Here is a 144,179-nt window from a genome sequence, read left to right as displayed (position 1 = left end):
GGAAGGGCCGTCTGCAGAATTTTTTCATGTAGTCATTCTGCAAATTGATTTCTTTCCCTTTTTTTAAACAAATTTGCATAAAATAATTTTGCGTTTTTTTTCCCGTTTTTGGTTTTTAATTTTAGGCTTTAGAGCAGAGACTTTCGTTATTTCCCGCAGGAAAATGAATATGACGGCCGGTGAGATTAACCTTTTTTCCCAAGGTGATGTGAAATGGTGCGAAATTTTTTGTTGTTTCTGCCTTCACTCACTAATGGATCTTTAGTATCTTAATTTGAACCCCGGACATATATATTCTTTAATTTTTGAATTCAACAATTTTCTAAAAGGACTTGCCCTCATTCAATTTGGGCAAAACCTTTAAAATTTGTCCCCATGGGTTTAAAAAAGTTTCGGGAAATATGGGAAAGCGCTTTTTCCAAACCCATTCGTCTGTACCAAATTTTGGTTGGCCTCCTCTGTCATCCTGAAGGGGTTTTTAAAATTACTTGCCCAAAAGTTCCCCATGATAAGCAAAATTGTCTTGCTTGAACCCTGGACCCTTTGCTAAAGGGCAAGTCACAAATTGGAGGTCAAAGGTCAACAGGGCTTTTTCTGTCCGGTCCATAACTCTGCCATCCTGAAGGGATTTAAATTATTTGGCACCCATAACCTCATAAAAAAATGTATGTCATGCACAACTTTTAGACCCTAGCTAAAGGTCAAGGTCACCTTGGCAGTAGGTTAACATGGCTGAAAAAGGTTTTTTGGTCGGTCCAAAACTTGACATCATTAAGGGTTTTTAAAATACTTGGTAAAATGTTTCCCTGATGAGACAGGGGGTTTATGCGAAATCCTGGACCCTAGTCAAAGGTCAAGGTCACAATTTAAAGGCAAAAGGTCAAAGGGCTTTTTTTTTGTCCGGGGTATAACTTGTCATGCCCAAAAAGGGTTTGAATTACTTGGCATAAAGTTCACCCCATGAGACGGGTCTTGCGCAAGAACCCACCCCAAATCAAAGGGGCAAGGTCACGCATAGAGGGCCAAAATTCAGATACAAGAATGACTTCGTCTGGGAAATTTTTTTCTTTTTTTATGGATGGGTTTTGAGTAACTTGGACAAAAATTATAACATGAGATGGTTGTTGTGCACAAGATTTAGTCCCCAGGGGTAAAGGGTTAAAAGGGCACACTTTGAGGTCAAAGCCCAAATTCAAGAATGATTTGTTCGCATTTCTTTTCATCATGGAGGGTTTTAATTGTAACTTTTGGGACAATTGTACACCAGCAGAACAGAGTGTATGCAGGTCCCTTTAGAATTATTCCCCTTTGTTGTTACTATAAATAGCTTATTTGTAATTTTTTTTTTTGTCATAGGTAAATCGAACCCCCTTTTTGTAGACAACATGTATGTACATCCAATTGGGGGTGAATTTTTTCTTTTCACGTCAGGGAAGAAATTTTTTTGGGATAGAATTTTTTGGATTTTTTTTTTTTTTTTAGGATTTTTTTCCTTTTTTGTTATATAATTAATTTTAGTAATTTTTTTATAATTGACTGTAGGGAAAAAAAACCCAAAACACTTTTTTGGGGGACAAAAATGTACTTCAAAAATTTTTGGTGTATACTAAGGTATTTCGCCCAGGAAGGAGTTTTTTGTGGTCAGAAAAAAAGAAAAATTAAAAATTTCACACAACCCCAGAAATTTAAAAATTTCCCTTTTCAAAAAGAGGGCTAGTGTAAGACTTTGGTCTTTGTTTTTTTTTTGGGTTTGTTTTTTTTTTTTTTATAAATCATTGATACCTTTTTTATAACGGCCAAAATAAGTTTTTTTAAAAAAAAACTTTCAGTCAAGTGTTTTGTTAAAACAATTGTATATAAGTACAATTTGTTTAACATTTTTGACGATGTCAGTTCATTAGTTTACTGCAGTAGAGAAAAAAGTTGCCTTTTCCGTAGGGGGTTTTTATTTCATGGCAATATTTTTTTTCACGTTTTATCGAAGGGACGTTTAAATGAAAATTTTTGATGAATGTGAACAGTTTCAAACCTTTTCAGCCGCAAGGGGAGGTGATCTTGGTCTGCCTAGCTGCTAAGGCCTTTATTTTTTGCCGCAGGCTAAAGGTTTTAAGGTTTTCGTGTATTTTTTTGTTGGGCCCTTTAAATTAGATATATTACAAAAATTTAAAATTCTTTTTTTGATCTGGGTTAAATGATTCTTCTTTTTTATGTATCTTGTAGGAACTGTGGGTGACATGAGGAAATATTCTACAATCTTCACCCTGGTTTGGTTTAAAGGGATTCTCATTGCAATTTCTGTGCATGTAATGCCAGCATGTTGTTTTTTTAACAAAACCCCAGTGTTCAAGGGGGGAAGCTGTCTCTGGACAGGTAAGGGTTTTTTTTTATCCCCCCCTTTTTGGGGGGGGCATTAGATTTGTCTTTTCCGTCCGTCCTTCCGTCCTGTTGTCCCTCCGTCCCTCCGCCCCCGAAAAGTTTTTCGTGGAGCTCTGAAAGTATTTTAGTAGTCACGAACTTTACGGAATGTTGGTCACAGTGTGTTTTGCACCTGGGGGTTTGCGTCCGGTTATATCAGTAGAAATTAGGGCCCCGACTTTTAAAAAAAAATTTGGCATTTTTTGTTGTGTGGCCTAGCTCCAAAAGATTGACCCAGAGTAAAGAACTTTAAAGGCCTGTTGGTCAGCATGTGAGTTGTGCACCTGGGGTTCGCGTCCAATTAAACCATCATGTAGGAGTTAGGCCCCTACTTATAAAAAATGGTATTTTAAGTTGTGTCGCGCATCTCCCAAAAATATTTTTAAATAGAAACACCCAAAATTTTCAGGAATGGTTTTGGGCGCATGGTGTTGTGACCCGGGGGGTTTTGCGTCCCGGGTTCATTAGTCTGTGAAGTTATGGCCCCCGACTTTGTAAAAATTTGGGCATTTAAGTTGTGTCATGCCAGTCCAAAAGTATAGACTAGGTCAAAAATTTACAGGAGTTGGTCGATGGTGTTGGGGCCTGGGGGTTTCGCGTCCAGATTCATCCAGTCATGTAGGAGTTATGGCCCCTGACTTAGTAAAAAATTAGTCATTTTAATGTTGTGTCGCACGTAGCTCCAAAAGTATTTGACCTAGAATCACCAAAGTTTACAGGAATGTTGGTCAGCATGTGCAGTTGTGCACCTGGGGTTTTGCATCCGGATTCATTCAGTATTGTAGGAGTTCTGGCCCCTGACCTGGGAAAAAATTGTCATTTTAATGTCATGTAGTGGGGGCATCTGTGTCCCATGGACACATTTCTAGTTTAGAATATCATGACTTTGGCTTGATTTTTTTATGTTTACAATACAGATTCTCTAAAACAATTTGATACTTTTTTCTCAGCTTGAGTGGCAACCACTAAAATTTAAAAACAATGCCTTTGTTATTGCCATTCTTTACTTCCTGCCAGTGTATCTGTAGGCATCCTGTGAATTTGTTATTATTATATTTAATAGTGTAGAATTTTAAGCAGCCTTTAGGAACTTTGTGTCAACTTCCAGCAAAATCTTAAGCAAAAGTATAGCTGTTCGGAAATTTTGACAAAGCCCTGCCTTATTATCACATAGAAATTTTAGTGAAGGTTTTTTATTGGACTTTGAAGCAGGTTTGTCACTTTCAGCTATTATTGTACTGAATGACATGTGATTTTGTTAAAATTGAATGTGAATAGGAGTCAGTAAAAGGACAGGTTTATTTATCTTGGCTATAGCAATACATGATAGGATTTTCTGTAAAATGCAAGGATTTTCAGAGTTACTGCCCTTGAATTACTGAATGTTTAGAAAATTGTGTATGCACTTAATACAACTTTTGTATATTTTCTTTGATATTGGTCTTACTTATTTCTGCAAAAATTTAGGTCAAGTTTGATAAAAATGCCAGTTTAGAGAAGTTACTTCAGAGTTATGTCCCTTGAATTTGTAAACAATATAACTCCAGAGCAGATCTCTAAGAATTACTGCATTAACCAGCAGTGTTGATAAATTAATACAAAGAAGGATGTTCTAAAGTCCAAATTAATGTGTTATATGTACTGACTGGCACTATGTTACTGAATGTACAGATATGATCTGGTTAGGTCTTGAGAATATAATCATGAAGAATTCCATCTTGGTAACTCCAGAAAGGTCTATATCCTTTCGGCTACCATAGCAGACTAATACGTACCATAAAAACGGGGGTCGCTATTACCGCTATCATACACCGACTGACTACCGCAGACGCCTAAAACGTACCATCAAAACGAGGGTCCAGATTACCGACATCGTACAGCGTAGGACTACCGGAATTTTTTAATTTTTCTTTGTATCTGAGGGGAATTTGAGTGCTTTTTATTTATTGCAGAATTTGATCTGAAGCGTAAACTTTCATTTATGTTATTAACAAATCGGTATAGAATCAGTTAAACTAATAAGTTAAATCATTCATATGACATACTAAATAATATTACGCAACAAATTCCAGGTCTCCGTAAAATTTAAAAACAAAACCAAACGTATTGTGCGCAATAATGTTCTAAAATCATTTTTATCGCAATTCGTTGATAAGAAAATCCTTTTCTGACAATTAAGGGATCATTACTCTCCAAAAATACCCATTAGTTTTGATGGTTGCTGGTCGCGGTAATTACCGAACTCAGTTTTTAAAACTTAATTAATTACTCATTTCTACGCTACGGTATTTAAAGCTATTTTACTATGTCTGCATTATGCGGCTCCGGCATTCTGGAAGTCTGAAAACCACGGGTCTGCCACTGATGCGTTTTGTAGACTTTTCACCAGTTACTTTCGCTATGGCACTACGGTAGTTCTGAACTTTTTTCTATGAAATACAAAATTTCACTGTGGTAATCAGAAATAGTGTACATTTATACACTGCGGCAGTAATATTTTAAATTGTTATTGCACTTGAAACATACATATATACACTGTGGTAATTCTCTACAGAACGCTTCATCGTTTTTACGCCGCAACGGTAATACATATGCACACATCGCTTCTTCCAATTGCATACTAGTAGTGTGTAAATTCATCCACTATGGAAGTATTTACTTTTCAAATTTAAAACTCAAACTTTAGGTAAGAATGCATTTAAATTATCCCAAAGTACACAATGGTAATTTTGACTTTGAGCTCCATGCATTATGCATTATAATGCTCTCGGTGAAATGAGATCTTGCAATTCTTCATTATATGATTAAACAATTGATACCTTAATTGTGACTTTAAAGAAAAGTATCAACGGAATACAGCTCGCAACTGGGATACGCTTTAATTTAGATATAATGCTATTAATAAATACTGTTATTTCAAATCTGTTTGAAAGTCAGTAAGGCATAACAAACTAAGGAAAAGACACTTTTAGCTACTATTATAAGTTTTACCACGAAGTGTCATTCGACATTTTTGAGTTTTGTTTTGGCACTTGCATCGTGTACACCATAAAAAACAGATTATGAATACGAACAAATTTAAATTAACCTTAATAACGTATATTTGACGCGTTTACATGGTCCGCTGACATAACTGGTAGGTGACTAAAAGTAAAATGCAAAAAAAGAACATTTTTATAACAGATAATAATAAGATAAAACAATAAAATTAACAACTGAATGAAAACACTACAGTACAGACAATCTCCTATGAACGGGTATGAGTAAGAAGAATCATATATCAAATGCTACACAACCTGAACAACATATTTTGGACTAAATGTCATGATAGACAGTCTACTTATAGTCCGATCCGGAGAAACAGGTAGGAGACTAAAAGTAAAACATTAAAAGCAAACAAAAACATTTGACAGAAAAAAATAAAATATATATATATATCTAAACGAAATCAAGTTGTGAAAGCTATAACAGATGAAGATCATTCATTACTTACAAATCATCGCAAAAGGTAACATAGAGCATATGTAATGTTACACAAAATGTTCACTGAAAGTCATGAAATAATTCCTGTTTTTTTGTTGAATTTGTACTGTAGTCCATTTAAACTGAGTAAGAATGTAACAATTTTGTCAACAATTTACGACAATAACCGTTCATCTATATATACATGTACTTTTTAATAGCCGTCTAAATGCAAGGGGGTGGGGGGGGGGGGGGTAGGGTAACTAGCATTGTTAATGACGCATAACAAGATAAAATGTCCAAAATTCACTGTGATAAACATGTCATCGGTAGAACTGTTTAATAAGTTAGTTATGTGTCTATATTTAATATGCCCGGTTGTATGATTATTATTTCTATACCATATTACAATGTATCAAAATTCACAAGAAGCCAAACTTTATGAAACATGTTTTTCTTGAAGTTCAAAACTTTAACTCTAAACACATTTTCCCTTTAGACAGCTCATATTGGAAAAGTATATTGCATGTGAAAATTAATTATCAAAAGATGAATCAATCAAACTTTCTCATTCGTACAAAAAACAGAACGTACATATACACACGACACATAGTAAAAATGTAATGGTGTCACTAATCTTAGACACTGTCTGTTTCTTTCTCCAGTGTGTGCTTAGTGTCCGCTAGTCAGACAGTCATTTCTTCTTCGTCGATTTCCAAGATAATTTTGTTGGCATTTTACGGGGTGTTTCTATTTCAATATGTACCTTTCTGGGTGAGTTTTTGCACCCGTTATGTAGCTAAATTGAAGTAAGGGATTTCTTATTAAAATGTAGCAATAATGAGCAATAATAAAACGTATCAAATTATAACATTTAATGATTTGCAATGGTTATTATACTGAAATCGATTTCCTGGAGTTTCCAGTTTTGCTCTTGTTACCATAAGTTTTACGGACGTTTTCGGATTGGAGGTCTGTATGGACTTGTTCTTTAGTTAACCAATCCCAGTTCTGGACGCATGATACGAAATAAAGCATTCCCTGAAAGTATTATTTAAAGGAGTTCATCACAATATTTTGTGCGCAGCTCAATCGCGCAGCAAGCGATATCCACTGTAAAGTTCAGAATTCGCCGCCGAAAGTGCATAATTGTCGAATATGCAGCGCACTCGCGCAAAATATATCGTATGTACTGACAATATAGGTCGTGCATCCATATTTTACCTTTAAAAGTGGTGGTGTTTTATTGGAGGAGTAGATGTAGGAAGTGCTCGACTCGAATACATTGTGTACAGCCAATTTGAAAGTAAACTATTTCGTCCAGTAATGATGCAGCCGACTCCAAGTCAAATAAAATTCCAGAAAATCTTAACGTAGATATATCTCCTTCAAGTTCAAATGTGACTTCCTAAAAATGTTGTTATACTTTTTGTGTCCCATCCCGCATTTCACGTAATAAGACCAGAGTTATGGCCCTTGATAGTCAAATTGTACATACAGTGTCTAAACATTTGTGTCGCATGTACCTCAAAATTATATGTGCCAAGAGTCATGAAACCACACAAGAATTAAATTCAGCATGCGAAGTTGTGCACCAGTGCTTTTATTTGAGGTTTCACTCAATAAAAACAGATTTATGTCCCTTGACGTGGTCAAATATATACGTAAATGGGATGTGAAAGCTTGTGTAACACGTATCTCAAAAAGTATTTGACCTAGAGGCATGCAACCTTAAAGGAGCATTATTCTGCATGTGAGTAAGCATATTGGTTAAGGAACTGATACTAATATTGTGCAATTTGTTTTGTAAGAAAAAAAAATGTTCATAATTTTTAGGTGGGTGGGGTAATGAAAAAATACTTTTGTGGGTGGAGTGAATATTTTTTAATTTTTCTTGAAAACAAGCACGGGTCGATATTATTTTTTTGGTTTAGATTTTTTTGTCTTAGTTCTAGCTTACATAATATAAAATATGAAAAAATTCTGTCCGCTAGATTTTTCATATCATTAAGAAATACTTCGTGTTTTTTTTTCAGTTTCAGATACTTTCGACATCTGTCAAGAGTAATTTTTCTGAGTTAATATATCTATATGTTGACATTTTATGCATAGTTATAGTGGTGTTATAAATTCGGATGCATAAACAGTAACATGAGAGTGAAACTTCGAATAAATAATTGTTTGCAGTAGTTTTATTATGACATGTATGTACTGTTTCTTCGGACAAAAATACCGATTTGGTGTTCTTAATATACTCTGAGTATTGAAAAAAGAAGCACGGGTACCTATTATTTTTATTTTTTATTTTAACTTGTCATACATCAGTCTATAAATATGCAGAGTTACAAAAAAATCTGTCCGCTAGAAATAATTGTGAAAAACATCTTTAAAAGATCACGGGGATTAACCCTGAAAATAGATGACAAATATTTTTATGTAAGCAAGACATTTTGATTTTCAACTGCAATTATTGCGCAGCTTCTCTGGAACTGGCTTTTGTACTTAAGGGCTAGATTTCTCGAAACATTTTATCCTGTACTAAGAAGAGTAACATGTTAAAAGCAGTCGAATATATAATGCAATTACAGACTTTTCCTCATCTGACATGCTTAAATATTTCGAGAAATTTGCCCAAGAGCGATAATTTGAGTACATTTTTGGATTTGAGCGACTTGTTGACTCAGACCCAATTTATATACATGAAGTGAAAAAAGTACGTTCACGTAACATAGCAATGACCCAATAATACCATGAAATCTTTAAAACTACTCATTAGATCAATATAACTTTTTTAATAAGAAGAGTATTCTTATACCTGTGTAAATTGTCTTTACACTGCTTAGAACCAAATGATGACGTTGGTGTTCGCAGACCACCGGCGGTCTTTAGTTTCATACTGTAAAACTGACAAGATTTGTTCGCCTTGACATTGAGATAATTTCCTGTGAGTCTTGAAACTCTCGGTCAATGGTATTAACTACCTACGTTTGTTTGGGTTTCCTAATTCGTGAACGGTAACCTTCCATACTCTAGCTACTATGTTTCCATCTTTGATTTGACGCGTCATATGCTGTCCTTTGTTCATTGTACTAACCGAAACCAGTAATTATAATGTATTACAAGTATTACATTATTCCTGCCGAAACATCCTTCTATCGGACTAATTTCTGTGGTGTCAAATCATATGGCAAGAATTTTCGCCCTTATTAAAAGAACTACAAAGATGAGTTTAGCTGGCAAGGAACGCCTGTGCCAAAGGGATGTGTCAAGAAGCACTATACGGTTCAAACAGCTGTTCAACAACCTTCCTCGTTAGCTCTACTTCTTTTTTTCCTCTAATATAAACTTTAAATTTCCAAAGATATGCAGAAACTGCATCTGCTAAAACGAATATTTTAAAGCCTCTCTTTAATACATACTATTAATTAAACGTTTATCTATTTATCTTTTTATACTGCATCACTCCTCTTTACGCGTATTAAGTGCAGCTGCGCGCCTGTACAAGAATTTCAAACGTAGAATGGACAGGAGAATAAAAGTAATACACGATGTGTATTGCAAGCATGAATACAGTCGGTAGTGTTAAAAACAAGAAGGACTTACAGATAAAAGCAGTTTAAAGAAACAGGTCTATCATGTTAAGCATTGTGTGCAAGTTTGGTTACACCCTGCCTAAACTGGTTTAGGGTTGGGGCTTGCACAATTTGTACTGGAAGGGAATTCCAAAGCACTATGGTGCCTGGAAAAAAGAGTACATATAGTAATTACAGGGAGTGAGGAACTAGGTATAGGCGTGGGGATGCATATGTCTTGTTAGACGGGATTGGGTAGGGGGAGGGGCTGACATAGGGAGAAGTGGTACAGCAACCAAACCACTCTGCAAATAATTACCACAGTAGACGTTTGCAGGAAGAACGAGTTTCAGTGTAGTACCGCAGTGTAGTTTTACTCGTCCTGTTACTAAGAACTATAGTAGACTTTTGTGAAAAACTTGAATTCTAAGGCCGTACTATAGTGTAGTTATACATATTAAATGAAATTAAATGCACTTCCACAGTGTTGAGAAAGTTACCCTGCGAAAGGATTATACTAGTAATCAAAACTTACCCTGTAGGCATTATTTATTCCCCGATTACCACAGTAGTTTAATGCAGGGAATGCGAAACCAAAGAGAGTGCCGCAGCATATTAATACATATTCACACAAAATAGCATGTACTGCCGCAGTGATGCAGTGGCCGTTTAAATATGTGACTTTTAATAAATAGCATTAACTGTTTCATCTGCATATAAATACCATTGTAGACTATTGCAGGAAACAAGAAACTATAAGTTGTGCCACAGTGTAGTTATACCAATAACCACACAATGGGCATAACTACCATAGTGTAGCAACCGTTTTACATAAAAATTACCGCAGCATAAAAATGTAGTATATTTTTGTTAATTCCTTCTATTTTCAATTGCGAAAATATACAATTTTAACCCAAATACTGCATTATACGCTATGGAAATGAGCACCCCCATTTTTCTGGTACGTATTAGTCGTCTGCGGTAGCCCGTCTGCAAAACAGTAGCGGTAATGGAGAACCCCAAAAATATAGTCTGCATTTGGCGTCTCAGGTAGTGCGTCGGTGTACGATAGCGGTAGTCGAAAGGATATTATATTTCACCAAGTACTGAATCCAAGCTTGCTTTGCTTAATCTACAAACTTTTATTTTTGAGCTTTTCTTTCATAAATGCTTCAAAAACATTTTTGCAGTCATTTATTTCTCTGACCTTTGACAAGGAACATTCAGTTGAGAAGGTGGCATGTATTCCTCCCTTGCACTGTACACCTCCCTCCCTTGCACTGCACTTTGCATGTTTGCTGCTTAATCTCAGTAGAAATTTCAAGTTGAAGTGTTGGAGAAATAAGTATGCCTAAATTAGGAGGGAAGATTTGTCTACTTTCTCATAATTATTTAAATTAAGTAAACAAGCAGTGTTTTAGTATGCGGTGTTTATCAATCCATTATCTGCTATCTGGAGGTATACTGGTGTCACTTGGCTCTAATCAGTAGTCATTATTAGGGAAGCACCACACACTTAGCCACTAGGTCATCATCCGCCATTCATTTCATTTAAGATCATCATGAATGTAATCTTACTTTCTCTTATTTAATGTAGAACAGACAAAATGGAAAGTTCCATAAAATTCATAATATTTAATGTAGCTTAGTTCCAATTCTTCATAAAATTTGAAAAATCTAGACAGACCGGACAAAAGTACCAAACTTTGCACAGAGGTAGTTTGGACCAATACAAGACTTTTGGCTGTAAGGGCCAAGGTCACAGCTCTTTGGAATTCTATTTTTAGAACATTCAAAATGGCCGCCATTGAAACAAATAGCTATTTTAGTAAAAGTTGGTTTTTATCTTATTCTTGATATATATTTATGTGTAAACTGATTCATACCTACTGTTAGAGTTAAAGTGATACATTTGCAGGAAGTGATGTCAATTTTCACGTCTGTCTGTCTGTAAATCCGTCTGTCTGTACGTCAAAAATGCCGTTTATAAACAGTATACTATAACTATAAGATGAGCCCAGTAATGCGCAGCTTGACTTCAATTATGTATTGGTGCAGCTGAAAAAAAGTGTTTGACCAACTTTTGGGTGAAGCATGTTATTATTTGTTCCGTCCGTCTGTCCGTCCGTCCGTCGCAAAATTCATATACCTCAGAACAGCTGTTTTGGCTAAATCTGAGGGGTTTTTTTTAAAAAGATTTTTGACATTATCTTTCTTTTATAAATTGTTAAATGCCTACTGCTTTTTGTAATATTCAAGTGACTATTCCTATGTATAGAAACGATTTGTTTTAACTGATTAAAGGGCTATTATGGCTTTGTTTATTATGTGACTGCCGCATGTGCTGTTATGAACATAAAATATATTAATAACTTGTTAAATCTTATTTTTGATACTTTATTAATGACATATTTTTCAAAGGTATTTAAAGTATGATTCACAAAATATAGAGTATTACTGAGTTCATTCTTTTTTATTACCCCCCCCCCCCCCTTTCATGTAAAAGGATAAAGACATGTGCAGTACTGAAAGAAGTGCTTTATCGGGTTTTAACATAATGAAATTTTAACACAGTGAAGTTCACCTAAACAGACGTGACAAAATATCCTATTGAAAAGTACCTTAGGCATGTTGAACAACTGTTAAAGATGGTTGAGGGAAACATTTTCTTAATCTCTATTCAAAATCATGTTTGATACATGTACCTATTTCTTAATGTCTTGTAAAGAGAGCACCATTTGCTACATGTACCTGATATATTATCTATAACAAATGTGTTATCTTATGGCAAAGTTTTTAACGCATTCTAGGGGTTATTTCAAGGTTACAGAGTTAGGTGTAAGGTCATTTCATAGCATTATTAACTGCAAATTCCTTTATTAATCAATGTAATGATGATTATTGTATAACAGCTTATGTATTTTACTTGTTGAGAAAGAATGCTGTGCTTATAAATGAATTATGCATTGATCAATCATTAATTTAAGTAGGCCTATATCTGAAACAAATTAGCTAATTGCCCGAACAATGCCATTTTAAGCCAGTGTGATGAAAACATACTAGATTAACATTGAAGATAAAGGGAAAATAGTTTCTCCCATTTCTTTTATTGCTGATGCAAATAGTGTATGCTGCTTTCAATCTATTAAGACATGTTTAAGAAGGAATTGAGGTCATAAATCTAAGTGGTACATTTCTAAGTATTTAAAAGGCAATACATGTATGCTGCAATCAAGGCTTTGATTGTTTCATTATGCGATACAATTTTGTTGCATAGTATTTCCATTTATTCATAAGGAATATGTCATAAAGGTGCATATACTGATGATATAATTTGTGGTGAAATTTATTTATTTATTTATTTGGGTTTTACGGCGCACCAACACAGTATAGGTTATATGGCGCTAAACAGGACTACAAATTTTGTTTTCACATCTCATTTACATCAAATAAAAACATGAGGTATGGAATCAAAATTAGCATACCTGCTGGAATCACAGAGTTACAACAAAACCAAGTGTTAAGACCCTATAAGTCGCCTCTTACGATCATGCAAGGGTAAGGCAGTGGTTCCAGTTCTTTTCATACACAGATCGTCCCATAACCACATGGGGCATTGTAGTGAAATAGCATAATTAGCATATTAATTTGGGAGCTTTTAGTTATAAATGTCAGCATTCTATATCTATCTATATCTCCTTTTGGCTTTTAATCACCATACAGAAGAGAATGTCTATATAAAAGAAGAGGTTTTTTTAAAATAAAATTAAATCATTATGTTAACAAAATTCATGTGCATACATCTATTCCATCTCTTGTCTATATGAATATATATAGCTTTTTAGTTTATACTAATTCATCTTTAAACTCAATTATGATGAAAGCTAGAAGCTTATCTGAACCACACTCGAATCCTTTTCCTGGAAAATTGAGTACTGGTGTCATTTGAGAAGGCTTGGTTATGATCCATGTCGGTAACAAACTCTGGGTTGAGCGGCCGGCACCTTAAACGCTAGACAACCGCTTCCCTTACCTATAGTTTCTTGACGAGTGACTTATCACAATAAAACTGTTCTAGTACCAGAAGGCTCTGGCATGATATGTGACCGGGATAAACATGAAAAGTATCACATCAGAAGACATCGGTTTGATGATTTGAACAGAAAGAATGTCCTGTGTGGTCAAAGCTTTTAGTTGCAAGTAATAATAAATTATAACAATAATCCAGTAAATAAAGACATAATCATTAAAGAAACGTTTTAACTTCCCATTACAATAAAGCTTTACAAGATACATGCATATAGATATGACCATATTGATACTTAGCTATATCAAAATAAAACTATTTGAATATAGAGACTTTAGATAAATATATGTAATATGTGTTCTATTATGGAAATTACAAAGCTTATCACAAAGCTTATTTAGTCGCCGTATGACATAGAGTTGTGTTAATGCGATGCTAAAACTACCAAAAACAAAAGCTTATTATTTGATACATGTATATGATGCAAAAGAACCATAAATGAAAATGAGCCATGTCTCCCAATATAGCTTTATTTCAATAGAAGGATGAATGGAATTGGCATCTGCATGCCATCTGAGGCCCTAGCGGACATATTTATATCATTTGGTCTACAATGTTCAACAGTAATATAAAACTGATGTTGCGTTCCACATGTGGTCTCATTATGACTGCAAATACAGAGTGGACAAGATTTTGCGATAGACAGACAGACAGACAGAAAGACAGACGGACGAACGAAGCAAAATGGAACATATCTTCTAAAAAATTTAGTCGTTACACATATTTATCACCTCTAGATCAATCGAGATCAAGCAGCGCGTCACAGGGCTTATGATGCATACACGTAAAAGCGTATGGTTTTAAAAAAGAAGACATTTTTAACGTACGTACGGACGAATGTACAGACATACCGTTATGTAGCATGACCTAACTTTATGCAAATATATCACTTGACCCTTACAGTAGGTGTGAATTGGTTTACACATAAATATGTATCAAGAATAAGATAAAATTTAACTTTTATTAAAATAGCTATTTGTTTTAATGGCGGCCATTTTGAATGTTCTAAAAATAGAATTCCAAAGAGCTGTGACCTTGGCCCTTACAGCCAAAAGTCTTATAGTGCCCCAAGCTACTGTTGTGACCTTTGCCCTTAATGCCAAAAGTCCAAGCTACCGTGGTCTCGGTATGACTAAAATACAGAGCGGACACGATTTTGCGACAGACAGACAGACAGACGAACGAAGCAAAATGGAACATATCTTCTACAAAGAAATTAGTCTTTACACATATTTATCACCTCTAGATCAATTGAGATCAAGCAGCACATTACAGGGCCCGTGATGTATGTTCGTAAAATCTTATGGTTCTAAAAAGGATGACATTTTAACGTACGTACGGACGAATGTACGGACAGGCCGTTATGTGGCATGACCTAACTTTATATAAATGCATCACTTGACCCTAAGTGTAAGTATGAATCAGTTTGCACATAAATATGTAACAAGAATATGATCAAACCTAACTTTTACTAAAATAGCTATTTGTTTAAATGGCGGCCATTTTGAATGTTCTAAAAATAGAATTCCAAAGAGCTGTGACCTTGGCCCTTACAGCCAAAAGTCTTATATTGTCCCAAGCTATCGTTTTACAAAATTCGGTACTTTTGTCCAACCTGTCTAGATCTTTCGAAATTGGCACTCTACTAATGATCAAAACTGCCATTCAATGTTCTGGTTACTGGTTATTTGTAATTATAATGACAGAATAAGGCAAAGAGATAAATAAACTGGCTCCTCTTTCATTGTAAAATACCCATCATCAGTGCAGGTAAATGTATGACTGCATTAAGAAGTAAAGATTAAAAATTCCTAGCCATTGTGTTACAAATTGGAATACTGGAATTATATTTTTGTCCAAAATGGAAATTGTTTTCGTTATATTTTGGCTAGAATTAATGGCTCTGTTTTTCAAGATGATTAATCATTATTCAGGCATTTTTATAATGAATCATTTAATAAATTCATGTCTGATCCAAATATACTGGCTGCTCTTTTTCAAATACTTGAATGATTAAGGCACTGACTATTCATTATTGTTAAATGTTTTTATGACTGATTAAGGCAGACAAAGAGATGTAGGAATATAACCAATTAAGCTTACCCTTTATTGTTACGGACTCTGACATTAGGTACTGGCTACATTTTATAAGAATTAATTTTATAAGAATTAACTAAATGGTTACCCTTCATTGTTATTTACTTAAATTGTTAATAGGTACTGGCTACATTTTGTAAGTATTAATGGTTACCATTTATTGTTACGGACTCTGTCATTAGGTACTGGCTACATTTTATAAGAATTAATTTTATAAGAATTAACTAAATGGTTACCCTTCATTGTTATTTACTTAAATTGTTAATAGGTACTGGCTACATTTTATAAGTATTAATGGTTACCATTTATTGTTACGGACTTTGTCATTAGGTACTGGCTACATTTTATAAGAATTAATTTTATAAGAATTAACTAAATGGTTACCCTTCATTGTTATTTACTTAAATTGTTAATAGGTACTGGCTACATTTTATAAGTATTAATGGTTACCATTTATTGTTACGAACATTGTCATTAGGTACTGGCTACATTTTTAGCTCGACTATTCATAGAATAGTAGAGCTATTGGACTCGCCCATGCGTCGGCGTCCGCGTCGGCGTCGGCGTCCGCGTCCCGATTTGGTTAAGTTTTTGTATGTAAGCTGGTATCTCAGCAACCACTTGTGGGAATGGATTGAAACTTCACACACTTATTCACTGTGATAAACTGACTTACATTGCACAGGTTCCATAACTCTGTTTTGCTTTTTTACAAAATTATGCCCCTTTTTTGACTTAGAAATTTTTGGTTAAGGTTTTGTATGTAAGCTTGTATCTCAGTAACCACTTGTGGGAATGGATTGAAACATCACACACTTATTTACTGTGATAAACTGACTTACATTGCACAGGTTCCATAACTCTATTTTGCTTTTTTACAAAATTATGCCCCTTTTTCGACTTAGAATTTTTTGGTTAAGGTTTTGTATGTAAGCTGGTATCTCAGTACTCACTAATGGGAATGGATTGAAACTTCACACACTTGTTCACTGTCATGATCTGACATGCACAAAGCAGGTCCCATAACTTTATTTTGATTTTTTACAAAATTATGCCCCTTTTTCAACATAGAAATTTTTGGTTAAGTTTTTGTATGTAAGCTGGTATCTCAGTATCCACTAATGGGAAAGGATTGAAACTTCACACACTAGTTCACTTTCATGATATGACGTGCAGTGCAAAGGGTCAATAACTCAACTTTGCATTTTACAAAATTATGCCCCTTTTTCAACTTAGGAGTTTTTGGGTTAAATTCTTATATGTAAGCTGGTATCTCAGTACCCACTAATGGGAATGGATTGAAACTTCATACACTTGTCCACTGTCATGAGCTGATAAGCACTATGCAGGTTCCATAACCCTATTTTACTTTTTTACTAAATTATGCCCCTTTTTCGACTTTCTTATTCATTCAAGCGACAAGGCTGTTAAATAGTCGAGCGTTGCTGTCCTCCGACAGCTCTTGTTTTATAAATATTAACTTGATGGTTACCCTTTATTGTTACAAACTTTGTTAAAATGTACTGGCTAGTCATTTTGTAAGTATTAACTTGATGGTTACCTTTTATTGTAACAAACTTTGTCATCAAGTACTGGCTACATTTATAAGTATTAACTTGGTGGTTACCCTTTATTGTTATAAACTTTGTCATTAAGTACTGGCTACATTTTATAAGAATTAACTTAATTATTATTGCAGAAATGTTTGGCTACTGAACTGCTATTATAGTATTATGCAGGTTGAGTTTCATGCTCATATTTCACAAAGTACATTTATTTTCAACCAATGGGTTCAATACTGGATGTAATTTTCATATTACCTTAGTTAATCATTAACCACATAAAGAAAAGAAATATTTTAAGAAAAGTTACAACCACTGTAATGTTTTTAGCAAGTAAATTCATATTTTTGAAGTGTCAGACTGTTAGGAGGAAGGTGCCAGCCATTGCGTTAGGGAAGGTCACTGTGACAATGTTGACTGTAGTTGTTATATCATATCACCACATTAATTAAGTTAGAGCTGGTTAGGTTGAATAAAGCATATAATGTTAATAAATGCAGGCATTGATAATGTTCTAGATTAAATGCAGTAATCATAGTGTTTAAGGAAAGATGCCTGCCAATATGCTTTACGCCCCACAATTAAATACAGTTTAAGATACTACCTTATCATTTACTTTGTCAACTCTTATAGATAGCCAGGCCGGTTTAAACAAAGTCAAGCAGAGGCCAGGTATTATAACTGACTACAATTAAGACTGAAAAGCTACGACTTTCTACATTTAAAAATAATCTGATAGGGGTATGGTAGGATAAGACAAAGGCATACTGGCTAAAGGTTTCTAGAAACTACCATATCACTGCATCTTAAGGGTTGTATTTTTGGACTAAATTTCAGTGGATAGGGATGATAAGGTAGAATAAGGTGTTTTTCTGCCACTGTTAGTTTGAAAGAGTACTGTATGATAGTGTTTAAGTCAGCCCTCAAAATAACAAGGTAATAGGTACTACCATATCATACAATGTGTGCATCAGTTATAGCCAGGCCATTTACTTGGTTTAGTGAAAATCCACACATCAAAATCTGAGGGTTGCTGGTCATATCTTTTTTTATTTTTAGCTCACCTGAGCAATGCTCAGGTGAGTTTTTCTGATCGCTCGATGTCCGGCGTCTGTCGTCCGTCGTCTGTCGTCTGTCGTCTGTCGTCTGTCAACATTTAGCTTGTGTATGCGATAGAGGCTATATTTTTCAATTAATCTTCATGAATATTGGTCAGAATGATAACCTTGATGAAATCTAGGCCGAGTTCGAAAATGGGTCATCTCGGGTCAAAAACTAGGTCACTAGGTCAAATCAAAGAAAAACCTTGTGTATGCGATAGAGGCTGTATTTTTCATTTAATCTTCATGAATGTTGGTCAGAATGATAACCTTGATGAAATCTAGGCCGAGTTCGAAAATGGGTCATCTCGGGTCAAAAACTAGGTCACTAGGTCAAATCAAAGAAAAACCTTGTGTATGCGATAGAGGCTGTATTTTTCATTTAATCTTCATGAATATTGGTCAGAATGATAACTTTGATGAAATCTAGGCCGAGTTCGAAAATGGGTCATCTCGGGTCAAAAACTAGGTCACTAGGTCAAATCAAAGAAAAACCTTGTGTATGCGATAGAGGCGGTATTTTTCAATTAATCTTCATGAATATTGGTCAGAATGATAACCTTGATGAAATCTAGGCCGAATTCGAAAATGGGTCATCTCGGGTCAAAAACTAGGTCACTAGGTCAAATCAAAGAAAAACCTTGTGTATGCGATAGAGGCTGTATTTTTCAATTGATCTTCATTAATTTTGGTCAGAATGATTGCCTTGATGAAATCTAGGCCGAGTTCGAAAATGGGTCATCTCGGGTCAAAAACTAGGTCACTAGGTCAAATCAAAGAAAAACCTTGTGTATGCGATAGAGGTGGTATTTTTCAATTGATCTTCATGAATTTTGGTCAGAGTGATTACCTTGATGAAATCTAGGCCGAATTCGAAAATGGGTCATCTGGGTTCAAAAACTAGGTCACTAGGTCATATCACGTAAAATCCTTGTGTATGCGATAGAGGCTGTATTTTTCAATTGAACTTCATGAATTTTGGTCAGAATGGTACCCTTGATGAAATTTAGACCAAGTTCGAAAATGGGTCATCTGGGGTCAAAAACTAGGTCACTAGGTCAAATCAAAGAAAAACCTTGTGTATGCAATAGAGGCGGTATTTTTCAACTGATCTTCATGAAATTTAGCCAGAATGATTACCTTGATAAAATCTAGGCCGAGTTCGAAAATGGGTCATCTGGGGTAAAAACTAGGTCACTAGGTCAAATCAAAGAAAAACCTTGTGTATGCGATAGAGGCTGTATTTTTCAATTGATCTTCATGAAATTTGGTCAGAGTGATTGCGTTGATGAAATCTAGGTCGATTTTGAATATGGGTTATCTGAGGTCAAAAACTAGGTCACTAGGTCAAATTAAAGAAAAATCTTGTGTATGCGATAGAGACTGTTTTTTTTTCAATTGATTTGTATGAAATTCGGTCAGGTTGATTGCCTTAATGAAATCTAGGTCGAATTTGAATATGGGTTATCTGAGGTCAAAAACTAGGTCACTTGGTCAAATCACAGAAAAAACTTCTGTATGTGATAGAGGCTGTATTTTTCAGTTGATCTTCATGAATTTTGGTCAGAATGATTGCCTTGATAAAATCTAGGTCGAGTTTGAACATGGGTCATCTAGGTTCAAAAACTAGGTCATATCTAAGAAAATGCTTGTTTTATCGCAAGAGACCAATTTTTTGGTCCAATCTTAATGAAAATTGGTCAGAATATTTGTTTCCATGAAATCACTAGGTCAAACATGTTTTACACTGTTACGGAGTGTTTCTTAGGTGAGCGACCTAGGGCCATCTTGGCCCTCTTGTTTTGCATTTGTAGGACACTTTTTTTTTTCTTTTTTTTGACCATCAATTTTTTATTTGTATATGATTTCAGTGTTCTACCTGAACATTTGTTTAAGTCATAACTCACTAATCATAGTGTGTTTTTTGGAATTATTGAATGTCTTTGAGGGTGTATTAAGCATTAATTCAAAAGTGAAGGTTACTATAAGTTTATATTTCTGATCAGCAGTATTATAAACAATGGGATTCATCCAAAACTTGTCCAGAATTATGATAATCATACATCACAGAATCTCAGGGAGAACACTGAATTTCATTGCTAGGACTCTGGTACTGGTGATAAAAGCCAAGGAAAAACTGGCTTCTGGTTAAAATTTAAACTGAACTACTTCTTGCATATTTGATAATTTCTTAATGATTAAATCCTGTAGCTGTTAGGGATATGGTAGAATAAGGCAAAGGTTCAATTCTGGCTACTGGTTTTGTATGAAAACTGCCATATCAACACATTGTAAGGGCAATGTAAAATTGGCCATCATGTATTTTTGGACAAAATTTCAGTGAATAGGGATGATATGGTAGAATGTAGGAAGATCATCAGCCATTCACTTCTTTCTGAAGCTGTATAATATAAATATCTGCATTGCAAGATAAATAATGAACACATTGTTTTTTTCTTAGCATTACACCCATACTCGAATGGCTTTACCTATACATTTAGATAAAAGATTGGAGACCTGTTCTAAAGATTGATAAAGGGAGCTTAACCTTAAAACTACTACTGTCTACAGAGTATTTCAACAGTATTTACTGGTACAGAAATTAGGCATCGGGTTAATGGCTGGATTCTCTTCTAAAATATTATTTTGAAAAAATAGAAGTCAATAATTGTCCATAATTTCATAGTTCAAAGGTTTTATTTATGATTATTAGTTATTATTTGTTTAGAATAATTCTACCATCAATGAAATCTTAACATTCTCTTTTGAATTAGGTATTACTAACTGACTCATTGATTTAAATTGTTGAAAGAACTATGGGATAGAATCAAGTCTGTTTTACATAGAATAAAAGTCAGTCTCTTTTCCACTTACTTGCTTTTACTGTCCTCATGGCTATTTGCTCAAAAGCAATTGTCGAGTTCTGTTGTCGAGGTGGTATTCAACCATGGTAGCTGTCCCATACTTCTCCCACAAATAGCTGTCCAGTTCTTCTAAGAGTGGAAACTCAGACCAGTTGGCTGTGGCCAAAACTGCTGCCTTGTAGAATTCAACCAAGCCAGCTCTCTCTCAGCTGCTGAGGACGATATTCCACAATCCAGCAAGCCTCCATACACCTGCCTTTTGTTGTCCAATAAAGTCCTATATTTCTGTCCAAAGAAGCTGTTGAGACAACTTCAGAAGGAGGAATTCTACCAAGCCAGCTGTCCCATCCAGCTATTGCGGGAGGAATTCCACCAAACCCCCTAATGTCCTATACTTCTTTCCAACTTAGCTGTCGAGACAACTTCAAAAGGAGGAATTCTACCAAGCCAGCTGTCCCATCCAGCTATTGCAGGAAGAATTCCACCAAGCTGTCTAATGTCCTATACTTACAGCCAAGTAGGCTGTCAAAACAGCTTCTAAAGGTCCCAACCAACTGTTGAGGAGGAATTCCACTAAGCCATCTGTCCTAGCCAGCTATTGTTGGAGAAGAGCCATCTGTCCTGTACAACTATTTGGAAGGATTCTAGTAATCCGTTTGTCCATTACAGCTATTGAGGAGGAATTCCACTAAGCCAGCTTGCCATTACTGTTGCCATGAGGATAGATTAACAGTAGTAGATGGGAGAAAAACATTTTGCTCAACTTGTGTTTAGGTTTGATACTTCATGTAATATCAAGGGCCAATCAGAAAGGAATTTATTTTTTGTTTTCTAAGCTGGAGTTGTTAAAAGAAATTAAAATAATTACATGTTACTAAACAAAGTAAAATTTCAATTTAGAGTCAGTTAGTCAATACACTGAATTACTGTCTAGTTGTAGAAACACAACAAAAGAAAAACATTTTCATCAGCAGGTCGGTTTAGTACATTATTTAGTTCTGCATAGTGATTGGCATAATAACTTAATTTAGTGACAAGTGTTTTGGAAAAATATATAGTCTTGTAGATACCAAGTCATCATTTCATTGTAACAGAAAAGATTGAGGTGTTTGTATAGTTTAAGGGAGTCCAGCAACCTGTTGCCTAAATGACAAATTTACTTAAAATCTTTGGGCCTGTAATCATTTTCACAATGTGTATAATAGTATAATAGTGTATCAAAAATTGGTTGTACTGTGTCTTCAAATATAATATAATACAATAGAATGCATTTAAGCTTTTGTTTAGTTCAAAATTCTACATGTGCTAGACACTGCTCCAAGATTTTTCCTCCACATACTGCCTGCACATCTGTTTAGGAATGGCAGCATTTTGGCAACTGAGTTTCTAGTTTTCCATTTCAAAGACAGTCTTGATACTTAGGTAGTAAGATATTATTTAGAGTTGAAGGTTAAGTACAAATATGTTTGGTTGTGGTCTTCCTACAGACATTTTTTTTATTCATTATTTATGTGTGTTTGAGCCGTATGATTGTGTTGCTTATCATTCTGACTGCTGAGGAAATACTTCTGTGAGGTTTACTTATCTCCCAGACTGTACTGTGGACTGTACTGTTTTATAGCCACTGTCAAACTTGACAGTCCAAAGACTCATTATTGCTCAATTCTGTAACTGTAGCCAGTTCAGAGAAAATCCTAAGCTGATATGCTGTTTAGTTCTATTAATGACATCTGTTTTATCAGTAATTTCAACTGTTTAAATTTAATTAGGAATATTGTGTATTTTGGGAGTAAATTTCAAGAAATAGGGATGGTAGGTACAATAAGGGAAAAGATTAGCTTAAGAATGTTTGTTAAAACAAATCTTTTGAAAAAAAATCATTTATCATGAAGTGAATGTAAAGTGAAAATAGTTACTAGAATAATGTTGTGTAATGTAATGCTTTTGTGCATTGAATGACTGTCAAAGAATTACCTTGTATAATGCAGTGAAAGAAAGTGCAGTGAATGAATGTTAAATGAATTATATTGTAAAATTGAGCGAGTGAATAGCAAAATAAAAATGTTTAGTGTAAATTGTATTTTAAAACACAATGACCAGACAGTAGAACTAATGATTTTGTAAAGCAGTGGCAGAGTTAGGTTATTCTGTTAAAGAGACAGTGGCATGGCATATTAGTAATTTTTTGTTTTGTAAAGTGGAAAGAACTTTTGAGTTTATTTAATCTGTAAAAGGGTAAAGTTGCAAGTTGCAAGGATAAAGTTGATTTAATTTTTGTATCACTCTGGCAAGGTATTTTTACGTGGATTTAATTTCTATGAGAGTTTTCAAGTTACAGTGGAAAATGCACAAAACTCAAGTAAGTTTGCATTTTTATCTTTCAGTAGAATGCCACTCAAAGGTAAATAGGATTTAGTATTATTCAAGTAAATCAGTGGCAAAAACCTTGTATTTCATATAGTATAGAATGGTTGTACAGTAGCAAATTTTTTCTGCAGTGAAGTGAAAGTTTGGTTACTCTGTTGAGCTGATTTCAAGTCACTCACATAATCAGCCTCTGTTTTACTACAAAGTAAGTTTTTAATCCCCCGTCCGTCTGTCCGTCCGTCCGTCCTTCCGTCCATAACAAAATCGTGTCCGGTCCATATCTCCTAAACCCCTTGAAGGATTTTCATGAAACTTGGGTCAAATGATCACCTGATCAAGACGATGTGCAGAACCCATGAGTCAGCCTTGTCTGTTCAAGGTCAAGGTCACAACTCAAGGTCAAAGGTTTGAGCCTGCCATTTTGTGTCCGCTTTATATCTCCTAAACCCCTTGAAGGAATTTTATAAAACTTGGGTCAAATGATCACCTCATCAAGATGATGTGCAGAACCCATGAGTCAGCCATGCCGGCTCAAGGTCAAGGTCAAAGGTTTGAGCCTTCCATTTTGTGTCCGCTCTATATCTCTTAAACCCCTTGAAGGAATTTTATAAAACTTGGGTCAAATGATCACCTCATCAAGTCGATGTGCAGAACCATGAGTCAGTCATGCCGGCTCAAGGTTAAGGTCACAACTTAGGGTCAAAGGTTTGAACCTTCCATTTTGTGTCTGCTCTATATCTCCTAAACCCCTTGAAGGATTTTCATCAAACTTGGGTCAAATAATCACCTCGTCAAGGCGATGTGCAGAACTTATGAGTCAGCCATGTCTGCTCAAGGTCAAGGTCACAACTGAAGGTCAAAAGTTTGAGCCTTCAATTTCGTGTCCGCTCTACATCTCCTAAACCCCTTGAAGAAATTTTATAAAACTTGGGTCAAATGATTACCTCATCAGAACGATGTGCAGAAATTATGAGTCAACCATGCCAGCTCAAGGTCAAGGTCACAACTAAGGGTCGAAGGTTTGAGCCTTCCATTTTTTGTCCACTCTGTATCTCCTTAACCCCTTGAAGGATTTTCATCAAACTTGAGTCAAATGATCACCTCATCAAGAACTCATGAGTCAGCCATGTCAACTCAAGGTCAAGGTCACAACTGAAGGTCAAAGGTTTCAGCTCTGTATCTCCTAAACCCCTTGAAGGATTTTCATGAAACTTTGGTCAAATGATCACCTCATCAAGATGTTGTGTAGAATTCATGAGTCAGCCATGTCAGTTCAAGGTCAAGGTCACAGCTAAAATCAAAGGTTTACCCTTTCACTATCTATAGCAGTGGCGGGGGATTTAGCTGTCTTTCAGACTGCCTTGTTCAGTATAATATTGGTTTTGCATCTGATGAAGCTTGGCTAGCTTTCATTTTTGCTAAGTTTTCTTTTTATTAGTCATCTTTGCAGTCTTTGTTCCGGTGAAGGTTAAAAAGTAGGAAGCTGAAATGATAGCAGTGCATGATGTAGTGCCAGTAGATTTAAGATAGTCATGAGTTTGCTACACCTTGGAGATTTTTTATGCATTCAGTTTTGTTATGGTCTTTTAGATTTAGCAGTAAATTATTATAGCTAACTTTGGTAAATAAATTTCTTATATGATAGGTTTCCATTGGTGCTGTTTTCTGGCTGTGGCCAAGTTTTTTTTCCCTTTTTTACTGATGTCGAGGCCTGACAGATCCCTTTACTGTTGATCCACACAGCTATCGATGCCATTTAGGATCCCAGTGACAATATATCCGCAGCGTGGAGTCGTGTTGGAGATACTGGTCTACAATATTTGGCCGGCAGTGTTTAGATGATGGTTTCTCCAGTGTTGAGAGAGATGGGAATCGGAAATTGTCAGGTTCTTTTCGCCTTCCATTTTCAGCATTTGCTTCTTTTCCATATTTTAAGGTCTGTCTCACAGTCTGTGATAAATTCTTTGATCCTTTTGACTGCCAATCAAGACTACTAACGGTACCATTGAAGGATTCTGGTGACAATATATCCGCAAAATGGGGTCGTTTAGGAGTAACAGATCTACATTTCTGGGCCAGCGGTTTGCTAGACGACTGTTGTTCCTGTGTTGAGAGAGGTGGAATCAAGGATTTTCAAGATTTGTCTCTGTACTAGGTCTTAATCTGCCAGCAATTGCTGATATCTGTTTAACTTGTTTGCAATATAGACTGGACAGAACTTCTTTTTCAAGGACTTTCCAAAATGTATTTTTCCTTACCAGAATAGGCAAAATATGACAGAATAGTTTTGTAAGCCATCTGAATTTTTACCAAGTACTGTCTAATATTTTTTCAATTTTTTTTGTATTCAATCTAATTTCTTTTAAGACATGTTATAAAGTAAGCACTTATAAGTTTATTGGACATGATAAGGCCTTGGTGTAGCTGCTCATGCAGAATAAGTTCACATGCACTTTCATAATTTTAAAAATACTTATTACCAAGGGTTAAGTTTTGTTACACTCTCCGCTTGAATATAATTCTTTATACCGACATTAGGTCAAATAGTTTAGATCAATGAAATGGTCAAAATTGTGACAGTTAATAGCATCTGTTCAATAACTAAAAGAATTTTCTTTGAAGTAAGCCAGTATCACAGTAGAAATTATTTAAACTTCTGTTTCTTTATTTAATAGCCAGTTCCTAACAGTATCTCTATTAAATTTTGCCGGTTCTGTGAAATTTGATATTTTCTCTATTTAAATATAAAACTTTTGACAGTATCTCTTGATAACTTGATATCTACTAGATTTGAATATTTTAGGCCATGTTTCTTCCATTCTTTTGGCAGCTTTTTCTTTCTTTTTATTGATAATTTCAGGATGAGAGTGGTTGTATTCTAATTGCTGTATAAGCATGAAATCTCCTGGTCTTGTGCGGAAGACATCTATGAATCGATCAACCAGATGTATACCTCTAATTTAAAGTGAGTATTTTGTTACAGAACTTATGTAGACAGGGTTTAGCTAAATCAACCGTCCGACTCACAGGCACATGGCTGTCACCTAATTTTACAGTGTAACTGTTACACGAACAAATAGGAAATATTTCTTGGCAAAAAGGCTGACGCAGCAAGCTAAATTGGCAATATGGAAATAAAATGAATCTGTTGTCTCTGTAGCAGAATCACTGTTGTATTGCCCTTCAGACTAGCTGCACCCCGCCCGCTTAGCTCAGTAGGTAAGAGCGTTGGTCTACGGATCGCGGGGTCGTGAGTTCGATCCTCGGGCGGGGCGTATGTTCTCCGTGACTATTTGATAAACGACATTGTGTCTGAAATCATTAGTCCTCCACCTCTGATTCATGTGGGGAAGTTGGTAGTTACTTCCGGAGAACAGGTTTGTACTGGTACAGAATCCAGGAACACTGGTTAGGTTAACTGCCCGCCGTTACATGACTGAAATACTGTTGAAAAACTGCGTTAAACCCAAAAAAAAAAGCAAAAAAAAACAAAAAAAAAAAATCAGACTAGCTGCCTTTGCTCTAGACTTTTGATATGGTATAGGCGAAAAATCCAGTGTGTTGCCCTTTCACTGTTGAAGAAATTAAGACCAACTAGAGCTGCTTTTGAGAAAAGCGCAAATCTCCCACAACTGCCTTATCCTTTAGTGATTCAAAGTGGTGTGGGTGGTTTGGATGAATGGTTCTGATCAGTAATGTATTGGAGTTCTAGATGGTTTGGATGAGTGGTTCCTATCACAGGACCGTAGGAAGCATTTTCAGTTTGAACAGGGGGGGTGAGGCACACTATGAAAATCAGCTAAAACTGACTCCCTGTCAAAAAATTGCTAAGATTATTACCATATTAGGTCAAATTTTGCTCCTCCTGTTCCTACGGCCCTGTATTGTTAATGTCTAGTTTGTCTGGATTGTTCAGACCAGTGGTTCCTATCATTAATGTCTAGTTAGTCTGGATGGATCAGACAAATGGTTCCCATCAGTAATTCAAGGGCCATAATTCAAAAGTGCCTGGGTGGATTTGGCTAGTTATTGAACTTGGCCGAGGTCTTATGGTCAAATACATTTTTTTCAAGTTTGGTGAAAATCATATGAAAAATGTTTAACTTAGAGTGCGGACAAGATTTGTGACAGACACACACACGTACTGGAGTAAAACAATATGTCTAACACAACATTGTGGTGGCAGACATAATTATGAAATAATTTTAGGGAAGTGGTGTTCTAGACGATAAGGTGTTGTCGGCCACACAATTAAGGGGTCGTGGGTTCGAGCCCCACTGGGGTCAAGACCATGACTTCTCATATGACACCAGTACTGGTTTTTCCAGGAAGCAGACTCGAGAGCGGTTCCAATAAGCTTTAAGTTTTCATCACAATCAAGCTTAAACAAATTAGTATAAACTAATTATGAAATAATTAGTAGAACAGGACATTTTACCAAATTATGCGTTTTCATCAGTTTCAGAGCTCTGTGTTCTTATCAATGATTCATGTATTTTACCCATTCCACCATTGTTTTATTAGCTTACCTGTCACATAGTGACAAGGTGAGCTTTTGTGATCACCCTTCATCCGTCGTCAGTCCGTCCGTCCGTCCGTGCGTCAACAATTTCTTGTCTGCACGATAGTGGTTTCATTTATGATTTTATTTTAACCAAACTTGCACACAACTTGTATCACCATAAGATCACGGTTCCTTTCTTGAACTGGCCAGATCCCATTATGGGTTCCAGAGTTATGGCCCCTGAAAGGGCCAAAATTAGCTATTTTGACCTTGTCTGCACAATAGCAGCTTCATTTATGATTTGAATTTAATCAAACTTGCACAAAACTTGTGTCACCATAAGATCTTGGTTTCTTTCTTTAACCGGCCAGATCCCATAATGGGTTCCAGAGTTATGGCCCCTGAAAGGGCCAAAATTAGCTATTTTGACTTTGTCTGCACATTAGCAGCTTCATTTATGATTTGATTTTAACCAAACTTGCACACAACTTTTATCACCATAAGATCTCGATTCCTTTTTATATGCCCAAAGGGACGTATTATGTAATTGCCTCGGTGTCTGTCTGTTGGTTTAAAATTTCCCTTCAGCTCTGTAACTCTTGGAACCTCTTGAAGGATTTCAAAGAAACCTGACACAAATGTTCACCTCATCGAAGCGACGTGCAGAGCGCATGTTTCGGACGGCTCACTTCAAGGTCAAGGTCACAGGGGTCAAAGGTCATTTGACTTTGTTTTTTGTGTATATTGCTCTGCATTTGCATTGCATTGCAGTGCTCTTGTTTTTATTTGGCAGATCCTTCTTTTGTTCACTAACAATATTTTTTTTAATTACATCCCTTTTATGTTACTATAAATAGCTTATTTAGTAACTTTTTATGGCCCTGGCATCTACTGATGTGGGAGGCATATAGTGATTGTCCTGTCCGTCCGTTCATTCGTCGTTCATCCGTCCGTTCATCCGTACGAGGTTAACCAAATGGGACCGTTTTGTCTAGCATCAATACCCCTTACTAGAATGACTTGATATGCAGATGTATCCTGTGACCATTCCTCATCTTCAGACATCACCTGACCTCAGTTTGACCTTGACCTTGAACTTGACCTCGTTTTGGACTTAGGTTTTGTATCGACAAGGATGCCACCAGGGGCATCAAGCGTTTATTGAACGCAGCTTCTTGTTTATTATTGGCCATAGGGAAAAACTGAGACCACTTTCCTGTGGTACAACATGGATGGTACCTCCAATTTTTAGGTGTATTTTGACATATCTGTACCTTGTAAGAATTTTTTTTTCTTTTTGGTTAAATTTCTTCCCTTTGTTGTTCCTGTCTTTTGGACTTAGATATTTTTTCTGAGGACTTATTTTGATTCATTGAAAAAGTGGCCACCTGCGGGAGGGGCTCATTTTCGCATATGGCTATACAGAAAACTTCTTGTATGAAACTACTGCTAGAATTCTGCCCCTTTTACTTAGAATTAAAGGTTAATTTTGATGCATTTTCACTACACCTCAAGTTATTACAAAACGGATTTGATTCAACATGACATAAGGTGCATCACTCTTGCACCAATATTTCATGAATTATGCCCCCTTTTTGCTAAGAATTATACTTAATATTTAATGTTTTGATACACTTGATCCTTATTTCTCTCATTACTTAATACTTTTGACACAGACTATTTTCCAATATTTCATACACGTTTGAGTCATTAGACACTCCAGTGACAGCTCCAGCTTCGTCAAATGTGCCCAGTTTCACTATCCAGCATGGAAATAGTCAAGCGTGCTGTCTCCTGTGACAGCTCTTGTTCTCGTTTGAACCACCGATGGATACTTTTCACGTCCTAACCCCTGCTGCTTAATTGGTGCAAACTTAAACGGTTTGATAGTTGACTGACCAATGTTACACACTTGTTATGCAAACAATCTAACTTTGACACGGTACTGATTGCCTAATTGTCACATGTCTACATGTATTCAAAACTAAACAAAGGCGTTACACAAACAAATAAGCTAGCTGACGATTATTGATTTTTAGCTCGACTATTCAAAGAATAGGGGAGCTATCCTACTCGCCCAAGCGTCTGCATTAGCGTGAGCGTTAGCGTCACACAAATGTTAAAGTTTGGGTACCACCCCAAATATTTTCAAAATCCATTGAGATATTGCTTTCATATTTTTCATACTTGTTTACCATCATGACCCTATTCTGTAAACAGGAGCAGACAACTCTATCAAGCATTTTGACTGAAATATTGCCCCTTTTCGACTTAGAATATGCTTATTGTAATCTTAAAGTTTGCTTACCACCCCAAATATTTTCATTCATACTTGTTTACCATCATGACCCCAGTCTGTAAACAGGAGCAGACAACTCTCTCAAGCATTTTGACTGAATTATGGCCCCTTTTCGACTTAGAATATGCTTATTGTAATGTTAAAGTTTTACTCATAGCTTATATTATACTATCAAGCACTGAGAATAGTCGAGCGCGCTGTCAACTGACAGCTCTTGTTTGTCATAGTTGTCATGGCAAAGGTGTTAATGTACACATGTACATGCAGTTTTAAAGCTGGTTATGATCAAATTAAATAACATCCGCAGACTCGTTTTTTTTTCTCGAAAATTCAGGAGCCAAGAGCGTACCGCGTTATACTGAATACCCCAGTATATCGAATAGCATTATAAAGGGTTTCGAGTGTACCTAGCATTATGTACATAACGTGTATCTTTCATATTTATTTTGTTTTTGTAGAATTTTATGTTGTATTTATAATAACATATATTTATGTGCTTTATAATTTGTGCAGTCGGTTTCAAAAGCTCTCAAGTGCTTACGTTTTCTGTTTATATACCGACTTGTAAATAAATATTGTTTGACTTGACTTGACTTGACTTGACTTAGGCCTTTTTACGCCCGATGTTACTCCTACGGAGATGACCGAGTCTTCCTGATTGATCATCATTATGTAGATATTAATTGTAATACGAATATTTGTATAGCTTTACAACCATTGTCGATGTAAAATTTAACTGCTGATTTGGACTACAGAAAATATTAAACTTTTCAATGCTTTTTGTTGTAATTTTAATACAATCTGTCATTCAGTTTAATTCAGGTACCGATAACAATACCAATTCTATCTGGAAATGGTATATTCTGGTGCTTTCTGAAGTGAATACTTTGTACCAAATACAAGTACTCAACCCTAAATACCACTATTTAAAGCGAATTTTATGAAGTGGGAAACTAAAATAGTGTATTATGTGAACTGAGACTAAATCAACTAGTTCTCGACTTGGGACTTGAAATGAACATGAGTATCCATAGTCGATTAGTCTTAAAAAAATAAAAAATAAATTTTTGTTCCAACGCTGAATATTTTTTTGTTAATATTTTTCCAGCCCAGCCCGTTAAAAAAATTCAGAGGTGGGCTGAAAGGAAAACACAGGCAACAAAAAATAATGCAGTCAAAAACACTGTTCAGTGGGATCCCACCAGGAAATCTACTCACCCATCCCAGTAGGTTATCACCGGGATTAATTTCCATCCCACTGAAATGATTACATCCCTCCGGGATTAAGTCATCCCACGGGATGCCAGTTTGATTTTCTGTGGGGTAATATATGGTTACCTGAAATGGCAACATCAAAATGATTTAACTTTCCTGGGTACAAATATATATGTCTGAATAGAACGAAGAATATTCTTGTTTAGTCTTAGGTAGTCATATCCTATCTTATCGAAATTTCATTTCAGTATATTTCAGTGATTTTGAACCTTTCCATGTATACCAGATAATGCCGTCCTGATAGGGAGCATTTAAATGTGAGTCAAAACAGTTATTGAACCACCATGCTCCTTTAAAATATGCAGCACAGTTACCAGAATATTTGTCATTATCCATGTCTTTTGTAGAGAATTTCATGCCATTATGTTTAAATCTACTTCTCCTGGAGGACGTTTCTAGCGAGTCTCCAGCATTCCCTGTATAGCCACTCATTTCCAGCTGAAAGTTTGTACTCTCTGACCCTACCTTGAAACTGCTGTATTTGGCAAAGGCATGGTTTCCATCATGGTCACCTAGTTCAATTCTCAGCTCATGTGGTTCACCATTATCAGTCAGTAGATTCAAGTACTCATTCCCGAGCCAAAATTCTCCATCCAAGTTTCCAAATCCAGTTTTGTAGTCATTCCAGCCTTGGAAAAAGTCCACAGATCCATCTTTACGCCGTTGGAAAACGGTCCAACCACCGCCGTCTGTAGTCATGTCACAATAGACAGAAATTGTGTGTGTGTGGTTAATTTCTATCTTATAAATAGCATCTGATTTAAATCCATTATCATATAAATCCAAACAAGACTCGTATGTGGTCACTTTTGGAAAAGTGGTAATCAGGTTGTCCGGAGAAGGTGTGCTAGTTAATGGACAAGATAAAACTGAGCAGTTGCACTCTTGTTCGTCATAAGAATCTTTAGCCATACTGCTGATCATTTTTCCACTGACAAGTTTTTCTTCCAGTCTTTTTGTTATATTATTATTAATGTCTATACTTTCTAAACACTGTTCTTGACTGTGTTTTAGATGATCAATGTTTTCTTTCATTTTCTCTGTACCAGTTTTGATTGTATGAAGACTTTCTGATTCAGCAGCCTTTGTTTGTTCAAATTGTTCATGTAAGTCAATGATATTCTTTTGAATTTCAGGTATTTTGTTTTGAAATAGATTAAAAGTTTCTTTTCTTTCTACCTTCTCCTCTTTCAGAAATTCTATTCCTTTAAGTATGTCCTCCAAACTTGCTGAAATCTGGTCTGATTTTATTTTCAGATCTTGAACATGCATTTGCAATTCAGGAATCTCTCGTCGGAACCGAATATTCAAATTTTTCTCTTCTTTAAAGCCGTTTCTCAACAGTTTAACTTTTTTTTCTAGTTCTGATTGAGCTTTTCCTGTAGCTTGGACTCTAGTGCTATCTTGACCTTCAGGTTTATTCTCCATTAATTGTTGTAACATTGTTTTCACAGAACCTATTTCATTGAACAGCGTACTAAAGTCATCTCTTCTGAATTTACTTTCTGCATTAATCCTGTCTTCGATATAAATAAATCTCTCCATAAATTGACTTGATGAGAAACCCAGAACTGTATGCACATATAGAAATAACACTAAATCCATATATATTCCCATTGTTGAATCTGCTTATACCAGTTAGACCAACTGTTATTTTTACTAAACCGACTTACCGATATCAGGTAGACAGTTTGTTAATTTTTCTGATATCAGTAAAGCTGACTGCAAATATTGAAGATATCAGTAAAAACATAATACATCCTTGTGATATTAATTCCAAATACTTGTTTGTTTTATACAAATAAAATCTTCTTGTCTTGTAAGAAAAAAATAAATTCATCAAAATATTCTACAGTAACCTTTGTTGGAAAATAAATTCTCCTTGGTACCATTTAACACTAGAACCAGATATGATCAGAATTGTTGCTAATAATTCATCTGGCTTATCTGTAGAATATATCTGTGTTGTTATCCTTATCACTTTCTAGGAAAATATTAAGTTTTTGTAAAATCTTACTTGGCTGTTAGCGAAAATTGAAAATTTCCAGGTGCAATTCTGGATTAGAATTCTGTGTAGTGTTATTTTTAGTGCATGAAGGCTGTTAAATTTGGGTGTTTTCCAAGGTTTATCTGGCAGATGAAAACACATGTTCTCAAATAAGAAGTTGTTAGCAAGTGTATTTGAGATGCAGCTTATTTTTGCTTGAAATTCGGGGCCAGAATTTATCAATGTTCCAAGTCTGAAGTTTAAACTCTTTGATCTTAAACCACAAAAAATTCAGTTTCATAATACATACTGTATCTTTTTAGCTGGAATTGTGCATAGCTGTTTGTTATAGTGTATAGATCTACTATTCTTGTGCAAGGTTTCATAGAAATACATGTAAGATTTTCAAATTCAAAGCTAACAGCAATTTTAGGATTTCAAAGTCTAAGTTTCAGACTTAAAATGTTGATGAATATCATAGGTGTAGCCAAAATATACTGGAGGGGTGTGTGAATATGAACCATGCAAAATGCCTTCTTAACATTCATATTGCTTGGAAAACCATTGTCAGTACCCTGCCTATAAGAGAGGAAGGGTGATGGCATGACTCATAGCCATGGCACTGCAACATATAATTTTTATACGCCCGAAGGGACATATTATGTTATGTGAAGCTGGTGTCCGTCTGTCCATCCGTCCGTCCATCAGGTATCAATTTCGTGTCCGCTCTGTAACTCATGAACCCCTTGAAAGATTTCAAAGACACTTGGCACAAATGTTCACCACATCGAGATGACGTGCAGAGCACATGTTTCTGATGACTCCGTTCAAGGTCAAGGTCACACTTAGAGGTCAAAGGTCATATGACATTGTTTCGTGTCCACTCTGTAACTCTTGAACTGCTTGAAGGATTTTAAAAAAAAACTTGGCACACATGTTAACCACAGCGAGATGACGTGCAGAGCGCATGTTTCGGATGGCTAGCTTCAAGGTCAAGGTCACACTTAGGGGTCAAAGGTCATATGACTTTGTTTTGTGTGTATATTGCTCTGCATTGCAGTGCTCTTGTTTTTAGCTCGACTATTCAAAGAATAGTCTAGCTATTCTACTCACCCTGGCGTCGGCGTCGGCGTCACACCTTGGTTAAGTTTTTGCATGCGAGTACATACAGCTATCATTTAAAGGCATATAGCTTTGAAACTTATTTTTTTCTTTCTCTAGGTCAATTACCAACCTCACTGGGTCAAGTCCCATAACTCAGACATGTAATTTGAGCAAATTATGCCCCCTTTTGGACTTAGAAAATTCTGGTTAAAGTTTTACATGCAAGTTCCTATCTCCAAAACTAATGCAGATATTGAATTGAAACTTCACACGTGTCTTTGGGGTTATAAAACTAGTTGATAGCAGCATATCCCATAACTCTGACCTTCATTTTGGCCAAATTATGCCCCCTTTTGGACTTAGAAAATTCTGGTTAAAGTTTTGCGTGCAAGTACATACAGCTAATACTAAAAGGCATATAGATTTGAAACTTATTTTTTCTTTTACTAGGTCAATTACCAACCTCACTGGGTCAAGTCCCATAACTCTGATATGTATTTTGAGCAAATTATGCCCCCTTTTGGACTTAGAAAATTTTGGCTAAAGTTTTACATGCAAGTTACTATCTCCAAAACTAATGCAGATATTGAATTGAAACTTCACATGTGTCTTCGTGGTTATAAAACTAGTTGATAGCAGCAAGTCCTATAACTCTGACCTTCATTTTGACCAAATTATGCCCCCTTTTGGACTTAGAAAATCCTGGTTAAAGTTTTGCTTGCAAGTACATACAGCTATTACTAAAAGGCATATAGATTTGAAACTTATTTTTTCTTTTTCTTAATCAGTTACCAACCTCACTGGGTCAAGTCCCATAACTCTGACATGTATTTTGGGCAAATTATGCCCCCTTTTGGACTTAGAAAATCCTGGTTAAAGTTGTGCGTGCAAGTACTATTACTAAAAGGCATACAGATTTGAAACATATATTTTAGCTCCACTATTCGGAGAATAGTGGGGGGGGCTATACTACTCGCCCCGGTGTCGGCGTCGGCGTGACCCTTCTTGGTTAATGTTTTTCGGCAACCTTTGTTTTTCTGTCATATCTTTGTTACTGTTGCTTATATCTTACTGTAACTTTACATAAACATTGTCCAGTATACAAACAATATATGTATAGGGGCTGAGCCCATTATACCCAAGGTCAAGGTCACCAAGGTGTTATACTTAGATTATTTTTAAGGTTAAAGTTTTTCGGCAACCTTTGTTTTTCTGTCATATCTTTGTTACTATTGCTTATATCTTACTGTAACTTTGCATAAACATTGTCCAGTATACAAACAAAGTATGTGCAGGGGCTGGGCCCATTATACTCAAGGTCAAGGTCACCAAGGTCTTACACTTAGGTTATTTTTAAGAAAGTTTTTCGGCAACCTTTGTTTTTCTGTCATATCTTTGTTACTTTTGCTTATATCATACTGTAAGTTCACATAAACATTGTCCAGCATACAAACAAAGTATTGTAAGGGCCGGGCCCATTATACCCAAGGTCAAGGTCACCAAGGAGTTATAGTTAGAATTATTTTCATGTTATTTTTTTCGAAAGCTTCGTTTATAGACATATCTTTGGTACTTTAAAAGATAATGACTTGAAATTAAAAGTATTTGTTTATGATCATCTGCATGTGTGGCTAACTCTTATTGTGTTTTTGACAGAATTATGCCCCTTTTGTACTTAAACTTTTTTGCAATCTTCGCTCTCTGGATACTACTTTAATGCAATATAAGATAAAGACTTGAAACTTAAAATGTATCTTTATCATCATCATCTGCATGTGTGGTAACAATCCCCATAACTCTGATTTGTATTTTTGACCAAATTATGCCCCTTTTATACTTAAATTTTTAGAAACTTCGTTTTCTAGACATAAATTTGGTACTATATAAGATAATGACTTGAAACTCAAAATATATCTTTATCATCATCATCTGCATGTGTTGTAACAATCCTGATAACTCAAATTTGTGTATTTGATGGAATTTTGCCCCTTTGTATATCTTCCTTTTAAAGTAGAGGTCTCTTATTCAGACATATATTCATTTTACTGTCAAATCCCCGAATAGTGGAGCGCACTGTCTTACGGACAGCTCTTGTTGTTTTTCTAGATCAATTACCAACCTCACTGGGTCAAGTCCCAAAACTCTGACATGTATTTTGGGCAAATTATGACCCCTTTTGGACTTAGAAAATTCTGGTTAAAGTTTTACATGCAAGTTACTATCTCCAAAACTAATGCAGATATTGAATTGAAACTTCACATGTGCCTTCGGGGTTATAAAGCTAGTTGATAGCAGCAAGTCCCATAACTCTGACCTTCATTTTGGTCAAATTATGTCCCCTTTTGAATTTAAAACTCTTGAAATTTAACCATGTTGGATAATATTTTCCTGCTTCTGGGACAATATTTTGAATAGTCGAGCTTGGCTGTCTTACGGACAGCTCTTGTTATTTGGCAGATCACTTTTTTGTTCACTTAAAATAATTTTTTTATTGAATTACTTCCCTTTTATGTTACTTTAAATAGCTTATTTTGTAACTTTTTCATTATTAGCTGTAGGGAAAAACCGAGACCACATTTCTGTGGTACAACATGGATGGTTTTAGGTGTATTTTGACGTATCTGTACCTGGTTAGAATTTTTTTCTGTCGACTTAGAATATATATTTTTTTTATTTCTTCTCTTTGTTCTTCCTGTCCTTTGGGTTTCAACAGTCAAGTTCTTTAAATTTTGCTCCCATCCTCCTCTGATATAACCCTTCGGGCGTATATTGCCCCGCTTGGCAGAGCTCTTGTTTTTGAATATATTCAGAATTTATATAATAAGTATTATAACTGTTGCAGATGAAAACCTTTATCACATTTGCTCTGCTTTCCAGATGCTGAGTAATTACACGCTGATGTTATGGGCTCAGTTTATACGCCATGAGAAGATATCGAAGAATCCCGTGTTCCAAGCTATCCTACCTCAGCTTATAGAATCTGCCTCAAAAACATTACTCAAAGTAAGTTTTCTGAGATTTAAACATCTAATTTGATTGTTTAGCCGGCTTACAGTTGCACCAGTACTAGCAGTAGAAGTATGTGTGTTGACTTGTTCATTTAGGCACGTTTGCTACTGGACAAAGGTGTTGTGTTGCAGCTGACATGCCAAAAGCAGAACAAGAACCAGTAATTTGTATCAATGGATTTGATTGATTAAATCATTGCATGTTGGAGGACTGTCAAATTCATCAGTTCATTTGGCAACTATTGTAGCAGTGGTTGGACAATCGAAGTAGGCCATTATGTACACTGGATTGTTGTTAAGTATGTCAGTTGTTAAACAGGTTCAGATCCTTGGCAGCAGGGCAAGGCTGCATAACAATACTTGATGAAACTTGGATTGTTCTCTAACAAAGTTGTTCAAAGAATTCCATTCAGTGCAGAATTCTGTTTGCTGTGGCTGTTAAAAATCTTCTCCAAAATTTCAAGGCCCTGAGGTTAGATATTTGGTAGTTAACCCTGGGATACACTTGTTTTCCATAGCTTTTATGTAAGAAAATCTTCAAAAAAAAAAGTTTTCTAAAACCTGAAGGCCTAAAGCTAAGATATTTGTCATTTCGTAGTAGTTCACTACAAAGTCTTATCAAATCATGCCCCTGTTGTAGGAAGATCTTTAGGAAGATCTTTAGCAATTTTGTCTAAAACTTAAGCCGTTGACATTAAAAAACTGGAAAAGTGGACAATTACGTAAAACTGCTGTTTCAAGCATAGTCTTCCATATTCAAGAGTAGAAGGTATAACACGTTTGCTTTAATTTAAGGCTATAGTCATTATCTACTTTTTAAAAAATGTTTGGCCACTGACAATAGTACTTTTTAGCTCACCTGTCATGTAGTGACAGGGTGAACTTTTATGATCGCCTTTCATCTGTCATCCGTCTGTCCACAATTTCTTGTGAACAAGATAGACAACATTTTGCAAGCAACTTTAATCAAACTTGCACACAACTTGTATTGGCATAATATCTCGGTTCCTTTTGAAAACTGGCCAGACCCCATCATGGGTTCCAGAGTTATGGCCCCTTAAAGGGCCAAAATTTGCTATTTTTGGCTTGTGAAATCGATAGAGACCACATTTTGCAATCAACTTTAATCAGACTTGCACACAACTTGTATTGGCATAATATCTCGGTTCCTTTTGAAAACTGGCCAGACCCCATCATGGGTTCCAGAGTTATGGCCCCTTAAAGGGCCAAACTTTGCTGTTTTTGGCTTGTGAACACGATAGAGACCACATTTTGTAATCAACTTTAATAAAACTTGCATACAACTTGTATTGGCATAATATCTCGGTTCCTTTCGAAAACTGGCCAGACCCCATCATGAGTTCCAGAGTTATTGCCCCTTAAAGGGCCAAACTTTGCTATTTTGGCTTTTGCAGCCATATAGAGACTTCATTTATGGTTTAATTTGATACAAACTTGCAAAATATCTTCAACAACAATAAATCTTGGATTCCATGATGAATTTGTCACATCCAATTATAGTTTCCGGAGCTGCGGCCCCTGATTGACCCCTGAAAGAGCCAAAGTTTGGTAATATTTACCTTGTGAACAGGATAGAAGTGACATTTTATATTTGATTTTAAACACACTTACACACAACTTAAGTCACAATAAGATCTTGGTTCCTTTCAAAAACCTGCTAGATTCCATCATGGGTTGTAGAGTTACTGCCCCTGCAAAGTGTACAATTTTCTATTTTGGCCATTTCAGCTATATAGAGGTTTCATTTATGCTTTGATTTGATAAAACTTGCACAGAATGATTATCTTGATGATCTCTAGGCCTGGATCGAAACTGGATCATGTCGGGTCATAAACTAGGTCATTGGGTCAAATCAAAGGAAAAGCTTGTTAACTGTCTTTAGGCCACATTTATGACCTTATCTTCATGAAACTTGGTCAGAATGTTTATCTTGATGATTCCTAGGCCAAGTTTGAAACCGGGTCATATGGGGTAAAAAACAAGGTCACCCAGTCAAGTCAAAGGAAAAGCTTGTTAACACTTTTGTTCATTTGATGTGCATGAAACTTGGTCAGAATGTGTGTCTGCATGAAATATCCAATTAATTTTTATCTAGTCATGTGGGGTCAAAAACTAGGCCACCAGGTCAAATCAAAGAATAAGCTTGTTTACACTCTAGGGGGCACATTTTTGATTCTATCTTCATAAATTTTGGTTAGAATGTTTGTTATCATGAAGTCTTGGACGATTTCAAATCTGGGTCACATGGGTCAAAAACTAGGTCACAAGGTCAAATCATAGGAAAAGATTGTGTGCACTGTAGAGGCTATTTTTTTGTCCCAATCTTCCTGAAACTTTGTCAGAATTTGTTTTCATGAAATATTGGACAAGTTTGAATCTGAGTCATGTGGGTAAAAAACTAGGTCACTAGGTCAAATCAAGAAAATGCTTGTCTACACTCAAGAGGCCACGTTTTTTGGTCCAATCCTAATGAAAATTGGTCAGAATATTTGTCTCCATGAAATCACTAGGTAAAACGTGTTTACACTGTTATGGTGTGTTACACAGGTGAGCGACCCAGGGCCATCTTGGCCCTCTTGTACTAGAGGTAGATGACAACTGATATTTGGCTCTTAATAGGAATAACTACAGTATTCCCTGGCATGTCTTAATCTCTTTAAGTTAACCTTAAGACTACTGGTGGCAAGTGGTTTTGCCTTTGCGACCACTGCAGACCAAGATCAGCCTGCACATCTCACTATTCAGTCAGTAAATTTTCAGTGAACATTGAGTAAGATTTGGTACTGCCAAACTGAATGATGAACTGATGAACCAGTCCATTTTTGTCGAGCCCGCTTGCGGTCAGCTCGATATAGTCGCCATTTTCAGTGTATGTGCATGTATGATGAGAAATAATAATAATGAGAAAGCTACATGTATTCTAAAACACAATGGACTGACTGACATATGTTGCATTTGGTATACTTCATAATGAAAAAAATGGTTGATAATTAAAAAAAACTAACACGGAAAACATATATAAACAACATTTCAACAATAAATCAAGGAAAGCAAATGTAACTGGTCTTTCAAACAATATATTTTTTGCTACAAAATAAATATAAACTATACCTCGCCAACCACTGGTTTTGAACTTACATCGCCCGCATGACAAATAACCAGCACATCCACTGGGTCATACCTTACTTAGATTCTGATATGATAAGGACATATTTCTATTAAATATAAGTATATACCCGTTTGGCGATATTCCATGGCTATTTATAGTTTGCTGACAAAATGACGTCACTGTCAAAAATTGTCGGTGGATTAGTAATTGATTAATCTCTAGTACTATATCCAAGCAATGTCAAGAACAATAAACAATTTATTTCAGGCTGACAAGTCTATGATTGGTGATCTACACCTTCTTCATAACCCAAGTTTTTTCTGATGTCTGCCATCATTCCAGTTGACTCTCACAGTGGTGAACTTTATAACAGCTGTCAGAATGGGAACCAGAACAATTACCTCGGTGAAAGCCAAAACATTTTCATTGTTCAAGTGAGTACATGTAGATTAGTTTGGACAGAATCTGTATGCTTTTTAGCTCGACTATTCGAAGAATAAGTAGAGCTATCCTACTCACCACGGCATCGGCGTCACACCTTGGTTAAGTTTTTTGTACCAGTCCACTTTTTGACAAAGTCTTTTGAGATAAAGCTTTGAAACTTTCAACTCTTGTTTACCATCACCATGGCCAGTTGTAGGCAAGAGCACAAAACTCTATCAAGGATTTTGGCTGAATTATGGCCCCTTTTGACTTAGAAATCATGTTAAGTTTTTCGCACCAGTTCATATTTTGGCATAGTCTTTTGAGATAAAGCTTTGAAACTTTCAACACTTGTTTAGCATCACCGTGTCTAGTTATAGGCAAGAGTGCATAACTCCATCAAGGATTTTGGCTGAATTATGGCCCCTTTTGACTTTGAAATCTTGGTTAAGTTTTTCGTACCAGTTCATATTTTGACAAAATCTTTTGAGATAAAGCTTTGAAACTTTCAACACTTGTTTACCATCACCATGTCCAGTTATAGGCAAGAGCACATAACTCCATCAAGAATTTTGGCTGAATTATGGCCCTTTTTGACTTAGAAATCTTGGTTAAGTTTTTTCGTACCAATTCATATTTTGGCAAAGTCTTTTGACATATGGCTTTGAAACTTTTATCACTTATTTATTATAATAGTCTTTATCTGTAGGAAAGAGTACATAACTATGTCATCTATTTTGGCTGAATTACGGCCCTTTTTGGACTTGGAAATCTATTCTGTTTTCATAAAAGTCCATTTTTTGTCAAAACCATTTGACATACAGCTTTTAAACTTTGAACACTTGTTTATCATTATGATTTCCATCTGTAGGCAAGAGTACATAACTCTGACAACTATTTTGGCTGAATTATGGCCCTTTTTGGATTTTGAAATTGGTTCACACATTGCCATTTAGTGCAAGACTTATTGAAATCCACAAATACTGGAACATTGTTTGTCTAATCTATTTTTTTCTTTTGTCAGATTATCTATGTTAATATTTTGACCCCATTCTTCAATCAATTCTTCGAATAGTCGAGCACGCTGTCACCAGACAGCTCTTGTCTAGAAATGGTATGTAAGAAGTCGAATGTCTTTACAATTTTTTTTATGCCGCCAGCATCTACTGATGCGAGAGGCATATAGTGATTGTCCTTTCTGTTTGTCCATCCGTCCGTTCATGCGTCCGTACGAGGTTAACTAATTGGGACTGTTTCGTCTAGCATCAATACCCCTTACTAGAATGACTTGATACTAATGCAGATGTAACCTGTGACCATTCCTCATCTTCAGACATCACCTGACCTCAGTTTGACATTGACCTTGACATCATTTTGGACTTAGGTTGCTTTATATGGGCCATCTCTTTGTTAACCAAATGGGACCGTTTCGTCTAGCATCAATACCCCTTACAAGAATGAATTGATACTAATACAGATGTAAACTGTGACCATTCCTCATCTTCAAACATCACCTGACCTCAGTTTGACCTTGACCTTGACCTTGTTTTGGACTTAGGTGCAAAATCTATCGACAAGGATGCCACTGGGGGCATCAAGCATTTATTGAACACAGCTCCTTGTTTTTACTTGCAAAGCTCTAATTCAGAGTCAAGCACTGAGAAAAAATCGAGCGTGCTGTCTTATGGATAGCTCTTGCTGACTTTTGTATTCATTCAATTGACAAGGCTTTTGAATAGTGGAGCATTGCTGCCAGCCAACAGCTCTTGTTAATTAATTATGTCCCCTTTTACTTCGAATTAAGGTTAATTTTGATGCATTTTCACTATATTATAGTTATTACTAAATGGATTTGATTAAACTTGAAGTAGTTGTTCCACAACATCGCCCACACCATATGGCACAAGGTGCATAACTCTTGCACCAATATTTTATGATTTAACGACTGTTACAGCTCTCAGAAGATTGCTAATTTTTTATAGAACATATTGTAAATTTATTTACTACTGTATACCTTTATTCTACAGCAAACCAATGCAAATCATGTGACACTTGCTGAGAGTGCATGTTCATTCAGCAGGCAGTTGGTAAAGGACCAAAAAAACGAGCACAAAGCAAGGAAGGAAGGTAAAATGATTTAAAAAAGAATGTTTAAATAGAGTTTTGCTTTTTTAGACTTGTATTTGTTGTTCAGATTGTTTTTTCTAGATTTTCTTAAGAGTGATTTGGCGATAAGTAATTTTGTTCTGATAAAGCGCAGTGGTCATGTTGTGTTATGCTTGAACCAGTTTTCTGTAAAATCCATGATTATTTGCTAGGTCTTATGTCTATCTAATTTCATGTGGGTGTAGCTTTGACATGCATGAGCAGTATTTCTTTACATTTAACAGATTTATTTGCCTATAGAGCACTAGCAGCAGGCTCCTGATTCAAAGGTTATGGTCACACTTAAGGGGTATCAAAGGGAATACAGCTTGTCCAAACTGCAACATTGTCATTACATAGATTAGTCTTCATATTATTTCTTGAAGGTCAAGGTCACATTTAGGGGTTAAAGTTCATGTAAGGTCTTGTCAGGGCCATAGCTGTTTTTCGAGTAAGATGCAGGTTTCTATCGCAAAGGTCAAGGTTTCATTAATAAAGAGGTCAAAGGTCATGTTAGATCTTTTCTGAGCTGTAACTTTGACATGCAAGGAGCAGTCTTTTTTTTAAATTGGTATATTTTTGTCTCAACAAATAAATATTGTGCCCTTTTGGCTTGAAAATTCTAGTTTCATCCTAGATACCAGTACATGTACTAATATCAAATAATTGTATGAATTCACTAAGAATTCTTAAAAAATATAAGAGGAGAAGATAAACTTGTAAATAATCAATTCAGAGTTATGGTTCTTGCATATTGCATTTCTTCTCATTGCCATCTGTCAATATATTCAGTGTAACTGAGTTCTGTTTAGTACATTAAAATTGTCATCACACAAAGGGGAGATGAAACTGTACATATCCTAAAATTCAATTATGGTTCAAGGTCTTTGCACTATGGACCATCATTCTATTTGTCACATACGAAAGGTGAAATCATTGATTTGTATGGTTTTGCTGTTTTAATATTTCAAGGTGCAAGTAGTAGTTTATGTAGGCTGTATATTTTGAAGATTGTCAAGAAATTTAATACATGAAACAGTTTGGTTTACTATTAATATTGATACATTTGGATGTGGTAACCATTGAAAGGGCCATAACTCAACTTTTACATAGCACATGTATATGCTGATTATATGCTCAAGTTTGTTGGTAAATAATTTTTTATTTGTTTGGGTCAGGTCATTCAAAAACTATGAAATGGGTTATCTGGAAAGCAAATAGCAAAATTTTAATTTGCCAGAGAAATGAACCAGTATCCTCACAATATATTAATTGGAGAAAACATATCAGTGCTTTAAACCAGTGTACTCTCAATTATTATAGTCGTTGTCTTGATTTGCAATAGATCTGAACCAGTGAACTCTGAAATATTAATTTTGGAAAAACAGTTGAATGTTGTGAACAAATATTTTAATAGATTTAGATATTATTTTGATTTGCACTAGATCTGAACTAGTATCCTCCAAAACTTAATTGGGAAAACCACATCAGGTCTAAACCAGTATGCTCTCAGTATTCAACTTGGTTTACAATAGATTTGAACCAGTATCCTCTAAAAGTTAATTGGAAAACCATGTCAGGTCTCAACCACTCTTCTGTCAGTCAACTTGGTTTAGAATAGATGTGAACCAGTAACCTTTAAAAGTTAATTGGGGAAAACCATGTCAGGTCTTGACTAACGTCATACATGCCATAATTTTTCACGACCTTTCCGGGATTCTGAGTTAAAATTTCCGGGATTTTTACCCTTTGTCCGGGACATACACCGTGACATTAGTATTCGTCTGTTTCATGCATAAATATCATAAAATTACATGCAGTTTCCGGAGATAAACATTGTTCCCTCGCTTAGGAATACTTTGCTGCAAATGCCGTCTAGCTTTCTAAGGGAGGTAAATAGGGTAATTCACGTCTATAGTTCGGCACGTGAATATTGGTTGCGTTCCCTAGGTGAACTGAATTAGGAGACTTGCTACATAAGAAGAATTAACCTGGTCATCGTGATTTAGAATCCAGCTCATTTGGTATCTTTTTTTTTGTTTAAAAACCGTTTTTTCTAACCCCCTTTAAAAAAAATTGGAATCCTAAAAGGAATAAAATAAATCTTGTAGAAAAATCGATATAAAATTTTTTGGGTTTGGGTAAATTTTTCAGGGCCCCTCGGCAAAGGCATTAAATTGAAAAAAGTTTTTTTAAAAAAAATTTTTTGTGCCAATCAACCCTACATTTTAAAAGTTTTAAAAACCTTTTAAAAAAATTAATCATTTAATTGCCCTTTATCAGCCTTTTCCTTTCCCAAAAAGGCTACTGTATTTTAAACCGCCTCGTGCTAAAACGAATTTTCGGCAAATTTTTCCCCTTAATTTTAAAATTTGATCAAAAACCTTTTAATTGTTTGCATAATTTTGCCCCTTTTCATCTAAAGTCATAAAAATAGTTTGACTGAAAAAATTAATTTTGGGTCAAAAAAAGATCGCGGGGCGCTTTTCAATATGATTTTGATTGGACTGGTTTATCAACATGGGGGTCCCCTCGAGGGCTTTAAAAAACTGTTTTAACGGAAAATTTAAGGAAAAACAATGTGACCCCGGGGCGGGTTTTATTTTTTTGTTTTATTAATGAAAAAATTTTCAAAAATTTATGCCCAAAAAAACATTTTTTGGGGGGCGGGTTATTTTTGTTTTCTGTTTTTTTAAAATTTTGGGGGGGAATTTTCAACATTTGCCCGGGGAACCCCGGGGAAAATTAATGTGTTTTTTCCGGGAAAAAACCCCCGGACAATCCGGGGTATCCCTTGAAATCCTAACGTCCTTCAATTTAAAATTTGGTTTACACTTATTTGAAAAAAATCCTCTAAAATTTAAAAAAACAAAATCAGTTCAAACCCATTTGCCCTAAATAGTTAATTTTAGTTTAAAATAAGTTTTGAACCGAAATCCCCAAAAAATTTTCATTGGGAAACCCTGTATGTTCAACCACTATTCTCTTTTAAGACAATTTGGGGTTTAAAAATAAAGGGGAACCCATTTCCCTTTGGGGAAAAACCCAGTCAGGTCTTCCCCAAAATTGTCCTCTTTTTTAAAAAAATTTGGGTTTTAAAAACTTTTTAAAAAAGGGTTAAATTTTGGGATAAGTATGTCGGGCCCTCTGGGGCCAAACCCAAGGGTCACAATTAAATCATTTACTTGCTTTGGTGGGGTCGGAACAAGTTAATTTCGTTTAAAACCAACATTGTCTTAACTGAGAACAAAATTTTTGGGGTTCCAAACCAAAAAAGCCTTTGGAAATTTTTGGAAACAGTTTGTTGGCTCTTGCAACCAGTTTTCCTGTTTTGGAAATTTATTTTTTCTTTTATTAAATCTAAATAATTGGGATTTTGAAAATTTGGGTTTTACATTTTTTATAGCACTTTTTAAGCTGAATTTTAAATTGCTCTTTTTTCTGTTTATTTTAAAAAAAAATAATTTTTTTTGTAAAAAATTTTTCAACAATTTAGTAAAATTGGAGGCAGGCTTTTTGAATAATTACACGGGCTGTTAAAATTTTTCTTTTTTGGTTCCCCCCAATTTTCAAAGCATTAATTTTAAAATTTTTTGACCTGGGACTTTTTTTCTTTCCCCCTTTGCATTTTTCCCTTCCCCACTGTTCCCTGAAATTTTTTTCACACCCCACCCATGCCCCTTGCACTATGTTTCCCACTTCCTCAAAAATTTCCCCAAGAAAAAATTTGTATAATGTCCATAAAATTTTTTGACTTTTTTTCATGTTTTTTAATAAATCGCATGTTTTTTTCCCCAAAAACATCTAGGTAATTTAAAAAAATGTTCAGCTTGTGAAAATTTTTATGGAAAACACCCCTTTCGAGGTCAGTACATCAAATGTCGGGTCATATTAAAAACATTAAAAGGAATGTAAAAATTTACTTTTTTTTCTTCAGAATTTTTAAAAATTTTTAAACTATTCAGTGGTTTCCCAAAATTAAACTTTTATAAAAATTTTAAGGGCATAATGAGAAGCTTGTTGGACCCAGTTCTGTCCCTCAAAAAATTTAGGTCCAAACAAGGGGCCCTTTTCCCCCAGATTTTTCCCTTCAGAAAAAACTTTTAAGATTTAAAGGGATTTAAAGGGAACCCTTAAACACGGGCCCAATTTTGAAAATCGGGTTTCCCCAGTTTGGGCTGACAACATGTCATCTGGGGTTGTAGTTCAAATTGATTTTTTTTCACTAAAACTTATGTTCGGCCTTGTTTGTAGGGATTGTATTGAGGCATTTTGGGGTCTTTGTATAATTTTTTGGGAAATTTGGGAAATTTAAATTTGGTTTTAAAACAGGGGCTGGTTTAACCACCCCGTGGGTTTCAGGTCAATAATTTAGTTGAAACCAAAAAAGTTTTTGGAGAAGGTTAAGACTGGGGGGGTCCCCGGCCCAAAAAGGAAGGTAAAGGGTTCACCTTTTCCAAAAAACAGCATTTTTAAATTGTCCCCAAAAATTAGTGTATAGAAAAGTTTATAAGCTTATACATTTTTTGAAATAAAGGAAACCCCCAAAATTTTGGGCCCCTTGGGTACTAAAAGTGAAAACTTTTCCTGGTCAATAATTCCCCAAGAAAAACCGGGCCCAAAAAAGGTACTGGTTAAAGTTTTTATGAATAAACCAAAGTGCAGAAAAAATTTTTTTGGCTACCAAATAAAGAATTCATTTAAAAGGACGGGAAATTTTCAAAATAACATAAAGGGACCTGTAGTGGAAATTGGCCCATTAAATACTTTTTGTCAAAATTTCCCCCTCCGAAAACCCCTTTCCCCTTTTCCGGTTTAAATTCCCTTTAGGGGACCCTGTCATTTTATTTCGGAGGAAATTTGAAATCTTTCAATGCTTTTATAGTGGTACGGGGGAAATTGAAAAAGAAACATGGTTGTTAGTAATGTTTTTTTTTGTTATCAATATTAGATGATTAAGTGAAAATCAAAAAAACCTTTGACCAAAATGCCCCCAATTTTTTAAAAAACCCTGAAAGAATTTCATTGAAAAGGGGAAATGGGGCCCAAGGGTGTGGTTCTGAAATCTCCCTTTAAAGACACCTTAAATTTTTTTCCAGGTCAAGATGTAACTGAAAATTACAGGTCTTTTTTTCAGCTAAAAAAACAAATTTTTTTAAAAAAAGTCCATTTCTCCTAAATTGAGCCCCAACCCAATTTCATGGTGTTAAATCATCTTTCAAAAATATTTCCCGTGGTTTATAATAGTTTCCCTTGGTTTAATGCCCAGAACAGTTTTTAAAGTGTAAACAATTTTAAGGTGAAGTTTAAGCTGTTTGGGAATAAATAGGACTGGGTTAAAAAATATTAGCTACTGCAATTTAAAAATTTCGGGTTTTTCCCGGTCTGTTTACCTTTGGGGCCTGCCAACCCAAATTTACCAACCCAAATGAAATCCTTTTTATTCAAAAATGGGTTTTTCATACAATTGAAAAAAATCTGCCTATTTGCCTTTTTAACTTGTTTGTTATTAGTTTTTCAGGAAGAAATAGATTTTTTTAAAGGGGGAAAAGGGCATTTTTTTTTTAATGTTTGTTTAAGAACTTACTTTGTTTAAATAGAATTTTTTCACAGACATTTCAGATTTTTAAATTTGTAGGTCATGAAAACCCTTTTTTAGAACTACTTTTTGATCTTTAAAAACAGATAAAAAAAATAAATTGGAAAAAAATTAAAACCTTTTCCTTTCATGATTTTTATTTTTATAAAACCCAATCATAAAATTACAGAAAAAAAAGGGCCCTTATTTGAAAGACAATTCCTGCCCAGCAACCCTTGGGGATTTTTAATATTACAAAAACCGTTTTGTAGAGCATTTCTGTCTTTGCAGTAAAAAGGGGTTTTTTTGAAAATTTTTGAAAAATTAAAATCTTAACATCTTCTAAAAACCCTGAAAATGCATTGGCGGGAATTTACCGAGTCCACACTGCCCTAAGCAAAGAAAAAAGTTCAGTTTTCCCATTCCCAAATTTTTAACCTCTTATCTGCTCACTTCAGAAAATTTTCATAAATTGGGTTCTTTTTTGGTCCCAAAGAAAAAGAGCCCAAACTTTTCCAAGTTTGTGCTTGAAAATTTAGAGCTAAAAATAAAAGAAATGATTTTTAAAATGAAATTCTGGGCTTGCTTTGCCCCAAAAAATTTTTGTCAAAATAAATTGGGGGAATTTTTTTTTAAAATTTCCACCCAATTAAGGTCAAGGCCCATTTACATGTGGAATGGTGAGAAAAAAGGCCCCCAAGGCACCTTTTTATTATGTGTGCTGTTTTTTTTTTTTTTTTTTTTCCAAATTTTGAAAATTTTTCAAAAAAATTTGGCCCGGTTTTCCCCCAAATAAAATGACCGAAGGCAATATTTCAGTCATTTTGGGTTTCAGAATAAAGGTCATATAGGGGAGATAAAAGGGTCAAAAAAGGCGGGTTTTTTCATGAAAAATTGATTTCTTTAAGTTAGCAAAATTTTTTGCGTTTTCTGCCCCAGTGGGTTTTGCCCCATTTTGGGGTCAAGTTACACTTTTGAAAGGTAAAGGGTAAAGGTAAAATTGGGCCCAGTTTTGGGGCCCAATTTGTAGTTTTATGGAAATTTTTCAAGTAATTTGGGGGAATTGCATATTTTCATAATTAAGAATTTGCTCTGAAAATTTTAATAAAAAGGTGTTTGTGGTGGAAATTGCAAAAAACCCCTTTTAAATTTTAAAAGTTTATTAAAAAACCCATTATAGTTTGCTTCAAAACAAGAAAATATTATGTTTACGAGAAAAAACCATTTGAGTCCCGATTTAAAATACTTTTACAACAGAAAAAATACTGAGGGGGTCAATTTTGTACCCAAACGTGACAGTTTTAAATTTTTAAAAATTAATTTTGTTTAAAAAAGGGAAAAATTATAAAAAAAATTTCTTTTTGGAAACCTACTAAAAATTTTGGTACAAATGAGAAAAATTTTTGAGAGGTAATGAAATGTGCTTCCCTACATCCCCCCTTAGCATAAGCACGGGTTACTGAAAGTAGTTTTTCATAAATTTTGTTAAATTATTGATTGTACTTTTTTCCCAAAAAAGCTCTGTTTTTTAAAGACTAAAAGAAAAGGGATCAAATTTCTTTTTCTACCTTTTGTTTTTCAATCAATGGCTTTTTCCCGCGGCTTGTATCGCATTTAGCAAATTTTTCCCCATCTTTTTTCTTTTCCTAACCTATTTCATTTGAAAACCACCAAACCCTAGCTAGTTTCCCCAAAGGGGTTTTCCCCCCCATAAAGCTACTGGGTATAATTTTTTCCCTATTTCTTCCGGAAAACTTCATATCCACCTAACTCAAAGCCAGCTACCCCTGGTGCTGTCCCATGTGCTACGGGGTATATGTCTTAAAGCTAATTTAATATCCAAAAACTTTATATCCACATAATCTAGCTACCCATGGTGTCCCCCCATGTGCTATTTGGGTTATATTTCTTCCTTTGTAACTACCATTGGGCCCCCTTTTATATCCACTTTTTTTCTCACATTTTGGCTGCCATTTTTGTTTTATTTCCCCCACCAAGCAAGCCAAAGTGCACCGAGAGAGATGCTGTGAAACCCCCGCCACCCCTGTTCTTCTGGGGAAGATTTACCATTCTTTGCTTTTATAGCAAGGCCCTATATATTCCTAAAGCTCATCTATCCAAAAGGGCCCCTTTTTGGTATTTTTCATTATGGTCAAACCCTTACAAAACTATTTTCCCCTGGTGCTCCCAGACTTTTATATTTCATCCATCGGAAAAGCCAAAGTTTGCTCCCCTTGCAGGGTTTGAAACCCAGCAAGCTGCTCAGGCTGTTTTATTTTCCCGGGCCTTTAAACCTTGGGTTGCTCTTGACCGAAGTCTTTCAGACTCGGGTATTTACAACTTCTGTTTCCCTTAATTTTTAAACTAAAGTTTAAAGTTAATCTTTAAAGGAAAATATGGGAAAAAACAAGTTTTTTAAACAGTAACACATAAAATTTTAAACCCTCCCACAGAAAAAATTAAAAACCCAAATTAAGCAGTATGATTTTTCCATGTTTGATGGGGACCCTTTTTTTTAGAAAATGAAAGAAAGCAAAATTTGAAGTTTTAAAACTGCATCATAAGGGTTTTTTTTCCAAAAAACTTGTATGAGACTTGATTTCATTTTTTTTAAAAATAAAATTTTTAAAACAAATGATTATACTAAAAAGGGTTATAAAAATAGATATAGCATAAAACCCCAAAAACTCAAAATTTCCCTTTTTAGGCAAATTCCCAAAAATTTTGCCCCCCCCCCCCCCCCCCCCCATTTGGAAACAAAGAAAATCCTGGTTAAAGTTTTGCATTAAACTCTGTGGGTTTTTAAAATTAGGGTAATTTTCCTGATTCAAATAGTAGAGCTTAAATGTCTTAGTGACATCTCGTTCTTTGATTTCGTGCAAACCCCATTTTACGGGCATTTCGGGGTAAATTGTAGTCAGGACCCCGTTTTCTAGAGTAATTGCCCTTGTATAAAACAAAATTTCAAACTTTAAAAACTATTAAGAACAGTATAAAAGAAAATACATTTTAAATTTGGGAAAGGGAAAATTTTTTCGAAATTTTTCACTTTTGGAAACTCTAGCATTGTTTGCCCGGGTTTACTTAAGTTTAAGTGTTTGGGTTTCTATTTTTAGAAATTTTTACTATTCTCAGTGGCCGATTTTTTTAAAAGCAAGCACGGCCAAAGCACTTCCCGTTGGTTTCATTTTGGGTTTTTGGGCTTTAATAATGACTAGGTTTTTCCGGGGGGTTTCTAGGGGCCCAAAAAAAAAATTAATAAGATAGAAAGTTGCTGAAATTTAGGCTTTAATTTGGGAATAGTTTCCCTTTTTTTAATCAAATTTCGAAATTTAATTAAAATTTTTTAAATTCCTTGGCATTTTCAAAGTTTTGTTTTAGGAATAATTTTTTTTGGGAAAGTGGCAAGGGGCCCCAAAGTTTTATATAAATGGAAGTTAAATTGGGAAGGGGAATGGGGGTTAAAGGATGCCCAAAAGTTGATCTTTAAAATTTTTTAAAATTTAAACCTTAGGGAACTTTTTGTAAAACCAATTTAAAAAAAAAATTTTAAAATATTTTTAATTGATAATAAAAAGTATTTTGTTTAAAATTCCCTTAGACAAAAAATTTTTCAAAAAAATCACCAAGGTTACAAAATTACCTATCCCCGCATGTTTGTTTATAAAATTATTGGCAAGATCATTTTTAAAAACCCCGGATTGGGCCTTAAACAAAAAATTTTAAAAAACTTTTTACAGAGTACAAATTGTTTTCAAGAAATAAATTTGGGAAGGTTTTATCCAATAACCCCTGAGTCCTTGGGGTCTTGAGTAAAGCTTGTGTGTAATTTCATATTGGTTTTTTCCCGTCCCATTAATGGAAACCCCCAAAACCAAAAATATTTTTTTAAAAAAGCAGATACCGGTTTCAAGGGGGGGTATTTATTATGTCACCCGATGTAAACTGGCCAATCTAAAAAAATCCTTTTTAGCCAAAATAGAGGAACCTCTTCACCTATCTTGCAGAAAAACCTGTCAGAAATGAAGTCAAAAAAAAGCTTGGTTTCTTGGTAAAAAAAATAACAAAAAAAAAAAGCAACTTAAAAAAGGTATTGGATAGAAATCCCAAGTAAACCCCAAAAGAGAGTAAATTTTTTAAATTTGGGCTTAAAAGGTTTAAAAATGAAACTTGGTTTTTTTTGGAATGAATTAAAAATTTAAAATCCCCGGGTTTTTATGTTAAAAATGAGGGTTAGTTTTGGAAAACTAAACCATTTGAGGTCCAAAAATAATCACCGAAAAAACCTTGGTTTACACTTGTTTTTTTTTTTTAAAATTTCCTTTTTTGAAGTGAAGCCCGGTCAGGCAATCTGACTATTGTGACCCACCTTTGGTTTTTTAAATTGTCAGAAGTTTTAAGCCATTTTTTGGTTTTAAGGTTTTTGTTTGAGTAAAATTTAAACTTTAAGTTTTCATTTAGTTATTTAATTTTTAGGGGAAAAGGGAATTTTTTTACTTTTAAAAATGGTAGGATGGCGTTTTCCTTTTTTTTTTTTTTTCTTCCCCAACTTTCAAAAAGTTTTGGGGGGAGATGCTGCTTCAAAAGGGTTACAGAGTTTCATTTTTACAGCTGGGCCAAAAGGGCCCGACAGATCCCCTTTTTTATTGACAAGACTATGCATGCAATTTGGGAAAAATCCGGGGCCTATAAGCCGCAGGTTTTTGGCAAATTTGGGGTAATTGTTTTTACCAATTTTTGGGGACCGACAGAAGTTTTGATGAGGGTTTTTCCTTTGTTTTGAGAAATGGAACCAGGGTTGTGGGGAAAATTTTTTTTTCCTTTTTAGGTACAAAAGCCTGCCCTGACAATGATTGTATGTCCCGTCCATACTACCGTCGGGGAAAGGGTTTTCTTTCAGCATCAAACCTGTCTAGGACAACCCCCTTTTTTGAGGTGGCCGGAAATTTTATCTTTTTTCCCGGGCCAAGGTCTGCCTAAGGGCTTTGGGAAAAAACAGAACACAGAATAATTTTTTTTTAGGGTTTTAAGGGCCCTTTTTGATCCCTTTAAATGTGACAAGCCCGCTATCGTGACTATCGAGGACCCGGTGGCTATATGTCCGAAGATAAAAACGTTTTGGGGGTGATGGGGCTGCAAACCGCCCCGGGGGGGTAGTGAAGAAATTGGGTTTTTTTGTTGAGTGGGAAAAAGAAATCAGGATTGCAAGGTTTCTTATTCATTTAGGTCCAAAACCCTCCTATGTCTTTTAAATTAGTTTTTTTTTGGACGGAAAAATCCCTTGGGCCGGTTTTGTTTTTTTTCAGGTTCAAAGGCCCCGCCCGGGTGGGCAGGGGTTTTCTCTCTTTCGATTTTTATGAATGTTTTTCCTTTTCCTTTTTCCCGGACCGGGCCCGTCTGTTCCCGAATTATTTTTATGTAGCTCAATTTTGCCAAATTGATTTCTTTCCTTATTTAAGCCCCTTGCCCCAAATTTTTCAATTTTTTCCGTTTTGGCTTATTATTTTTGGCTTGAGGCCGAGACTTTCCCTTAACCCCGCGGGAAAAAGAAATGAGCCGGCCTTGGTGGGATCTAAAACCCCCTTGTTCCCCAAAATGAGTGTTGGGTTTGGGGGGGGGGGAAAATTTTGTGATTCCTTTCCTGCCCCACACCCCTCCCCCCCCCCCCCCCCCCCCCCAACCCCCCCCCCCCCCCCCCCCCAAAACCCCCCAAAAAAAAACCCCCCCCCCCCCCCCCCCCCCCCCCTTCCCAAAAGCCCCCCCCCCGGGACGTATAAATATTCTTTTATTTTTTACTGAATTCAACAATTTTTTAAAACGGCCCTTTTCCTCATTCAATTTGGGCCAAAACCATTTATTGTCCCCCCGGTTTCCCCCCTTTTGGGAAATATGGAATGCGCTTTTTTCCAACCCTCATTCCGTCTGTACGCCCAAAATTTTGTGTCTGGTTCCCAAAAAACGTCATCCATGAAAGGGGTTTTTAAAATTTTTTCCACAAAAAGTTCCCCTTTATAAAAAAACTTGTCTTCCCTTAACCCCGGACCCCTTTGCTTAAAAGGGCAAGGGGGCAAAAATTGGAGGTCAAAAGGGCAACAGGGCTTTTTTTCGTCCCGGGCCCTAACTCTCCATCCATGAAGGGATTTTAAAAATTATTTTGGGAAACCCAAATACCCTAAAAAAATGAAAATGCATGCACCAAATTTCCGACCCCTAGCTCAAAGGGCAAGGTCCACTTGGCAGTCAGATGTTAAACCCCTTTGGGATGAAAAGGGTCCGTTTTCGTTTTCCGGGACCATAACCTGTCATTCCCTTAAAAGGGTTTTAAAATACTTGGCCCAAAAAGGGTTTTCATCAAGAAAATGTGTCCTGCAGAAAACCCGGACCCCTGGCTCAAAGGCAAGGGCACAATTTAAGGTTTAAGGTCAACAGGGCTTTTTTTTCCCGTCCGGGGTATAACTTGGGCATTTCCAAACAGGTTTGAAAATTACTTTTGGGATAAAGTTCCCCACTTTTTGAGACGGGTGTCTTCCCCCTCGGCCTCCCCCCTAAAACCCCCCCCCAAAGGGTAAACCCCACCCCCCATAGAGGCCCCAAAGTTCAGATACCAAAAAATGCCTTGTTTTGGGAAAAATTTTTCCCTTTTTTTCATGGGTGGTTTTTTTGTAACCCCCTTTGGGCCCCCAAAAATTTTTCCCAACAAGAATGGATTTTTTGGGGCACAGGCAGGTCCCCAGGGGTAAAGGGTTTAAAGGGCACCCTTTGAGGCAAATGCCAAATTCAAAAATGACTTTGTTCGGAGAATTTTTTCTTCATGCATGGAGGGGTTTTTTAAAGTAACTTGGCACAAATTTTACCCATTGAGACAGAGTGTCCTGCGCAGGGCCCTTTAGAATTTTTCCCTTTTTTTTAATTAAATGCTTTATTTTAATTTTTTTTATTTCTGTCCCTAGGTAAAAACGAGACCACTTTTTTGTAGTACAACATGTATGTTTCAAACCCAAATTTTTAGGGGTTTAATTTTAAACTATCTCTCGTCAAGGGAAAAAAATTTTGTTTTGGGTTTTTTTTTGTTTTTGGATTTAAATTTTTCCCTTTTTTGTTTCTCCCAATGAACCCTTTTTGTAACTTTTTATAATTGGGCGTAGGGGAAAAAACCAAAAAAACACCCTTTTTTGTGGTTAACCCCCCCCCCCCCCCCCCAAGAAATTTCAAAATTTTAGGTGTATTTTAAGGTATCTCTGCCCAGGTAAGGGGTTTTTTTGTGGGTTTAGAAAACAGAAAATTGCAATTTAAATTTTCCCCAAACCACAGAATTAAAATTCCCTTTGCAAAAAAAGAGGGGGTTTTTGTTTAAAAAACCCCCCTGGTACTCTTGTTTTTTTTTTTTGTTTTTTTGAAAACCGCCCCAAAAGTGACAAGGTGGGTCTTTGTGAAACACCCTTTTCCCGTGTCCGTCATCTGGCGTCCGTGCGTGCGGGGGCTTCCCAAAAGGTTTTTTGCTGCATGATGGGTTCATTTTGATTTTATTTTAACCCCCTTCCCCACCAAAATTTTTCACCATAAAATCTCGGGTTTCCCTTTTTTTGAACTCGCCAGATTTTTGTTAAGGGGGTTTTCCCGGTTATGGCCCCCGGGAAAGGGGGCCCCCCCTTAGCATTTTTACCTTGTCTGCACAATAGCAGGGTTTTATTTATGATTTAAATTTTTAACCCAAAAAGGGCCCCCAGCTTGTAAACCCATAAACTTGGTTCCTTCTTTTTTTTTAAAAATGGGGGCCCGATTCCATTTTGGGTACCAAGGGGTTATGGCCCCCCGAAAGGGTCGAAATTTTATAATTTTTACCTTGTCTGCACAATAACAGCTTCATTTTTTGATTTGAATTTAATCAGACTTGGCCCAAAACTTGTGTCCCCCAAAAAGATCTCAATTCCTACTTGAAACGGGAAAATGCCCTTAAAAGGGTTCCAGGTTATGGGGCCCCCGAAAGGGGGCCCCAAAAATTTGCTATTTTGACCCTTTTCTGCACAAAAAGCAGCTTCATTTATGATTTTTATTTTTTAAACCAAAAATTGCACACAAAAATTTTATTCACCACAAGGGTTTTGGGGCCTTTCCTTTCCTGGCCGAATTCCATCATTGGTTTTTAGGTTTTGGCTCCTTAAAAAATCCAAAATTGGCTTTTTGGCTTTTTTGGCCCCCATATAGAGAAATCATTTATTTGGGTTTTTTTTGATCAACTTCCCCAAAAAATCTTTAACCAAAAATAAATCTTAATTCCATAAAAAATCAGATCCAATCTTGGTTCCGGTTATTTTATATCTATTACCTCCCCGAAATTTTAAACAAAATGGATTTATATCCGTAAGTTCCCTTTTGGGTTATTTGAAATTTCATTATTGCATTAGTTTTGGCCCGGACAATTTAGGGGGAGTAAATTGGGGGCTGATTTTTTGTTTAAATTACCCTCCCTTTATTTCAAATTTAAAAAGGTATATCTATGTAACTAAAAAGAAAATTTTGATCTGAAAATTTTTTTTTTGTCACGATTTATTTGGCAAAAAGCCTTCTTTTGTTCCTTACAATATTTTTTTTTTTGTTTAAAATTTCTTCCCGTTTACGTTACTAAAAAAAAGTTATTTTTAAATAAAATTTTTTTTTATTTGGGCCCTGGGAAAAAACCCAGACCACTTTTTTGTGGTCCCCCATGGATGGTCCCCCCAATTTTTTTGGTGGGATTTTGACAATCTGCCCTTTTAAGAATTGTTTTTTCTTTTTGGGTTTAAAATTTTTCCCCTTTGTTGTTTCCCGTCCTTTGGCTTAAATATTTTTACTGAGGGGGCCTTTTGTTTTTCAAAAAGCAGTGATAAAGGGGAGCGATTAAAAGGGGGATCATGGCCCTCTTGTTTTTTTTTTTCCCATAAAAAAACTTTGATACCTTTTTGGAAAAATCGGGGCCCAAAATATGGTTTTTAAAAAATAAAAAAAATTTTAGTTTAAAGTGTTTTTTTATAACATATTGTATATATAGGGACCTATTGTTTTTTAAAAAATTTTTGACCGAAGGGATTCCTTATGTTTTTAAATGCAGTGAGAAATTTTGTTGCCCTTCCCCGTAGGGGACTTTGTAAAAAATGGCCCAAAACTTTTTTTCACTTTTTTATCGAAGGGGGGTTAACCCCAAAATTTTCTGATAATAGTGAAAAGTTGGGAAACCCCTTTAACAGCCTGCAAGGATTTTGTAGGTGATTTTGGGCTGGGACTACTGCAAAGGCAAATATTATTTGTGTCAGCCGGGAAAAAGGTTTAAAGGGTTTTTCGTTATTTGTTGTTGGGCCTTTTAAATTAGATAAAATTTCTAATATTAAAAATTTTTTTTTTGTATCTTAGGTTTAAAAGAAATTTTTCTTTTTTGATGTATCTTTTAAGGGAAAAGTGAGACATGAGGGGAAAAATTTTTACAATCCTTTTAACAAAGGTTTTTGGTTGAAAAGGGATTCCCCCATAGCATTGCTGTGCAGTGTTTCCCACTGTATGTTTTTTTTTTAAAAAGCCACCGGGGTCAAGATGGAAGCTGTGCCCTCTGGACAGGTAAGGGGTTTTTTTTTTGAAAATCATGATTTGGGTTGTTTTTTTAAGTTTGCAATACCCGATTTTTTTAAAACCCAATTTTTATACTTTTTTTCTCCGTTGGGGGCCCAAACCCCTAAAATTTAAAAAAAAATGCCTTTGGGAAATTTCCATTTTTACTTCCCGCCAGGTATCTTAAAGGATCCTGGAATTTGTTATTATTATATTTAAAAGTGTAAATTTTAAACCGCCTTTAGGAACTTTTTGTCAACTTCCAGCCAAATCTTAAGCCCAAAAAATAGCTGTTTGGGAAATTTTTACATGTCCTGCCTTATTAAACACATTTGAAATTTTTGTGAAGGTTTTTTTTTTGAACCCTTTTAACCGGTTTTTCACTTTAGGGGGGGGTATTATTGGGACTGAAAAGGAAAATGTGATTTTGTTTTAAAAATTTAATGTGAAAAGGAAATCATAAAAATTTTACAAAATTTATTTTTCTTTGGGTATAGCAATACATGATAGGAATTTTTTGTAAAAAAGCAAGGGGTTTTTTAGAGTTACTGCCCCCAATTTTCTGAATGTTTAGGAAAAATTTTGTATCACTTTTTTTCAACTTTTGTAAATTTTTTGATATTTGGGCCCTTTCAATTTCTGCAAAAAATTTTGGCAAGGTTGATAAAATGCCAGTTTAGAGAAGTTTAAATTTTAGATTTTTGGGCCCTTGAATTTTTTAAAAAAATAAACTCCAAGCAATCTCTAAGGTTTTCTGCATTGACCAGCAGTTTGATAAATTAATACAAAGAAGGATGTTTTAAAGTCCCCCCTTTAAAGTGCTGTTTGTACTGACGGGGACAAAAAAACTGAATGTAAAATATGAACTGGGTTTGGTCTTTAAAAATTAATCAGAAGAAAAACCATTTTTGGGAACTCCAGAAGGGTCTATATTATTTTTTCACCAAGTTCTGAATCCAAACTTTTCTTTCTTTTAAACTAAAACTATTTTTTTTGAGCTTTTCTTTAAAAATGCTTTTAAAAACAATTTTTGCGTTTATTTTTTTTCTTCCCACCTTTTTACAAGGAACAATTTTGTTTTGGAAAAGGGGGCATGCAATTTTCCCCCCTTTCAAGTAACACCTCCCCCCTTGCACTGCACTTTGCATGTTTGCCCGCTTAAACCCCAGTAGAAATTTCAATTTTAAATGTTTTGGGGAAACAAATAAAGGGCCAAATTTGGGGGGAAGGGTTTTGTCTACTTTCTCTAATTATTTTAAAATTTAAATAAACAAACAATGTTGTTTTTGTATGGGTGGGGTTTATTTTTTCCCCCCCCCCATCTTTCCCATTTTTGGAGGTTTTTACTGGGTCACTTGGCTCAATCAGTAGTCATTGGGGGGGCGCCACCACTTGGGCCCCTTTTGTCAAAGGTCATCATCCGCCAATTTAAATTTAAATTTAAAAAATCATCATGAAAGTAATCTTACTTTTCTCTTTTTTAATGTAGAACAGACAAAAGGAAAGTTTTCCCAAAAAATTTAAAATTTAATGATTTAAAATGCCCCTTTAATGTTCTGGTTAAATGGTTAATTTTTAAATTTTAATTTACAGAATAAAAGGGAAAGAGTTTAAAAAAAAACCGGGTCCCTTTTTATTGAAAAAAACCCATCATCTGCGGTAAAAGTTTTGGACGCATTAAGAAGTAAAGATTTAAAAATTTCCCAGCCATTGTGTTAAAAAATTGGGAATACTGGAATTATTTTTTGCCAAAAAGGGGGAAAATTTTTTTCGTTTATTTTGGGGTAAATTAAAAGGCTTTTGTTTTTCCAAAAATGAAATTAAACATTAAAAATTTGGGGGGTTTTTATAAGAATCAATTTAAAAAATTCATGTCTGAACCAAAATTTTTCTGGCTTTCTCTTTTTCCCTTTTCTTGAATGAAAAAAGGCACTGACTAATTTAATTTTTGTTAAAAGTTTTTAAAGACTGGGTTAAAGGGAGACAAAGAGATGTAGGAAAATGACCCAAATTAAACGTTTCCTTTAAAATTTTTAGGACTTGTCATTAGGTACTGGCCCACATTTTTTAAGAATTTAAATAAATGGTTTCCCTTTATTGTTTTTACTTTAAAAAATTAAAAAGGAAGGGTAATTTTTTTAAATATTAATGTTTCCAAATTTTTTGTTACGGGGCCCTTTTTCATTGGGGACGGCTACATTTTATATGAATTTTTAAATTTTTTAAGAATTAAATAAATGGGTTCCCCTTTATTTTTTATTTACTTAAATTGTTAAAAGGTACTGGCTACTTTTTTTTAAGTAATTTAAAAATTCCCTTTAATTTTTACGAACTTTGTCATTAGGTTTTCTGGCTACATTTTTTAAAATTAAAAAAAATAAATTAACCCAAAAAGGTTTCCCTTTTATTGTTATTTACCTTAAATTGTTAATAGGTAAATGGCTACATTTCCCGTTAATTGGGGTTTCCATTTATTGTTACGGACTTTGCATTAGGTCCGGCAAAATTTTTAAAAAAATTAATTTTATAAGAATTAAATAAATGGGTTTTTCCCATTGTTAAAATTTTCTTAAAATTTTTAAAAAGATACTGGCTACATATTTTCAAGTATTAAAAGGTTAAAATTTTTGTTACGAAAAAATTTTTTCCCTTAGGAAATGGCTACCTTTTTAGCTCGACCCATTCAAAGAAAAAGTGAGCTATTGGACTCACCCATGCGGGCCGTGTCCGGGGTCCGCTTCCGCGTCCCCCCTTTGGTTAAAAGGGTTTTTTTATGTAAACTGGTATTTAATAAACCACTTGGGGGAATGGATTGAAACTTCACACAAATTTTAAACACCCGTGTTTAAAAAACCCCAACTGCCCCAGGTTCCCCAAAACCCCCTTTTTTCATTTTACAAAATTTTTGCCCCTTTTTTGACCCTTTGAAAAATTTTTGGTTTTAAAGGGTTTTTTTTTTGTAAGCTGGGGTTTTCAGGAACCCCTTGTGGGAATGGATTGAAACTTCACACACTTATTTCCCCTGTGAAAACAAAATGCCTAATTTTCCAGGTTCCATAACTTTTATTTTTCCCTTTTTTCAAAAATTTTCCCCCTTTTTTGACTTAGAAATTCTTTGGGTTAAGGTTTTGTATGGGAAGCCCGGAAACTCAGTACCCCCCAAATGGGAAGGGGGTTGAAAAAAAAACACTTTTTCACTGTCATAATTTGACATGCAGTGTGCAGGTTCCCCAAAATCCCTTTTTTGCTTTTCTCAAAATTTTTCCCCTTTTTTCTGAATTAGGGAGTTTTGGGTTTAAATTTTTGTTGTAATGGAACTCAGGGATCCCCTAATGGGGAAAGGAATGAAACTTTTTACATTTGGGTTTAAATGTCATGAGCTATAAGCACTGTGAAGGTTCCTTAACTCTTTTTCCCCTTTTTACAAAAATTATGCCCCTTTTTTCGACTTTATATTCATTCAAAAGCAAGGCTGTTGAATAGTAGAGCGTTTGTTCCCCCCGACAGCTCTTTTTTTAAAAAATTAACTTTTATGGTTACCCTTTTTGTTACAAAAAATTTGTTAAAATGGACGGGGTAGTCATTTTTTAATTTTAATTTATGGGTTTCCTTTTAAATTTTAAAAAAACTTTTTCATCAATACTGGCCCAATTTATAATTTTTAAAATTCCGGGGGTTAAAACCCTTTTTTGTTAAAACTTTGTCCTTAAGTACGGCTACAAATTTTTTAAAAATTAACTTAATTATTATTGCCGAAATGTTTGGGTACTGAACCCGGGTATTTTAGTATTATGCAGATTGGTTTATGCTCAAATTTCACAAAGTACCCCCTTTTTTTAACCAAAGGGCCCTACTGGATTTTAAATGTTACCTTTGTTAAAACATTAACCCATAAAGAAAAGAAATATTTTAAAAAAATTCCCAAACCCCTGTCCTGTTTTTTTGCAAGTAAATTCATATTTTGAAAATGTCAGACTGTTAGGAGGAAGGTGCCCGCCATTGCTTTTGGGGAAAGGGCACCGTAAAATGTTGACTGAAATTGTTATTTTCAAATCACCACATTAAAATTTAAATTGAGTGGTTAGGGTTTAATAACGCCAAAAAAAAATTAAAAAATGCAGGGATTTGGGTAAAGTTCTAGAAAAAATGCAGAATCATAGAATTTTTTAAGGGAAAAATGCTGCCAATATGCCTTGCGCCCCACAATTAAAAAAACAGTTTCAAAAATACTCCTTATCAAATTAAATTTGTCCCCCTCTTAGATAGCCAGGCCCGGGTTTTAAAAAAAGTCAAGAGAGGCCCCGTATTAAAAACTGACTACAATTAAGACTTTAAAAAAACAAAGACTTTCAATTTTAAAAAAAAATCGAAAAAGGGGGGGCCCTGGTAGGGGAAGACCAAAAGGCCCTTTCGGCTACGGTTTCTAGAAACTCCCCTAACCTGCCTTTAAGGTGTATTTTTGGGCTAAATTCAGTGGGTGGGGGTGTAGGAAAAATTTAAAGGGGTTTTTTGCCACTGTTGTTTGAAAGATACGTATGATTTGTAAGGGGCAGCCCTCAAAATAAACCCAAGGTAATAGGAAACCAAATCCAACCCCCGTGTGCATCAGTTGAAACCAGGCCATTTTATTTGGGTTTTGTGAAATCCCCACATCAAAATCTGAGGGTTTTTCATATCTTTTTTTATTTTTTTTGCATTTGTAGGACAATTTTTTTTTTTTCCCTTTTTTTTTGCCCCTCAATTAATTTTTTTGTAAAAATTTTTGTTTAACCTGAAAATTTGTTTTTAAATCAAAACTCAAATCATAGTGTTTGTTTTTGGGAATTTTTGAATGTCTTTGAGGGTGTTTTAAGCTTTTAAATTTAAAAGTGAAGGGGTTTCAAAAATTTATATTTTGATCATGCAAATATTATAAACAATGGGATCATCCAAAAACCCGTCCCGAATTTGAAAACATTTCATCACCGAACCAGGGAGAACATGGAAAATTTTATTGCTTAAAGGGCTGGTACTGGTGATAAAAGCCCCAAGGGAAAAAATGGGTTTGGTTTTAAAAATTTTAAAATGAACTAAATTTCTTTTCATATTTGAAAAATTTTTAAAGATTAAATCCCGTAGCGTTAGGGAAATGGTTTTGAATAAAAGGGAAAGGTTTTAATTTGGGGTTTCTGGTTTTTTATGAAAAAATTTCCATGCAACACATTGTAAGGGCAATGTAAAATTGGCCATCATGTATTTTGGGATGATATGGTAGAATGTAGAAAGATCATCAGCCATTCAATTCTTTCTGAAGCTGTATAATATAAATATCTGCATTGCAAGATAAATAATGAACACATTGTTTTTTTCTTAGCATTACACCCATACTCTAATGGCTTTACCTATACATTTAGATAAAAGATGGGAGACCTGTTCTAAAGATTTATAAAGCGAGCTTAACCTTAAAACTACTACTGTCTACAGAGTATTTCAACAGTTTTTACTGGTACAGAAATTAGGCATCGGGTTAATGGCTGGATTCTCTTCTAAAATATTATTTTGAAAAAATAGAAGTCAATAATTGTCCATAATTTCATAGTTCAAAGGTTTTATTTATGATTATTAGTTATTATTTGTTTAGAATAATTCTACCATCAATGAAATCTTAACATTCTCTTTAGAATTAGAAATTACTAACTGACTCATTGATTTAAATTGTTGAAAGAACTGTGGGATAGAATCAAGTCTGTTTTACATAGAATAAAAGTCAGTCTCTTTTCTACTTACTTGCTTTTACTGTCCTCATGGCTATTTGCTCAAAAGCAGTTGTCGAGTTCTGTTGTCGAGGTGGTATTCAACCATGGTAGCTGTCCCATACTTCTCCCACAAATAGCTGTCCAGTTCTTCTAAGAGTGGAAACTCAGACCAGGTGGCTGTGGCCAAAACTGCTGCCTTGTAGAATTCAACCAAGCCAGCTCTCTCTCAGCTGCTGAGGACGATATTCCACAATCCAGCAAACCTCCATACACCTGCCTTTTGTTGTCCAATAAAGTCCTATATTTCTGTCCAAAGAAGCTGTTGAGACAACTTCAGAAGGAGGAATTCTACCAAGCCAGCTGTCCCATCCAGCTATTGCGGGAGGAATTCCACCAAACCCCCTAATGTCCTATACTTCTTTCCAGCTTAGCTGTCGAGACAACTTCAAAAGGAGGAATTCTACAAAGCCAGCTGTCCCATCCGGCTATTGCAGGAGGAATTCCACCAAGCTGTCTAATGTCCTATACTTATAGCCAAGTAGGCTGTCAAAACAGCTTCATAAGGTCCCAACCAACTGTTGAGGAGGAATTCCACTAAGCCATCTGTCCTAGCCAGCTATTGTTGGAGAAGAGCCATCTGTCCTGTACAACTATTTGGAAGGATTCTAGTAATCCATCTGTCCAGTACAGCTATTGAGGAGGAATTCCACTAAGCCAGCTTGCCATTACCGTTGCCATGAGGATAGATTAACAGTGGTAGATGGGAGAAAAACATTTTGCTCAACTTGTGTTTAGATTTGATACTTCATGTAATATCAAGGGCCAATCAGAAAGGAATTTATTTTTTGTTTTCTAAGCTGGAGTTGTTAAAAGAAATTAAAATAATTACATGTTACTAAACAAGTAAAATTCAATTTAGAGTCAGTTAGTCAATACACTGAATTACTGTCTAGTTGTAGAAACACAACAAAGAAGAACATTTTCATCAGCAGGTCGGTTTAGTACATTATTTAGTTCTGCATAGTGATTGGCATAAATAACTTAATTTAGTGACAAGTGTTCTGGAAAAATATATAGTCTTGTAGATACCAAGTCCATCATTTCATTGTAACAGAAAGATTGAGGTGTTTGTATAGTTTAAGGTAGTCCAGCAACCTGTTGCCTAAATGACAAATTTACTTAAAATCTTTGGGCCTGTAATCATTTTCATCATTTTCACAATGTGTATAATAGTATAATAGTGTATCAAAAATTGGTTGTACTGTGTCTTCAAATATAATATAATACAATAGAATGCATTTAAGTTTTTGTTTAGATCAAAATTCTACATGTGCTAGACACTGCTCCAAGATTTTTCCTCCACACACTGCCTGCACATCTGTTTAGGAATGGCAGCATTTTGGCAACTGAGTTTCTAGTTTTCCATTTCAAAGACAATCTTGATACTTAGGTAGTAAGATATTATTTAGAGTTGAAGGTTAAGTACAAATATGGTTGTGGTCTTCCTACAGACATTTTTATGCCCCCACTTTGGGGGGGGGGGGGCATATAGACTTGCTCGTCCGTCTGTCCGTCCGTCCTTCCGAAAATGTTGTGTCGCGCGTAGCTCTGAAAGTATTTGACGTAGAGTCACAGAACTTTACAGGAATGTTGGGCAGCATGTGTAGTTGTGCACCTGGGGTTTCACGTCCGGATTCATTCAGTCATGTAGAAGTTATGGCCCCTGACTTTGTAAAAATTGGTCATTTTAATGTTGTGTCGTGCCTAGCTCCAAAAGTATATGACCTAGAGTCACAAAACTTTACAGGCATGTTGGTCAGCATGTGTAGTTGTGCACCTGGGGTTTCGCGTCCGGATTCATTCAGACATGTAGCAGTTATGGCCCCTGACTTTGTAAAAATTGGTCTTTTTAATGTTGTGTCGTGCCTAGCTCCAAAAGTATATGACCTAGAGTCACAAAACTTTACAGGCGTGTTGGTCAGCATGTGTAGTTGTGCACCTGGGGTTTCGCGTCCGGATTCATCCAGTCATGTAGGAGTTATGGCCCCTGACTTAGTAAAAACTTGGTCATTTTAATGTTGTGTCGTGCATAGCCCCAAAAGTATTTGACCTAGAATCACCAAAGTTTACAGGAATGTTGGTCAGCATGTGTAGTTGTGCACCTGGGGTTTCGCATCCGGATTCATTCAGTATTGTAGGAGTTCTGGCCCCTGACTAATGTCATGTAGTGGGGGCATCTGTGTCCCATGGACACATTTCTAGTTTATTCATTATTTGTGTGTTTGAGCTGTATGATTGTGTTGCTTATTATTCTGACTGCTGAGGAAATACTTCTGTGAGGTTTACTTATCTCCCAGACTGTACTGTGGACTGTACTGTTACATAGCCACTGTCAAACTTGACAGTCCAAAGACACTAGAGTACCATATCATTATTGCTCAATTCTGTAACTGTAGCCAGTTCAGAGAAAATCCTAAGCTGATATTAGCTTAATTGAATGCTGTTTAGTTCTATTAATGAAATCTGTTTTATCAGTAATTTCAACTGTTTAAATTTAATTAGGAATATTGTGTATTTTTGGAGTAAATTTCAAGAAATAGGGATGGTAGGTACAATAAAGGAAAAGATTAGCTTAAGAATGTTTGTTAAAACAAATCTTTTGGAAAAAAAAATCATTTATCATGAAGTGAATGTTAAATGAAAATAGTTACTAGAATAATGTTGTGCAATGTAACGCCTTTGTGCATTGAATGACTGTCGAAGAATTACCTTGATGCAGTGAAAAAAAGTGCAGTGAATGAATGTTAAATGAATTATATTGTAAAATTGTGCGAGTGAAGAGCAAAATCAAAATGTTTAAAGTAAATTGTATTTTAAAACACAATGACCAGACAGTAGAACTAATGATTTTGTAAAGCAGTGGCAGAGTTAGGTTATTCTGTTAAAGAGACAGTGGCATGGCATATTAGTAATTTTTGAGTCGGCTAAACGATGTAATCGTTTTGACGAGTCCTTGCTATCCAGCGATTCTCTAAGTCTAAATGGACCAAATAACACAGTGAAGCAATGTAGTTCCATTAGATTTCTCAAACTTCAAACAGTTCACTGCAAGAATGAAATTAAGTTCCCTTTGCTATGACCAATATACGATGTAATCTGTCATATTTATGACTTGTAATTGTGCAATACTCGAATGTAACTCATTAAATATAAATGTGCATTTTATGAATTGCGCAGGCTTACAAAGCTTGCGTAACATCCAGCGAAAGACAAAAAATAGTTCCACAGGGCTCCAGATAAGATGCGTATTAGCGTAAATTACGTATAGAAATAATGCAAATACGCATGTCTAATAATTTCTAAACGTATATAAAATTACAGAAATGCACACAATGCTTTTTTAAAACAGAATCTGAATCATCTGGATGCGTTAGGTAACATAGCCGATCCGATCAGCCTTAATTCTCCCACATTGAACGTATACACGCATCGTATGATTTCTATAAACTTTGCGTGGGTTTCTACACACACACATGAATTTTGCAGTCAGTAAACGGATAAATTATCGGAAGAAGAAGCTCTTACGGTTTGTTTAGTTACTACAGATATTAAAATGATTTTAATTCTTATTTTTCGAGAAATAAACAAATCGGCGAAACATTAAATTGTATTTTCTTGTAGTTTTGAAATCGAAAGTAGATCGTCATGTTTGGCGAATGAAACAACTTTTTATGAAAAGATTTAAATAAGAGGTAATTTAACCGTAAACTTCAATGTCAGATACTGCCAATTGCTGCTAAATGTCTTCGTATCATCACAATTTGTAAAATAAATTGTTCAAACTGGAGAAAAGTGTAATCGTATCGGATATAATATTTTGGGTAAATATCGAGCTGTGTAATGAAATTTTAAGAAAAAAAAAAACTAAAAACAAACTGAAACTGGTAGACTATACTGTCAGTACATCAATCATTAGCCGACTCAGGCCATTCAGGCCTTTGATTTGTTTTGTAAAGTGGTAAGAACTTTTGAGTTTATTTAACAGTGGAAAATGCACAAAACTCAAGTAAGTTTGCATTTTTATCTTTCAGTAGAATGCCACTCAAAGGTAAAATAGGATTTAGTATTATTCAAGTAAATCAGTGGCAAAAACCTTGTATTTCATATAGTATAGAATGGTTGTACAGTAGCCATTTTTTTTGCAGTGAAGTGAAAGTTTGTTACTCTGTTGAGCTGATTTCAAGTCACTCACGTAATCAGCCTCTGTTTTACTACAAAGTAAGTTTTTTTTATTGAGATACAAGTTAAAGCTTAGAAAAGTACATTTTGAAAAAAAAAATATGTAGCCAGTATCAACTTTAGGATTTCTTTCAAACTTTGATTTTTCAAAATATTGGCAAAGTAGCAAATAACTATTCAGTATAATATTGGTTTTGCATCTGATGAAGCTTGGCTAGCTTTCATTTTTGCTAAGTTTTCTTTTCATTAGTCATCTTTGCAGTCTTTGTTCCGGTGAAGGTTAAAAAGTAGGAAGCTGAAATGATAGCAGTGCATGATGTAGTGCCAGTATTTAAGATAGTCATGAGTTTGCTACACCTTGGAAATTTTTTATGCATTCAGTTTTGTTATGGTCTTTTAGATTTAGCAGTAAATTATTATAGTTAACTTTGGTAAATAAATTTCTTATATGATAGGTTTCCATTGGTGCTGTTTTCTGGCTGTGGCTAAGTTTTTCCCCCCTTTTTTACTGATGTCGAGGCCTGACAGATCCCTTTACTGTTGATCCACACAGCTATCGATGCCATTTAGGATCCCAGTGACAATATATCCGAAGCGTGGAGTCGTGTTGGAGATACTGGTCTACAATATTTGGCCGGCAGTGTTTAGATGTTGGTTTCTCCAGTGTTGAGAGAGATGGGAATCGGAAATTGTCAGGTGCTTTTTCGCTTCATTTTCAGCATTTGTTTCTTTTCCATATTTTAAGGTCTGTCCACAGTCTGTGATAAATTCTTTGATCCTTTTGACTGCCAATCAAGACTACTAACGGTACCATTGAAGGATTCTGGTGACAATATATCCGCAAAATGGGGTCGTTTGGGGTAACAGATCTACATTTCTGGGCCAGCGGTTTGCTAGACGACTGTTGTTCCTGTGTTGAGAGAGGTGAAATCAAGGATTTTCAAGATTTGTCTCTGTACTAGGTCTTAATCTGCCAGCAATTGCTGATATCTGTTTAACTTGTTTGCAATATAGACTGGACAGAACTTCTTTTTCAAGGACTTTCCAAAATGTATTTTTCCTTACCAGAATAGGCAAAATATGACAGAATAGTTTTGTAAGCCATCTGAATTTTTACCAAGTACTGTCTAATATTTTTTCAATTTTTTTTGTATTCAATCTAATTTCTTTTAGGACATGTTATAAAGTAAGCACTTATAAGTTTATTGGACATGATAAGGCCTTGGTGTAGCTGCTCATGCAGAATAAGTTCACATGCACTTTCATAATTTTAAAAATACTTATTACCAAGGGTTAAGTTTTGTTATACTCTCCGCTTGAATATAATTCTTTATACCGACATTAGGTCAAATAGTTTAGATCAATGAAATAGTCAAAATTGTGACAGTTAATAGCATCTGTTCAATAACTAAAAGAATTTTCTTTGAAGTAAGCCAGTATCACAGTAGAAATTATTTAAACTTTTGTTTCTTTATTTAATAGCCAGTTCCTAACAGTATTTCTATTAAATTTTGCCAGTTCTGTGAAATTTGATATTTTCTCTATTTAAATATAAAACTTTTGACAGTATCTCTTGATAACTTGATATCTACTAGATTTGAATATTTTAGGCCATGTGAGGCACACTATGAAAATCAGCTAAAACTGACTCCCTGTAAAAAAATTGCTAAAATTATTACCATAATAGGTCAAATTTTGCTCCCCCTGTTCCTACGGCCCTGTATCGTTAATGTCTAGTTTGTCTGGATGGTTCAGACCAGTGGTTCCTATCATTAATGTCTAGTTTGTCTGGATGGATCAGACAAATGGTTCCCATCAGTAATTCAAGGGCCATAATTCAAAAGTGCCTAGGTGGATTTGGCTAGTTACTGAACTTGGCCGAGGTCTTATGGTCAAACACATTTTTTTCAGGTTTGGTGAAAATCATATGAAAAATGTTTAACTTAGAGTGCGGACAAGATTTGTGACAGACACACACACGTACTGGAGTAAAACAATATGTCTAACACAACATTGTGGTGGCAGACATAATTATTATGAAATAATTTTAGGGGAGTGGTGTTCTAGACAATAAGGTGTTGTCGACCATACAATTAAGGGGTCGTGGGTTCGAGCCCCACTGGGGTCAAGGCCATGACTTCTCATATGACACCAGTACTGGTTTTTCCAGGAAGCAGACTCGAGAGCGGTTCCAATAAGCTTTAAGTTTTCATCACAATCAAGCTTAAACAAATTAGTATAAACTAATTATGAAATAATTAGTAGAACAGGACATTTTACCAAATTATGCGTTTTCATCAGTTTCAGATCTCAGTATTCTTATCAATGATTCATGTATTTTACCCGATTCCACCATTGTTTTATACTAGAGGTAGATGACAACTGATATTTGGCTTTTAATAACTACAGTATTCCCTGGCATGTCTTAATCTCTTTAAGTTAACCTTTAGACTACTGGTGGCAAGTGGTTTTGCCTTTGCGACCACTGCAGACCAAGATCAGCCTGCACATCTCACTATTCAGTCAGTAAATTTTCAGTGAACATTGAGTAAGATTTGGTACTGCCCAAACTGAATGATGAACTGATGAAACAGTCCATTTTTGTCGAGCCCGCTTGCGGTCAGCTCGATATAGTCGCCACTTTCAGTGTATGTGCATGTATGATGAGAAATAATAATAATGAGAAAGCTACATGTATTCTAAAACACAATGGACTGACTGACATATGTTACATTAGCATTTGGTATACTTCATAATGAAATAAATGGTTGATAATTAAAAAAAACTAACACGGAAAACATATAAAAACAACATTTCAACAATAATTCCAGGAAAGCAAATGTAACTGGCCTTTCGAACAATATATTTTTTGCTACAAAATAAATATAAACTATACCTCGCCAACCACTGGTTTCGAACTTACATCGCTCGCATGACAAATAGCCAGCACATCTACTGGGTCATACCTTACTTAGATTCTGATATGATAAGGACATACTTCTATTAAATATAAGTATACACCCGTTTGGTGATATTCCATGGCTATTTATAGTTTGTTGACAAAATGACGTCACTGTCAAAAATTGTCGGTGGATTAGTAATTGATTAATCTCTAGTACTATATCCAAGCAATGTCAAGAACAATAAACAATTTATTTCAGGCTGACAAGTCTATGATTGGTGATCTACACCTTCTTCATAACCCAAGTTTTTTCTGATGTCTGCCATCATTCCAGTTGACTCTCACAGTGGTGAACTTTATAACAGCTGTCAGAATGGGAACCAGAACAATTACCTCGGTGAAAGCCAAAACATTTTCATTGTTCAAGTGAGTACATGTAGATTAGTTTGGACAGAATCTGTATGCTTTTTAGCTCGACTATTCGAAGAATAAGTAGAGCTGTCCTACTCACCACGGCGTCGGCGTCACACCTTGGTTAAGTTTTTTGTACCAGTCCACTTTTTGACAAAGTCTTTTGAGATAAAGCTTTGAAACTTTCAACTCTTGTTTACCATCACCATGGCCAGTTGTACGCAAGAGCACATAACTCTATCCAGGATTTTGGCTGAATTATGGCCCCTTTTGACTTAGAAATCATGTTAAGTTTTTCGTACCAGTTCATATTTTGGCAAAGTCTTTTGAGATAAAGCTTTGAAACTTTAAACACTTGTTTAGCATCACTGTGTCTAGTTATAGGCAAGAGTACATAACTCCATCAAGGATTTTGGCTGAATTATGGCCCCTTTTGACTTTGAAATCTTGGTTAAATTTTTCGTACCAGTTCATATTTTGACAAAGTCTTTTGAGATAAAGCTTTGAAACTTTCAACACTTGTTTACCATCACCATGTCCAGTTATAGGCAAGAGCAAATAACTCCATCAAGAATTTTGGCTGAATTATGGCCCTTTTTGACTTAGAAATCTTGGTTAAGTTTTTTCGTACCAGTTCATATTTTGGCAAAGTCTTTTGAGATAAAGCTTTGAAACTTTCAACACTTGTTTACCATCACCATGACCAGTTATAGGCAAATGTACATAACTCCATCAAGGATTTTGGCTGAATTATGGCCCCTTTCTACTTAGAAATCTTGGTTAAATTTTTCGTACCAGTTTATATTTTGTGTAAAGTGTTTGACATATGGCTTTGAAACTTTTATCACTTATTTATTATAATAGTCTTTATCTGTAGGAAAGAGTACATAACTCTGTCTTCTATTTTGGCTGAATTATGGCCCTTTTTGGACTTGGAAATCTGTTCTGTTTTCATAAAAGTCCATGTTTTGTCAAAACCATTTGACATACAGCTTTAAAACTTTGAACACTTGTTTATCATTATGATTTCCATCTGTAGGCAAGAGTACATAACTCTGATAACTATTTTGGCTGAATTATGGCCCTTTTTGGATTTTGAAATTGGTTCACACATTGCCATTTAGTGCAAGACTTATTGAAATCCACAAATACTGGAACATTGTTTGTCTAATCTATTTTTAGCTCACCTGTCACAAAGTGACAAGGTGAGCTTTTGTGATCGCGTGGTGTCCGTCGTCCGTCGTCCGTGCGTGCGTCCGTAAACTTTTCCATGTGACATCTCTAGAGGTCACATTTTTCATGGGATCTTTATGAAAATGGGTCAGAATGTTCATCTTGGTAAATTCTAGGTCAAGTTCGAAACTGGGTCACGTGCCATCAAAAACTAGGTCAGTAGGTCTAAAAATAGAAAAACCTTGTGACCTCTCTAGAGGCCATAATATTCAATGGATCTTCATGAAAATTGGTCAGAATGTTTATCTTGATGATATCTAGGTCAAATTCGAAACTGGGTCACGTGTGGTCAAAAAGTAGGTCAGTAGGTCTAAAAATAGAAAAACCTTGTGACCTCTCTAGAGGCCATATTTTTCATGAGATCTTCATGAATATTGGTCAGAATGTTCACCTTGATGATATCTAGGTCAAGTTTGAAACTGGGTCATGTGGGGTTAAAAACTAGGTCAGTAGGTCTAAAAATAGAAAAACCTTGTGACCTCTCTAGATGCCATATTTCTCAATGGATCTTCATGAAAATTGGTCAGAATGTTCACCTTGATGATATCTAGGTCAAGTTGGAAACTGGGTTACGTGCGGTCAAAAACTAGGTCAGTAGGTCTAAAAATAGAAAAAATTTGTGACCTCTCTAGAGGCCATATTTTTCAATGGATCTTCATGAAAATTAGTCAGAATGTTTACCTTGATGATATCTAGGTCAAGTTCGAAACTGGATCATGTGGGGTTAAAAACTAGGTCAGTAGATATCAAAATAGAAAAACCTTGTGACCTCTCTAGAGGCCATATTTTTCATGAGATCTTCATGAATATTGGTCAGAATGTTCACCTTGATGATATCTAGGTCAAGTTTGAAACTGGGTCACGTGCGGTCAAAAAATAGGTCAGTAGGTCGAAAAATAGAAAACCTTGTGACCTCTCTAGAGGCCATATTTTTTAACGAGATCTTCATGAAAATTGGTGAGAATGTTGACCTTGATGATATCTAGGTCAAGTTTAAAAGTGGGTCACGTGCCTTCAAAAACTATGTCATTAGGTCAAATAATAGAAAAACCTTGTGACCTCTCTAGAGGCCATATTTTTCAATGGATCTTCATGAAAATTGGTCAGAGTTTTTTATCTTGATGATATCTAGGTCACATGTGCTCAAAAACTAGGTCACTATGTCAGATAATAGAAATAACGACGTCATAATCAGTTCAACACTGGGTCATGTGGGGATAGGTGAGCGATTCAGGACCATCATGGTCCTCTTGTTTTCTTTTGTCTGATTATCTATGTTAATATTTTGACCCCATTCTTCAATCAATTCTTCGAATAGTCGAGCACGCTGTCACCAGACAGCTCTTGTCTAGAAATGGTATGTAAAAAGTCGAATGTCTTTACAATTTTTTTTATGCCGCCAGCATCTACTGATGCGAGAGGCATATAGTGATTGTCCTTTCTGTTTGTCCGTCCGTACGAGGTTAACCAATTGGGACTGTTTCGTCTAGCATCAATACCCCTTACTAGAATGACTTGATACTAATGCAGATGTAACCTGTGACCATTCCTCATCTTCAGACGTCACCTGACCTCAGTTTGACCTTGACCTTGACATCATTTTGGACTTAGGTTGCTTTATATGGGCCATCTCTTGGTTAACCAAATGGGACCGTTTCGTCTAGCATCAATACCCCTTACAAGAATGAATTGATACTACCGGTAATACAGATGTAAACTGTGACCATTCCTCATCATCAAACATCTCCTGACCTCAGTTTGACCTTAACCTTGACCTTGTTTTAGACTTAGGTGCAAAATCTATCGACAAGGATGCCACTGGGGGCATCAAGCATTTATTGAACACAGCTCCTTGTTTTTACTGGCAAAGCTCTAATTCAGAGTCAAGCACTGAGAAAAGTCGAGCGTGCTGTCTTATGGATAGCTCTTGTTGACTTTTGTATTCATTCAATTGACAAGGCTTTTGAATAGTGGAGCATTGAGGCCAGCCAACAGCTCTTGTTAATTAATTATGTCCCCTTTTACTTCGAATTAAGGTTAATTTTGATGCATTTTCACCAGGTGCATAACTCTTGCACCAATATTTTATGATTTAACGACTGTTACAGCTCTCAGAAGATTGCTAATTTTGTAGAGAACATATTGTAAATTTATTTACTACTGTATACCTTTATTCTACAGCAAACCAATGCAAATCATGTGACACTTGCTGAGAGTGCATGTTCATTCAGCAGACTGTTGGTAAAGGACCAAAAAAACGAACACAAAGCAAGGAAGGAAGGTAAAATGATTTAAAAAAGAATGTTTAAATAGAGTTTTGCTTTTTTAGACTTGTATTTGTTGTTCAGATTGTTTTTTCTAGATTTTCTTAAGAGTGATTTGGCCATAAGTAATATTGTTCTGATAAAGCGCAGTGGTCATGTTGTGTTATGCTTGAACCAGTTTTCTGTAAAATCCATGATTATTTGCTAGGTCTTATGTCTATCTAATTTCATGTGGGTGTAGCTTTGACATGCATGAGCAGTATTTCTTTATATTTAACAGATTTATTTGCCTATAGAGCACTAGCAGCAGGCTCCTGATTCAAAGGTTATGGTCACACTTAAGGGGTATCAAAGGGAATACAGCTTGTCCAAACTGCAACATTGACATTACATAGATTAGTCTTCATATTATTTCTTGAAGGTCAAGGTCACATTTAGGGGTTAAAGTTCATGTAAGGTCTTGTCAGGGCCATAGCTGTTTTTCGAGTAAGATGCAGGTTTCTATCTCAAAGGTCAAGGTTTCATTAATAAAGAGGTCAAAGGCCATGTTAGATCTTTTCTGAGCTGTAACTTTGACATGCAAGGAGCAGTCTTTTTAGCTCACCTGTCACAAAGTGACAAGGTGAGCTTTTGTGATCGTGCGGTGTCCGTCGTCCGTCCGTGCGTGCATCCGTAAACTTTTGCTTGTGACCACTCTAGAGGTCACATTTTTCATTGGATCTTTATGAAAGTTGGTCAGAATGTTCATCTTGATGATATCTAGGTCAAGTTCGAAACTGGGTCACGTGCCTTCAAAAACTAGGTCAGTAGGTCTGAAAATAGAAAAACCTTGTGACCTCTCTAGAGGCCATATATTTCACAAGATCTTCATGAAAATTGGTCAGAATGTTCACCTTGATGATATCTAGGTCTAGTTGGAAACTGGGTCACGTGCCTTCAAAAACTAGGTCAGTAGGGCTAAAAATAGAAAAACCTTGTGACCTCTCTAGAGGCCATACATTTCACAAGATCTTCATGAAAATTGGTCAGAATGTTCATCTTGATGATATCTAGGTCAAGTTCGAAACTGGGTTACGTGCCGTCAAAAACTAGGTCAGTAGGTCAAATAATAGAAAAACCTTGTGACCTCTCTAAAGGCCATATTTTTCATGGGATCTGTATGAAAGTTGGTCTGAATGTTCATCTTGATGATATCTAGGTCAACTTCGAAACTGGGTCACATGGGGTCAAAAACTAGGTCAGTAGGTCTAAAAGTAGAAAAACCTTGTGACCTCTCTAGAGGCCATATATTTCACAAGATCTTCATGAAAATAGGTCAGAACGTTCACCTTGAATGATATCGGGTCAAGTTCGAAACTGGGTCACGTGCCAATCAAAAACTAGGTCAGTAGGTCAAATAATAGAAAAACCTTGTGACCTCTCTAAAGGCCATATTTTTCAGGGGATCTGTAGAAAAGTTGTCTGAAGTTCATCTTAAAGAAAACTAGTTCAAGTTCGAAACGGGGTCACGTGCGGTCAAAAACTGGGTCAGTAGGTCTAAAAATAGAAAAACCTTGTGACCTCTCTAGAGGCCACATATTTTAATGAGATCTTAAATAAAAATTTGGTCAGAATTTTTCATCTTGATGATACTAGGTCAAGTTTGAAAGTGGGTTACGTGCCATCAAAAACTAGGTCATAGTAAAAATAATAGAAAAACCTTTTTGACCTCTCTAAAGGCCATATTTTTCATGGATGTGTTAATGAAAATTGGTCTGAATGTTCATCTTGATGATATCTAGGTCAAGTTCGAAACAGGGTCATGTGCAAAAAAAAACTAGGTCAATTTGTCTAAAAATAAAAAAAACCTTGTGACCTCTCAAAAGTCCATACTTGTGAATGGATTTCCATTAAAATTGGTCAGAATGTTCACCTTGATGATATCTAGGTTAGTTTCGAAACTGGGTCATGTGCCTTAAAAAAAACTGGGTCAGTAGGCCCAAATAAATAAAAAACCTTGTGACCTCTCTAAGGCCAAATTTTTTCATGGGATCTGTAGAAAGTTTGGTCTGAATGTTCATCTTGATGATATCTGGGTCAAGTTTGAAAACTGGTCAACTGCGGTCCAAAACTAGGTCAATAGGTCTAAAATTATTAAAATCTTTTGACCTCTCTAGGGGCCAATTTTTCAAGGGATCTTCATGAAAATTGATCTGAATGTTCACCTTAATATTTTCTGGGTCATTTCGAAACGGGGGTCACATGCGGTCAAAAACTGGGGCACTAGGTATAAAAATAGAAAAACCTTGTGACCTCTCTAGAGGCCATATTTTTCATGAGATCTTCATGAAAATTAGTGAGAATGTCACCTTGATGATATCTGGGAAAAATTCAAAACAGGGTCACGTACCTTCGAAAACTAGGTCAATAGGTCAAATAATAAAAAAACCCTTTGTGACCTCTGTAGTGACCATTTTTTTTCAAGGGATCTTTATGAAAATTGGTCAAATTTTTATCTTGATAATACTAGGTCAAGTTAAAAACTGGGCCCACATGAGCTCAAAAACTAGGTCACTATGTCAAATATGACATCAACTCAAAACTGGGTCATGTGGGAAGAGGTGACGATTCAGGACCATCATGGTCCTCTTGTTTTTAAATTTGGGAATATTTTTGTCTAAACAAATAAATATGTCCCCTTTTTGGCTTAAAAATTCTAGTTTCATCCTAGATACCAGTACTGTACTAATATCAAATAATTGTATGAATTCACTAAGAATTCTTAAAAAAATATAAGAGGAAAGATAAAATTGTAAAAAATCAATTCAGAGTTAGGGTTCTTGCATATTGCATTTCTCTCATTGCCATCTTCAATATATTCAGTGTAACTGAGTTCTGTTTAGTACATTAAAATTGTCATCACAAAAAGGGGGAGATGAAACTGAAACATATACTAAAATTCAATTAGGTTCAAGGTCTTTGCACTATGACCCATCATTCTATTTGTCACATACAAAAGGGTGAAAATCATTGATTTGTAATGGTTTTGCTGTTTTAATATTTCAAGGTCCCAAGTAGTATTTATGTAGGCCTGAAATATTTTGAAGATTGTCAAGAAATTTAATACATGAAACAGTTTGGTTTTACTATTAATATTGATACATTTGGATGTGGTAACCATTGAAAGGCCATAACTCAACTTTTACATAGCACTTTGTATATGCTGAAAAATATGCTCAAGTTTGTTGGTAAAAAATTTTTATTTGTTTGGGTCAGGTCATTCAAAAACTATAAAAGGGTTATCTGGAAAGCAAATACAAAATTTTTAATTTGCCAGAGAAATGAACCAGTATCCTCACAATATATTAATTGGGAAAACATATCAGTGCTTTAAACCATGAAACTCACAATTATTATAGTCGTTGTCTTGATTTGCAATATATCAAAAAACCAGTGAACCTGAAATATTAATTTTGGAAAAACATTGAATGTTGTGAACAAGTATCTAATAGATTTAGATATTTTTTTGATTTGCACTAGATCTGAACTAGTATCCTCCAAAACTTAATTGGGAAAACCACATCAGGTCTAAACCAAATGCCTCAGTATAAACTTGGTTTACAATAGATTTGAACCAGTATCCTCTAAAATTTAAATTTGGGGAAAACCATGTCAGGTCTCAACCACCTTCTGTCAGTCAACTTGGTTTAGAATAAAAGTGAACCAGTAACCTTTAAAAGTTAATTGGGAAAACCATGTCAGGTCTTGACCAACGTCCTCTCAATATTCAATTGGTTTACACTATATTTGAACAAGTACCTCAAAATTTTGCGAAAACATATCATTCTAACCCAGTATGCTCTCAGTAGTTAACTTAGTTTTACAAGAGATTTGAACCAGTATCCCCTAAAAGTTCATTGGGAAAACCATGTCATGTCTCAACCACTATTCTCTCATTAGACAACTTGGTTTACAATAAATGTGAACCAGTATCCTTGGGAAAACCATGTCAGGTCTTGACCAATGTCCTCTCATAGTAAAATTGGTTTACACTATATTTGCTAAGTTAATTGGGATAAGTATGTCAGGCTCTGAGCCAACCAATATCACTATTGAAATCATTTACTTGCATGGTAGGGCTCTGAACAAGTTAATTTCCTTTGAACAACATTGTCTTAACTGGGAACAGATTTTGGGGTTCCAAATCTAAAAGCCATTGTAATAATTTGAAACAGATTGATTGGCTCTCTGCAACCAGTATCCTGTTTTGGCACTTATCTTTCTGTATTAAATCTAAATAATTAGATTTTGCAAATTGGTTACACTTTATAGCACATTCAAGCTGAATTAAATTGCTCTTGTTCTGTTTAGTTAAATAAAAATAATATTTTGTAAAAAATTCAACAACTTAGTAAAATTGGAGGCAGCTTTTTGCCAAATTTAACATCTGCTGTTACATTATCTTTTTATGGTTCCACAATTTTCTAATTTCCATTATACTATAATTTTGACCTGGGACTTTATGTTCTTTCTTTCCCTTTGCATCCTTCCCTTGCACTGTTCTCCTGCATTGTTCAGCATCCCAGCATGCACCTTGCACATCTTGCTACTTCCTCATAAAGTTCCAAGTAAAATTTAGTAAAAATGTACCATCAAATTTCGACTATTTTCATGTTCTCATATAATCGCACTGTTAGTTTCTCCAAAACATCTAGTGTAATTTAAATGAAATGTTCAGCTTGATGTTATGTTATGGAAAACAGTCAGTCTGATGTCAGTACATCAAATGTCAAGGTCACTAGTAATACACATTAAAAGGACTGTAATACTTACTTTGTGTCTCAGCAATATTTAAACTTTCAAACTATTCAGTGGATTCCAATGAAACTTTTATCAAAAGTTAAGCATAATGAGAAGCTATGTTGAGAGTCAGTTCTGTCCCTCAAAGATTAGGTCACAGACAATGGCACTTTTCCCTCCAGATTGTTCATTCAGAAAGAACTTTTAAGATTAAAGGGGATTTCAAGGAATCATTAATCACATGGTCCAATTTTGAAAATCGTGGTTACCAAGTTTGGGCTGACAACATGGTCAGTCTGTGTTGTAGTTCAAATGATATTTATTAAATAAACTTATGTTCAGGCCTTGTATTGTATGGGATTGTATTGAGGCAGTTGGGGTCTTTGTATACAGTTTTCTGCCAGTTGTGGTAATTGAATTTGGTTAAAACAGTGGGGCTAGGTTAACCACATCAAGTGGGTTTCAGGTCAATAATTTAGTTGTAGACAGAAAGCTTTTGAGAAGGCTTAAGACTGGGGGGTCTCCAGGCCAAATGAGGTCAAGGTCACCATTACTAAAACAAATCGGGTCACTGGTACTAAAAGTAGAAAACAGTTCCTGGTCAATAATTACCCAAGATAAACTTGCAAAGAGGTACTGGTTAAAGATTTATGAATAAACCAAAGTGTCAGAATCATTTATTTTTGGCTACAAGTAACAAGAATATCATTTAAAAGGGACTGGATTCTTCAAATAACATGAAAGTCCTCTAGTGGTATTGGACTATTAAATACTTTTTGACAAATTTCTTTACTTATGTAAAGCACTTCCGATTCCCGTTTAAATTTCATTTAGGGACCCTGTCATTCATTTCGGAGGCATTTGTAGTCTTTCAACTGGTTTTATAGCTGGTACAGGGAAATTGTAAAGAAACATGTGTATGTTAGATAATGTATTTTTTGTTATCAATATTAGATGATTAAGTAGAAAATCAATACACCTTTGACCAAAATGCCACCAATCTTTCAAAAACACTGAAAAAGTCATTGACAAGGAAATAGGTGGAAAAGGCTGCTGGTTCATGTATCTGCATTTTAAAGACCCTTCATTCTTTTCCAGGTCAAGATGTGAACTTAATTACAGGTCATTTTTCAGCTGATAAACACAATTTTAAAAAAGTCACATTTCTCCTGAATTGAGTCAAACATTCTCATGGTGTTGATCATCTTTCAAAAATACTTGCAGCTGGCTATAATAGCTTCCTATGGATTAATGTCAGAACAATTTCAGTGACAAACAATTTTAAGGTGAAGCTTAGCTGTTTGGAATATCATAGGACTGGGTTAAGAAATATTAGCTACTGACTAATATTAAACTACTGTATTTCAGGATTTAGAGATGGTCTGTTTACCATTGGCCTGCCAACCCTATTTACCACATACAAATGTATCCTATATTTATTCAAGATAGTTTTCATACAAGTTAGAAAAAAATCTGTCCTATCTGCCTTATACTTAGACTTGTTTGTTATTAGATATTCAGGAAGTAATAGATTAAATTTAAGGGGAAAAGGCATATTTTTGTTAATGTTTGCTTTAAGAACTTACATTGTTTTAAATAGTATTTCTTTCACAGACATTGCACGATTCTTAAATTTGTCGGTCATGAACACAGTTCTTTAGAACTACTTTTTGATCATTTAACAGATGAATAAAATAAATTGGTACAATTACACCTTTCTTTCATGATTTTTATTTTTATGAAATTCAGATCATAAAATTACAGAAATTCAAGGCATATATTTGTAAGACAGATTCCTGTCAGCAACAACTTCAGGATTTTTAATATAGAACAGTTTTGATAGAGCATTTCTGTCTTTGCAGTGAAAGTGTTTGTTTGGAAATCTTTGAAAAATTAAAATCTTAACATCTTTTGAAAACTGAAAATGCATTGAGCAAAATTAAACGCCAAATCCCCGCACTGACAAAAACAAAGCAAATGTTCAGGTCTTCACTTCCCTCAATATTCCCTCTTTGTCTGCCACTTCAGCAATATTTATCAATGTGGTTCAATTTGTACTATGAAATAGAGACCAACATTTCACAATTTGTGCTTGTAAATTTAGACTAAAAATAAAAGTATGACTTTAATGAAATTCTAGGATTGGCTTTGCTCATAAATTTTGTCATAATGATTAGGGAATGTTTTTTAAGTCCTATCAAATTTAAGTCAAGGTCACTACAGTGGTATGGTGAATCAAAGGCCACACAGGCACCATTTTTATTATGTGCTGTTTTTTTTTTTTTTTCCAATTTTAAAATTTTTCAAGAAGTTTGGCACACGTTTACCCAAAATAAAATGACCTGCAGGACACATATTCAGTCATTTGGTTCAGTATCAAGGTCATATAGTGAGATCAAAGGTCAAAAGGCAGGTTTTCATGTGCATTAGATATCTTAATATAACTTAGCAAAATTGTTTGTGTCTGCACCAGTCAAGGTTGTACATTTGGGTCAAGTTTACAAATTTGAAAGGTCAAGGTAAAGGTCATATAGGCAGTATTTCGGGGCTAATTGTAGTTTTAAAGGAAATATTTTCAAGTAACTTGGGGAGACATGCATATTTCATAAGTTACAGAATTTGCTCTTTAAATTTAATGAAAAGTGTATGTGGTGAAAATCGCAGAAAACGATTGAATTTAGCTTATTAATAAACATTATAGTTTGTCTTCATACAAGATAATATTATGATACGAGAATAACCATTTGAGTGCAGATTTAAATACTTTACAACAGAAAGAAAATACATGAGAGGTCAATTTTGTATCAAACTGTGACAGCTTAAGTCTTTAAAATGAATATGCTTAAAAATTGGAAAAATGTATAAGAACATTCTGTGGAAACCTACTAGCATATTTGGTACAAATGAGAAGTTTTGAGAGGTAATGAAATGTGCTATACCTCACATGCCCCCTTAGCATAATCACTGGTTACTGTAAGTAGTTTTTCATATATTTTGTTGAATTATTGATTGTACTATTTTCAAAATAGCTCTGTATTTAAAGACTGAAAGATAAGATCAAATTTCTTTATTCTACTCTGTTGCTTTTCTATCAATGCAGCTTGTTCGCTGTGCTTGTATCTGCATTTAGCTAACTTTCCCATCTTACTTCTTTTCCTATCCTATTTCACTATGATATCCACCTAACTAGCTAGCTATCCCATGGTGTTCCCCCATGATGCTACTAGGGTATAATTTCTTCTATTTCTATTTCTATTTCTTCCTGCTAACTATCATATCCACCTAACTCTAGCCAGCTATCCCATGGTGCTGCCTCCATGATGCTACTAGGGTATATGTCTTCAAGCTAACTATAATATCCACAACTAATTTATCCACATAACTCTACTATCCCATGGGGTCCCTCCATGATGCTAGTATGGTAAAATATTTCTTCCTTGTAAAAACCATTAGGACCCATTTTATATCCATCTAGCTCTCACAAAGGCGCCAGGTTGTATATTTCATCCACCCCAAACTAGCCTAAGCTGCTACCGAGAGAGATGCTGCATACTGCCAGCCAGCCCCTTTTTCTTCTAGGGAGCATTTACCATTCTTTGCTTCTTATAGCCTACCCTATATATTCCTATAAGCTCATCTATCCTATAGGGTCTTATTGGAGTTTTATTTCTTATGGTCTATACATTACATCTAACTACCTCCTGTGTGCACCAGGCTGTATATTTCATCCATCAGGCTAGCCAAAGCTGCTACCTTGCATGGTTGTATACAGCAAGCTAGCTCAGGCTGAATAACTTCCAGTCTTCTACTTGTTGCTCTTGACCGAAGTCTTTCAGTATTTAGCAACTTCTGATTGCATAATTGTTTAAACTAGAAGATTATAAGTTAATCATTATGGAAATATGGGACCTATCAAGTTAATATTACAGTAACACTTACAATTTAAGCCTACCACAGACAGTAATTCAAAACAATTAAGCTTGTATGATTTTTTCCATGTTTGATAGGATCCTTTTTTTTTGTAAATGAAAAAAAGCAAAACTTAAGCTTTTAAAATCTGCATCATAATGGTTGTTTCTAAAACTTGTATGAGAGCTTATTTTCAGTTATTTTAATAATGAAACTTTTCAAATGATATATTATAGGGGTTTTAAAAATAGATGATAGCATCAAATCCCATAACTCTGACATTCATTTTAGCCAAATTGCCAAATTTTGCCCCCCCCCCCCCCACCCCCCCCCCCCCCCCCCCCCCCCCTTTGGACTAAGTAAATCCTGGTTAAAGTTTTGCACTCAACTCTGTAGGGAATTTAAAAATTAGGGGAATATTTCCCGATTCAAATAGTAGAGCATTAATGTCTTTGGGGCATCTCTTGTTCTTTGATTTCACGCATACTGGACATTTCTAGGGCATTTCTGATAATTTGCTAGTCAGGACCAGTTTTTCTAGAGTAATTGCCTTGTATAAATAAAATTGCAAAATTTTAAAACTATTTAAAAAGAGTATTATAGAAATATCATTAATTTGAAGGGGATATTATTGTGACTTTTACACTTTTGGGATCTCTAGCATTGTTTGACAAGGTTTCACTTAAGTGAATGTTGATTGCTATTTCTTAGTATTTGTACTATTCTCAGTGGCTGATGTTTAAAAGCAAGCAAGGCATGCACTCATTGGTTCATTTTGGTTAATGGGCATTTAATAATGACCAAAGGGTTTCGGGGGTTTCTAGGCCAAAAAAAATTATAAGATAGAAAGTTTTCTGTATTCAGGCTTTAATTGGCAATAGTTTCCTTTATGAATCAAATTTACTGAAATGAATTAATTTTAAATTCTTGGCATTTGCAATGTCTGTTGAGGAATAATTTTTTAAGGTAAAGTGGGAAGGTCTAAAGTTGATATATATGGAATGTAAAATGGCAAGGTGAATGGGATGAATGGATGCAAGAGTTGATTTTAACTTTCTTCAACATTTTAAACCTATAGGCAACTTTTGTAAAGCCAATCAAAATTAAGATATTTGTAATTAATAATATAAAGTATTTGTTTGAGTTCAGTAGTAACAAAATTGTTCAAAACCCCACCAAGGTTACATATACAATATCCTAGAATGTTTGTGATAAGATTTTTGGCAAGATCATTTTTATAAAACCAGAGTTATGGACCTAAAAATCTTATAGAAACATAATACAGAGTACAAAATTGTTGCAAGAAAATAAAATTTGGGAAGGTTGATCCAATAACCCAGAGTCATTGGCTCTTGAGTAATGTCTTGAAGGTGTAATTTCATATTGTTTTCCTGTCCTATTAATAGGAAACCAAATCAAACTATTTTTTTAAAGAAGCAGATACAGAGTGCAGTGTATTTATTTTGTCACCAGCTGTAAACTAGGCCAATCATAAAAAATCCATGTTAGCACCATAGAGGAGACATCTTTTACCAATCTTGCAGAAAGCCTGTCAGAAATGAAGTCAACATACAAGCTTGGTTATCTTGGGTAAAAAAATCAACAACAAAAAAAACAACTTAAAAATGTTATTAGATAGAAATCCCATGTAAACGCAATAGTAGAGATATTTTCTACTGGTCTAAAGGTCAAAATAGAAACTTGGTTATTTTTGGAATTGAATTAAATTGATGTTCAACTTGGCCATCTTGTGTTTAAAGTCACCAGGTATTATGTAAAGTGGAAGGTTCAGTTGGAAACTAAACCATTTGAGATCAAAAACTAGATCACAGAAAAAACCTTGGTTACACTCTAGTTATATTACCTTTTAGATGTGAAGCATGGTCAGGCAATCTTGCACTATTGTGACCCACTTAGGTTTTGTAAATTTAGTCAGAAGTTTTAAGCAATTTTGGTGTAAGTTTCAGTTTGAGTAATTTTAAACTTGATGTTGCATTTAGTTATGATTTGATAGGGTAAGGACTTTTTTTTACTTTTAAGATGGTAGGAGTGAGCTGTTTTCCTTTTGTTTTATTTCTCTGCCAATCTTACAAACTGTTGAGGAGGAGATGCTGCTTCAAAAGATTGACAGAGTTGCATTTTGTTACAGCTGCCAAGGCCTGACAGATCCCTTTACTATTGATCAAGACATACTAGCGTGACTATCGAGGACAATCCGGTGCCTATATGTCCGCAAGATTTTTTTTCCTGTTTTGGCTTATTTAATTTCAGGCTTGAGAGCAGAGACTTTCATTATTTCCATGCATGGAAACTGAAATGATGACGGTCCTTGTGTAGAGATCTAGACACTTTGTTCCCAAGGTGATGTGAAATGGTGCGAAGTGTTGTGTATGTCTTCTGCCTTCACTCTACTACATGGATCTTCAGTATCTTCAATTAGTACCGGTACATATATATTCTTTTAATTTACTGAATTCAACAATTTTCTAAAACGGACTTGTCCATCATTCAATTTGGGCAATACCATTTATTAGTCCCCTACTGGTTGAAAACCAGTTTTGGGAACTATAGGAATGCGCTTTTCCATCCGTCATTCCGTCTGTACGCAATTTCGTGTCTGGTCCATAACTCTGTCATCCATGAAGGGATTTTAATATTACTTGCCACAAATGTTCCCCATGATAAGACAACTTGTCATGCTTGAACCCCGGACCCTTAGCTTAAAGGTCAAGGTCACAATTGGAGGTCAAAGGTCAACAGGGCTTTTTTCTGTCCGGTCCATAACTCTGCCATCCATGAAGGGATTTTAATATTATTTGGCACCAATATACCTCATAAAAAGATGATATGTCATGCACAACTTTCAGACCCCTAGCTCAAAGGTCAAGGTCACACTTGGCAGTCAGATGTTAACATGGCATGAACAGGGTCTGTTTCGTGTCCGGTCCATAACTCTGTCATTCATTAAGAGATTTTAATATCACTTGGCATAAATGTTTCTCATGATGAGACAATGTGTCATGCAGAAATCCCGGACCCCTGGCTCAAAGGTCAAGGTCACAATTTAAGGTCAAAGGTCAACAGGGCTTTTTTCCTGTCCGGTGTATAACTTGTCATGCCAAACAGGATTTGAATATTACTTGGCATAAATGTTCACCACTATGAGACGGAGTGTCTTGCGCAAGAACCTCATCCCTAGGTCAAAGGTCAAGGTCACACATAGAGGCCAAAGTTCAGATACAAGAATGACTTTGTCTGGAACATTTCTTCTTTTTTCATGGATGGATTTTGATGTAACTTGGCACAAAAGTTCACTAACATGAGATGGATTGTTGTGCACAAGATTCAGGTCCCTAGGGGTAAGGTCAAGGTCACACTTAGAGGTCAAATGCCAAATTCAAGAATGACTTTGTTCGGAGCATTTCTTCTTCATGCATGGAGGGATTTTGATGTAACTTGGCACAATTGTACACCATCATGAGACAGAGTGTCATGTGCAGGTCCCTTTAGAATTACTTCCCTTTGTTGTTACTATAAATAGCTTATATTGTAATTTTTTCATTTCTAGTCATAGGTAAATCGAGACCACTTTTCTGTAGTACAACATGTATGTTACATCCAATTTTGAGGTGTAATTTAATCTATCTCTACGTCAGGTAAGAATTTTTGTGTGGACTTAGAATTTTTTTGGATTTTTTTTTTTTTTAGGATTAATTTTCCTTTGTTGTTACTATAATTAACTTATATTGTAACTTTTTTATAATTGACTGTAGGGAAAAACCAAGATCACTTTTCTGTGGTACAACATAATGCTACTTTCAAATTTTAGGTGTATTTTAAGGTATCTCTGCCTGGTAAGGAGTTTTTTTGTGGATTCAGAAAAACAGAAGAATTACAATAATTACTACACAACCACAGAATTAAAATTCCATTTGCAAATAGAGGTGCTAGTGTAAAGACATTCTGGTACTCTTGTTTTTTTTTTCGTTTGTTTTTGTACCCCCCGACAACAAAGTTGTAAGGGGGGTATACTGGTTTCAGGTTGTCTGTCTGTCTGTTTGTCTGTCTGTCCGTCTGTCTGTCCGTAGACGCAATCTTGTGCGCACCATCTCTCCTTATCCCCTTGACAGAATTTAATGAAACTTCACACAAGTGATCAGTACCAACAGTAGTTGTGCATGGGGCATGTTAGGTTCTTTTAGAAAAAAAAATTGCAGAGTTATGGGACTTTGTTTTTTTTTGTTACTGTACTATATACATAGACACAATCTTGTGGGCACCACCTCTCCTCATCCCCTTGACACAATTTAATGAAACTTCACACAAGTGATCAGTACCAACAGTAGTTGTGCATGGGGCATGTTAGGTTCTTTTAGAAAAAAAAATTGCAGAGTTATGGGACTTTATTTTTTTTGTTACTATACTATATACATAGACACAATCTTGTGCGCACCATATCTCCTCATCCCCTTGACACAATTTAATGAAACTTCACACAAGTGATCAGTAACAACAGTAGTTGTGCATGGGGCATGTTAGGTTCTTTCAGAAAATAAATTTGCAGAGTTATGGGACTTTGTTTTTTTGTTACTATACTATATACATAGACACAATCTTATGCGCACCATCTCTCCTCATCCCCTTGACACAATTTAATGAAACTTCACACAAGTGATCAGTAACAACAGTAGTTGTGCATGGGGCATGTTAGGTTCTTTCAGTGACAAAAATTGCAGAGTAATGGGACTTTGTTTCTTGTTAACATCCTATGTACATACAGTCTGCATATGCAATCTTGTGCGTGCCTAATCTACCAAACCCTTGCACACAATTTAATGAAACTTCACACAAGTGATCAGTACCAACCCTAGTTGTGCATGGTGCATGTTAAATTCTTTTAGATAAATATTCTGCATAATTATGGGACTTTGTTTTTTGTTACTATACTGTATACATACAGTCTATATACATACAGTCCACATAATTATGCAATCTTGTGTGCATCAGATTGCAATGTACTGTGTCAGTGCATGCGGGGGGTACATTCATCACCTTTAGTGATAGCTCTAGTTTTTTTTTACTATAAATAACATATGATACCTTTTTGATAATCGGCCAAACTATAGGTTTTTAAACATAAAAATTTCAGTCAAAGTGTTTTGTTATAACATATTGTATATATAGTACAATATTGTTTATACATTATTGACAGATGTCAGTTCATTATGTTATACTGCTGTAGAGAAAATTAGTTGCCTTCCAGTAGGGGACTTTGTATTGCAGGACAATACTTCATTCACTTGTTTATCGAAGGGATGTTAACTGAAAATTTTCTGACTGAATAGTGAACAGTGCAAACCTTGATCAGCCTGCAAAGGCACTATCACTTGCTGCCAGCAGGCTAAAGGTTAAGGTTATACGTGTATTTGTTGTTGGCCTTTGAAATTAGATAATATTACTAATATTAAATTCTTTTATTGTATCTGAGGTTAAATGATTCTTCTTGTTTGATGTATCTTGTAGGAACTGTGATGACACTGAGGAAATATTCTACAATCTTCACCATGGTTATGGTTGAATAGGGATTCCCACATAGCAATTGCTGTGCAGTGTAATGCCAGCATGTATGTTTTTCTAAGCAAGCCACAGTGTGTCAAGGTGGAAGCTGTGCATCTGGACAGGTAAGCAGGTTTTTTTTTTAGAATATCATGACTTTGGCTTGATTTTTTTATGTTTACAATGCAGATTCTCTAAAACAATTTGATACTTTTTTCTCAGCTTGAGTGGCAACCACTAAAATTAAAAAACAATGTCTTTGTTATTGCCATTCTTTACTTCCTGCCAGTGTATCTGTAGGCATCCTGTGAATTTGTTATTATTATATTTAATAGTGTAGAATTTTAAGCAGCCTTTAGGAACTTTGTGTCAACTTCCAGCAAAATCTTAAGCAAAAGTATAGCTGTTTGGAAATTTTGACAAAGTCCTGCCTTATTATCACATAGAAATTTTAGTGAAGGTTTTTTATTGGACTTTGAAGCAGGTTTGTCACTTTCAGCTATTATTGTACTGAATGACATGTGATTTTGTTAAAATTGAATGTGAATAGGAGTCAGTAAAAGGACAGGTTTATTTATCTTGGCTATAGCTATACATGATAGGATTTTCTGTAAAATGCAAGGATTTTCAGAGTTACTGCCCTTGAATTACTGAATGTTTAGAAAATTGATATTGGTCTTACTTATTTCTGCAAAAATTTAGGTCAAGATTGATAAAAATGCCAGTTTAGAGAAGTTACTTCAGAGTTATGTCCCTTGAATTTGTAAACAATATAAATCCAGATCAGATCACTAAGAGTTACTTGATAAATTAATACAAAGAAGGATGTTCTAAAGTCCAAATTAATGTGCTATATGTACTGACTGGCACTATGTTACTGAATGTACAGATATGATCTGGTTAGGTCTTGAGAATATAATCATGAAGAATTCCATTTTGGTAACTCCAGAAGGGTCTATATTATATTTCACCAAGTACTGAATCCAAGCTTGCTTTGCTTAATCTACAAACTTTTATTTTTGAGCTTTTCTTTCATAAATGCTTCAAAAACATTTTTGCAGTCATTTATTTCTCTGACCTTTGACAAGGAACATTCAGTTGAGAAGGTGGCATGCATTCCTCCCTTGCACTGTACACCTCCCTCCCTTGCACTGCACTTTGCATGTTTGCTGCTTAATCTCAGTAGAAATTTCAAGTTGAAGTGTTGGAGAAATAAGTATGCCTAAATTAGGAGGGAAGATTTGTCTACTTTCTCATAATTATTTAAATTAAGTAAACAAGCAGTGTTTTAGTATGCGGTGTTTATCAATCCATTATCTGCTATCTGGAGGTATACTGGTGTCACTTGGCTCTAATCAGTAGTCATTAGGGAAGCGCCACACACTTAGCCACTATGTCACTAGGTCATCATCCGCCATTCATTTCATTTAAGATCATCATGAAAGTAATCTTACTTTCTCTTATTTAATGTAGAACAGACAAAATGGAAAGTTCCATAAAATTCATATATTTAATGATCAAAACTGCCATTCAATGTTCTGGTTACTCATTATTTGTAATTATAATGACAGAATAAGGCAAAGAGATAAATAAACTGGCTCCTATTTCATTGTAACATACCCATCATCAGCACAGGTAAATGTATGACTGCATTAAGAAGTAAAGATTAAAAATTCCTAGCCATTGTGTTACAAATTGGAATACTGGAATTATATTTCCAAAATTTGGAAATTGTTTTCGTTATATTTTGGCTAGAATTAATGGCTCTGTTTTTCAAGATGATTAATCATTTTTCAGACATTTTTATAATGAATCATTGAATAAATTCATGTCTGATCCAAATATACTGGCTGCTCTTTTTCAAATACTTGAATGATTAAGGCACTGACTATTCATTATTGTTAAATGTTTTTATGACTGATTAAGGCAGACAAAGAGATGTAGGAATATAACCAATTAAGCTTACCCTTTATTGTTACGCCAATTAAGCTTACCCTTTATTGTTACGGACTCTGTCATTAGGTACTGGCTACATTTTTAAGAATTAATTTTATAAGAATTAACTAAATGGTTACCCTTCATTGTTATTTACTTAAATTGTTAATAGGTACTGGCTACATTTATAAGTATTAATGGTTACCATTTATTGTTACGAACTTTGTCATTAAGTACTGGCTACATTTTATAAGAATTAACTAAATGGTTACCCTTCATTGTTATTTACTTAAAATGTTAATAGGTACTGGCTACATTTTATTAAGTATTAATGGTTACCATTTATTGTTACGAACTTTGTCATTAGGTACTGGCTACGTTTTTAGCTCACCTGTCACATAGTGACAAGGTGAGCTTTTGTGATCATGCATCGTCCGTCTGTGCGTCCGTCCATCCGTGCGTGCGTAAACTTTTGCTTGTGACCACTCTAGAGGTCACATTTTTTGTGGGATCTTTATGAAAGTTGGTCAGAATGTTCATCTTGATGATATCTAGGTCAAGTTCAAAACTGGGTCACGTGCCTTTAAAAACTAGGTCAGTAGGTCTAAAAATAGAAAAACCTTGTGACCTCTCTAGAGGCCATATATTTCATAAGATCTTCATGAAAATTGGTCAGAATGTTCACCTTGATGATATCTAGGTCAAGTTCGAAACTGGGTCACGTGCGATCAAAAACTAGGTCAGTAGGTCTAAAAATAGAAAAACCTTGTGACCTCTCTAGAGGCCATATATTTCACAAGATCTTCATGAAAATTGGTCAGAACGTTCACCTTGATGATATCTAGATCAAGTTCGAAACTGGGTCACATGCCTTCAAAAACTAGGTCAGTAGTTCAAATAATAGAAAAAACTTGTGACCTCTCTAAAGGCCATATTTTTCATGGGATCTGTATGAAAATTGGTCTGAATGTTCATCTTGATGATATCTAGGTCGAGTTTGAAACTGGGTCACGTGTGGTCAAAAACTAGGTCAGTAGGTCTAAAAATAGAAAAACCTTGTGACCTCTCTAGAGGCCATATATTTCATGAGATCTTCATGAAAATTGGTCAGAATGTTCACCTTGATGATATCTAGGTCAAGTTTGAAAGTGGGTCACGTGCCATCAAAAACTAGGTCAGTAGGTCAAATAATAGAAAAACCTTGTGACCTCACCTCTCTAGAGGCTATATTTTTCATGGAATCTGTATGAAAGTTGGTCTGAATGTTCATCTTGATGATATCTAGGTCAAGTTCAAAAGTGGGTCACGTGCCATCAAAAACTAGGTCAGTAGGTCAAATAATAGAAAAACCTTGTGACCTCTCTAAAGGCCATATTTTTCATGGGATCTGTATGAAAATTGGTCTGAATGTTCATCTTGATGATATCTAGATCAAATTCGAATCGGGGTCATGTGCAGTCAAAAACTAGGTTAGTAGGTCTACAAATAGAAAACCCTTGTGACCTCTTTAGAGGCCATACTTGTGAATGGATCTTCATGAAAATTGGTCAGAATGTTCATCTTGATGATATCTAGGTCAAGTTTGAAAGTGGGTCACGTGCCTTCAAAAACTAGGTCAGTAGGTCAAATAATGAAAAAACGTTGTGACCTCTCTAGAGGCCATATTTTTCATGGGATCTGTATGAAACTTGGTCAGAATGTTTATCTTGATGATATATAGGTCAAGTTTGAAACTGGGTCAACTGCAATCAAATCTAGGTCAGTAGGTCTTGAAATAGAAAAACCTTGTGACCTCTCTAGAGGCCATACCCTTGAATGGATCTTCATGAAAATTGGTCAGAATGTTCACCTTGATGATATCTAGGTCAAGTTTGAAACTGGGTCACATGCCATAAAAAACTAGATCAGTAGGTCAAATAATAAAAAAACGTTGTGACCTCTCTATAGAGGCCATACTTTTCATGGGATCTGTATGAAAGTTGGTCTGAATGTTCATCTTGATGATATCTAGGTCAAGTTTGAAACTGGGTCAACTGCGGTCAAAAACTAGGTCAGTAGGTCTAAAATTATTAAAATCTTTTGACCTCTCTAGAGGCCATATTTTTCAATGGATCTTCATGAAAACTGATCTGAATGTTCACCTTGATGATATCTAGGTCAGTTTCGAAACTGGGTCACGTGCGGTCAAAAACTAGGCCAGTAGGTATAAAAATAGAAAAACCTTGTGACCTCTCCAGAGGCCGTATTTTTCATGAGATCTTCATGAAAATTAGTGAGAATGTTCACCTTGATGATATCTAGGTAAAGTTCAAAACAGGGTCACGTACCTTCGAATACTAGGTCAATAGGTCAAATAATAGAAAAACCTTGTGACCTCTCTAGAGACCATATTTTTCAATGGATCTTCATGAAAATTGGTCAGAATTTTTATCTTGATTATATCTAGGTCAAGTTCAAAACTGGGTCACATGAGCTCAAAAACTAGATCACTATGTCAAGTAATAGTAAAAACGACGTCATACTCAAAACTGGGTCATGTGGGAAGAGGTGAGCGATTCAGGACCATCATGGTCCTCTTGTTTTATAAATATTAACTTGATGGTTACCCTTTATTGTTACAAACTTTGTTAAAATGTACTGGCTAGTCATTTTGTAAGTATTAACTTGATGGTTACCTTTTATTGTAACAAACTTTGTCATCAAGTACTGGCTACATTTATAAGTATTAACTTGGTGGTTACCCTTTATTGTTATAAACTTTGTCATTAAGTACTGGCTACATTTTATAAGAATTAACTTAATTATTATTGCAGAAATGTTTGGCTACTGAACTGCTATTATAGTATTATGCAGGTTGAGTTTCATGCTCATATTTCACAAAGTACATTTATTTTCAACCAATGGGTTCAATACTGGATGTAGTTTTCATATTACCTTAGTTAATCATTAACCACATGTCACCTTAGCGCAAAAAGTGAATAAGTCCTTCTTTAATTCAATGCAGTTATCCACTTCTTGCACTAAGGTGACGACATAAAGAAAAGAAATATTTTAAGAAAAGTTACAACTACTGTAATGTTTTTAGCAAGTAAATTCATATTTTTGAAGTGTCAGACTGTTAGGAGGAAGGTGCCAGCCATTGTGTTAGGGAAGGTCACTGTGACAATGTTGACTGTAGTTGTTATATCATATCACCACATTAATTAAGTTAGAGCTGGTTAGGTTGAATAAAGCATATAATGTTAATAAATGCAGGCATTGATAATGTTCTAGATTAAATGCAGTAATCATAGTAGTGTTTAAGGAAAGATGCCTGCCAATATGCTTTACGCCCCACAATTAAATACAGTTTAAGATACTACCTTATCATTTACTTTGTCAACTCTTATAGATAACCGGGCTGGTTTAAACAAAGTCAAGCAGAGGCCAGGTATCAGTTAAGACTGAAAAGCTACGACTTCCTACATTTAAAAATAATCTGATAGGGGTATGGTAGGATAAGACAAAGGCATACTGGCTACAGGTTTCTAGAAACTACCATATCACTGCATCTTAAGGGTTGTATTTTTGGACTAAATTTCAGTGGATAGGGATGATAAGGTAGAATAAGGTGTTTTTCTGCCACTGTTAGTTTGAAAGAGTACTGTATGATAGTGTTTAAGTCAGCCCTCAAAATAACAAGGTAATAGGTACTACCATATCATACAATGTGTGCATCAGTTGTAGCCAGGCCATTTACTTGGTTTAGTGAAAATCCACACATCAAAATCTGAGGGTTGCTGGTCATATCTTTTTTTATTTTTTTGCATTTGTAGGACACTTTTTTTTTTTTTTTTTTTTTTTTTTTTTTTTTGGCCATCAATTTTTTATTTGTATATGATTTCAGTGTTCTACCTGAACATTTGTTTAAGTCATAGCTCACTAATCATAGTGTGTTTTTTTTGGAATTAATGAATGTCTTTGAGGGAGTATTAAGCATTAATTCAAAAGTGAAGGTTACTATAAGTTTATATTTCTGATCAGCAGTATTATAAACAATGGGATTCATCCAAAACTTGTCCAGAATTATGATAATCATACATCACAGAATCTCAGGGAGAACACTGAATTTCATTGCTAGGACTCTGGTACTGGTGATAAAAGCCAAGGAAAAACTGGCTTCTGGTTAAAATTTAAACTGAACTACTTCTTGCATATTTGATAATTTCTTAATGATTAAATCCTGTAGCTGTTAGGGATATGGTAGAATAAGGCAAAGGTTCAATTCTGGCTACTGGTTTTGTATGAAAACTGCCATATCAACACATTGTAAGGGCAATGTAAAATTGGCCATCATGTATTTTTGGACAAAATTTCAGTGAATAGGGATGATATGGTAGAATGTAGGAAGATCATCAGCCATTCATTTCTTTCTGAAGCTGTATAATATAAATATCTGCATTGCAAGATAAATAATGAACACATTGTTTTTTTCTTAGCATTACACCCATACTCTAATGGCTTTACCTATACATTTAGATAAAAGATGGGAGACCTGTTCTAAAGATTGATAAAGGGAGCTTAACCTTAAAACTACTACTGTCTACAGAGTATTTCAACAGTATTTACTGGTACAGAAATTAGGAATGGCTGGATTCTCTTCTAAAATATTATTTTGAAAAAATAGAAGTCAATAATTGTCCATAATTTCATAGTTCAAAGGTTTTACCGGTATTTATGATTATTAGTTATTATTTGTTTAGAATAATTCTACCATCAATGAAATCTTAACATTCTCTTTTGAATTAGGTATTACTAATTAACTGACTCATTGATTTAAATTGTTGAAAGAACTGTGGGATAGAATCAAGTCTGTTTTAAATAGAATAAAAGTCAGTCTCTTTTCTACTTACTTGCTTTTACTGTCCTCATGGCTATTTGCTCAAAAGCAATTGTCGAGTTCTGTTGTCGAAGTGGTATTCAACCATGGTAGCTGTCCCATACTTCTCCCACAAATAGCTGTCCAGTTCTTCTAAGAGTGAAAACTCAGACCAGTTGGCTGTGGCCAAAACTTCTGCCTTGTAGAATTCAACCAAGCCAGCTCTCTCTCAGTTGCTGAGGACGATATTCCACAATCCAGCAAACCTCCATACACCTGCCTTTTGTTGTCCAATAAAGTCCTATATTTCTGTCCAAAGAAGCTGTTGAGACAACTTCAGAAGGAGGAATTCTACCAAGCCAGCTGTCCCATCCAGCTATTGCGGGAGGAATTCCACCAAACCCCCTAATGTCCCATACTTCTCCCACAAATAGCTGTCCAGTTCTTCTAAGAGTGGAAACTCAGACCAGTTGGCTGTGGCCAAAACTGCTGCCTTGTAGAATTCAACCAAGCCAGCTCTCTCTCAGCTGCTGAGGACGATATTCCACAATCCAGCAAACCTCCATACACCTGCCTTTTGTTGTCCAATAAAGTCCTATATTTCTGTCCAAAGAAGCTGTCGAGACAACTTCAAAAGGAGGAATTCTACCAAGCCAGCTGTCCCATCCAGCTATTGCAGGAGGAATTCCACCAAGCTGTCTAATGTCATATACTTATAGCCAAGTAGGCTGTCAAAACAGCTTCTAAAGGTCCCAACCAACTGTTGGAATTCCACTAAGCCATCTGTCCCAGCCAGCTATTGTGGGAGAAGAGCCATCTGTCCTGTACAACTATTTGGAAGGATTCTAGTAATCCGTCTGTCCAGTACAGCTATTGAGGAGGAATTCCACTAAGCCAGCTTGCCATTACTGTTGCCATGAGGATAGATTAACAGTGGTAGATGGGAGAAAAACATTTTGCTCAACTTGTGTTTAGATTTGATACTTCATGTAATATCAAGGGCCAATCAGAAAGGAATTTATTTTTTGTTTTCTAAGCTGGAGTTGTTAAAAGAAATTAAAATAATTACATGTTACTAAACAAAGTAAAATTTCAATTTAGAGTCAGTTAGTCAATACACTGAATTACTGTCTAGTTGTAGAAACACAACAAAAGAAGAACATTTTCATCAGCAGGTCGGTTTAGTACATTATTTAGTTCTGCATAGTGATTGGCATAATAACTTAATTTAGTGACAAGTGTTCTGGAAAAATATATAGTCTTGTAGATACCAAGTCATCATTTCATTGTAACAGAAAAGATTGAGGTGTTTGTATAGTTTAAGGTAGTCCAGCAACCTGTTGCCTAAATGACAAATTTACTTAAAATCTTTGGGCCTGTAATCATTTTCATCTTTTTCACAATGTGTATAATACTATAATGGTGTATCAAAAATTGGTTGTACTGTGTCTTCAAATATAATATAATACAATAGAATGCATTTAAGCTTTTGTTTAGTTCAAAATTCTACATGTGCTAGACACTGCTCCAAGATTTTTCCTCCACATACTGCCTGCACATCTGTTTAGGAATGGCAGCATTTTGGCAACTGAGTTTCTAGTTTTCCATTTCAAAGACTATCTTGATACTTAGGTAGTAAGATATTATTTAGAGTTGAAGGTTAAGTACAAATATGTTTGGTTGTGGTCTTCCTACAGACATTTTTTTATTCATTATTTATGTGTGTTTGAGCTGTATGATTGTATTGCTTATCATTCTGACTGCTGAGGAAATACTTCGGTGAGGTTTACTTATCTCCCAGACTGTACTGTGGACTGTACTGTTTTATAGCCATGGTCAAACTTGACAGTCCAAAGACACTAGAGTACCATATCATTATTGCTCAGTTCTGTAACTGTAGCCAGTTCAGAGAAAATCCTAAGCTGATATTAGCTTAATTGAATGCTGTTTAGTTCTATTAATGAAATCTGTTTTATCAGTAATTTCAACTGTTTAAATTTAATTAGGAGTATTGTGTATTTTTTGAGTAAATTTCAAGAAATAGGGATGGTAGGTACAATAAAGGAAAAGATTAGCTTAAGAATGTTTGTTAAAACAAATCTTTTGAAAAAAAAAATCATTTATCATTAAGTGAATGTAAAATGAAAATAGTGACTAGAATAATGTTGTGCAATGTAATACCTTTGCGCACTGAATGACTGTCAAAGAATTACCTTGTATAATGCAGTGAAAGAAAGTGCAGTGAATGAATGTTAAATGAATTATATTGTAAAATTGTACGAGTGAATAGCAAAATCAAAATGTTTAAAGTAAATTGTATTTTAAAACACAATGACCAGACAGTAGAACTAATGATTTTGTAAAGCAGTGGCAGAGTTAGGTTATTCTGTTAAAGAGACAGTGGCATGGCATATTAGTAATTTTTTGTTTTGTAAAGTGGTAAGAACTTTTGAGTTTATTTAATTTGTAAAAGGGTAAAGTTGCAAGGATAAAGTTGATTTAATTTTTGTATCACTCTGGCAAGGTATTTTTAAGTGGATTTAATTTCTATGAGAGTTTTCAAGTTACAGTGGAAAATGCACAAAACTCAAGTAAGTTTGCATTTTTATCTTTCAGTAGAATGCCACTCAAAGGTAAAATAGGATTTAGTATTATTCAAGTAAATCAGTGGCAAAAACCTTGTATTTCATATAGTATAGAATGGTTGTACAGTAGCCAATTTTTTCTGCAGTGAAGTGAAAGTTTGGTTACTCTGTTGAGCTGATTTCAAGTCACTCACGTAATCAGCCTCTGTTTTACTACAAAGTAAGTTTTTTTTTTATTGAGATACAAGTTAAAGCTTAGAAAAGTACATTTTGAAAAAAAAAAAAATATGTAGCCAGTATCAACTTTAGGATTTCTTTCAAACTTTGATTTTTCAAAATATTGGCAAAGTAGCAAATAGCTGCATGGTTAGCTTTTTTTTATTCAGTATAATATTGGTTTTGCATCTGATGAAGCTTGGCTAGCTTTCATTTTTGCTAAGTTTTCTTTTTATTAGTCATCTTTGCAGTCTTTGTTCCGGTGAAGGTTAAAAAGTAGGAAGCTGAATTGATAGCAGTGCATGATGTAGTGCCAGTAGATTTAAGATAGTCATGAGTTTGCTACACCTTGGAGATTTTTTATGCATTCAGTTTTGTTATGGTCTTTTAGATTTAGCAGTAAATTATTATAGTTAACTTTGGTAAATAAATTTCTTATATGATAGGTTTCCATTGGTGCTGTTTTCTGGCTGTGGCCAAGTTTTTTTTCATTTTTTTTACTGATGTTGAGGCCTGACAGATCCCTTTACTGTTGATCCACACAGCTATCGATGCCATTTAGGATCTCGGTGACAATATATCCACAGCGTGGAGTCGTGTTGAAGATACTGGTCTACAATATTTGGCCGGCAGTGTTTAGATGATGGTTTCTCCAGTGTTGAGAGAGATGGGAATCGGAAATTGTCAGGTTCTTTTCGCCTTCCATTTTCAGCATTTGTTTCTTTTCCATATTTTAAGGTCTGTCTCACAGTCTGTGATAAATTCTTTGATCCTTTTGACTGCCAATCAAGACTACTAATGGTACCATTGAAGGATTCTGGTGACAATATATCCGCAAAATGGGGTCGTTTGGGAGTAACAGATCTACATTTCTGGGCCAGCGGTTTGCTAGACGACTGTTGTTCCTGTGTTGAGAGAGGTGGAATCAAGGATTTTCAAGATTTGTCTCTGTACTAGGTCTTAATCTGCCGGCAATTGCTGATATCTGTTTAACTTGTTTGCAATATAGGCTGGACAGAACTTCTTTTTCAAGGACTTTCCAAAATGTATTTTTCCTTACCAGAATAGGCAAAATATGACAGAATAGTTTTGTAAGCCATCTGAATTTTTACCAAGTACTGTCTAATATTTTTATGCCCCCCTTCGAAGAAGGAGGGGTATATTGTTTTGCAGATGTCGGTCGGTAGGTCGGTCGGTCGGTCTGTCGGTTGGTCGGTCGGTCGGTCGGAATGTAGACCAATCCGTTTCCGGATGATAACTCAAGAAAGCTTGGGCCTAGGATCATGAAAGTTGATAGGGAGGTTGGTCATCACCAGCAGATGACCCCTATTGATTTTGAGGTCTGTATGTCAAAGGTCAAGGTCACAGTAACCCTGAATAGTAAAACGGTTTCCGGATGATAACTCAAGAACACTTGGGCCTAGGATCATGAAAGTTGATAGGGAGGTTGGTAATGACCAGCAGATGTCCCCTATTGATTTTGAGGTCAGTATGTTAAAGGTCAAGGTCACAGTGACCCTGAACAGTAAAACGGTTTCCGGATGATAACTCAAGAACGCTTAGGCCTAGGGTCACGAAAGTTGATAGGGAGGTTGGTCATGACCAGCAGATGACCCCTATTGATTTTGAGGTCAGTATGTCAAAGGTCAAGGTCACAGTGACCAGGAACAGTAAAATGGTTTCCAGGCAATAACTCTAGAACGCTTAGGCCTAGTGTCAGGAAAATTGATAGTTAGGTTGGCTATGACCAGCAGATGACCCCTATTGATTTTGAGATCATTAGGTCAAAGGTCAAGGTCACATTGGCCAGGAACAGTTAGAACGGTTTCTGATCTTCTTGTCCAAAACCATAGGGCCTAGGGCTTTGATATTTGGTATGTAGCAAAATCTAGTGGTCCTCTACCAAGATTGTTCAGATTTTTTCCCTGGGATCAAATATGGCCCCGCCCCGGGGGTCACATGGTTTATATAGACTTATATAGGAAAAAAATTTGAAAAACCTCTTGTCCAAAACCACAGGGCCTAGGGCTTTGATATTTTGTATATGACATCATCTAGTGGTCCTCATCTAAGATTGTTCAAATTATTCCCCTAGGGTCAAATATGGCTGTGCCCTGGGGGTCACATGGTTTACATAGACTTGTATAGGGAAAAACTTTGAAAATCTTCTTGTCCAAACCACAAAGTCTATGGCGTTGATATTTTGTAATGTAGCATCATTTAGTGGTTCTCTACCAAGTTTGTTCAAATTATCGCTCTAGGGTCAAATATGGCCCCGCCCCAGTGGTCATATGGTTCATATAGACTTATATAGGGAAAAACTTAGAACCTTCATGTCTATAACTTACATAATTCAAATTTGGACCACATGTATAGTTTTGAGTGGCAAGATGAACCTTGACATGAGTTGACCTTGATCTTGACCTAGTGACCTACTTTCACATTTCTGTAGCTACAGCCTTAAAATTTGGACCACATGCATAGGTTTGTGTACCGAAAAAAACTTTGACCTTGTTATTGACCGAGTGACCTACTTTCAAATTTTTGAAGGTACAGGCTTCAAATTTAGACCTCATGCATAGTTTTTTGTTCCAAAATAAAATTTGACCTTGATCTGACCTAGTGGCCTACTTTCACATTACTGAATGCATCAAGGGGGGCATTTCGTGTTCGACGAGCTCTTGTTTCAATTTTTTTCTATTCAATCTAATTTCTTTTAAGACATGTTATGAAGTAAGCACTTATAAGTTTATTGGACATGATAAGGCCTTGGTGTAGCTGCTCATGCAGAATAAGTTCACATGCACTTTCATAATTTTAAAAATACTTATTACCAAGGGTTAAGTTTTGTTATACTCTCCGCTTGAATATAATTCTTTATACCGACATTAGGTCAAATAGTTTAGATCAATGAAATGGTCAAAATTGTGACAGTTAATAGCATCTGTTCAATAACTAAAAGAATTTTCTTTGAAGTAAGCCAGTATCACAGTAGAAATTATTTAAACTTTTGTTTCTTTATTTAATAGCCAGTTCCTAACAGTATCTCTATTAAATTTTGCCAGTTCTGTGAAATTTGATATTTTCTCTATTTAAATATAAAACTTTCGACAGTATCTCTTGATAACTCGATATCTACTAGATTTGAATATTTTAGGCCATGTTTCTTCCATTCTTTTGGCAGCTTTTTCTTTCTTTTTATTAATAATTTCAGGATGAGAGTGGTTGTATTCCAATGGCTGTAAGCATGAAATCACCTGGCCTTGTGCGGAAGACATCTATGAATCGATCAACCAGATGTATACCTCTAATTTAAAGTGAGTATTTTGTTACAGAACTTAATATGTAGACAGGGTTTAGCTAAATCAACTGTCCAACTCACAGGCACATGGCTGTCACCTAATTTTACTGTATAACTGTTACACGAACAAATAGGAAATATTTCTTGGCAAAAAGGCTCACGCAGCAAGCTAAATTGGCAATATGGAAATAAAATGAATCTGTTGTCTCTGTAGCAGAATCACTGTTGTATTGCCCTTTAGAATAGCTGCCTTTGCACTAGACTTTGGTATAGGCGAAAAAATCCAGTGTGTTGCCCTTTCACTGTTGAAGAAATTAAGACCAACTAGAGCTGCTTTTGAGAAAAGCGCAAATCTCCCACAACTGCCTTATCCTTTAGTGATTCAAAGTGGTGTGGGTGGTTTGGATGAATGGTTCTGATCAGTAATGTATTGGAGTTCTAGATGGTTTGGATGAGTGGTTCCTATCACAGGACCGTAGGAAGCATTTTCAGTTTGAACGGGGGAGGGGGGGGGGGGGGGCACACTATGAAAATCAGCTAAAACTGACTCCCTGTCAAAAAATTGCTAAGATTATTACCATAATAGGTCAAATTTTGCTCCCCCTGTTCCTACGGCCCTGTATCGTTAATGTCTAGTTTGTCTGGATGGTTCAGACCAGTGGTTCCTATCATTAATGTCTAGTTTGTCTGGATGGATCAGACAAATGGTTCCCATCAGTAATTCAAGGGCCATAATTCAAAAGTGCCTGGGTGGATTTGGCTAGTTATTGAACTTGGCCGAGGTCTTATGGTCAAACACATTTTTGTCGAGCCCGCTTGCGGTCAGCTCGATATAGTCGCCACTTTCAGTGTATGTGCATGTGTCTGTCCGTGCATCCATCCGATTTTGTCCAAACCATAACGTGAACATGCATGGACAAATCTTGTTTATATTTGGCATGAATGTTTACCTCAATGAGGTGTGTCATGGGCAAACCCCATGTTCCTATCTAAAAGGTCATGGTTACAGTTGGAGGTCAAAAGTCAAATTGAAGTTTGTCTGGAGCTCTTCTTTTTCTTGCATGGGGGAATTTTGATGTAACTTGGCAAGAATGTTAACCATTATGAGATGGAGAATCTTGTGCAAGAACCAGGTCCCTAGGTCCAAGGTCAAGGTTACACTTGACAGCCAGCGGGCTCGACAATCTGCCCAAGGGCATACTTGTAGAAATTTAGCAGGGTAAATGTTAAGCACAGTATCAAAATGTAAGAGTGGAATCTTGAAGCATTGGGGATAGCTAACACAACCAGAACCTCACACAGTAAAACAGTTCATTTGGAAGTTAGTCAGGGTAACAAGAAACCTCAGACAAATATTCATTTCGTAGTGTTAGATCCTTATTAGAAATGTATGTTTTATTACATTTTACGAAAATTTGCGTTTTTTCCCAATTAATATGAAAGTATTCAAAAAGTGGACTATTGCTTTTGATTTAAATGTAATTTCTAAGTTTACATTTGTGTTTCATAGTTTTGATATATTTCAACAATCTTAACCAACAGGCAAGTTTTAAAACAGTATATAGCTTTGGAATTCATTTATTTCCAATATATCCTGATTGTGCAGCAAAGATAAGTAAAGGGAGGTAATAAGAATGTTACAAACTGAATTTTTCATGAGCCTTGGCTAGATATATATTTGTTAAATTAATGTAAATATTTGACAAACATAATACAGAAGTTTTCATATTCATGTGAAGTATCTTTACTAAATTCATGCCCACACTAAAGTAACTATCCTGGTTTCTAGGATAGGAAGCAAATTTTATCAAAGCAGTCTGAAAACAGCTAAATCCCACGCCACTGTTGTGGATAGTGAAAGGGTAAACTTTTGACCTTGGGCTGTGACCTTGACATTGAGCAGAAAAAGACGTTAAACCCAAACACACACACACACACATGAATTTTGCACATCGTCTTGATGAGGTGATTATTTGACCCAAGTTTCATGAAAATCCTTATAGGGGTTTAGGAGATACAGAGATCAAACCTTTGACTCTGAGTTGTGACCTTGACCTTGAGTTGACATGGCTGTCTCATGAGTTCTTGATGAGGTGATCATTTGACCCAAGTTTGATGAAAATGCTTCAAATGGCTTAGGAGATACAGAGTGGACACAAAAATGGAAGGCTCAAACCTTTGACCCTAAGTTGTGACCTTGCCGTTCAGCCGGCATGGCTGACACATAAGTTCTTCACATCGTATTGATGAGGTAATCATTTGACCAAACTTTTATAAAATTTCTTTAAGGGGTTTAGGAGATATAGAGCACACACGGAATGGAAGGCTCAAACCTTTGACCTTGATTTGTGACCTTAAAATTCCTTAAGGGGTTTAGGAGATACAAAGCAGACACAAAATTGAAGGCTTAAACCTTTTACCTTGAGTTGTGACCTTGACCGTGAGCCGACAAGGCTTATTCATGACTTATGAGTTCTGCACATCGTCTTGGATAGGTGATCATTTGACCCAGGGTTCATACGAATCCTTCAAGGGGATTAGGAGATAGAGTGGACACAAAATGGAAGGCTAAAACTTTTGACCGTGACTTGTGACCTTAACCTTGAGTCAGCATGGCTGATTAATAAGTTCTGCACATCACCTTGATGAGATGATCATTTAACCCAAATTTGATGAAAATCCTTCAAGGGGTTTAGGAGATTCAGAGCAGACACAAAATGGAAGGCTCAGACCTTTTACCCCAAGTTGTGACTTTGACCTTGAACTGGCATGGCTGACTTATGGGTTCTGCACATAGTCTTGATGAGGTGATCATTTAACCAAGTTTTATAAAATGCCTTCAAGGGGTTTAGGAGATACATTGAAGGTTTAAACCTTTGACCTTGAGTTGTGACCTTGACCTAGAGCTGACAAGGCTGACTCATGTTCTGCACATTTTCTTGATGGGTTGATCATTTGACCCAAGTTTCATGAAAATTCTTCAAGGGATTTAGGAAATATGGAGCCGACACGAAAGTGTTACAGAAGACCATTCCTTTAACCCCCCATGTGGCACTTGTGGCGGGGGATTAAAAATACCTACAGTGGAATTCTGACATGTATTACGCAGTCAGTGAACACATACATAAGTGTTAATGATCATTAATTTTGTTTAAATTTTGACCAAATCCATTACCTGATTAGAATCTGATGAAAATTACAGCTCCTGAAAATCCCCATGGTTGTGGGCGGTGCAGACAGAATGTGAGCCAGGAAGTACATCTGTAAAAGCCCAGACATTCCATCTTCAGGAGTATCTTCATTCTTCAAGTGAGTATAATTATGTATATGAGAATTTTCTCCAAATCTGTTTATCTTAAACATCTTTTTCAACCCTTACCCTGCTAAATTTGTATAATGAACTTGTCCATCTTTCAATTTGGACAGAACCATTAACTGTTATAAGGGGTGCTTACAGAAAAGATACTGACTGAATGGCAAACAGAGCAGATCTTGATCAGATGTGCAGACTGATCAAGATCTACATTGGTCGCAAAGGCAGAATCAGTCCTGTCTAGCATGTTAAGGGTTAGTTATATATATGAGCCGCACCATGAGAAAACCAACATAGTGCATTTGCCACCAGCATTGATCCAGACGAGCCTGTGCATCTGCACAGTCTGGTCAGGATCAATGCTGTTTGCTAATGGATAGGCTTTGAAAGCAAACAGCATGGATCCTGACCAGACTGCGTGGATGCGCAGGCTGGGATGGATCCATGCTGGTCGCAAACGCTGTATGTTGGTTTTCTCATGGTGCGGCTCAAATAAGCTTTCAAACAAGCTTTATTATATATACTCTTGCAAATATCAGCTAACTCGGGGTTTTTTTTTCGGCCGTTTTTATAGCCGTTATTCGGCTATATTTCCAATGCCAAAAAGTATGTATTTTTCCCAAAATGAGTGCAAAAATTCCCAATCTACATTCTGAAAAAAAAAATTTCATCAATATTGAACAAACACTGACCAAATTATGGACAATTTTGTAATGGAAGTATGTTAAGAGGTTGTACAATGTGAAACAAGTGTATGAGAGAGTGCTTAAACACATCAATTTTGGGGGTATAGGCTATGCTCCCAAATTAGCTAGAAAAAACCCTGTAACTACCCAGTACACAGAAATGCTTTAGAAAAGCATGTGTTGTTCTGAATAATTCCTGTTTGAAGCACTTGTTACAATAGATCTAGCACTATTTGTAATTCTGTCACGTGTCAAATTTCATAAAAGATGAAATAACATAATCACATTTGTGCATTTGTAAAGAGACCCAACAGTGAAAATGAAGATCACAATTTGACACAAAAGATGTTGAATTCCATGTGATACATGGAGAGATCAGCACAATCAGATAGAGAAAAATAACTTCTTGTAACTTCTAATTCCTGTTTAATAGTTTTAAGGTGTATGCAGCCTATCTTCATGAATATTAACTTCAAATTTTAGGTGTTAATCAAAAAGCTGTGTTTTGTTATTCTTTTTGAGAATGAAGGTAGAATTACAGGAAATATTACAGTGCTGAACAAAAAATAACATACTTTAAAACATGTAAAACAGTGATGGTAAATCTTTTATGAAAAATTGTAATTTTATAATATTTTATAACAGGTCTGTACAAGAGATCTATATGAGGATGATAGCCAAGAAATACAGCATTCAGCACATCATATCAATCCAACTGAAGGACAAAGTATCCATTGATGTAGGTAAGTTAAGCAGAAAATAACCTGTTTTACCTCACTGACAAATTTGTTTCAAGAGCTAAAGCTATTCATGTGGAGTCAGCTTCATGTTTAGACTGTGAACAACTCTAAGCAAGCTCATGCCTCATTTATTACACTTCACATTGAATGAAAGCTGAAATCGTTTGTCCTCCACCTCTGTTATATGTGGAAAAGTTGGCAGTTACTTGAGGAGAAAAGGTTTATACTGGTACAGAATCTAGGAACACTGGTTAAATTAACTGCCCGCCACTATATAACTGAAATACTGTTGAAAAATGGCATTAAACCCAAAACAAATAAATAGAATAAATAAATAAAGTTTGCTAGTTATACCCCCACAAAATGAAGTTTGGTATATAGGAGTGAGCTTGGCGGTCTTTCAGTCCGTTGGTTTTCATGGTTTCTGGATGATAACTCTCCAAAGGCTTGACAGATTTAGATAATTTTTAGCTCATCTGATTTTTTGAAAAAAAATGATGAGTTATTGTCATCACTTGAGCGGTTGTCGGCGTCTGCGTCGGCGTTGCCTGGTTAAGTTTTATGTTTAGGTCAGCTTTTCTCCTAAACTATCAAAGCTATTGCTTTGAAACTTGGAATACTTATTCACCATCATAAGCTGACCCTGTATAGCAAGAAACATAACTCCATCTTGCTTTTTGCAAGATTTATGGCCCCTTTTGTACTTAGAAAATATCAGATTTCTTGGTTAAGTTTTATGTTTAGGTCAACTTTTCTCCTAAACTATCAAAGCTATTGCTTTGAAACTTGGAATACTTGTTCACCATCATAAGCAGACCCTGTACATCAAGAAACATAACTCCATCTTGCTTTTTGCAAGATTTATTGCCCCTTTTGGACTTAGAAAATCAGTTTTCTTGGTTAAGTTTTATGTTTAGGTCAGCTTTTATCCTAAACTATCAAAGCTATTGCTTTAAAACTTGCAACACTTGTTCACCATCATAAGTTGACCCAGTATAGCAAGAAACATAACTCCGTCCTGCTTTTTGCAAGATTTATGGCCCCTTTTTGACTTAGAAAATATCAGATTTCTTGGTTAAGTTTTATGTTTAGGTCAACTTTTTCTCTTAAACTATCAAAGCTATTACTTTGAAACTTGCAACACTTGTTCACCATCATAAGCTGACCCTGTACAGCAAGCAACATAACTCCATCCTGCTTTTTGCAATAATTATTGTCCCTTTTGGACTTAGAAAATCATTTTCTTGGTTGAGTATTATGTTTAAGTCAACTTTTCTCATAAACTATCAAAGCTATTGCTTTAAAACTTGCAACAGTTTTTCACCATCATAAGTGGACACTGTACATCAAGAAACATAACTCTATCCTGCTTTTTGCAAGAATGATGGCCCTTTTTAGACTTAGAAAATCATGGGTAGGACAATATTTCTATTACACAAAAAAATCAGATGAGCGTCAGCACCCGCAAGGCGGTGCTCTTGTTTGTACACAGGTGTAACATCAGAAAATACAGGTCATGTTTGAATTTTGGGCCAGTAGGTCAAAGGTTAAGGTCACAGTGACCCTGAACAGTAAAACGGTTTCCGGATGGTAACTCATGATAGACTTGACCGATTTAAATAAATTTTGGTACACAGGTGTAACATTATGAAAAACAGGTCATGTTATACTTTGAGGTCAGTAGATCAAAGGTCAAGGTCACTGTGACTCGGAACAGTTAAATGGTTTACGTATGATAACTTGAGAACAGGATCATACATTTTTGTACACAGGTGTAACATGATTGAATACAGGTCAAGTTAGACTTTTAAGCTAGTAGGTCAAAGGTCAAGGTCACAATAACACAAAACAGTTAAACTGTTTCCGGATGATAACTTGAGAAAGCTTGAGCCTAGGATCATGAAAATTTATAGGGTGCTTAGTTATGACCAGCAGATGACACCTAATGATTTTGAGGTCAGTAGGTCAAAGGTCAAGGTCACAGTGAACCGAAACATTTAAACCATTTTCGGACAATATCTTCAGAACGCTTGGGACTAAGATCATAAAACTTAATAGTGAGGTTGGTCATAACCAGCAGATGACCTCAATTGATTTTGAGTTCCAAAGGTCAAAGGTCAGAGTGACCCAGAACATTAAACCTTTTTTTGAGAACGCTTGGGCCGAGGATCTTGAAACTTCATAGGCAGATTGATCATGACCAGCAGATGACCTCTATTGATTTTGAGGTCAGTAGGTAAAAGGTCGAGCAAGTTCAGCTTTGACATTGGCTTAGTTCTGTGACAAGGCCATATTGTGGGGGTATAATTCGTCACTCCTGTGACAACTTTAGTTTCTGCTATAAAGCTAAAAGGTTTAATGTATGGAAATGCTGGTATACATGTCTGTACCTCAAAAAATCAGCCTGCCTGCTTAGCTCAGTAGGGAAAGTGCAGATCTGCGGGTCACGGGGAATGTGAGTTTGGTCCTTGGGCGAGGCCCTTGTTCTGTGACAAGTTGATAAAAAACATAATGTCTGAAATCATTTGTCCTCCACCTCTGATTTATGTGGGGAAGTTGGTAGTTACTTGCGGAGATTAGGTTTGTACTGGTACAGAATCCAGAAACACTGGTTAGGTTAGATGCCCACAGCTACATAACTGAAATAATGTTGAAAAACGGCGTTAAACCCAAAACAAATAAACAAATCCTCCAGCAATCTGCCACCTGCCCACTTCCAAACCTCCATTCACCCAGAAGCAAATAATTTCCTCCTTTATTCCATTAGGTCTAGAGACTGTTCTGGGATCCAATCATAGCAATCGCCCCTTCAGATCCATATCTTCCTAACTGCTTGGAAGTTTTTCACAAAACTAACATCAGTTTTTTTACCTCATTAAGACAAGGTGCAGAATGCATAACCCGTTTCACATGTCAAAGATCTAGGTCACAGTTTAAGGTAAAATGTCAAGTAGCTTAAAACTCATGTCTGCTCCTTATCTTATAAACTGTTGGCAAGATTTTCATAAAAGTAGCGTCAGTTACTTGCCTCATTAAGGTTACTAGTTCCAAGGTCAAGGTCACTTAGCTCAAAAGATCAAATATCTTAAACTTGTGTCCAATCAGTATTTTCAAACCACTAGAATAAACTGCATAAAGGTAGCATCAATTGCTAACATCATGCAAAGGCTTAGGCCATAATCAAGGTTACTAGGTGAAGATCTCATTTGAAGGTCAAAGGTCATGATTTCACTTTCTCTGTATCTGTAGCTGTGTCTGAGTGTTTAAAATTCCTTTAAAGTGATAGCTCCAGTTTGAAATCTTCTTGTCAGTATAGAAACTTTACACTTGAAATGCTTTTTTTTTTCAGGTAAAGAAGTATTTTGGGTGTATCACTTATTCCAGTGATAGCTCTGGTGTCCTATGCATATGTATTATTTACTGTCGAGCTAAGAACTGTTGTTTCTCTTACTGATTAATATTGTTGCATTATTTCAGTTGCATCTTAGCTAAGAAGTTAACTTGGATCTGCTTCACAGGGAGTCATTGATGATCAACTAAGTAGTAGGATACAGTTTTCTGATCAGATGAAATCACTTTATCTTATCTGGCTGGAATTTAAAGAGCTGAGACTACCATCAGGAAAATCTACCATGTAATAACACTAAACCAGAACATTGCTACTGAGTCTACTACACAGTAACGCTGACTAGGAAATTGCTATTGAGTCTGCCACACAGTAATGCTGACTAGGAAATGGCTATCGAGTCTGCCACACAGTAATGCTGACTAGGAAATGGCTATCGAGTCTGCCACACAGTAATGCTGAGTAGGAAATGGCTATCGAGTCTGCCACACAGTAATGCTGACTAGGAAATGGCTATTGAGTCTGCCACACAGTAATGCTGACTAGAAAATTGCTATTGAGTCTATCACACAGTAATGCTGACTAGGAAATGGCTATTGAGTCTGCCACACAGTAATGCTGACTAGGAAATGGCTATTGAGTCTACCACACAGTAACACAAACCCAGAGCATTGCTACTGAGTCTACCACACAGTAACACTGACCCAGAATGTTGCTATGGAGTCTACCACACAGTAATGTGGACACGGACATTGCTATTGAGTTTCCATGCAGTAACACTGACTTGAGTAGTCCACACAGGAAAAACACACAGTAACATTGACTTAGGATGTTGCTACCGAGTATTCCACACTGTAATACTGACCCCAAAGTGTAGCTTTTCTATGGAAAATTCAGACAGATAACTGAAGTTACCTGTCAATAGGTGCAATAAAATCGTTATTATCCGTTTATGTTAACACTCCTGATACTGAAGGCTGGACTCTGCAGAACACTGGAAAAAAAGCGAAGATAAACATGCATCTCGCTGTGTGACATTAGTGCAATTTTTTTTTTAATGTGACCGTGATATATAGACATTAAAATTATTTTAAGTAACATTCAAGTAATGGTCAAAGGTGGTAGTGAAAACTCACTGAATGTGACATCAAAGTTTAGATGACTGAGAAAGAAAGACAGTTATACGTACTGGTAAAAATCTATAAGATAGATATTAAAATAATGTTTAAAAGTGACAGTAGATACAGTAAAATGTGAATAATATGAGCCGTGCCATGAGAAAACCAACATAGTGGGTTTGCGACCAGCATGGATCCAGACCAGCCTGCGCATCCGCGCAGTCTGGTCAGGATCCATGCTGTTCGCTAACAGTTTCTCCAGTTTCAATAGGCTTTAAAAGCGAACAGCATGGATCCTGACCAGACTGCGCGGATGCGCAGGCTGGTCTGGATCCATGCTGGTCGCACACCCACTATGTTGGTTTTCTCATGGCACGGCTCATATGTGTTTTGATTGATAATGTCAAATAATAAAGGGTAACTCATTGTTCAAGTGTATTTATATCATTTCATTGAAACGGTTATCTAAAGAAACAAACTGGACCAACTGTTTTGATCATTTTTGGATTGGTTAGTAGTTGCATAATTTTCCCACAAGAGACCAAAAAATCTCTGCAGTCTCCCTTAGTCACATTCACATGTATGCTGGCATTCATACTGTACAATATACTCCGTCTACAGAATGTTTAAGCTTGAATAAGAAGAGTTATCCTACTCCCCACAGTGTCGGCGTCACACTAAGTTTTTCATACCACATTGATTCTACCTTAACTCGTCTAATTCGGAGGTAAAAAATAGTTTAAAAACACGAATCTTCAAATGGTTTTTGAGCGTTTTTATTTGATGGAACAATGTTTTCAACAGTCGACATTCTGAAGTCACTAGTGGACCAAAACAGGCCCTAGATTTTGTACCAGAATATAAGAAATAAACACCCAGATACAGTGTAAGATACGTTATATTGAATGATACACATTTCCCCAAGGCCAAAATTCTGTTTTTCGTGTTTTTCAAAAGAAAGTTTTATAAGAAATGGCATAATTAACAATTCTAAAAGAAAAAATGTAATAAAAGTAAAATATTTCATAGTTGACAGATCTGATTGATGGAATTTTTAAAACTTTCTACTTTCAGTTTCTAAAAGTTTTGTTTTTAAGAAAAAAACATCAATCCAATGATTTTATATCAAAATCAATCAAGACTGTGCATCCATTTATTGCAATGCCTGTCTTGAAAGTAAATTTTTTAACTCCTCTGCAAACCTTGCAAATCTGATAAAATATGACTGTCCCTAGCATAACGTATCTTATGCTTTATTCAATATGTTTCTTAAAATGTTTAAAGATAACTATTAATGTCTAATATGAAAAAAAAAACAGTCCAAAACCATTTATATAAAGTCAAATATTACTGGTTACAGCTTTTCTCTCATTAGTTTAAAATATTTATACATCTATCACCTTCAGTGACGCACACAAAAGCAAGAAAAAACATGAACAATTTATTCAGAATTACATGTTCAGTGATTATACTTTTAAAACGAGCCGTGCCACGAGAAAACCAACATAGTGGCTTTGCGACCAGCATGGATCCAGACCAGCCTGCGCAGTCTGGTCAGGATCCATGCTGTTCACTAACAGTTTCGCCAATTCCAATAGGCTTTAAAAGCGAACAGCATGGAGCCTGACCAGACTGTGCGGATGCGCAGGCTGGTCTGGATCCATGCTGGTCGCAAACCCACTATGTTGGTTTTCTCATGGCACGGCTCATATGTTGGTAATGTTTTTCCAACTATTTTTAAAAATACATCAGCATTATCTCATTCATATATAGTTTCTTAAGAAAATCTAAATATGATGGTTTACACACAATTTATTAAAAGTTTTAGGTTCATATAAAGTTAATATAGATCTTTAAAGCATAGAACATCAAATTTTATCTATCTGTAGGCCTCTTTCATATGTCTGATATATTCTATTCATACCTTGTTGTGTTTTTTGGTGTTTTTAATGTGTTCACTGGCCATGGGATTTGTTTGTTTTAAATTAACTCTGTTCTTTTCAGATTATCAAGATCAGATTTCTTTGCTCTTCATTCTCTATTATTTCTTCCTAAAATTCTGCATTGTTGATATAATTGGTGACAATAAAAAAAATATGAAATGTAGATGTACTGATTCTGTTGTAAGCATACAAGTTGTATTACCATTTCTAAGCTTCAGAATAAAACAACAGATTTTCATAAGATACCTTATTGAGACATAATCCATTTTACTGTCAAATTGCGAATAGTGGAGTGTGCTGTCTTACGGACAGCTCTTATTCTAGGCTATACTTCTTACATATTTCTAACGCTCCCACTCAGTAAGCATTATGTGTAAACCAGATGTTGTTAAAGTACCTAATTGGCATACATCGATTTACGTAATTTGTCGTGAATCAATTATTTTATCAGCATAAGGTACCTAATTAAACATGTCTTACGTGCATTTTACGTCGACATTAAATCACCCCTATTTGATGTATGCACATATTGAGTGTATTATATACTGACTAAATGTTACGGTTAGGTTTAACATTCAATGCGTGCGCACACTTGATGTGGGAGATTTAATGCCGACTGTGCATTTTATGAAACTGAACCCCACATGAAAAAGGTCGTCTATTTACTACATTTTCTTCACGTATATAAAGAAGGCATAGCTGGCTTATTAATAATACGGTTTGTGGTCACCATTTCAAACAGATATTTTCATTTTCTTGCAAGCTCTGTATAACATATTGTATGTTTTTATTGAAGAATTCCAGTCACAGCTGATCAACTTGCTTGGGTCTAAAAAGAATTTATGATACTATTAGGTTATTTAACATTGTTCTGTACAATACGGAGATATATTTGGACGAGTACCCAGCTGAGAAAACCATATTGGACAAGCCGCTAGGCGAGTTCAATATGGTTTTCTCAGCTGGGTACGAGTCCAAATATATCTCGTATTGTACAGTACAATGTTAAATAACCTTTTTATTCTATATCTATTTTATCTTACTATAATAATAGTTTAAATTAAAAATGTTTCATTGAATACTGTATTCCTGCCTTTTCTAGTTTTTCCCAGCTTGGTATGAGTGCAAATATATATTATACAGAACAATGTTAGACCTTAAATAACCTTTTTATTCTATATTTATTTCACTTCATACGTAATATACATAATTCATTGAATGTTGTTTTTTCTGCGTATCATCATTAAAAAAGTATTGGTGCAACCTCCCTACAACAGCCATTTGGCGATTTGGGTGGTAATAATACTTGGCTGAGATATTATATGCCAACAAACATTGTCAGCAAGTTTGGTGAAGATCGGATGAAAACTATTCGACTTAAAAGAGCGGACAAGGCTATATGCCCCGTTTTTCGAGTAATTCAAGGACTATAATCAAAGAGTGCCTGGTACAATTTGGCTGGTTATCGAAATTGGCCGAGATGTAATGCCCACAAACATTGTCAGCAAGTTTGGTGAAGATCCGACAAAACTGAATTATAGAGCAGACATGTTTTGGATGCTGACCGCCCATCCATTGCCATTCATAATCTTCTCCATTTTGTTTCTTAACCGTTAAATAAAAACTGCTGAGGTAGCTATTTAGACAGTCAGGGCTGATACCAATTTCTAGGTTTCGTCCGGAACGGCTTCTTTAAGCGACTTTTCTAATATTCCAACATCTGATGATCCTTTTTACTGTATTTTTAAGTTTTTGATTATTAACGAACGTTTTAATATCTAAATCAGATAGCATTGTTATCCCTTGAATCATTTTTGTGTGTTGTAAACAAAACAAAACTCAAATTAAATCCGGATTTCAAGACGCATAATCAAACCCTGTACATAGAGCGCCTACTTCATCCGATTTACATTTGGAACATTTTCACGCGTTTCGGGCTTTATCGTATGTTTAACGTGGGACTGTTGAACCGTCCAAATACAGAAAATACAGGATTTTTGTACGCTTGTGCGTCCAAATACAGAAAATACAGGATTTTTGTACGCACGTGCATCCAAATACCGTAATATATTGTACGGTCACGTGTTGCAAATTAACGTTCGCGATTGGATAGATAAAATAGGTATAGAATAATATCATGTAATAAAGTATCCTGAAACTCCTGTGACAAGCATGACAACTTATCAAATACCGGAGTTTTCAAGTAAACCTGTCGCTGGGTAAAACACATTCCTTAAATTGTATTCACTCTATATTGTTTCAAGAAAAATTAATACTTTTGAAAACACTCTTCCATCCCACTTTTAAGTATACATCTGAATATTTTTCTCCAGAAAAGACAAAATGAATAAAGAAAAGATAAATAATAAAAGTTAATTTCATAAACTGTAAAAATAAAAAAAAATAAGAACTAAGTCACATATTAGTAACAAATCACAGCAGTGTAACATTTTCATTGTAATTATGATTAGAAGTGCATCTCTTTGAGAATTTGTCTGCAATGATATTTTTTTCAAGAAGATAACTTAGATAATCCTTGCCCAAATCTAACCTAATTATAAGTTGAACCATAATCAATGAAAAAAAGTTTATGCAATTTATTTTTGTGAAAACAGTAACAATGCATCTTGTTTAACATTCAATTTCTTAGATGAATCCTATGTATCAAATTTGTAAGAATTAACGTTTTAGCCTAAAGCAAACATAAAAGTAACAATGTAGTATATGATACTATTTTTGCAACTTCCAGTAAGCCACCCGTACATACAAACAAACATTCCCATCCGTTACAGATATGCACTTCTAATCTATACACCGTACAGATTAAAACTATCCCCCTTACAGTATACAGGCGAGAGTAACTATACACTGTACAGTCCATGCATGTGGTTAATGATGAATTTCCTTGCAAGTTGAACACGGAAAGCTCCAGTATTTGGCATGGATTGATATAAGATTACAATGAACAAATTGTACGATTCACATTTTTGATAACTGATGCAGTAACTTTTCTAAACGAAATAAACTTTGCAGGTGTGCTCAAATTAGCGGTGAGCATCCGAACTTTACACAGTTAATTTAGTCTTTTTGGCCATGGCAATGTGCTTTCAATGTTCCATATGCATTGTCTATACACCCTAGCTATTTACAGAAGTTTGAATGTAAACGGCCTTCATGAAACAAGGACAAAATATGGATTCAAAAATTTAATACCTCGATCTTTTTGTTATGCCCCCCTTCGAAGAAGGAGGGGTATATTATTTTGCAGATGTCAGTCGGTCGGTCAGTCAGTCGGAATGTAGACCAATCCGTTTCCGGATGATAACTCAAGAACACTTGGGCCTAGGATCATGAAAGTTGATAGGGAGGTTGGTCATCACCCCTATTGATTTTGAGGTCTGTATGTCAAAGGTCAAGGTCACAGTGACCCTGAATTGTAAAACGGTTTCCAGATGATAACTCGAGAATACTTGGGCCTAGGATCATGAAAGTTGATAGGAAGGTTGGTCATCACCAGCAGATGACCCCTATTGATTTTGAGGTCTGTATGTCAAAGGCCAAGGTCACAGTGACCCTGAATAGTAAAACGGTTTCCGGATGATAACTCAAGAACACTTGGGCCTAGGATCATGAAAATTGATAGGTATGTTGGTAATGACCAGCAGATGACCCCAATTGATTTTGAGGTCAGTATGTTAAAGGTCAAGGTCACAGTGACCCTGAACAGTAAAACAGTTTCTGGATGATAACTCAAGAACGCTTCGGCCTAGGGTCACAAAAGTTGATAGGGAGGTTGGTAATGACCAGCAGATGACCCCTATTGATTTTGAGGTCAGTATGTTAAAGTTCAAGGTCACAGTGACCCTGAACAGTTAAACGGTTTCCGGATGATAACTCAAGAACGCTGAGGCCTAGGGTCACGAAAGTTGATAAGGAGGTTGGTCATGACCAGCAGATGACCCTATTGATTTTGAGGTCAGTATGTCAAAGGTCAAGGTCACAGTGACCAGAAACAGTAAAATGGTTTCTAGGCAATAACTCTAGAATGCTTGGGCCTAGTGTCAGGAAAATTGATAGTTAGTTTGGCCATGACTAGCAGATGACCCCTATTGACTTTGAGGTCATTAGGTCAAAGGTCAAGGTCACATACAAGGAACAGTTAAAACGGTTTCTGATCTTCTTGTCCAAAACCATAGGGCCTAGGGCTTTGATATTTGGTATGTAGCAAAATCTAGTGGTCCTCTACCAAGATTGTTCAGATTATTTCCCAGGGGTCAAATATGGCCCCACCCCGGAGGTCACATGGTTTATATAGACTTATATAGGAAAAAACTTTGAAAAACCTCTTGTCCAAACCACAGGGGCTAGGGCTTTGATACTTTTTATATGACGTCATCTAGTGGTCCTCTACTAAGATTGTTCAAATTATTCCCTAAGGGTCAAATATGGCTCCGTCCTAGGGGGTCACATGGTTTACCTAGACTTATATAGGGAAAAAAATTTGAAAATCTTCTTGTCCAAACCACAAAGACTATGGCTTTGATATTTTGTAATGTAGCATCATTTAGTGCTTCTCTACCAAGTTTGTTCAAATTATCCCTCTAGGGTCAAATATGGCCCCGCCCCAGGGGTCATATGGTTCATGTAGACTTATATAGGGAAAAACTTAGAACCTTCATGTCCATAACTTACATCATTCAAATTTGGACCACATGTATAGTTTTGAGTGGCAAGATGAACCTTGACATGAGTTGACCTTGATCTTGACCTAGTGACCAACTTTCACATTTCTGTAGCTACAGCCTTCAAATTTGGACCACATGCATATTTTTTTGTTCCGAAAAAAAATTTGACATTGATTTTGACCTAGTGACCTACTTTCACATTTCTCAAGCTACAGCCTTCAAATCTGAACCACAAGCATAGTTTTGTGTACTGAAATGAACTTTGATCTTGAGATTGACCTAGTGACCTACTTTCACATTTCTGAAGGTACAGGCTTCAAATTTGGACCACTTGCAGTTTTGTGTTCCGAAATAAAATTTGACCTTGATTTTGACCTAGTGACCTACTTTCACATTTCTGAAGCTACAGGCTTCAAATTTGGACCACATGTATAGTTTTGAGTGGCAAGATGAACCTTGACATGAGTTGACCTTGATCTTGACCTAGTGACCTACTTTCACATTTCTGTAGCTACAGCCTTCAAATTTGGACCACATGCATAGTTTTTTGTTCCAAAATAAAATCTGACACTGATTTTGACCTAGTGACCTACTTTCACATTTCTCAAGCTACAGCCTTCAAATTTGAAGTACATGCATAGTTCTGTCTACCGAAATGAACTTTGACCTTGAAATTGATCTAGTGACCTACTTTCACATTTCTCAAGCCACAGCTTTCAAATTTGGACCACATACACATTTTGTACCGAAATGAAATTTGACATTGATTTTGACCTTGAGCTAGTCTTGAAATTTGAAACATTCAAAAATGGCTCAGTGGATGACGCCAGGATCACTCTGTAATCTCTTGTTAGGTTAATAGGTTAAAGGTCAGATTAAACCAGAATGGTAGAACTTTTGTTTTATATAATACAGTGAGCATATAATTTCTGTTCCTTGTGCAATTACTGAATGCATCAAGGGGGGCATTTCGTGTTCGACGAGCTCTTGTTTATTTTGACTCACTGGACCGGCTATATCCGCTGTACGATGTATCACCGTGTGGAATATCTGCAAGAAAATATGACTTTCAAACTCGGTTTGATATGACCACTAGGCTGTTTTGAATTAGATATTACAGACTGTAAATTAATACTTTTTTTGAAAGTAATATATACTTTGCAATACTATTTTCCACTGAACAGATAAGCTATGATATTTGCAATTTGACGATTTTCGTGAAACAGCAATTGCTGTTTTAACATTGCCTTATTTCGAGCATGTAGAAATTTCTGTCGTTTATTGTTTATTCATATCAGTACGCAGTACCTTGTGTTTTTACGCAGTTGTTCAAATTGTTTATTTGCTGTCTGCTTTTTATTGTAACTTTCTGTGTGATAATAATCAAGTGGTTGCAGAACGTAGGTAAAGCTGAAAGACATTTGATCTTTATGACAGCAAATACTTCCCTAACACGCATCCCGTCTTTTTTTTTTTTAAGTTTTACAATGTTACTTGTCTGCTTACCATCTAAAATAGTTTAGCTAGTTGTAATCTATTGAAATCGTTGTTTAGTGACAATTTGTCCATGCAATACCATTATACAGTTTTGTTTACCAATAAGGAAAATATGAATTATTTTAATCTTTTTAAGTAAATAAAATGTTTATTACTTGAAAGATAGTATTGGCCAAAATATATTTGATTATGACCATGCAAATAGTTCAAACTAAACATTTATGAAATTTACATCGAAATAATGTGTACCTGTTTCATCTATTTCCACGTGTGCTTTTTGGACTAGTTAAAAAAAATAATAAAAAATAAAGATATTACAGTATCTATTCTTACGGCTTAAGAGCATAACAGAAATTGCAGAGGATGGAATTTTATGATGAAAAAGCTCAAGTGCTTGAGGCGGGATTCAAACCTGGGTCGCATGGGTAGAAGTCTAATGCTCTAACCACTGAGCCAAAGAGTCGACATCCTGTCGCATTTTAAAGAGATTGCTTTTAAACTTACAAGCTATGCGTAAGTGACTGTAACACTATCTTTAATGCAAGCAAGAGGAGTACAGTCTGAGACACAGCCATAGTCTTATACAGTGGCGGGGAAATAAGCCAGTGAAACTGACTTTATGATTCTGCACTCCCAATCATTATCATTTGAGCCGCGCCATGGGAAAACCAACATAGTGGGTTTGCGACCAGCATGGATTCAGACCAGCCTGCGCATCCGCGCAGTCTGGTCAGGATCCATGCTGTTCGCTAACAGTTTCTCCAATTTCAATAGGCTTTAAAACGAACAGCATGGATCCTGAACAGACTGCGCAGATGCGCAGGCTGGTCTGGATCCATGCTGGTCGCAAACCCACTATGTTGATTTTCTCATGGCACGGCTCATTTGTCAATATACCTAAACTCCATTAAAAGAATACAGACAATAAATAGAGGAATAAAGGAAGTTTAGAATAAAGGGGATATATGGTAAACACTTTTCAGGACAGGGTTGGGATTCTTGCTTACTGACTCTTTTTAAATTCCCTTCAATAGAGTCTACTTGTAGTTATGCCTGACTTTTGATAATATCATTATTAGCAAGGGAGATGATTCAAATTATATTCAAGATATACACACTAAGCTGTATCTTTCTGACACTTTCATATTCCCGAGAGTTGCAAAATGACTGTCCAGACAAAACTTGAATACAATAAGGGAGATAACTGGAATTTGTTATAGAGAGAGTAACAGTTTTATACCCTGCCATTTTCTTCTTTGTTGTCTATTATTTGTTGAGGTTTTAAACATTTCTATTAAAGTAGAGCCATACCATCAAAACCCTGAAATGCTGATTATCTTACGATTAGACTAGAGCCAGGCCATCAAAACCATGAAATACTGATTATCTTACGATTAGAGTAGAGCCAGGCCATCAAAACCATGAAATGCTGATTATCTTACGATTAGAGTAGAGCCAGGCCATCAAAACCATGAAATGCTGATTATCTTACGATTAGAGTAGAGCCAGGCCATCAAAACCATGGAATGTCTGATTATCTCACGATTAGAGTAGAGCCAGGCCATCAAAACCATGAAATGCTGATTATCTCACGATTAGAGTAGAGCCAGGCCATCAAAACCATGAAATGCTGATTATCTTAAAGTACGATTAGAGTAGAGCCAGGCCATCAAAACCATGAAATGCTGATTATCTTACGATTAGAGTAGAGCCAGGCCATCAAAACCATGGAATGCCTGATTATCTCACGATTTTACTATATGCAGGTACTGAAGGAGCTATGCTGGCTACGTGTGAGGTATTATTATCATAAAAATCTGACAAACACTTATAAAACTCTACAGCCTACACATAATAGCAGTGTACATACCGTGTCTGAACCTAGGTTCAAAAGACACTTTTTCCTTTTTGTGCTAACAAAGATTCAAACTCTAGGGCATTGCAATCGGAGCTTTTCGTGCACTGCTCCAACACTATTGACGTCTCTCCAACGATTTAAGCTGTCGATCTAAACAATACTTATGTGTACATCCATTTTTTACTGCCTTCAAACTGACCAAAAAATCATGTTATACTGAAAATCTTTGAATATATATATTATATCCCTTAATGCAAACTATCTGTATGTATTCAATGTTTCCTTGAGATCCAGTTACTTTCAGAGAGAGAAAATATAGCTTCTCTGGTCCCGATCAGTTAAAAAGACTAAAATGTCACTACTGATTTGTGAGACATGAAAAACAGAGATTTGAGTATATATATATGCAAATGTTGAACCAGTACGAATGTGTAGTACAATTCGGGCTCGTATATTACGCAGCATCGAATCTTATGTCTTTTGGTTAGTGGACTTGCTGTGGCATGTGCGTATATGAGCCGTGCCATGAGAAAACCAACAAAGTGGGTTTGCGACCAGCATGGATCCAGACCAGCCTGCGCATCCGCGCAGTCTGGTCAGGATCCATGCTGTTCGCTTTTAAAGCCTATTGGAATTGGAGAAACTGTTAGCGAACAGCATGGACCCTGACCAGACTGCGCGGATGCGCAGGATGGTCTGGATCCATGCTGGTCGCAAAGCTTCTATGTTGGTTTTCTCATGGCACGGCTCATATGTTTGTACTGTTAGGTGCTTTGCCGTAATTAGTTTGGTATATTGTGGTGGTGATTTTGTTCGTATAAATTCTCTCTACTATATATATATATATATATATATATATATATATATATACAGTTAGAATATGATATAAAAAAGTTTTGACAGGTTAATATAATTCTGAATAATGTCTTAAAACCAGCTCGAAATATGCGGATTCCTTTAATTATTTGCAAATATCTTAAAAACAAGCACAGAGACCTATACATTTTATTTCACCAAACTAAAGACCATGTTAATTATAATTACGTGAAGTTTCATAAAAAAAACTGCATAGAAAATATTTTATTCATTATAATGTTATCAAGAGTCAAGGGATCTGCTCCAAAGTAATTATGGAGCGCATATTATCAGGATATCGATGCACCATGCATGGTGTAAGCGTTATGACCCTTGGGACATTTTACAGAATGGTATGTATTGCGAATACTGATATAGATCTTGATAGATGCTTCCTCCTACAGTTTTCAAGGAATCTGGTTCAAACATAAAACAATGTATTGTGATGAAGTGAACTTGCGAATATTGACAGGATAAGCATGTTTCGGAGTTATTTTATGCCCTTTGAAATTTTACAGGATGCTATATTGCCCAATACTGATATAAGCTTTGCCCGAATAACTCCACCTACAGTTTTCAACGGATCTGGTCCAAACTTACAGAAAAGTATTATTTTGAAGTTTGTCAGAACATGCATTATCATGCCTGGTCTATGAGGTATGGTCCTTTTTCAAATGCTGTATTTTGCTATACCGATATCTCCTGTTATAGTAACAGTTTTCAAGGGACGTAGCCCAGAACACAGACCTTCATTGCTATGAAGAGAACTTAGTGTATTATAAGATATACATGACTTGTGATACCGTATATCCCAGTATAAACGCTACCACTACCTAATATATGTTTACTTTAAAGTAAACAGTCTGGTATGCTCCAATCGCATTAAAACCACCAGTTTCATTTATATATGTGACAGACCTTTCGGAAGCGGTGCCCCTATTTTTAGATTGCCTATGTCCGTTTTGTTTTATTATATGTATCATAGTCTTGTATGTTGCTGGTTCGTTCTTCCCTTCCCTTTCCCACTTTTGATGCCCCTTCCTCTATATGTTTTATGCATACACTCTTCCTCCCCCCCCCCCCCCCACCCTACACACCCCATCCCCATTTTTAATGCAGTTCTTATATTTAAAATGTACATGTTGATGTATATTTGAAGCGATTTTCCACTATAGTATCCATCAAAGACCATTCAGTCTATGTCAAAGGCCTGTCAGTATATATCAAAGGCCATTTAGTCTATGTCAAAGGCCTGTCAGTTTATATCAAAGGCCATTCAGTCTATGTAACTGAAAATGAACACTTCCAAAACTAAATTCATTATGTTTGGTAGAAGACCTCAATTGAACAAATGTTTTACATATTCCATTAACAATGCTGGTGATGATGTCAAACGTGAAAGCACAATTAGATATCTCGGTGCAATTCTTGACGAAACCTTGAACTTTAAAGATCATGTAAATCGCAAATGTCGTACAGCCATGTTGAATTACATACGAATTAAGAACATCCTAAAATATTTAACAAAAGCAGCCACTGAAATTTAAGTTTTGTCTCTAGTTACTTTATATCTGGATTATTGCAATGTCATACTGTATGGTGTAGCTAATTGTGAGGTGCGTAAGATGCAACGTATTCAAAACATGTGCGCAAAACTTGTCCTTAACAGGAGGAAGTTTGACAGTTATAAACAAGCATTGTATCACTTACATAGGTTCGCGGTGAAAGCAAGAATTGAGTTCATGATACTTTCTTTCATGTATAGCTGTCACACAGACTTGCTTACAGAGGATATTCCTAGTAGACAAGATTTGAGATCGTCAGTAAATTCTGAATGTCGTTATGTTGTTCCATACAACAAGTGCAAAACATTCAATGATAGAAGTTTCTGTACTATTGGTCCAAAACTTTGGAATGAACTGCCGTTAGAACTACGCATAAGTTAATCACTTGACACATTCAAAATGTCTTAAGACACTGTATTTCAGAGATTTTGTGGCATTTTTTGTGAAAAACGTTTATTGGCAAAAAAACAGCAGGTGGGGTTTTTAAATTCTTGTAAAAAAGGTTTTTTCATTTCAACATTTTTTTTACCCAAGTTTTGATTAATTAACGCATTTGTTGGCAGGCTCTATGGGTGGGGGGAAAGGGTTTTTAGTATTTTTTTTTACATAGTATATGAGGGGCCCAATTAACCGGGGGGGTGGTGGGGGTGAACCCCCTTTATGAGCCGTCGGGGCGTCCAGGTGATGTTTTAAACCTGGTTTTCGAAAAATAGGGGAAAAAAATGACCTCGGGGGGAGGTGGGGCGGTAGCTATTTTTTTATTTTTTTATATTTGTATTTTTAAAATTACCCTGTTAAAGACGTTAGCCGAAACTTTTGATGAGATAAAAGTTTTTCCCAAAAATTTGTTTTCATTTGTTTCCAAAAGGGCCCGATTTGCATTCATTTAAATTTAATACAGTCCGAGTATAAGGTGGGGAAGCCTGAAAGTGCTAAAATGGGTTAGTTTTTTAAAATTATTTCATACCTTTTGAAAAAAAAAACTAGAGAACTGCTGTTTTTTCCCTTATTGAAACTTTTAAATTTCTAAATAGTTTGGACGAAAATTTTGTTGTGATTGGGGGCCCTTTCATATTATGTTTGGTATTTGTTGCAAGGGAAAAATTGAAAAATTTTTGTACCTTATTTAAAACCCAAATTACCCAGTTTGTTTTATTCGGGATACAAGAAATCAAGATGTAATTTTTCATGAATTTTGGTGTAGTTGCTAACTTTTAAAAAAAATTTTGGAGCATATGTTTTTTTACGTCTTTGATTAAATTTTCAAACAAAAATTTTAAAGCTTCAAATTTTTGGCCACATTTAAATATGAAAAAATTAAATGAGGCCGAAAAGGGCAAAGGGCCAGATGTCCGAGACGGGGGAAGGGGTTTTTCTGTGGTATGCCCCCAAACAGGAAAAATAATTGGGGAAACAGCCCCAAATCGCAGGAAAGACTCTTTGGTTTAAAATTTGATAGCTGTGCTAGTGGCTATCTTGTACGAAAGGGTTTTTTAAATTTTTTGACAAAAATTAAAGCAAACTGTTTGTTTAAAAGTTCCCCTTTATTTTAGTGAAAATTTAAAATTTTTTGGTTTTAAAAACAATCATTAAAAGGGACAAATTCTTGCAGTTTTTCTAGTGGGGGAGCGGGAGAAAGGGGGAAAAAGGGAAAAAAATGTCTTGTAAAACTTGGGCCCATTTTTAAATTTTTACACGGGCGGATCTGTCGCCCGGGTTTCCCGGTCTCTCTTGCAATTCAGTTATTTAATAAAAGTTGAATGTTTTTTTGCGAGCAAAGGGGCAAACAGAACATTTTTCAAAAATGATATGTGGGTTGATTTCTAGGTTATAAAATTTGGGAATGTTCCCCTTGGGTTTTTTAGAGGGGCTCTTTGGATGTGACCTTAAATCAGCTAGTGTATCCCCATGTATCCTTTGGGTGTAGGAGGGGTTTTTTCCAAAATTGGGGGCCCAGAGGGGAAGAGAGTATGGGAAATGGGGACCCATCCAAAAAGTGGAGGTAGGGGGGATCCTCCCCCGGGAAAAGTTTTTTATGATTCTGGTGAGTTTTGAGGAAAAATATAAAGGGGAAAGTTAAAGTTGTATGTCGAAGTTTTGGGTTTAATAAATGTCTATTTAAGTCCCACATTTTTAATTTGAACAAAAAAAAAAAATGACTGTGCTTTAGTAGTATTACGTGGATGTATAAATTCCCAAAACATGATCAGTCATATCTAGCAGGGGAAAAAAGAAAAAGGGAAAAGCAAGTGTGTCCAAGTCAAAAAGCTTCAACCCACTAGGCAGATAAATAAACCCTTACGATTTTTTGGAAAATGGTTTTTTAAATTTTTTTTGGGTGTGTATTACAAATACAAAAAGCGATGAACAATCAACCCCTTTTTTAAAACAAAAAAATTTGCAATTCATTTTTAAAATTTTTAATTTTTTTGGAAAATATAAAAGATAAAATTAAAAGGGAATCCCAAATGCAGGGTAAGTACTTAATATAATGTTACTTTTGGGTTTTACCCAAATTAAATTTTTAAGAGAAAATATAGTCAAATTTAAATTACATATGCAAAAAGCGTCCCAGAAAAAACTGCTTGTGGCACGATCAAGTTTTTCCCCACGGGGTTTCCCCGGCACAGGTGTCCCACCCCTTTACGGGAAACCCTTTTCCCCCTGCTTTTTAAAGCTGTCAGGGTTTGTTAAGGGCTGTTAAAATGGTTATAACCCGGTCTTTTCCGGTAAAATATTCGATTCTATTTTTCCCTTCCCAATAAAAAACCCAAAATAGGGGCTGTTTTCGACTATTTAACTTGCGGGATCGGGCAGAAAAAATTTAATATTTGTTTTAATAATAAGTGAAGGGAAAATTTTAAGATGTTTTTTAAATTGGTTTTAAATCAGCACTTTTAAAAAAAGGGTTTTAAAATTTTATTTTTAAAGTGTATATTACGACTTTTGCTCTTTGATTTGTTACGGCTAAAAGTCGTAAGATGTATAGCTTTCATGCAGACCGACAAAATAAAACTTTGGTGTTTTTTGTTCTACTGAAAAAATCAAAACGATTAATGAAATTTTTCTGTTGGGAATATTACTTTTAAATTTATTGAAATAATATTTTATGACATGTTTTGGGCAACAAAGTAAAGTGCAATTTCTGTTGAATATTACTCAAACTTATGATATTGAAAAAAATCATCTTTTGGCTATATTGAAAACCCGGTCAGTGCAATTTCTGTTAAATATTACTCAAAACTTTTGATATTGAAAAATCATCTATGACATGTATTGCAACGAAGTCAGTGCAATTTCTGTTGAATATTACTCTAACTTATGATATTGAAATAATCATCTATGGCATGTATTGCAAAAAAGCCCAGGGGAAATTTTTTCTGTTGAATATTATTTAAAAACTTAGGGTTTGAAATAATAATCTATGACATGTATTGCAACGAAGTCATTTGAAATTTTCTGTTAAATTATTACTCTTATGTTTTGAAAAAATTATTTTGGGCCCAGTATTGAAAACAAAGTCAGTGCCAAGGGAAGTCAGTGCAAAACGAAGTCATTTGGAAATTTCTGTTAAATATTTTTTATGATTTTAAAATTTAATCATCTTTTTTATGAAAGCGAACATATCAAAAGATATCAAAAAAGGGTAAGCCATTTCCTGAAACTTTGGCCTTGTTGGGAATTGTCAACTGGGGGCCCCAAAAGCAATGATCGCCAGCCCTTTGATGGATCCCGGATTGGGCGGGGCCCGGTTTCTCCTCTTGGCCCCAAAGGGTAAACAGGTCAAAGTAGTTAATAAAGAAAGGCTTCTGGGGCAATCTGACCCCACTTGCCCCCTTCCCCCTCTTTTAAAAAATCAATGCGGCTTTTTAAAAACCCCAAAGGGTTTTTAAAAAAATTTTTTTTTACTTTCTTTTTCCCCGTATTTTGGGAAAAAAACCCCGGTTATAAAAAAACGACATATTTACTTTATTTTCCCGGTTTTCTATATTTTCGGAAAATGGTTATAAAAACTGAAATTTTTAAATTTTTTCTTTTTTCTCGTTTTTTAAAAAAACCGGGTTTTAAAAAATAACTAAATTTTTTTCTGAAATTTTTTACTGGGATTTACGTAAATTTTTCTGAAAATGGAATATTACGAATTTCCCTTAAACAATACTTTTGGGGAAAACCGAACGAATTACAAAAACTTGGGAAAAGACAACAAAACATTTAAAAAAATTTTTATAAAAAAATTAAAAACCCAAATTTGGGCCACCCCAAAAAAAAAACAAAAACACGCATACAAGAGAAACCAAAATACATAAAGTAAAAAAAAATTTGGAAAAAGAATCCTTTTCGACGAACGAAAAATAACGAACAAAATTTTCCCGGGGACCCAAAAATTTCAGAAAAATTGTGTCGAAGGTTTAGAAATGTGGTTTAAATTGATAGGGTCAGATACAAGAAATAAAATTTTTTAAAATTTCATGAAAAAAGGGAAAAAAATTTTAAAAAAATTTTAAAAATGTTAAAAAAAAAGGGAAAAAAAAATTTTAGGGGTAACACTTAAAAAATTAAAATTTTTAAATTTATTCTTTACACATTGCAATTTTTTAAAAAGTTTTGTTGATTTTGCAAAAAATTTTATAATGACTTTTAAAATGTGCTGTATCTATTAAATTTATTTAAAAAAAAATTTTCAAACTATTAAAAAAGTATTAAAAGATTTAAGTAAAAACAACGAAATCACTCAACCGTTTGAGTATGCCATAGGTTTTACCAGGGATTAAATTTAAAAATTTTATTTTTCCGTTGGGGAGAATCATTTAAACCCTTTATACTTATGCCATAACCCTTGGGTTTAAACCTGAACTTTTAAAATTACTTTTATGTTGTAAGAATCACTAAACCCGTTTGAGTACCCATGGGAATTTGCTGATTGAAATCGCTTTGGGGTTTTGTTGGAATAAAAACTTTTTAGGGTTTCTTTTTTGTTGTAGAAAAAGGGAATATTCGTTTTTTTTTTACTTTTTTAACCCCCATTTTTTTAAAAAATAATTTTTTCATTGTTTTTTCCCATTTACTTTTTTTGGTTTTTTAACTTTTAGTATTTTTTAAAATTTAAATTCAAAAATTTGTTTTTTCCCTTTTTGGAAAACTTTTTAAATGAAAAAAAAAATTTTGAAACCCACGGGTTTGGACTTGTTTTGCCCTTGTTTTTGGGTTGTTGTTTTACTTGACCCCAGGTATTTTATCTAAATACTTCCTTTGGTGGGGGAAAAAGTCCAAATGGATCAAAGTAAAAGGATTCAAGAAAAAAAAACCCAAAATGTTTTCCCAGGGCCCCAAACAGAGTCGCCCAAAATTTTAAAATTTCCACACTCGTCCTTTTTTTTTTTTTTGGGGTTTAAACCTGTGGTCTCGAGATTTTCCTCTTGGAAAATTTATTTCAAATTTAATAACCCCAAAAATTTTTTTAATTTTTTAATTTTTTTAACCATTTTTTTCAATTTCAAATTTTGTTTTGGGTTTGTTTTTTAAATTTTTTTTTTTTTTTATATAGGAATTGTCTGAAAGGGTCTTCTCTGAGAATCAATCTGTATCCCCGGGCCCGGTGTCCTTTACACTTAAAAAAGATGAATCAAGGTATCCCTAACTAGCGGGCCAACTCCCTAAAAAACCCCGTCTTGTTTTTTTTTTTTGTGTTAATTTAATCACCCGACCCTACTAGTTGTTTTTTTTGGGGATTAGATGTAAGATATGGTGTTTAAACTTTTTTTTTTCATTAGCTACTGAAATCATACTTTTCCCAAATTATTTTATAACATCAGTACGGCCCAAAGCCCAGAAAGGGCCCCGGATCCTAGGGAGCAAATTATTTTTGGAAAATTTTTGTTTGCCATTGGAAGAATTGTTTTTCCAAAACAAACCAGCAAAAGGGCCCCAAAAAAATTTCCCTTTTTGCCCTTTGGGACGGGGAATTTGTTTTTTTAAAATTTGTAATTTCTAACCTTTTATTTAAAAAACAGTTTTTTTAAATTTTGTTTAAATTTTTGTGTTTTTTTTTAAAAGAAAAGGGAAATTTTTTCCACGTAAATTGTACATTTTTTAATCTAAATGTATGGGGAAATTTTTTATTATTTTTAAGCTTGTGCAAAATTTTTCTTTTGTCCTTTGGGTTTGGGTTTTAAAACTTTATATTAAAAAAAATTTGATTGCCATTATTAAAATTTTATTTTTTAATTTTTTTTTTAAAAAAAAAAATTTTCTTTTCCCCAATAGTTTTTATTTCAATGTTTCTTCAAAAATACAATTGGAAAACAGGGTTATTAGTGCTGGTGGAATATTTAAATTAATTTTAATTTTAATATGCTTGGTTCTTCTTTTAAATTACTTCCTTTTTATATTTTTAATTTAAAAAATGAAAAAACCCAAAACAAATTTTTAAAAATTTAAAATTTCTATTTAAGAGACTTCCCAGTAGTTTTGTTATTTTTTTTTAAATTTAAAAATTTAAATTTACATCATCATATATTTTTTTTTTGATATACTTTTTGTTTTTGTTTCGGGTTTTTAAAAAAAAAACACCTTTTACCAACTTCAAGACGAAAAAGAGTTTTAAAAGTAAATTTATTTTTTTGCTGCTTAATTTTAAATGTATCTAAAAAATTGTGGGTTTGTTCTTGTGTTTTTACTTTTATCAGGCGTTGTAAAAAAAAAATACATGTTGTGGTTTTGGGTTACCACCCGTTATTTTTAAAAGGCCCTATATTATTTTGTTGTTTATAAATTTGTTTGGGTGTCACCTTTTTCCCGTGGGTAGGGGCCCAATTGTTTTGTAAATCTTTCAGTTTTTTGATTAAGAAAAAAATTCATTAAAAAATAAAACGTGGAAACCCCTTTAGGTTTAAAATTTTTTTTACAATGATTTCCCCGCTCAGCACCCTTAGTTTAAAAAATTTAAAAAATTCATATCTTTCCGTCTGCTGCAGTGTTATTTGTTTTTGGGACGGGGAGGTAAAATTTAGTTTCAAAACCCTGAAAAAATAAATAATTATTTAAGGGTTTTTTTACCCAATTTTCCCTTTTTACCCCCGGGGATTGATAAACCCTAGGAAAACCATATTGTTTTTTGTCATTTTTTTTTTACTTTCAGCAACATCTTTGGTTTCTAAAAAAATTATATTCGTTTGTTCCGGGTTGATCTTGAAATCTTCAGATGTTCATCAAAAATTTTTTAAAAATTTTTTACTTTGTAAAAATTATTCCCTTCATAAAAAATTTTTTCCATTTTTTTTTAACCCTAACTGTTTAATTAATGAAGCTGCCTTTTTAAAATTAAAGAAAACTTGATCTCATCGCAAAATGATTACCGTTAGAAAGCTTTTTTAATTTAAAAAAACTTAAAAAATAAGCTTTAAAACCCAATAAAAAAATATAAAGCTTCTATCATTAATTGTAAATTGATACCCGTTTTTTTTTGTTGTTTAAAAACATTTTTTCCCCAAAAGACAATATTAAAGCTGTTTTCAAAATTTGAATAGGAGTTTAATTTCATATCTTCAAAAATTTTGTTTTTTTAAAAAACATGTATTTTATTTTATTTTTTTTTTTTTAAAATTTTTAATCTTTTAAAATACGTTTACCGGATTTTAAAATTCCGGGATCCTAACAATATTCTTTTTTTTCTCTATTAATACCCTTTCTTTATCATTATTTTTTTTTTACTGTTATTCGTTTCTTGTAATTCCTAGAAATTTAAAAATTACCAACTGCCGGAGAGGTTTTTTTTAAAAATTTTTTCAACAATTTTATTAGCAGCAAAATTTTCCCAAAATTCTTTTCCCCAACCTTTTTTTTTTTCATTTCAAACGGGGGGGTTTTCCTGCTTTTTTCCAAAGGGTTTTTTTCCAGCTTTTGCTTTAAATTTATGATGCAAAAAAATTTTTAAAACCCAATTTTTTTTAAAGTGTCAAAGATACCCGTAAGTGTATGATTTCTTTTCCCCTTTTGAGCATAACATAAATAAATATTCCTTTATTTTTTTTCCCTAAACTTTCTTGTAATTTTATAAAACTAAAATTTATTTTAAATTTTTTATTTAATTAAAATTTTTTTAAAAATTTGTTTTTAATTTTTTTCTTTTTAAAAAAAGTGGGAAAAAAAGTTTCAACCCCATTAAAAAATTTAATTTTTCTTTCCCAAAAACATCTGTTTTATTTTTCTATTGAATTTATAAATTTTTTTTAATTTCAGAATATCCCAATCTTTTGGTTCTTTTGGGAAATGGATAAAATTTTTGTTTAAAACTGCGTTTTTAAAGCATAGGGTTTTAAAAATCGCCTGAAATTTCCATCAAAAAAGTGGGTTATCAATAAGTCACAAAGAAAGTAAAAATTTTATCAAAGAGTTTTGTTATATTTTGGGGTTGTTGTTCCCCCTTCAGTTTTTTTCAAATTTTTTTTTTTCTCAAATCCAAGCAATGTATTTAAAAATTTGGGAAATTTCCCAAATCCAAAATAAAATTATCTTTTAATTTAAATCAGAAAAACTTAAAAAACTTAATTTAAAATTCCCAAAATTATTGGAGCAAAGTCTGAAATTTTTCAATTCATAATCACCCTTATTTTAATGGTTTTCCCCAATTTTAATTATTAAAAATCCGTGTAACTGTAAAAAACCCTTTTTAAATATGTTTTCTTTCCCCAATTTCCTTTCCCTTACCAATTTTTGTAACGAATTTTTTTTTTGTTCATAAATTTATCACTAAATTATGCCAGAGTGGTCATAGTTTTTTAATTTTTTATCCAAACCAAAAGATAAGTTTTTATTTTTTCTAAAATTAAAGAACGATAAAATTGGGTTGTTAAAAAACCTTTGGAGTATTTTTGTTATTATTTTAAATGTTTCAGAAAATTTTAAAACTAAATTTTTTTTTCCATTTTTATTTAATTAAAATTTTAAAATTTAAGAAAAATAATTTTTTTATAACAAATTTTATGTTGTTTGGTAAGAGGGGGAATTCATTTTTAATGTTCATCAATTATTCTAATTCCTTCATTTTTTTGTTTTTTTATTTTTATGTCCGCATCAATTGAACCCCAAAAAAACTCCAAAACATTAACCAATTCTTTTGGAAATTTCATGAACAATCGTCATTTAAACCCCGTCCTCTAATTACTTTTTTTTTTAAATTTTATAGGGTCTTTTATTGATAGGGAATCATGACTTTTCTGTTTAAATTTTTTTGAAAAAAATTTTTTTGAATGGAATTTAATGTTTTTTTTTTATTTTTATATCTTTTATTAATTTAAATCAATTTAAAACCTTTAAACTCTTTAGTGTTTTTTTAAATTTTTTCCCGTTTTTCTATTTTAGCAATTTTAAATTTTTTTTTGACCAAAAAAGTTTTTAAGAACAATAATTAAAAATTTTCCCTATTGACCATTTGGTTTAAAATTTTTTTATGGGTTATGATATCTTTTCCTTTTCCCATATATTTTCCCGATTTTTTGAATATTTTTTAAAAGTTTTTCTATATTTTCTTTTAAAATAAACCGACTCACTTAATTGCTTCCTTTTGCTTTTTGATCAAGATCTGTTTTGTTTTTCTTTTTAGTTATTGCCCCCAGATTTTATTACCCAAATTTTTTTATTTTTTCCGTGCCTGTTTTTATGATACCCTCTACTTTTCCCTAGTCATTCTTTATCAGGTTTTTTTGAAATTTTCTATGAAAAAAATTCAAAACTTCTTGTGGTGTGTTATATTTTTTTTATATAAGATCTAAATAATGTGTTTTTTAAATTCAACTGTTTAAAATTTTTTGGTCTTGCTCCCCAAATTTTTTTGATTCTTCAATTGTTTCATCGTTGTTTTTTGTTCCCGTCTTTTCTCTTTCCCCAAACTTTTTAATCTCTTAAAAATTCTTTTAGGAAAACCCCCCAACAGGTTTTTTCTCCCCAATCTTCTGGTATATATTCTTGTTGTTTTTTAGATTTTTTAAAATTTTCCAGGAGACCCTGTTAAATTGGGGTTTGGGGTTTTTGGAATAGTGTGGTAAAAACCCTTGGGATGTTTGGGATGTCTTTTATTTCATACCTTAAAAACGCTAATTGTTGTTTTATTCCGGGAATGGTTTTAACTGACTTGATTAAATTTTTCTTTTTGATTTCTTTCCTTCATTTAAATTTGGGGTTTTTAAATTTTTAGTGTTTCATATCCCGATTTGTAGCTTTTTTTAAATTTTTTTTCATTATTTTTCTTAAGAGTCTCCTCTTTTTCCCCCACTAAGATTTTTTTTATTCTTATTTCATTAAGTTTTGATTGGGTTTATATAATTAAAGTAAGATAAGTAAGATATTTGTAAAAAGTAAATAAAGTTTAAAATAAAGTAATATTAATTTTTAAAAAAGGAATTCCCCAAAATTTTGATTTAAAAAAAATTTATAAATTAATAACTTTTTAAAACAATTTAAACAATATCCCCTTTATGCCCGATTCATTTTTAGGAAAAATTAAAAATGTGGATCTTCTGGATCTGGAAAAAAAAAATACAAATTTTTAAAAAAGCATTTTACTTCGAAAACCCCTTATATATTATTTATAAATTATACCATATGCTTTAAAAAAATTTGAAAAATTTTAATATCAAGATTTAATTTAAACCCCTTAAATCAAATCCCCCAAAAAAAATCAAAATTGGAAACCAAATGAAATATTTAAAATTCGGCTGATTCCAAACCCAAAAAGAAAACCCTTGGGGAGGGAATTTTTGAAACAGAAAAAAAAAAAAGTAGTTTGTATTTGATGATTTGTTTTGTGAAGATAAAAAAAAGGGTTTTAGAATGAAAAAAAACAAAAAAAAAAAACTTTATTTTAAGGGGCGTCACAAAAAATTTTTGTGTTTTTATTTAAGTCAGTCTTACTATAAAAAACAAAAAATTTTCCGTATTAACTGTTCAAAACTATTTTCTTGGTTTTTTTTTTTAAGGGCCGGTAAAAGAGGGGAAAAAGATTGATTTGTAATGAACAAAATATTTAAACCCCAATCTTTTTCTAAAGCAACAAATCAAAAATATGATTTTTTTATATATTGAAAAACCAGGAAGTTTTTTAGAAAAAAATTTACAGGAAAATTTTTTGATGGGGGTTTTTTAAAAATATAAAAAACAAAATTTTTAAAAGGGCCCGACAGTTTAAGTAAAGTTAAAAATTTTATATTGTTTTTAAATGAAATTTTGCTACAAAAAAACAATTCAAAAAATTAAAAAGGAAAAAGGAATCATATCTTAAAAGAAAAAAAGGAAAAAGATAAAAACAATTTAACAGAGAATTTTGTTTTTGGGGGGTAATGAAATAATAACCCAGGAGAACCGATAAAAACCCCCCCCCCCATGCAGTTTTCCCAAGGGCGATTTATGTTTAAAAAAATTCAAAGTGTAATAGTTTAAAATTTAAACTTGGAAAATTTTTTAAAGTATAAAACAGGGGCAATAGGCACAAGGGAAAGAATATTGAAGAATTTAAAAAAAGATTTTTAAAAGGGAAATTTATTATTTAAAAGTTCAATTACCCGATTTAAAATTTAAAAAAGAAATGGGAAAACTATGGTTTATTCTTTTAAAACTTGAAGAAAAAATTTAAATTTTTCAGATGAAAAATTAAAAAAAAGTATTTGGGTCAATTTTTTTCATTTTATTCACTCAAATTAAAAAATTAAAAGAAAAGTTTTGATTAAAAAATGGGAAAAACTAAAAAACCAAAATTTTTTGGGGAAACTGAGGGAAAAAATTTCAAAAAATGTATCAGTTAGAAAACCAAAAGAAGTAATAAATTTAAAAACTGAAATGGTAAAAGGGAAACAAAAATTTACTTGATCTTTTTTTAAATAAATTTGCAGAAATTTTAAAAACTGAACTGGAAAAGGAAACTTCCCCAAAGAGGTGATTTTCCATTTTCACAGCATTAATTTAAACCTTTAAAAAAAAGGGGCTCCCAAATTTTTTTAAAAAAAAATGACTTTAAAAAAAAACTTCGAAAATTTTGGGTTAGTTAGGTTTACACACGTTTACAAATTGGGAAAATATGCAGGGCGTAAGTAATTTTAAAAATAATTACAAGAAGGGTTTTTAAAGGGTTTTAATTTCAAAGTTGAAAAACATAAAAATGAACTGGACTTTGTAGTTTAAAATCCCGTTAACCCCGGAGAAACAATCATGCAAATGCTAAAAAACCTTAAAAACAATTAATGATCGCTAGAAAAATTTTTTTGAAACAAATTCGGGAAATTGAAATTTTTTTGTTTACAACGCCCCAATTTTAAAATACGCGGGGAAATTTTTTACACTTACAGAAATGTTTTGAAAAAAATATCCCGCGAAAAATTTTAAAAAAAAATTAACAAAATTTAAAAAATGTTTTTGGAAATCTTTTAGTTTAAATTAAAAAAAACAAGGAGAATCAATACTGCTTATACCCAAAAAATTTCTACTAATGCCGAAAAAATTACAAAAGTTAAAAAAAAGTTTTTCTAAAACCGAAAAAACAATTTGCTGGAAAAAAAGGGTTGTGTTGACAAAATCGCTTTTGAAGTTTTCTTTAAAAAAAAAGGGCTTGATTTATTTAGCTGAAATAATTTTGGGGTTTTTAAAAAAAGATAAAAAAAAAAAAAGAAGAATTGGAAAAAAAAACTAGAGAAGTTTTGGGCGTGAAGTGTTTTTTTTTTGAATATAACAGCGGTTAATGAAAGGGGAAACCAAAAACCCTTGTAGAAAATTATTTTAAAAAATTTAAAAAATATTTTGATGCCCCGGTGTCTGGAAAATATTCTTATATGATAAATAATTAATGTGGTGCGGGGGGAATTTTTGTGCATTTAATTTGGTTCTGGGAAAAATGTTTGATTTTACAGATTTTATAAACACAAAAAAAAAAATATAAAAATAGCTTTAAAGGATGTTTTATTGAAAAAGTTTTCCTCAGTAAAAAAAAAAAAAGGGAATTTTTTATATTTGAGTCAGGTTTTTCCTTTGTGGCGTCCCCAAAAGTCGGGCAAAAAAGCAAAATATCCCCAAATTTTCCCTTTTTTGGTGGGGGGAAGATGGTTTTACAGGTACATTTCCCGGTGGGGGGTTTTAAATTAACCCTCCCAAAAACGTGATAGTGGGCCGAAAAGGGCCCGTGTAGGGATGTATCAGAAAAAAAATTTAAAAATTTTTTTAACAGGGAAAAGGGCTGTTTAAATTCATCCTTATGAAGATTCTCATGTACGAAATACCCTTTTTTTTTAGTCGGTGTTATGTCAAATTCTAATATTGGAGGAAATTTTAAATTATAAAGAAAGTAAACTTTTTTGGGGGAAAAATAAAAAATTATTAAAAAAAGGGAAATTTTTGAATTACAAAATTTAAAATTTAAACTTTTAAAAAAAATTTTGTGTTTTTATTTAACTGGAAAATTAATATAATGGGGGAAAATTTTTTAAAAATATTAATTTAAAAAATAAAAAAAAAATAGAAAAACAAATAATAAAAAAACCTCCAAATTTTTTCTTTCAGGGTTTTACTCCAAAATACCGATAAATGGATTAAATTTTAATGGAAAACTGTAAATGTAGTCCTTGGGTTTTGTTCAAAAAGGTAATAATGTAAGAATTAATTTTAATTGCAAATTTTAATTTTTTCTTGTTGATTTCAATTAAATTAGATAAAGGGAGAAGCTAAATTACAAAATAAAAAAAAAAAGAAAAATAATTCTTCAAAGTTACAATGTAAAAAATAAAAAGAAAAAAAGGGAATTTATTTCTATTAAATTTTGCTAAAGAAATTTAAAAAAATGATTTATTTTATTAATTCTTTAAACGTTAGAATATTCAGGTTTTCAATTTTTGGTTCTTAATTTAAGGGGTTTTTTAATTTAAAAAATTAAATTTTAAAAGTTAATTTTTAAGAATAAGCTAATGTATTTAATCCCTTAAACAAGAATATATTTTTTCGTCATAAAATGGGTAAAAAATGTTTTATTTTTAACATAACCCGGGAAAAAAAATTTTGTTTTTCAGAACGAATAACTTTAAAGGGTTTATTACTTTGGTTGAAATTTAAAAAAAAATTCCCTTTTTAAATTTTTTTGAAAATATTGTTTTCTTAACAACAAGTTTTTTTTTTCCTTTTCATTTTTTAAAAATTTTTAATTCAATTTTTTAAAAAATATGAATTTAATTTTTTCTTTTTAAACCAACAAATTCAACAATGGGGGAAAGGGCCCGGTAGCTTCATCTTTTAAATTTTCCAATTACTTTTTTATATTGTCGAAAAAAAAATTTTGAATTATATCGTAAACACATTTTCAAATAAAATTTTTTTTGTCCTTATTTAAAATCCCCCAATATTGGTTTTTTTGGTTTTTAATTTCATTTAAAATAATGAATTTTAGTGTCAGTGAAAAAAGCTTTGCTGGAGTTTTCATCTTTTCCTTTTAAAGTAAATTTTAAAAGGAAAAATCATACATTAAATATTTTTATTAAAAACTAGGGAAAGCACATTCCAAAAATTTAAAAAGGGGCGGTTTAAAAACAAACTTTTTTTTTCTTTGAAAACCAAAAAATTCTTGTTAAAAAATTTGTTGAACTAACAAATGAAGGTTTTGCTATATATTTTTAAAAAAAAGGGGTTTTATTTTGAGTTTTAAATTTAAAATTAACCCTTTTGCGTAAATTCTCCATCGTCCCTTTCCCAATACAGGGAATTTTTCTTAACTTAAAAAAGCCTTTTTTCAAAATGATTTTTTGGGTTTAGATCTTTTTTGAGGAAAAAAATTTAATATATTTTTTTTAAACCCAAGGGGCTTTTTGTCAAAAGTTAAAATTTTGTGTATTTTTGTTACTTTTAACCCCCAATTGTGTATATTTTTCCAAAATTTTTATAATGAACTACATAATTTTGTTTTTCCCTTAAAGTGGAACTAATTTTTTTACATTTTCTTTTTTCCCATTTCAAATTCTTCTTTAATAGTTTTTCTATAGTCAGAAAGCCATTGGGTCTGGTATTTTGATTTTTTAGGAGCTTAAAGGATTAAACGTTGTGGGGTTTTTTGTAATTTTTTTGGATATTTTAAGATACATTCAACATTTAAAAATTTTTTTTTTCCTTTTGCAAATTTAAATTTTTTGAAAAGGGTTTTTTGGATATAAAAATTAAAATTTTCCCGAGGGGGGGAAAGGTTGACACATGGCCCCCAAACCCTAAAAAGGGTTTTTGGCGGGCGAGGGACATAATGTATTTAGATTCAATTTTTGGATCATAACTTTCATTATTTTTGTTTGCTTTACTGTATCTGTTTGAAATTTTAAAAATTATTCCTCCCCTCAGCCCCCTTTTTAATAAAAAGATAAATTATCAATTTTCTTTTTTTAAATTTTAACTTTTTTTTCCCGTCATTTTTAAAATTGTTCCCAAACTAAAACCCGGACTACTAAAAAAAAAGGCAGGACTAATTTGTGTAATTAAACATAGTTTTTTTAAAAAAATTTGGAAAACATCAGCTAAAAATAATTTCGTCAGTTTTTAAATATAGATTTATATTTCCCATTGTTTTAATTTTAAAATTTTTTCCAAAACATTTTGAGGGATTTTCATTTCGTTGTCAGAAATGTGTGTTTCATTTTAAAATTGAATAAACTCTTTTTTAGAAGGAAAATTTTTTTTTTTTGGGAAATTTTTTTAAATTTAATCCAAAAATAAAATGGAAAAAAACACCTTTTGTTTTTAATTTAAATTTTATTTTTATCAAATTCAGTTTTATGTGTATTTAAATTCTGGAATTTTTTAAATAAGTTATCCAATGATTGAAAACACAATTGGAAAGAATTTAATAAAGACCAAGTCGGAAATCATTTAAAAGCCTTTTATCTTTCCATTTTTGTTTTAATAACATTAATTTCTTTTTTAAATTTTTTTTTTGTTGGGATAAAAAAATGACTTTATTAAACCCCTTAAAATTTTGAAAAAAAAACAGGAATTTTGTGTGTTTGTCTAAAAAAAAAAAGTACATTCTGGTGAGACTTCCTCTGAATTTTTTCCCGTTATATGACAATGGGTCCCGGGCCTTTTTGGTCCGTTTGGAAAACTCTGTTTTTCATCTCTTACTTTGATTGAATCTTCTATATATTCTTTTTCACAGATATGACAAAACTTTTGTTTTTTAAATTCAATTTCGTCTTTTTTAGACATTCTTAGTTCTTTGTTAAAGTGTTCTTTAAATATTTCTTTACAATATTCCTCTTCCTCAAGCATTTTTTCAATAAACTTATAAACTGCATTAGGACCTCTATAAATCTGGGTTGGTTTAGTATAACTGTTATTATAACAACAAACAACTTTATAACCGTAACCACAATCTATATGATTTTGATATGGTTCAGTAAATGAAGATTCAGTTGATGGTAAAGCAGTTAAAACTTTTTTAGTTATTGATTCAAAATCAGCATAAATTACAAAAGGTACAGTACTGCTAAACCTTTATGATAATTTTTAAATTGTACTTTACTTCCCTCTTTTGGCATTTTTACGCCTTGGGTACCATTAATAGCTAAACAATTTGGAATATGCTCATTTAATATTCTTTCTTGAGAAAAATGCTGCAGGCAGCTTTTACAAAAATGTTTTTTATTTTTACATTTTGTTTTTTTTAAACATTAATCTATTAAAGTCTTTTATCCAAACATAATGGTTTATCTTATCTTTATTAATTAGCAACATGTCACAGTGTTCTTCGTATTGATATTTTGATATGTACAATGGATAAATACCTGCAGGTTCTTCATAACCAAATATATTAAATGATATTTCATTTAAAACTTCTATTTTAGGTATTTGATTTAATGTAACAGGAAACTTTATTCCAGTATAATCAAGATCGTTTATATGTTTTTTATAATTTGAAACTCTTTCAGAATGCTTTGTTACAGGAAATTTGTAAGCTAAATGACACCATCTAAAACATTCATTATCATCATTCTTTATATTTATCAATCCTTTCTTTGGATTTTGTAATGGTTTTGGTAATTCTAAATAACTTGAAGCAGCCAATGGATTATAATTATATCTGTTTATATAATGAGCATCAACTGACTGTATTCTCCAGCCACTTCCTTCTGAAAACCAATTACCAATTCTATTTATTATTTCATCAAAAGCTTGGCGTAAAGTGTTTTTTATTTCATTTGTATTAATTATTTCTAAAGCCTTTGATTGAAAATAAGCTGATTTATATATTGTATCTGTTGCACTCATTTTTACAAAAGTTAATTTTAAAACAACGTTTATTTTTATACCTTTTAAAGTTTTAAGTTCAGATTTAAGTATTTCATAAGAGTCGTTTATAGTTAAATATAATTGATTCTTTGGATCTCGTCTATATGTAATTTTAATTTCAAATTTCTAATAATATTGTTTTGTAGATCTCTCAATTTCCATCTATATATTGTATTTAGAAAAAAAATCACTAAGGAAAAAAGGATAAAAAAAAATAATAAAATAAATAAAGTTTAAGAAGAACTAAAATATTTAAATTTATAACTTTTTCCGCTGGTTTTTGATATTCCACTTTTAACTTGGTTTTTTCCTTTGCAGCACATCGTTATTAACCCTGAATTAATATTAAGGTCTTTGGATGCTGCATAAGTGCTTTTATATGTTTTTTCTTCATTAGTATCACAATCGGTTGCAATAACTTTTTTAGGATTGTTTCGAATATTATTTGGTCTGGGACAATCACATAACCTTTCGGCATTTTCTTCTTCAGTTAATAGACAACCACAGTCCCATTCAAATAAATTATTTTTTAAAAGATAAGGATCTATAACATTTTGTAATTTATCAATGACATGATTTTTATATTCATCGCTAACTATTTGATCAAGTTTTGATTTAATAACATTTCTTCTTTTAAGAACTTTTTTATATGAATTTTTGTCTGGATTCATCATTTCTCCTAAAGTGCTAGATAATTTTGGTATAATCATTCTATCTATCTTTCTATTAACCATCTATATATAATATACTTATAGAAAAAAATCTTTAAAAACGCACGTAAAGAAATTATATTGATTTGAGAAATTTGTTTATATTATCTATATCTTTTGAATAGGTTTTTGAGGTTATTTTTTCTAAATTGTTATCAACTGTTAAAATTTTAATACCTTCTTGAGACATTCTGTTTAACCATTGTTCGTGTAATTTGTGTAGTTTTTCTAAATAATCTAAACCAACTCTGTTTTCTTCCGTTCTGTTTCTTTTTTGAAGTCTTTTAAAACATATTTCTGGGTCGGTTTTAACATAAACAAATCCATCAATTGGGTTTTTTCCGTATGGTTTTATAATATGATCAGTTAAGAAAAGATTGTATACTGTCCACTCGGGGTCATTTATAACACCGTTGTCGTGATGTTGTTTTGTAAAAACGTTACTGTTAGTTAAATAACAACGTTCAAGGACAGAAACACCATCAAACTGTTTAGCAGAAGATAACATTTTTTTATGACTGTTTAAAGTTGTTAGCTGAAAAGGAAATAAATATTTGGAAGGTTCTTGAGCAGCAAGTTCAAAAAGGTTATATGAATTTCCGCTTGGGTTCATAACATTTTGCCATTCGTGAATTGGTTCTGGAATTATATTAAAATTAGGATTATATTCTTTAAAAATATCTAAAAACGTACTTTTTCCTGATGCAATATTACCTTCAACTGATATAATTTTTCTCATTTATATAAAATACTTATAGAAAAAATCTTTAATAATCTTTAATACAACTCTTCTTCTTTTTTACTTTTATATCCGTTAAGTTTAAATTCCTTCATGTGCATTTCAAGAGGTGTTGAATAATTTTTTTCTTTCTGCATTTCTAATAGTATTGTAAAAATATCCTGAATAACTTTATTTGGATCTTCTTTATTTACTTTTCCGATCCGTGCTTTTGTTATAAGTTGTTTTATTTTGTGATGATGTGCTTTTAAAATAAATTTCTTGTCGTCAAGTTTTAGTCTATTAGTAAATATGGTAATTATTGTTGGAACAGCGCCAGCAACTGCTACAAATATAGGAATAGCTGGAACAAGTGCTAATGCAGCTGAGTAACCAAAGATACCTGCTGTAATATATAACCCAGTACTTACTCTCCCACAAAATTTATAACTTTTTCTGTAAGCAGCAGCTAGTTTAGTTAAGTGAATAATCAATTGATCTATTGTTTCTATTCCATTATTATTAGAAATTAGATTTTTATTACTCATTCATATAATTAATATTAATATTAATATTTTTTAAATTAAATGTTTTCCAATTCACTAAACGGAACCCAACTATTAAATTTTTCATTGTAACCTTTCCATTTTACTAAAGCTTGTTTTTTTCTTATAGTCTCGTTTGATAACTTTTTCTATTCTAAAAACCTCTTGTGTAGTAGGTAAAAGTTCTTGTTCATAAAATGAACCTTGAATTATTTCATCATTTAAATCTTTAATAGTGTATGTTCTGGGATTTGTATTATTAATTCCATAAATTATAAATATTTCCTCTGTCCAGTTTGGTGTATATCCTTTTTCAAAATGTCTTTTAAGTTTGCTGAAGCGAACTCGATCACCAATTTTAAATTTTGCTTTACTCTTTGGTGTCTTTAAATTACCATATAAATTAAAGTAAACAGTACCTTTACTTAAGTTTTTACTAGCTTCGGTTGGTGTCATTTTTATACTAGAGTGTTTTGTTTTGTTATATTTATCAACCATTTCCTGCAAATTATCTAAATAGTATAAGTATTATTTGCTGTAAAATATTTCCACATTATTCTTTTTAAACTTCTATTAAATCTTTCAATAACTACAGCCTTTCCTTCATTAAATGTATGGTACATGTTAATTTTATTTTTATTCAAAAATGATTCAAACTTTTATTATAAAATTCTTTTCCTTCATCTACCCATACATTTTGTGGAATCCTTGCAGTCTTCTGGGACTTTCGTCCCTGAGTTCTATCTTCAGAAATTATTTTTTCAAATGCTTCAGTAACAGATTCTCCAGTTTTATTCTTTAATGGAATAACCCAAGCATATTTA

The 144,179-nt window shown here is 34.3% G+C and overlaps 1 protein-coding gene and 1 long non-coding RNA gene across 8 annotated transcripts; one reads left to right on the top strand and one right to left on the bottom strand.

Annotated features, from left to right (window-relative positions):
• Window positions 1–24,474: 24,474 nt before the first annotated feature.
• LOC123531535 (uncharacterized) lies at window positions 24,475–111,612 on the top strand. 7 transcript variants are annotated; one of them, XR_008366064.1, is made up of 11 exons: window positions 24,475–26,491; window positions 37,573–37,698; window positions 41,101–41,267; window positions 43,284–43,383; window positions 86,302–86,475; window positions 89,554–89,711; window positions 99,627–99,868; window positions 102,395–102,497; window positions 105,684–105,790; window positions 107,126–107,223; window positions 110,698–111,612. It is a non-coding gene; the product is annotated as an uncharacterized LOC123531535 (long non-coding RNA). The 7 variants fall into 7 exon arrangements; XR_008366061.1 differs by lacking the exon at window positions 99,627–99,868 and having other exon boundaries at window positions 24,484–25,412; window positions 26,387–26,491; XR_008366065.1 differs by lacking the exon at window positions 99,627–99,868 and having other exon boundaries at window positions 24,485–26,491; window positions 107,126–107,219.
• LOC123535600 (angiopoietin-related protein 7-like) lies at window positions 31,104–33,665 on the bottom strand. Its single transcript, XM_045318315.2, has one exon. It carries the CDS (start codon window positions 33,219–33,221, stop codon window positions 31,773–31,775), a length of 1,449 nt encoding a protein of 482 aa, XP_045174250.2. The 5' UTR covers window positions 33,222–33,665; the 3' UTR covers window positions 31,104–31,772.
• Window positions 111,613–144,179: the final 32,567 nt, after the last annotated feature.

Source organism: Mercenaria mercenaria, chromosome 11, assembly GCF_021730395.1.
Source record: "Mercenaria mercenaria strain notata chromosome 11, MADL_Memer_1, whole genome shotgun sequence".
NCBI classification, from domain to species: Eukaryota; Metazoa; Mollusca; class Bivalvia; order Venerida; family Veneridae; genus Mercenaria; species Mercenaria mercenaria.
The sequence above is the reverse complement of the archived record's forward strand: the minus strand, read 5'-3'. Positions and strand labels throughout refer to the sequence as shown.

Excerpts from the sequence above, each read along its gene's own strand:
- LOC123535600 (XM_045318315.2), bottom strand. The coding sequence starts at position 33,221 with ATGGGAATATATATGGATTTAGTGTTATTTCTATATGTGCATACAGTT.